Source organism: Salvelinus fontinalis, chromosome 19 (genome assembly GCF_029448725.1).
Source record: "Salvelinus fontinalis isolate EN_2023a chromosome 19, ASM2944872v1, whole genome shotgun sequence".
NCBI classification, from domain to species: domain Eukaryota; kingdom Metazoa; phylum Chordata; class Actinopteri; order Salmoniformes; family Salmonidae; genus Salvelinus; species Salvelinus fontinalis.
The window spans coordinates 8,380,264-8,515,301 of record NC_074683.1 but is presented as its reverse complement, the minus strand read 5'-3'; the positions used below and the strand labels follow the sequence as shown (position 1 = coordinate 8,515,301).

The 135,038-nt window shown below is 41.7% G+C and overlaps 4 protein-coding genes across 9 annotated transcripts; 3 read left to right on the top strand and 1 right to left on the bottom strand.

The window, feature by feature from the left end:
• The first annotated feature begins 29,336 nt into the window (after positions 1 to 29,336).
• On the top strand, positions 29,337 to 45,481 carry ttc21b (tetratricopeptide repeat domain 21B). Its single transcript, XM_055870622.1, has 30 exons — positions 29,337 to 29,536; positions 29,782 to 29,833; positions 30,421 to 30,550; positions 31,205 to 31,315; positions 31,407 to 31,573; positions 31,870 to 31,992; positions 32,433 to 32,590; positions 33,297 to 33,381; positions 33,686 to 33,784; positions 34,056 to 34,248; positions 37,182 to 37,279; positions 37,784 to 37,984; positions 38,309 to 38,438; positions 38,553 to 38,710; positions 38,804 to 39,028; positions 39,267 to 39,505; positions 40,011 to 40,083; positions 40,357 to 40,467; positions 41,243 to 41,381; positions 41,531 to 41,637; positions 41,819 to 42,007; positions 42,316 to 42,426; positions 42,521 to 42,602; positions 42,780 to 42,930; positions 43,013 to 43,174; positions 43,974 to 44,169; positions 44,524 to 44,748; positions 44,829 to 44,949; positions 45,048 to 45,115; positions 45,228 to 45,481. The coding sequence occupies exons 2-30, from the start codon at positions 29,801 to 29,803 to the stop codon at positions 45,303 to 45,305; spliced, it is 3,963 nt and encodes a 1,320-aa protein (XP_055726597.1). The 5' UTR covers positions 29,337 to 29,536; positions 29,782 to 29,800; the 3' UTR covers positions 45,306 to 45,481.
• A 412-nt stretch (positions 45,482 to 45,893) lies between these two features.
• galnt3 (UDP-N-acetyl-alpha-D-galactosamine:polypeptide N-acetylgalactosaminyltransferase 3 (GalNAc-T3)) lies at positions 45,894 to 58,625 on the top strand. Of its 3 annotated transcripts, none has more exons than XM_055870626.1 (12): positions 45,894 to 46,917; positions 48,863 to 48,891; positions 49,048 to 49,441; positions 52,381 to 52,553; positions 53,140 to 53,289; positions 53,665 to 53,899; positions 54,071 to 54,188; positions 54,362 to 54,562; positions 55,937 to 56,068; positions 56,271 to 56,372; positions 56,485 to 56,637; positions 56,820 to 58,625. In XM_055870626.1, exons 1-12 carry the CDS (start codon positions 46,880 to 46,882, stop codon positions 56,931 to 56,933), a joined length of 1,839 nt encoding a protein of 612 aa, XP_055726601.1. In that variant the 5' UTR covers positions 45,894 to 46,879; the 3' UTR covers positions 56,934 to 58,625. The 3 variants fall into 3 exon arrangements, with proteins under 3 accessions (XP_055726601.1, XP_055726599.1, XP_055726600.1); XM_055870624.1 differs by having other exon boundaries at positions 45,894 to 47,503; XM_055870625.1 differs by lacking the exon at positions 45,894 to 46,917 and having other exon boundaries at positions 48,555 to 49,441.
• Positions 58,626 to 60,926: 2,301 nt separating this feature from the next.
• csrnp3 (cysteine-serine-rich nuclear protein 3) lies at positions 60,927 to 130,409 on the bottom strand. Of its 4 annotated transcripts, none has more exons than XM_055870627.1 (7): positions 130,304 to 130,409; positions 129,536 to 129,579; positions 76,138 to 76,639; positions 72,403 to 72,576; positions 64,930 to 65,189; positions 64,385 to 64,681; positions 60,927 to 64,165 (listed from the first exon to the last, which is right to left on the bottom strand). In XM_055870627.1, the coding sequence occupies exons 4-7, from the start codon at positions 72,545 to 72,547 to the stop codon at positions 63,017 to 63,019; spliced, it is 1,851 nt and encodes a 616-aa protein (XP_055726602.1). In that variant the 5' UTR covers positions 72,548 to 72,576; positions 76,138 to 76,639; positions 129,536 to 129,579; positions 130,304 to 130,409; the 3' UTR covers positions 60,927 to 63,016. The 4 variants fall into 4 exon arrangements, with proteins under 4 accessions (XP_055726602.1, XP_055726604.1, XP_055726603.1 ...); XM_055870629.1 differs by having other exon boundaries at positions 76,475 to 76,639; XM_055870628.1 differs by lacking the exon at positions 76,138 to 76,639.
• Positions 100,991 to 112,083, top strand: LOC129816312 (UDP-glucuronosyltransferase-like). Its single transcript, XM_055870631.1, has 5 exons — positions 100,991 to 102,039; positions 109,722 to 109,853; positions 110,940 to 111,027; positions 111,190 to 111,409; positions 111,705 to 112,083. Exons 1-5 carry the CDS (start codon positions 101,113 to 101,115, stop codon positions 111,988 to 111,990), a joined length of 1,653 nt encoding a protein of 550 aa, XP_055726606.1. The 5' UTR covers positions 100,991 to 101,112; the 3' UTR covers positions 111,991 to 112,083.
• Positions 130,410 to 135,038: the final 4,629 nt, after the last annotated feature.

The window sequence follows — 135,038 nt, the reverse complement described above, 5'->3', positions numbered from 1 at the left end:
AAGATTAATTGTCAGATTTAACAGAAGATCTCTTTGTTTCTTGGGACCTAGAACAAGCATCTCTGTTTTGTCCGAGTTTAAAAGTAGAAAGTTTTCAGCCATCCACTTCTTTATGTCTGAAACACAGGCTTCTAGCGAGGGCAATTTTGGGGCTTCACCATGTTTCATTGAAATGTACAGCTGTGTGTCATCCGCATAGCAGTGAAAGTTAACATTATGTTTTCAAATAACATCCCCAAGAGGTAAAATATATAGTGAAAACAATAGTGGTCCTAAAACGCAACCTTGAGGAACACCGAAATGTACAGTTGATTTGTCAGAGGACAAACCATTCACAGAGACAAACTGATATCTTTCCGACAGGTAAGATCTAAACCAGGCCAGAACTTGTCCGTGTAGACCAATTTGGGTTTCCAGTCTCTCCAAAAGAATGTGGTGATCGATGGTGTCAAAGGCAGCACTAAGGTCTAGTAGCACGAGGACAGATGCAGAGCCTCGGTCTGACGCCATTAAAAGGTCATTTACCACCTTCACAACTGCAGTCTCAGTGCTATGATGGGGTCTAAAACCAGACTGAAGCATTTCGTATACATTGTTTGTCTTCAGGAAGGCAGTGAGTTGCTGCGCAACAGCTTTTTCTAACATTTTTGAGAGGAATGGAAGATTCGATATAGGCCGATAGTTTTTTATATTTTCCGGGTCAAGGTTTGGCTTTTTCAAGAGAGGCTTTATTACTACCACTTTTAGTGAGTTTGGTACACATCCGGTGGATAGAGAGCCGTTTATTATGTTCAACATAGGAGGGCCAAGCACAAGAAGCAGCTCTTTCAGTAGTTTAGTAGGAATAGGATCCAGTATGCAGCTTGAAGGTTTAGAGGCCATGATTATTTTCATCATTGTGTCAAGAGATATAGTACTAAAACACTTAAGTGTCTCTCCCGATCCCAGGCCCTGGCAGAGCTGTGCAGATCCAGGACAGCTAAGCCCTGGAGGAATACGCAGATTTAAAGAGGAGTCCGTAATTTGCTTTCTAATGATCATGATCTTTTCCTCAAAGAAGTTCATGAATTTATTACTGCTGAAGTGAAAGCCATCCTCTCTTGGGGAATGCTGCTTTTTAGTTAGCTTTGCAACAGTATCAAAAAGAAATTTTGGATTGTTCTTATTTTCCTCAATTAAATTGGAAAAGTAGGATGATCGAGCAGCAGTGAGGGCTCTTCGGTACTGCACGGTACTGTCTTTCCAAGCTAGTCGGAAGACTTCCAGTTTGGTGTGGCGCAATTTCCGTTCCAATTTTCTGGAAGCTTGCTTCAAAGCTTGGGTATTTTCTGTATACCAGGGAGCTAGTTTCTTATGACAAATGTTTTTCATTTTTAGGGGTGCAACTGCATCTAGGGTATTGCGCAAGGTTAAATTGAGTTCCTCAGTTAGGTGGTTAACTGATTTTTGTCCTCTGATGTCCTTGGGTAGGCAGAAGGAGTCTGGAAGGGCATCAAGGAATTTTTGTGTTGTCTGAGAATTTATAGCACGACTTTTGATGCTCCTTGGTTGGGGTCTGAGCAGATTATTTGTTGCGATTGCAAACGTAATAAAATGGTGGTCCGATAGTCCAGGATTATGAGGAAAAACATTAAGATCTACAACATTTATTAAATGGGACAAAACTAGGTCCAGAGTATGACTGTGGCAGTGAGTAGGTCCAGAGACATGTTGGACAAAACCCACTGAGTCGATGATGGCTCCGAAAGACTTTTGGAGTGGGTCTGTGGACTTCTCCATATGAATATTAAAATCACCAAAAATTAGAATATGATCTGCTATGACTACAAGGTCTGATAGGAATTCAGGGAACTCAGAGAGGAACGCTGTATATGGCCAAGGAGGCCTGTAAACAGTAGCTATAAAAAGTGATTGAGTAGGCTGCATAGATTTCAAGACTAGAAGCTCAAAAGACGAAAACGTCATTTTTTTTTTTTGTAAATTGAAATTTGCTATCGTAAATGTTAGCAACACCTCCGCCTTTGCGGGATGCACGGGGGATATGGTCACTAGTGTAACCAGGAGGTGAGGCCTCATTTAACACAGTAAATTCATCAGGCTTAAGCCATGTTTCAGTCAGGCCAATCACATCAAGATTATGATCAGTGATTAGTTCATTGACTATAACTGCCTTTGAAGTGAGGGATATAACATTAAGTAACACTATTTTGAGATGTGAGGTATCACAATCTCTTTCAATAATGGCAGGAATGGAGGAGGTCTTTATCCTAATGAGATTGCTAAGGCGAACACCGCCATGTTTAGTTTTGCCCAACCTAGGTCGAGGCACAGACACAGTCTCAATGGGGATGGCTGAGCTGACTACACTGACTGTGCTATTGGCAGACTCCACTAAGCTGGCAGGTTGGCTAACAGCCTGCTGCCTGGCCTGCACCCTATTTCATTGTGGAGCTAGAGGAGTTAGAGCCCTATCTATGTTAGTAGATAAGATGAGAGCACCCCTCCAGCTAGGAGGGAGTCCGTCACTCCTCAGCAGGTCAGGCTTGGTACAAATTCTATCTTTTTGGGAGGAAATTCTATCTTATGGTGTGTATGGCCATTTTAATGGCCATACACACCATACACACAACCTAAAAGTAAAATAATGGAATTAAGGAATATATAAATATTAGTACAAGCAATGTCGGAGTGGCATAGACTAAATACAGTAGAATAGAATACAAATGAGATGAGTAAAGAAAAATATGTAAACATTATTAAAGTGACTAGTTTACCATTATTAAAATGGCCAGTGATTTCAAGTCTTTGTATATGGGGCAGCCTAGTGGTGGCTATTTAACAGTCTGATGGCCTTGAGATAGAAGCTGTTTTTCAGTCTCTCAGTCCCAGCTTTGATGCACCTGTACTGATCTCGCCTTCTGGATGATAGCGGGGGGAACAGGCAGTGGCATGAGTGGTTATTGTCCTTGATGATCTTTTTGGCCATCTTGTGACATCGGGTGTTGTAGGTGTCCTGGAGGGCAGGTTGTTTATCCCCTGACAACGTGTTGTGCAGACCACGCCCCCCTCTGGAGAGCCCTGCGGTTGCGGGAGGTGCAGTTGCCATACCAGGCGGTGATACAGCCTGACAGGATGCTCTCAATTGTGCATCTGTAAAAGTTGTGAGGGTTTTAGGTGCCAAGCCAAATTTCTTCAGCCTCCTGAGGTTAAAGAGGCACTGTGGAATCTGCGGAATGAACACACCTCTGATCATGCGTAAACACAGTAAACACTTTCATAGCATCCACGTTGTATTCCTTCTCGCATCTATGAGCTCTCCTCCTCTCACCTTTTGCCCTTCCTTTGTGAACTTCAATGCACAACACATCAACTGTATGTGACCAGGTGAAAAAAACTTTCCAAGCCAATCCATATCCTAACCGCTACACACAGCCTACATTGTCGTCACCATATCAGCTGAAGAAACGTCATAGCAACATAGCTAATAGAACTAACGCGTTAATAAACCCACTACAATTATGCAGGGTGTTTGAGAAGGCTAAACTAGCTAACTGCATTTGCTAGCTAAGTAAGTGAAACTGAATGTTTAAAAAAAAATCACTCTCTCTATCGCTTGCTTCTCCTTCATTTTATAAGAAATTAATTTGTTCAAAACTGTTAAACTATTTTATTTCTCTCTCTTTGATTCAACTACTCACCACATTTTATGCAATGCAGTGCTAGCTAGCTATAGCTTATGCTTTCAGTAATAGATTAATTCTCTGATCCTTTGATTAGGTGGGCAACATGTCAGTTCATGCTGCAAGAGCTCTGATAGGTTGGAGTAAGTCCTCCGGAAGTTGTCATAATTACTGTGTAAGTCTATGGAAGGGGGTGAGAACCATGACCCTCCTAGATTTTGTATTGAAGTCAATGTACCCAGAGGAGGATGGAAGCTAGCTGTCCTCCGGCTACACCATGGTGCTACCCTACAAAGTGTGGTTGAGGCTACTGTAGACGTTCATTGCAAAACAGTGTGTTTTAATCAATTATTTGGTGACGTGAATATATTTAGTATTGTTTATCTAAAAAGGATAACTTTTATGTTTTACAATTTTATTTTTATGAAATTCACTGAGGAGGATGGTCCTCCCCTTCCTCCTCTGAGGAGCCTCCACTGATGCCAGCTAATGTTTGCTACTCGGCTCAGCCTTAGTCACTGCTTTGCATGGCCCTGCTGGGAGTATAGCTACTAGCTAATGATTGAGGACAGTGTGAAACCATCATTATCTGCATTATAGCAAGGTTGGAAATGTGGACAAATTAACATTACATTTGTATGAAGCAATAGATTCACTCTCAACTCCAGAGATGAGACTCGGTCAGTGTTTTTTCGATTATCATTTCCACTCTATTGAAAAATACCTAACTGTCCACTATTTTACAGAGCATGTTACGATTTTCAGGCGCTATTGTCCGGTGAATAACATTTCAACAGACTTAAATCTACAAGGGAACAATCTGTTGCTGTCAAATCCAATCTGAAAAACATCTATTGCTACAACATTTCTTCCTCTCTGTGCCTTTTAAAGGCTGAATCTGTGTCTAAATCCTGACCAAGTCACTTGTGATTTGTCAGTGTGCCCACATCCTTGTCAGAGTATCTAAAGGATTCAATGATGCGTCATGGAGACAGACTGACTTTAGCACACTATAATTTGTGAGAAGTTTTATTATGTTTAATTCTATGTAAGTGCTTTCTAATTCCTGCATTGTGTGCTCTATTAAATTACTGTTTGAACAGGAAATGTAGCAGGATATTGTGTTCATCATCCTAAACAATATACTTTTTCCTTGCTAAGATTAGGTTCATGATTGGACCAGACCTGTCTCAAGTGACTAACCACATAATTGCAAAAGCATTAGGCATAAAGCTTTTGCAGTCACTCTTTAGGACTTTGACCATCATTGCACCCAAACCACACTGTTTAGCAATAGTCTCAACAGTGTCCATTTATCATGTGGCAAATTTTAATGAGCACTTAACGGCAAGTCATTTTTGTTTGATGGGAGAAAACTTTTTCACTCATATTTAACTTTGAGTAGCAGTGAGGAAGTGTCTCAGACAAATATCTCTTCTCTCCACAAAATGTTAAATTACAAACAGCTAATGGCGCAGTATGTGATCAAATACTTTTTATTTGTATTTCATTAAAAAAAAACATATGTTCCTTTATTAATTTCCCCTAACCCTACCCAACCTCTCCTAATTGGAGTAAACTAATGGACAACAACACTTAGGATTCTACTTCCAGCTTATAAGTATTATATTCATTTCATGTGCACAATGCACCTTACAACAGTGATCTTCTATTTGTTTTGAATCCCATCCTTCAGCTACCATCAACCCCTCCATGTCTGAAGCCCATCCAGCTTGATTTCTACTTGCCATATATTTTTAACTCTGCTGTTTCACAAATGTTCCGAACCATATACATTTTACGTACACAGTATATTTTACATTCGTTATCTTGTTGTTTTTAATCCCACCCTTCATCTCCACTCAACCCCTTCCATCTATCCCCCAACACCATCCATGTTTTATTTATATTTGCCATATATTTTTCAACTGTGATGTTTCACAAAAGTTCTGAAACTTTCTATTCTCATAGTTTTTACAGATTGTAAATTAAAGATTTTTTTTTTGTTGCTAAAAGTATTACTTTATTATTGATCGACTGACAATGACTTTTCAACCCCCCAGTAGCGCTATCAGCAGAGTTAGTTCCAGGTAAATGTTGCACTTCTTCACCCATTCCTGGACATGAGACCAAAAACAAGCTACATGGACAGTACCAAAACAAATTATCTAATGATTTTGTCCCTTCACAGCTAAATATTCAGAGCTGGGATGGTTGTAACCCACATATATATAACATTCTATTGGTTGCAATAAGTTCTTAGAATAATTTAAAGTCTTGAATCTGGCGTTGTTTTGCGTATCAGTTCATGAACCATGTACCATGGAATCGGTACATGGCACAGCTGTCAATTTTTTGGTCCTTAAATGAAACTGGTGTACTTTTTTTATTTATCACAATTTTCTTTAACCAATTTTGGCCAACAGACAAGATTCTTACATTTTGCCCTTCCCTCTTCCATTTTTGCGGTAATGCTGCGATTAGTTGGTTGTAATTTTGGATGGAGCAGACATTTCCATATATTTCTGTTAGCTGCATGTGTGACGTAACTCCACCAGTCCTATTTATGAGATCATTTAAAAAGATTATACCTTTTTCTATTATTATTGAAAAATATATGTATTTTTTAATCAATTGGTATATTTGAGTTTAACCAGAATATTTGTTGTATTATTTGTTCTGTCTTTCCTGGTAGATTAAACTGAAATTGCAACCAACTTTCTATGGCTTGTTATAAAAATAGCGATATTTTGGAGATTATTTCATTTTCAAATAACTGAAAGTGAGCGTTTGTAATCTGAATAAAGGGAAAAAGGCCATTCTTGAACATGGGGTGAGGCATTCTTACTGATCTTCTAGAGAACCAGTTCGGATTTAAATATAACTTTTGTATGACTGACGCCTTTAGTGAGAGGTCTTATGCTTTAATATTTTATCATTTCTGCCCTCCGAATTTATATTCATAATATAAATAGGCCCGTATAATTTTATGTAGCTCACCGTTCCAAATAAAATGTAAAATATTTTGCTAATAAAATTTTAAAAAACAGGTCGCTTGGTGTAGGCAAGACCATACGTAAATAAGTCAACTGGGATATGACTGAAGAGTTAATCAGGATGATTTTTCCACAAATAGACAGATGTTTTACTTTCCATCGTAAAAAAATCATATCTATTTTTTGCTAACTTTCTATTACAATGTATTGTAGTGAGATCATTTCTTTCTTTCAGGACATGTATACAGAGTATGTCCACATCACCTTCAGACCATTTTATTGGTAAACTACACGCTAATGTAGTACACTTATCATAATTTGGTTGTAATCAAGAGAGGTTAGAAAAAGTATCTAGATCCTCTATGAGGCTGTGGAGGGATCCAAATTATGGATTTAAAAGAAAGCATGAATCATCAGCGTATAATGACACCTTTGTTTTTCAGCCCTGGATCTCTAACCCCTTGATATTATTGTTGGATCTGATTTTAATAGCTAACATTTCAATGGCCATAATAAATAAATATGCCGATATTGGACAACCTTGTTTTACTCCTCTCGACAGTTTAATACTTTCAGAGAAGTACCATCATTTACTATTTTGCACCTGGGTTTACTGTACATAACTTTAATCCATTTTATAAGAGATTCTCCAAAATTGAAATATTCAAGGCTTTTATATATAAATTCCAGTCGTACTTTATCAAAAGCCATTTCAAAGTCAGCTATGCATACAAGGCCTGGTTTCCCAGATTTTTCATAGTGTTCTATTGTTTCCAGTACTTGTCATATGTCTGATTAGGATGAATAATATCCGACAATACCTTTTAAATTCTATGCACTATAAATTTTTCTAGAATTTTTGCATCACAAAACGTAAGTGTAAGGGGCCTCCAATTTTTTTTATGGACCGGATCTTTATATATATACCACTTGTATCCTGTTTAAGTAATAATTAAATCAGACCTTCTTGTTGCGTATCTGATAATCTACCATTTTTGTAGGAGTGGTTAAAACATGCTTGCATCAAGAAGTTATTCCTCTGTAATTTGGCATTCACATGAGTCTTTCTGTACAGCTATTAATTTTACATTATTCATATAAAAAAAATCCATACAGTTATCTTCGGTTAGTGGAGATGGAGGAGACTGAAACAAAAACATGTGCTTAAAGTACTTTGCGTCCTCTTTCAAAATATTGTTTGGTGAATCATGGTTGACTCCATCATTTGTCACAAGTTTCACTAAACAATTTTTGGTAGCATTTCTATGTTGAAGATTAAAGACTAATGTGATGCATTCCTCCCCATCTTCCATTCAGTTCACTTTATTTTTTGTATTATATTACACTTGATATTTGTTGAATAAGTTCCTCCATTTCATTTCGTTTTTCCTTTAACTTATTCTGTGCCTCTATGTGATCAAAGACTTTGCATATTGGATTATTTGAGAGAGGCCATTATGAATTGAAACTGAATTATAACGTCTAAGTCTACGAAGGTTATCGAGGAGGTCTAAGGGAACAAAAGAAACAAACAAATATGAGTGAAGTATTGTGTACATTACAACTGGATACACAAACTGCTGTTTGTCAGGATGAAATAATCTGTTTTTTGAGTGGTTTAGCAGTGGCTGCTGTTGGAGGCCATTAACATCTTGAGTGGGTGGAACATTTTGATGAATAATTAATCATAGCCCAAACACTGCATGGCATTTCCCTGGGGCTACTCTTGTGCTGCTCTCTATAGAGCACAATGAACAGAAGGAAGACAATGGCACTGTGCTGATTATTACTACCAATCCTTTTCACATTGAAGTGATTATAACCATACACCACGCCCAATCCAAGTGATTGTGCTGTGTTGTATTTCTCTATCCGGCCTTATCATGAAAGCAAAATTACACTTACATTTGAAGTCGGAAGTTTACATACACCTTAGCCAAATACATTTAAACTCAGTTTTTCACAATTCCTGACATTTCATTCTAGTAAAAATTCCCTGTCTTAGGTCAGTTAGGATCACCATTTTATTTTAATTATGTGAAATGTCAGAAAAAAAGTAGAGAGAATGACTTATTTCAACTTTTATTTATTTTATCACATTCCCAGTGTGTCAGAAGTTTACATACACTCAATTAGTATTTGGTAGCATTGCCTTTAAATTGTTTAACTGTTTAACTGTTCTGCCTGTGGCTATGGAACCCTGACCTGTTCACCGGACGTGCTACCTGTCCCAGACTAGCTGTTTTTAACTCTCTAGAGACAGCAGGAGTGGTAGAGATACTCTCCATGATCGGCTATGAAAAGCCAACTGACATTTACTCCTGAGGTGCTGACCTGTTGCACCCTCGACAACTACTGTGATTATCATTATTTGACCATGCTGGTCATTTATGAACATTTGAACATCTTGGCCATGTTCTGTTATAATCTCCACCCAGCACAGCCAGAAGAGGACTGGCCACCCCTCATAGCCTGGATCCTCTCTATGTTTCTTCCTAGGTTTTGGCCTTTCTAGGGAGTTTTTCCTAGCCATGCTTCTAAACCTGCATTGCTTGCTGTTTGGGGTTTTAGGCTGGGTTTCTGTACAGCACTTGAGATATCAGTTGATGTAAGAAGGGCTATATAAATACATTTGATTTGATTTGATTTAACTTGGGTCAAACATTTTGGGTAGCCTTCCACAAGCTTCCCACAATAAAGTTGGGTGAATTTTGGCCCTTTCCTCCTGATAGAGATGGTGTAACCGAGTCAGGTTTATAGGCCTCTTTGCTCGCACACGCTTTTTCAGTTCTGTCCACAAATTTTCTATAGGATTGAGGTCAGGGCTTTGGCCACTCCAATACCTTGACTTTGTTGCCATTTTGCCACAACTTTGGAAGTATGCTTGGGGTCATTGTCCATTTGGAAGACCCATTTGCGACCAAGCTTTAACTTCCCCACTGATGTCTTGCGATGTTGCTTCAATATATCTACATCATTTTCCTACCTCATGATGCCATCTATTTTGTGAAGTGCACCAGTCCCTGATGCAAAAAGTATGATATTTGTACCCATGTGCAGTTGCAAACCATAGTCTGGCATTTTTACGGCGGTTTTGGAGTAGTGGCTTCTTCCTTGCTGAGCTGCCTTTCAGGTTATGTCGATATAGGACTCGTTTTACTGTGGATATAGATAATTTTGTACCTGTTTCCTCCAGCATCTTCACAAGGTCCTTTGCTGTTGTTCTCGGATTGATTTGCACTTTTCGCACTTAAGTACGTTCATCTTTAGGAGACAGAGCGCGTCTCCTTCCTGAGTGGTATGACGGCTGCGTGGTCCCATGGTGTTTATACTTGCGTACTATTGTTTGTACTAACCGACTTGCCAAAACTATATTGTTAACAAGAAATTTGTGGAGTGGTTGAAAAACGAGTTTTAATGACTCCAACCTAAGTGTATGTAAACTTCAGACTTCAACTGTATATTTCAACTGTATATATCCGGTGGCATTCTGTTGTTTAATGTTATTGATGACCTCCAGCTGACCCCTGGGTCAACACAAAATCTACTGTAGCTACACTATATATACAAAGTATATGTGAACACCCCTTCAAATTAGTGGATTCGGCTATTTCCTGCCACACCCGTTGCTGACAGGTGAATAAAATCGAGCTTACCGCCATGCAATCTCCATAGACAAACATTGGCAGTAGTATGGCATTACTGAAGAGCTCAGTACATATCAACGCGGAACTGTCATAGGGCAGCAAGACAGCTCGTCAAATGTCTGCCCTGCTAGTGCTGCCACCATCAACTATAAGTGCTGATATAGTGGACATTTCAAGGAGCAACAACGGCTCAGCCACGAAGTGGTACTGTAGGCCACACAAGCTCACAGAATGGGACCTCCGAGTGCTGAAGCGCTTAGCTCGTAAACATCATCTGTCCTCCGTTGCAACACTCACTACCGAGTTCCAAACTGCCTTTGGAAGCAACGTCAGCACAAGAACTGTACATCGGGAGCTTCATGAAATGGGTTTCCATGGCCGAGCAGCCACACACAAGCCTAAGATCACCATGCGCAATGCCAAGCGTCGGCTGGAGTGGTGTAAAGCTCGCCGCCATTGGACTCTGGAGCAGTGGAAACGCGTTCTCTGGTTTGATGAATCACACTTCACCATCTGCCAGTCGGATGGACAAATCTGGGTTTGGCGGATGCCAGGAGAACACTACCTGCCCCAATGCATAGTGCCAAATGTAAAGTTTGGTGGAGGAGGAATAACGGTCTGGGGCTGTTATTCATGGTTCGGGCTAGGCCCCTTAGTTCCAGTGAAGGGAAATCTTAATGTTACAGCATACAATGACATTCTAGACGATTCTGTGCTTCCAACTTTGTGACAACAGTTTGAGGAAGGCCCTTTCCTGTTTCAGCATGACAATGCCCCTGTGCACAAAGCGAGGTCCATACACAAATGGTTTGTCGAGATCGGTGTGGAAGAACTTGACTGTTCTGCACAGAGCCCTGACCTCAACCCCATCGGACACCTTTGTGATGAATTGGAATGCCGACTGCGAGCCAAGCCTAGTCGCCCCATATCAGTGCCCGCCCTCACTAATGCTCTTGTGGCTGCAGCAACATTCCAACATCTAGTGGAAAGCCTTCCCAGAAGAGTGGAGGATGTTATAGCAGCAAATGGGGGACCAACTCCATATTAATGCCCATGATTTTGGAATGAGATGTTCGACGAGCAGGTGTGCCACATACTTTTGGCCACTTAGTATATTCACTGTAGTGGACAGGACGATCAATTTATGAATTATTGAAATTAAAATGCATTGCTGTGACCTATACTGTATATCCTTAATTAAAACTGCATTATCCACCATCAATGGAAGAGTTAGTGTGTTACTAAATCTGTTCGGTGACTACATTTTTTTTATTTTATTTTTATTTATTTCACCTTTATTTAACCAGGTAGGCAAATTGAGAACACGTTCTCATTTACAATTGCGACCTGGCCAAGATAAAGCAAAGCAGTTCGACACATACAACAACACATAGTTACACATGGAGTAAAACAAACATACAGTCAATAATACAGTGAAAAATAAGTCTATATACAATATGAGCAAGTGAGGTGAGATAAGGGAGGTGAAGGCAAACAAAATATATATATAAATAAATAAAAATATAAAAAGGCCATGGTGGCGAAGTAAATACAATATAGCAAGTAAAAAAAACACTGGAATGGTTGGTTTGCAATGGAAGAAGGTGCAAAGTAGAGATAGAAATAATGGGGTGCAAAGGAGCAAAATAAATAAATACAGTAGGTAAAGAGGAAGTTGTTTGGGCTAAATTATAGATGGGCTATGTACAGGTGCAGTAATCTATGAGCTGCTCTGAAAGCTGGTGCTTAAAGCTAGTGAGGGAGATAAGTGTTTCCAGTTTCAGAGATTTTTGTAGTTCGTTCCAGTCATTGGCAGCAGAGAACTGGAAGGAGAGGCGGCCAAAGGAAGAATTGGTTTTGGGGGTGACCAGAGAGATATACCTGCTGGAGCGCGTGCTACGGGTGGGCGTTGCTATGGTGACCAGCGAGCTGAGATAAGGGGGGACTTTACCTAGCAGGGTCTTGTAGATGACCTGGAGCCAGTGGGTTTGGCGACGAGTGCGAAGCGAGGGCCAGCCAACGAGAGCGTACAGGTCGCAGTGGTGGGTAGTATATGGGGCTTTGGTGACAAAACGGATGGCACTGTGATAGACTGCATCCAATTTATTGAGCAGGGTTTTGGAGGCTATTTTGTAAATGACATCACCGAAGTCGAGGATTGGTAGGATGGTCAGTTTTACAAGGGTATGTTTGGCAGCATGAGTGAAGGATGCTTTGTTGCGGAATAGGAAGCCGATTCTAGATTTAACTTTGGATTGGAGATGCTTGATGTGAGTCTGGAAGGAGAGTTTACAGTCTAACCAGACACCTAGGTATTTGTAGTTGTCCACATATTCTAAGTCAGAGCCGTCCAGAGTAGTGATGTTGGACAGGCGGGCAGGTGCAGGCAGCGATCGGTTGAAGAGCATGCATTTAGTTTTACTTGTATTTAAGAGCAATTGGAGGCCACGGAAGGAGAGTTGTATGGCATTGAAGCTCGCCTGGAGGGTTGTTAACACAGTGTCAAAAGAAGGGCCAGAAGTATACAGAATAGTGTCGTCTGCGTAGAGGTGGATCAGAGACTCACCAGCAGCAAGAGCGACATCGTTGATGTATACAGAGAAGAGAGTCGGTCCAAGAATTGAACCCTGTGGCATCCCCATAGAGACTGCCAGAGGTCCGGACAACAGACCCTCCGATTTGACACACTGAACTCGATCAGAGAAGTAGTTGGTGAACCAGGCGAGGCAATCATTAGAGAAACCAAGGCTGTCGAGTCTGCCGATGAGGATGTGGTGATTGACAGAGTCAAAAGCTTTGGCCAGGTCAATGAATATGGCTGCACAGTACTGTTTCCTATCGATAGCGGTTAAGATATCGTTTATGACCTTGAGCGTGGCTGAGGTGCACCCATGACCAGCTCTGAAACCAGATTGCATAGCGGAGAAGGTATGGTGGGATTCGAGATGGTCGGTAATCTGTTTGTTGACTTGGCTTTCGAAGACCTTAGAAAGGCAGGGTAGGATAGATATAGGTCTGTAGCAGTTTGGGTCTAGAGTGTCTCCCCCGTTGAAGAGGGGGATAACCGCAGCTGCTTTCCAATTACATTTACATTTACATTTAAGTCATTTAGCAGACGCTCTTATCCAGAGCGACTTACAAATTGGTGCATTCACCTTATGATATCCAGTGGAACAACCACTTTACAATAGTGCATCTAACTCTTTTAAGGGGGGGGGGTTAGAAGGATTACTTTATCCTATCCTAGGTATTCCTTAAAGAGGTGGGGTTTCAGGTGTCTCCGGAAGGTGGTGATTGACTCCGCTGACCTGGCGTCGTGAGGGAGTTTGTTCCACCATTGGGGTGCCAGAGCAGCGAACAGTTTTGACTGGGCTGAGCGGGAACTGTACTTCCTCAGAGGTAGGGAGGCGAGCAGGCCAGAGGTGGATGAACGCAGTGCCCTTGTTTGGGTGTAGGGCCTGATCAGAGCCTGAAGGTACGGAGGTGCCGTTCCCCTCACAGCTCCGTAGGCAAGCACCATGGTCTTGTAGCGGATGCGAGCTTCAACTGGAAGCCAGTGGAGAGAGCGGAGGAGCGGGGTGACGTGAGAGAACTTGGGAAAGTTGAACACCAGACGGGCTGCGGCGTTCTGGATGAGTTGTAGGGGTTTAATGGCACAGGCAGGGAGCCCAGCCAACAGCGAGTTGCAGTAATCCAGACGGGAGATGGCAAGTGCCTGGATTAGGACCTGCGCCGCTTCCTGCGTGAGGCAGGGTCGTACTCTGCGAATGTTGTAGAGCATGAACCTACAGGAACGGGTCACCGCCTTGATGTTAGTTGAGAACGACAGGGTGTTGTCCAGGATCACGCCAAGGTTCTTAGCACTCTGGGAGGAGGACACAATGGAGTTGTCAACCGTGATGGCGAGATCATGGAACGGGCAGTCCTTCCCCGGGAGGAAGAGCAGCTCCGTCTTGCCGAGGTTCAGCTTGAGGTGGTGATCCGTCATCCACACTGATATGTCTGCCAGACATGCAGAGATGTGATTCACCACCTGGTTATCAGAGGGGGGAAAGGAGAAGATTAATTGTGTGTCGTCTGCATAGCAATGATAGGAGAGACCATGTGAGGATATGACAGAGCCAAGTGACTTGGTGTATAGCGAGAATAGGGGAGGGCCTAGAACAGAGCCCTGGGGGACACCAGTGGTGAGAGCACGTGGTGCGGAGACAGATTCTCGCCACGCCACCTGGTAGGAGCGACCTGTCAGGTAGGACGCAATCCAAGCGTTGGCTGCGCCGGAGATGCCCAGCTCGGAGAGGGTGGAGAGGAGGATCTGATGGTTCACAGTATCAAAGGCAGCCGATAGGTCTAGAAGGATGAGAGCAGAGGAGAGAGAGTTAGCTTTAGCAGTGCGGAGTGCCTCCGTGACACAGAGAAGAGCAGTCTCAGTTGAATGACTAGTCTTGAAACCTGACTGATTTGGATCAAGAAGGTCATTCTGAGAGAGATAGCAGGAGAGCTGGCCAAGGACGGCACGTTCAAGAGTTTTGGAGAGAAAAGAAAGAAGGGATACTGGTCTGTAGTTGTTGACATCGGAGGGATCGATTTCCAATCTTTGGGAATCTCAGACGACACGAAAGAGAGATTGAAAAGGCTGGTAATAGGGGTGGCAACAATTTCAGCAGATAGTTTTAGAAAGAAAGGGTCCAGATTATCTAGCCCGGCTGATTTGTAAGGGTCCAGATTTTGCAGCTCTTTCAGAACATCAGCTGACTGTATTTGGGAGAAAGAGAAATGGGGAAGGCTTGGGCGAGTAGCAGAGGGGAGGGCAGTGCTGTTGACCGGGGTAGGGGTAGCCAGGTGGAAAGCATGGCCAGCCGTAGAAAAATGCTTATTGAAATTCTCAATTATAGTGGATTTGTCGGTGGTGACAGTATTTCCTATCTTCAGTGCAGTTGGAAGCTGGGAGGAGGTGTTCTTATTCTCCATGGACTTTACAGTGTTCCAGAACTTTTTTGAGTTTGTGTTGCAGGATGCAAATTTCTGCTTGAAAAAGCTAGCCTTGGCTTTTCTAACTGCCTGTGTATACTGGTTTCTAGCTTCCCTGAAAAGTTGCATATCACGGGGGCTGTTCGATGCTAATGCAGAACGCCATAGGATGTTTTTCTGTTGGTTAAGGGCAGTCAGGTCAGGATAGAACCAAGGGCTATATCTGTTCCTGGTTCTAAATTTCTTGAATGGGGCATGCTTATTCAAGATGGCGAGGAAGGCATTTAAAAAAAATATCCAGGCATCCTCTACTGACGGGATGAGATCAATATCCTTCCAGGATACCTCGGCCAGGTCGATTAGAAAGGCCTGCTCGCTGAAGTGTTTCAGGGAGCGTTTGACAGTGATGAGTGGAGGTCGTTTGATCGCTGACCCATTACGGATACAGGCAATGAGGCAGTGATCGCTGAGATCTTGGTTGAAAACAGCAGAGGTGTATTTGGAGGGCAAGTTGGTTATGATGATGTCTATGAGGGTACCCGTGTTTACGGAATTGGGGTGATATCTGGTAGGTTCATTGATAATTTGTGTGAGATTGAGGGCATCAAGCTTAGATTGTAGGATGGCTGGGGTGTTAAGCATGTTCCAATTTAGGTCGCCTAGCAGCACAAGCTCTGAAGATAGATGGGGGGCAATCAGTTCACATATGGTGTCCAGAGCACAGCTGGGGGCAGAGGGTGGTCTATAGCAGGCGGCAACAGTGAGAGACTTGTTTTTAGAGAGGTGGATTTTTAAAAGTAGGAGTTCAAATTGTTTCGGAACAGACCTGGATAGTAAAACAGAACTCTGCAGGCAATCCTTGCAGTAGATTGCAACACCGCCCCCTTTGGCCGTTCTATGTTGTCTGAAAATCTTGTAGTTAGGGATGAAAATGTCAGAATTTTTGGTGGTCTTCCTAAGCCAGGATTCAGACACGGCTAAAACATCTGGGTTGGCAGAGTGTGCTAAAGCAGTGAACAAAACAAATTTAGGGAGGAGGCTTCTAATGTTAACATGCATGAAACCAAGGCTATTACGGTTACAGAAGTCATCAAAAGAGAGCGCCTGGGGAATAGGAGTGGAGCTAGGTACTGCAGGGCCTGGATTCACCTCTACATCACCAGAGGAACAGAGGAGGAGTAGGATAAGGGTACGGCTAAAAGCTATGAGAATTGGTCGTTTAGAACGTCTAGAACAGAGAGTAAAAGGAAGTTTCTGGGGGCGATAAAATAGCTTCAAGGAATAATGTACAGACAAAGGTATGGTAGGATGTGAATACAGTGGAGGTAAACCTAGGTAATGAGTGATGATGAGAGAGATATTGTCTCTAGAAACATCATTGAAACCAGGTGATGTCATCGCATATGTGGGTGGTGGAACTGAGAGGTTGGATATATAGTGAGCAGGGCTAGAGGCTCTACAGTGAAATAAGCCAATAAACACTAACCAGAACAGCAATGGACAAGGCATATTTACATTAAGGAGAGGCATGCTTAATCGAGTGATCATAAGGGTCCAGTGAGTAGAGGTTGGTTGGGGTCACGGCGATCCAGACAGCTGGCCGGGTAGCTGGCTATCGGTAGCAAGATAACCTGTCTAGGACTGGGGTGCCGCTAGCGGCACACCCCCCCCACATTCCACTGAAAAGGCAGAGCGCGAAATTCATTTTTTTTTTTTTTTTTTTATATTTAACTTTCACACATTAAAGTCCAATACAGCTAATGAAAGACACAGATCGTGTGAATCCAGCCAACATGTCCGATTTTTAAAATGTTTTACAGGGAAGACACAATATGTAAAGATATAAATCTATTAGCTAAACTCACTAGCATAAGACACCATCTTTTATTTGTCCACCAACACCAGTAGCTATCACCAATTCGGCTAAACTAAGATATTGATAGCCACTAACCAAGAAAAAAACTCATCAGATGACAGTCTGATAACATATTTATGGTATAGGATAGGTTTTGTTAGAAAAATGTGCATATTTCAGGTAGATGTCATAGTTTACAATTGCACCCACCGTCACAAATGGACTAGAATAAATATATAGAGCAACCTGTTTACCTAATTACTAATCCTCAAACATTTCGTAAAAATACACAGCATACACTAATCGAAAGACACAGATCCTGTGAATACAGACAATATTTCAGATTTTCTAAGTGTCTTACAGCGAAAACACAATAAATCGTTATATTAGCATACCACATATGCAAACGTTACCAGAGCATTGATTCTAGCCAAAGAGAGCGATAACGTAAACATCGCCAAAATATATTAATTTTTTCACTAACCTTCTCAGAATTCTTCCGATGACACTCCTGTAACATCATATTACACAATCCATATACAGTTTGTTCGAAAATGTGCATATTTAGCCACCAAAATCATGGTTAGACAATGACAAAAGTTGCCCAGCTGGTCAGACAATGTCGTGCGCCATATTAGACAGTGATCTAGCCGTATACATAAATACTCATAAACGTGACTAAAAAATATAGGGTGGACAGCGATTGATAGACAATTTAATTCTTAATACAATCGCTGATTTACATTTTTTTAATTATCCTTACTTTTCAATACAGTTTGCGCCAAGCGAAGCTACGTCAAACAAGATGGCGTCCTAAGCGATTAACATTTCTCGACAGAAACACGATTTATCATAATAAATTGTTCCTACTTTGAGCTGTTCTTCCATCAGAATCTTGGGCAAAGAATCCTTTCTTGGGTCTAATCGTCTTTTGGTCGAAAGCTGTCCTCTTGCCATGTAGAAATGCCCATTGCGTTCGGCATGAACTGGAACCGTGCCCAGAGATTCACAGTGTCTCAGAAATAAATGTCCCAAAATCGCACTAAACGGAAATAAATTGCTATAAAACGGTTTAAATTAACTACCTTATGATGTTTTTAACTCCTATAACGAGTAGAAACATGACCGGAGAAATATAACTGGCTTCACTAGTGCTTGGAAAAAGTGCAGGTCGGTGTCCACCGCGCGCATGACGCATCTGGAAAAGAGTTCCTACCTACACGTGTTTTTGTTTTATAGGGGCTGTGATTGCGCAATCGATACCATTCAAATCGTCATCACGTAAAGGCATCCAGGGGAAGACGTAAGCAGTGTCTGTATGCTCATAGCAATAACAGTGGCCTTTAAACTGACTCCAGATCAGGGGCCAAAATGTGTGAAATCTGACTCCATGTCAGGGAAATTGCTATAGAATGATTTCTGTTCCACTCAGAGACAAAATTTCAACGGCTATAGAAGCCAGAGACTGTTTTCTATCCAATAATAATAATAATATGCATATTGTACGATCAAGAATTTAGATTTACATAAATAGTGGCAACAGCACCCCCTAGCCTCAACAGGATAACATAGGATGGAGGTCTGTTTTTTTATTTTTATTTTTTTATTATTATTATATATTTTTTTCACCTCGTTCGTTTCCGTCGGTAGATTAGTGGGGTTCCGTGTGGTAGAGGGGATCGATCCAATTGGCAAAATAGATATAGTGACCCAAGAAAAAAAAAAAAAAAATTGTCTGGTATATTTATTTAGATAGCAGCCGATAAGACAGCTAATAATTAGCAGATGGGTATTCAGAAACGTCACAATGGAAAAGCCTGTTGAAACCACCTCGGACAATTACGTCGGCAGACCAGTCGTGATGGATCGGCGGGGCTCCGTGTCGGCAATAAAGGGTCCAGTCCAATTGGCAAAAGAGGTATTGTAGCCCAAGAATTCGCTGGTAGACCTCTTCGGCTAGCCGGCAGATGGTCCTAGCTCGAGGCTAGCTCAAGGCTAACTGGTGCTTGTTTCGGGACAGAGGTATTAGCCAGTAGTAGCCACTTGGTTGCAGCTAGCTAGCGACGATGATCCGGTGTAATTGTCCAGAGCTTGCATCAGGAATCCGGTGATGTGGTAGAGAAAAAGCAGTCCTATATTCTCTGGGTTGATATCGCGCCTGCAGACTGGCATGTATTGGCCCGAGCTGAAGCTGGCTGATGTCCGAGTTAAGGGTGAAGACCGCAGCAGTGGCTAACTGACTACTAGCTAGTAGCTAGTTATCTGGCTAGCTTCTGATTGGGGTTACGGTTCTAAAGTATAAAAAAATAGCAGATCCGTACCACATTGGGTGAGGCGGGTTGCGGGAATGTATATTCAGTTCCAAGATGGAAAGTGTATTAAAATATATACGAAATGTATACAAAAAATACGAGGACTATTTACGCGGGACAAGACGGGACAAGACAAACACACGTCCGACTGCTACGCCATCTTGGAAGCTAAATGGCAGATGGATACAGTGCCATGTCTGGGGGAACTCTTCTTGGAGAGTGATGCTGCAGATTCTCCTCACCTGTTGTCTAGCAACTTGACATCACAGCTCCTCTGTGTCTCACTGTTCCTTATTGCTCAACCTTTACTGCCTGCCTCCCAGAATTCTCTATACAAACGAGGAGTCTGCCTGCACTGGCTGTCCTCCCTTTCCTCACTCTTTCCCTTCCGTAACATGGCCACATGCGAAAATGTCTATCTATCTGGAGGGCAAACACAGCTATGGAGTTTGCTCTGATCCTGACCATATGATGGGAAAATACAACTGTGGAAAGGAGAAACAGATGTCCCAAATGGGGCCCACTCTATAAGAACAGATTTTTGCTTTTTAGATGGACTAGTGTTCTTGACAGGAAAGGGATTCCCATTAGCGATAGATAGTAAGGGCCCCACCTCCCCCAGTACACACACACACACACACACACACACACATTGACACAGCACAGAACGGCATAGACACTTGAGCTCGTTGCAATTATTTCAGCCAGGTTAGCTGGGATACCCAGAGTAATGAGCCAGAAGGGATGATGCCTAATGTATTTACTCTCAATAAACATGGTTAGTAATTTGATATTATGCTTTCAGGAAAATGCCAGTCCAGTTTATGCTGCTATAGATTACCATCACGGAGATGCATTCATTTCTCTCCCCCATAACACTATCACTAACAATCCAAATCGACCCACTGTAAAGTTATGTTAATGAATAGGATCGTACAGTAAACTATACTGTACATGCATTTGAAGTATTTAATTATTTATGAAATGGTCTTAGAACAACATGGACAAAATTCAAGTGTAAATCAGCCAAAAGAGCTGTGTGTGTTATTGACTGGGACATTAAGTAGCCTATTAAAGAGAGAAACCACAATGGAAGTGGCCAGTAACATACTGTATGTAGCAGGATATCCCACAGGCACACATTAATCAGTCTCTCCTAACAGGTTCTCTAATGTGCTCTTGTTAAATACTATTGTTCCTTATCCTTACAGTGCTATTCCTTCAACCTACAACACTACAGTTCCACAATAACATCTACACAAACTGTGTTGATGTGTGTTTATAAGGGTGTTTCTATAACTATATGAAAAAATAAAACCTCACTTCACATGCACTGGTTCATTAACGTAGCCTTTATGATCAATGATGGTTTAGCAGCAGTTCTGTTAGATCACAACAAGGTGTGTGGTACACTCGTTAAAGGGAGCCAGCTATACAGCTCATAACCAGTTCTCACAGTTGCCCATGCTCAGAGCTCGATAGCAACCTGATTTACTCTTCCATTGATGTGTGCTGCAGAGAGTAATGATTATGTGCCAGTGCTTGTGTTAGATAGTATCTGACATGGCATGGAAAGGTTTCCCTTGGGACAGCTGTTCTGTGCCCATGAACACTGGGCATTGGATGCTCCTACTATTGAGTCAGTGCCCAGACATCAAAGGGTTATGATTTCACAATCAATCTTTCTGTTGTGTAACATGGAACCTCCAATTAAAGCTGACTGGATGTGAATATATTTCCATCGTACATGAGACGGACTGGTATGTGGGAGTTTGGCATCACTGATAAGTAGGCAATACAGTAACTGAACTTTCATTTAACCTAGCCCACTTTATGCTTATAATTGGTATCTGACCTGAAGGTTCCCAAGCCAGGAACCGCATAGCGCTCCTCTTTGCCATTATGCAATATCTTCCGGTTTTCTTTCTATGTATCTGGATATTTGACTGGGCTACCCCCTGGTGACGCTTTGCTGCTGGAAATGTGCATGTCTGAAAAACAGATGGCCAATACACACACACAGATTCGACCTCTGTGTATAGGAGCCATTGCCAAATCAGAGCTATCTGGACTAATTTCTATATATTCAAAGTAACATAACCTTTTTTTTTTACATGCCTTGGCGCTCTGATTGAAATGTGCCATTGTTTATTTTTGGCGTCCTAGATGGCTAAAATAATTATCCCTTTGACACTTAGAAGCCTACCCTCTCAGGCTGCCTGTGAATTAGCCCTTATCATGACTTGAATTCCATTGCATTACATTGGGTCATTCCACATAACTACAGCTGAAGTCTGAAGTTTACATACACTTTAGCCAAATACATTTAAACTCAGTTTTTCAAAACTCCTGACATTTATTCTTTGTAAAAATTCCATGTCTTAGGTCAGTTAGGATCACCACTTTATTTTAAGAATGTGAAATGTCAGAATAATAGAAGAGAGAATGATTTATTTTAGCTTTTATTTCTTTCATCACATTTCCAGTGGGTCAAAAGTTTACATTTACTCAATTAGTATTTGGTAGCATTGCCTTTAAATTGTTTAACTTGGGTCACGTTTCGGGTAGCCTTCCACAAGCTTCCCACAATAAGTTGGGTGAATTTTGGTCCATTCCCCCTGACAGAGCTGGTGTAACTGAGTCAGTTTTGTAGGCCTCCTATCTTGCCCACAAATGTTCTATACGTTTGAGGTCAGGACTTTGTGATGGCCACTCCAATACCTTGACTTCGTTGTCCTTAAGCCATTTTGCCACAACTTTGGAAGTATGCTTGGGGTCATTGTCCATTTGGAAGACCCATTTGCTACCAAGCTTTAAATTCCTGACTGATGTCTTGAGATGTTGCTTCAAAATATCCACAGAATTGTCCTCATGATGCCATCTGTTTTGTGAAGTGCACCAGTCCCTCCTGTAGCAAATCACCCCCACAACATGATGCTGCCACCCCCGTGCTTCACGGTTGGGATGGTGTTCTTCGGCCTGCAAGCTTCTCCCTTTTTCCTCCAAACATAACGATGGTCGTTATGGCCAAACAGTTCTATTTATGTTTCATCAGACCAGAGGACATTTCTCCATGTGCAGTTGCAAACCGTAGTCTGGCTTTTTTATGGCTGTTTTGGAGCAGTGGCTTCTTCCTTGCTAAGCGGCCTTTCAGGTTATGTCTATATAGGACTCGTTTTACTGTGGATATAGATATTTTGTATCTGTTTCCTCCAGCATCTTCGCAAGGTCCTTTGCTGTTGTTCTGGGGTTGATTTGCACTTTTTGCACCTAAGTACGTTCATCTCTAGGAGACAGAACGCGTCTCCTTCCTGAGCGGTATGATGGCTGTGTGGTCCCATGGTGTTTATACTTGCGTACTATTGTTTGTACAGATGAACATGGTACCTTCAGGTGTTTGGAAATTGCTCCCAAGGATGAACCAGACTTGTGGAGGTCTACCATTTTTTTTCAGAGGTCTTGGCTGATTTGTTTTGATTTTCCCATGGTGTCAAGCAAAGAGGCACTGAGTTTGAAGGTAGGACTTGAAATACATCCACAGGTATACCTCCGACTTCAACTGTATATGCTGCCCGAGGCAAATGACCCGACACTCCGACACTGCCCCGACGCTGGGCAAATGCTTTGTCTAAACACAAATACTCCACGTACGCAATACGGTTTTGGAAACATTTGGATCTTAATTTTCATATTAGAGAGAGATCATTTTTCAAATACGAAATATACACCTACTGTACACAGCTTAGCAAATTTGCAATCTGCTGTAGTTTGAAAACCACATGATCCAGCCGCAAATGTTGAATGGAATGGTCAATGGAAAGGCGAGTGCAAGGTGAGATGATGTGTAGTAGCCGAGGACATGTAAAAACTAATCAGGGTGCAACAAATCCGGGTGTATTTTTGCATTTGAAATATTTTTTCTCACTTATATAAAAGTTAAGGTCCAAATGTTTACTAAACCGTATCGCAAGCGAGGATTAATAATGTTTCTAAACCTTAAAAAAGTGTTTGTAGTTTACATGGAGCCAGCTGTGGTCCATACCTTCAGCTGAGAACCCAAGAGGTGGACCGGCTGTAATGCTGCATTCGTAACCAAGTGGGAAGTGGGAAGTGGAAAAAATCCACTTGAACGGCCCTCCAACTGGTAAATACTAGTGGGAAACTCGTCTATCATCCTGAGCACCCACTTCTCCCACATGCTGACTTCTGATGTCACCTACTAAGGAAATTACCTTGATAACAGAATTTTCAGCAGTTATATGCAATAACAAAACATTATTTATAAAAAGCTATCAAATATTAGGGATTTTGAACACTGTAATTTGTTTACAAGCATGATAATAACTGGACAAGGAAGATGGCGAGGAAGCTCCTCGTGTAGCACAAAACATGGATTTAAAATCTTTTTGAGTTTTGTCAGTTTTTTTTATAACCGTCTGCAACTGGACACTGACATTAATAAGATAAACTTTTCCCGAATCGAGGACAAAGAAAAATATTGCCAAGAGCAGTATATACGCAGAGTTTGGAAACATATTTTACAAACAACTAAATATTTTTTCTTGAAAGTAAAATGGCCTATATCAGGGTATATCAGGGTTTACAGATTAACAAAGTTTTTTTAAATATTTTTTTTTATAATTCAAAATGTGGCCCATGGGTTCATAGACCAAGCATGATGGGGATGCAAAACAAAATATGATGTGGTTGGTAAACAGGTTGCAAAAATCTGACCAATAGGAGCTCTAGAAGCCATTTTGAAACATATAATAGCCTTTTTTTAACCTGTAATCTGAACATGCCTGGTATTTAAATCAAAGTCTGTATGTGCCTTACTAGTGGAGGCAGGTGAGATATAGTCTTTGGATATACGGTGTAAAAAATGGTCATTAGCTTATTGGGTTAGGTTGAAAGGCTGTGAAGTTGAGCATCCCACTGCTACTGTTCTAGATGACTGTTGGGAATACACTAGTAGACAAGGCAGTGCTTTTGGTTGGACAGTTGGAAAGCTTTCTGACGAAAAGGGTTTGAGGGAGTTGGAGGTTGGCCCTGCTGTGGTGATAGGGGATCCTCTTCAATGGTTACTCCCAGAACCTGTTGTTGAACTAACCTTGGCAGAGAAAAACGAAAGATTGATCAGAAGTCAGTGATATAGGGAAACTGGTTGACAATTACATTGGTAGAAGTGTTTATGCCTTTTTATCGCTTTTCACTGATGGATCCAAGGACCCAGATAGTGGGCGCACAGGACCAGGTGTTTATGTTTCTGCATTTGATGTGCAGATAGAAGACTAACAGATGAATTGTCAGTATACTCAGTTGAACTGCTGGCGATAGTAGTTGCCCTCCAGTGGGTGGAGGACATGCAACCTGGCAGAATTATAGTATGCTCAGATTCTCTGAGTAGTTTATCATCTGGTAAATCTAATAGGAGTGACCAGCTATTTGAGGTATTAACCCTAGGATGCATATGCCAGGTCAAAATGACCCGGCCTAATGTTATTTTTGCTGTATTGACCCCCCCCCCCCAAAAAAAAAAATGTCTTTAATGTTCTAACATCCTAGTTTTGTTTTTTAATTTAATATTTTTTCAGAAAAAATTGCTTTTGCATCACTACCCCAAGTTTTCATATGTGGGTCAAATATGACCCATATGTATTTCCTATGGAATTCACTGCATTGCACTCGCCAAACTGACCTTTCTTTTGCTACAACAATAAAATCAAAGTAATTAATAAAATATTTATTAAATATATTGTTTTTAATGTTCATTAATCACCATTTTCATTTCTCCTTTTTACAGTGGCTTGCGAAAGTATTCACCCCCTTGGCATTTTTCCTATTTTTTTACAACTTGGAATGAAAATAGATTTTTGGGGGGGGGTTGTATCATTTAATTTACACAACATGCCTACCACTTTGAAGATACAAAATATGTTTTATTGTGAAACAAACAAGAAATAAGAAAAAAAAATAAGAAAACTTGAGAGTGCATAACTATTCACCCCCCCAAAGTCAATACTTCGTAGAGCCACCTTTTGCAGCAATTACAGCTGCAAGTCTCTTGGGGAATGTCTCTATAAGCTTGCACATCTAGCCACTGGGATTTTTGCCCATCCTTCAAGTGGGATGGGTGCCGCTAGTGTACAGCAATCTTTAAGTCATACCACAGATTCTCAATTGGATTGAGGTGTGGGCTTTGACTATGCCATTCCAAGACATTTAGACGTTTCCCCTTAAACCACTCGAGTGTTGCTTTAGCAGTATGCTTATGGTCATTGTCCTGCTGGAAGGTGAACCTCTGTCCCAGTCTCAAATCTCTGGAAGACTGAAACAGGTTTCCCTCAAGAATTTCCCTGTATTTAGCTCTATCCATCATTTCTTCAATTCTGACCAGTTTCCCAGTCCCTGTCGATGAAAAACATCCCCACAGCATGATGCTGCCACCACCATGCCTCACTGTGGGGATGGTGTTCTCGAAAGGTGTTGGGTTTGCGCCAGACATAGTGTTTTCCTTGATGGCCAAAAAGCTAAATTTTAGTCTCATCTGACCAGAGTACCTTCTTCCATATGTTTCGGGAGTCTCACACATGCCTTTTGGTGAACACCAAACGTGTTTGCTTATTTCTTTCTTTAAGCATTGGCTTTTTTCTGTCCACTCTTCCGTAAAGCCCAGCTCTGTGGAGTGTATGGCTTAAAGGGGTCCTATGGACAGATACTCCAATCTCCAGGGTTATATCCTTCAGGGTTATCTTTGGTCTCTTTGTTGCCTCTCTGATTAATGCCCTCCTTGCCTGGTCTATGAGTTTTGGTGGGCGGCCCTCTCTGGCAAGGTTTCTTGTTGTGCCATATTCTTTCCATTTTTTTATAATGATTTAATGATGCTCCGTGGGATGTTCAAAGTTTCTGATGTTTTTTTATAACCCAACCCTGATCTGTACTTCTCCACAACTTTGTCCCTAACCTGTTTGGAGAGCTCTTGGTCTTCATGGTGGCGCTTGCTTGGTGGTGCCCCTTGCTTAGTGGTGTTGCAGAATCTGTGTCCTTTCAGAACAGGTGTATGTATACTGAGATCATGTGACAGATCATGTGACACTTAGATTACACACAGGTGGACTTTATTTAACTAATTATGTTACTTGTTGGTTGCACAAGATCTTATTTAGGGGCTTCATAGCAAAGGGGGTGAATAGATATGCACGCACCACTTTTCCGTTTTTTTTCTTGTTGAATTTTTTGAAACAAGTCATTTTTTTTACCTCCCCAATTTTGACTATTTTGTGTATGTCCATTACATGAAAACCAAATTAAAAATAAATTTAATTTACAGGTTGTGATGCACCAAATAGGAAAAATGCAAAGGGGGATGAATACTTTTGCAAGGCACTGTAACTCATTGAGTAAAATGAGTTTCATAAGGAGGCTCATAAGAATGTTGGCAGATATACAACCAAAATGGTTTTACAGGTGCTGGATGAGAAAGCCATTGGTGCCTCTGACTCAGAATCTGAGGTATCCAATTCAGATTACACAGACTATGTGCCTGTGGGTCAAGTTGGAGTTGTGGATGCACCTGGTAGTCCAGCTGTCCTAGATGATTCTACAGACGGGAAAGACTCCTCCTCTGAGGAGAGTGAAAACCAGTCAAAAGGGGGTCTTACTGCAGCTTACCTCCAGATGTGACGCTCGTCATTCCATCCAAAGAGTTCAATCTTAGTTTCATCAGACCAGAGACTCTTGTTTCTCATGGACTGAGAGTCCTTTAGGTGCCTTTTGGCAAACTCCAAGCGGGCTGTCATGTGCCTTTTGGCGAGGAATAGCTTCTGTCTGGCCACTCTACCATAAAGGCCTAATTGTTGGAGTGCTGCAGAGATGGTTGTCCTTCTGGAAGGTTCTCCCATCTCCACAGAAGAACTGAGGCAATGGAAAGATGTGGGGTGATGAAAGAGAGCCATGCCACCACCACTCAGAGCAGCCAGGGCCGGAAGAGGAAGAGGTGCCAGCTCTGCCCACACACAAAGGATAGAAAAGTCAGCTGCTGGTGTTCTCAGTGCAACACACCCGTCTGCAAAGAGCACAGTCACATGCTTGTGGTTTGTAACAAATGCATGGACTAAGACAGCATAAGTAAGCATCACACACAGGCACACTTTGTTCCTTTAAGTGTTCATGTTTTCTAAATTCACAATTGTTAGTGTTGTCGTTTATATTGATGATGAACTTTGGATTTTCAAATAATTGTTTTGAAATATTATAAAACATGCTTAAGGTGGTTTTATTTTGTTCTTCACACTAAAAGGTTGAATGTAAGATTGATTGTAAGAAAAATATGCTAATGTTTTCAACAGCTGTTATGAATTTTCATAATATGTTATCATTGAAATGCGTATCAAAATGTTGAAGAGCGACTAAAAACATTTCAAACAATTAATTATTGAAAGTTCCAAATCACCACTCAAAATAATTATGTTCCACAAATGTATAATATTTTAGACCCATATAAATAAAACACAGATATTACATTATCGGGTCATTTTGACCCGGCACATGCATTCTTGGGGTGCCATGTTTACTATGCATCCTAGGGTTAATGTTATTATGGAGAATTGAGAGAATGGGTGAGGTAGTGAGATTCTGCTGGGTCGCAGCACATTAGGGTGTGGAAGGGAATTAAATTGTAGATCAGTTAGCCAACAGAGCTTTGAAAAACGAGATATAATGGATATTAATGCTCTAAATGTAAGATTAGAGCCCTTTTGATAGATGTGTGGAGATGGACTCTGAGCCCAAGTACGGAATTTATATGCCCTCCAATGAAAGGTCGGTGGACCAAGACTCAAAGGTCAGATTAGGAAGGAAGACGTGGTGTTCACTCGACTGCGCTTAGAACATTGTACATTGAACTCGTCATTACATCTGGATGGGTGGGGTATTTCTGTCTGTAATAAAACCCTTTTGTGTGGGGAAAACTCATTCTGATTGGCTGGGCCTGCCTCCCAGTGGGTGGGCCGATGCAACACTGCCCAGTCCAGTGAAATCCATAAATTAGGGCCTTATTAATTTATTTAATTGACCGATTTCCCTATATGAACTGTAACTCATTCAAATATTTGAAATTGTTGCATGTTGCGTTTATATTTTCTCTTGCCTACTTTTGAAAAAGGTCAAAGGTAATCGAGGAAACTCATTAGCCACTCACGTGTCATCAGGCAAATTACATTTACAGACAGGGGATCACCAAATACATGTTTAAAGGGCTATAAACAAGTGAAGTTAGTTGTGCAAGACATTTTATAAATAAAACATATCAGTAGCATGTTGTTTTTAAGCGTGTGCATGGTTTTCAAAACGCGATCAAGACCAGACCGGGGTCTGGGGTTTGAGAAGTCAATGAGAGAAAGGAACAATTCTTCCTTAGTTGTTCATTTTCTCGAAATCTATAGGCACAACCTAGATTTGAGGCAATGTCTTTGGTAGTAGAACATGTTATTACCCCAACCTCATGAAAGTGACACGTTTTGATTTTCGTCAAAAACAACTTTATATCGAAGGAGTGCCTTTGAGTTGACGGCCTGCATATGCGCAGTTCGGTTCGAGAGACCGTTATACCCGATGACGTGTTTTCTACGTATCAGTTTAGCTAATCAACGTCGCCATGACATCACCTACGAGTGGGATCGGGGATTTATTTTGGACAAGCAGCTTTAGTCTATCTTCATACTGTACTGTCTTTAATGAAACTCTGTGGGAGGACCGTCTTCCGTTTGCCTACGAACGAAATAACACTCCTCTACCACTGGTCGTCACTAGTTACCACAGCCACAAAGTCATAGACCCCGCCTATTTCTAAAATTGATCTTCTTCAAATTGTTGTTTTCATGAATTTATATAGACATTTTTACTTTGTGGTAACTAGTGTAAACCTCAACCACTTAGAATCGGTTTAAGGGTCACAGCCTAAAGATGGGAACCTAGGTTACTTTTGTCCAAACGAGAAAACCCGAAAAAGTAGCCACAAGCGTCCTCTTCTCACAGCCTTTGTGCCAAAGAACCACAAGCGCAGCATGCGGGTGGGGTCAGTATTTTACATTCAGCGTGTTTGTTGCGCCACCTTGTGAAACATTATTGTTAAACCAATGATTTTCAACTTCCTCTACAATTTAAAAATGGCGTTGGTGGTTGTCAAGTAAACGAAAGACGCTTACTGGTGCTTGTAAGATGGCAAAAAATGTACCTATAATCGGTTTCTATCTTGCCTTTTAAGAGTACATGTGGCCGCAGTATTCAGTTAAACATTTAAGATCTATTTCATTGCTGCAGTTTGAGGTGAAACGTTGTCATGGCAGAAATGGAGGACGAAGAGTCAATGCTGGTAAGTGTTGTAGTGTTGCGCTGTAGACAATTGCTATTTGTACTGAGACATGTTCACCTCAACGTATACAATAAAGCAACACATCACCGTGTAGCCTGTTTAGCTTGTTTAGAATGTCAAGCTGCAGTGTAGCCTACTTGGTTCTTTCAAAGTTCTGAAAATAAAACGCACAGTTAAACATCCTGCCTGGCAGATAAGGTTATGATTACATGCAAGTGACATTTATCATAAAAACGTGTAAGGTATTTATTTATTCTCACGGAATAAGGGGCAAAACATTCAGGATAATGCTCCCACGTTATTCAGGTTATGAATGGTCTTCATCAGCATATTGGTTACATTGTTGAATAAACACACGACTTCCCATCAGTAACACAGGCCAACTTGGACATGGAGGATATTACGGACAAGTATTGTCATGCTGACCGTTTGCATTCCATAAGTTTTTATTTTTATCAGCACAATGTTGGTTTACAGCCTACTTTGATTTACTCAGGTATTTTCTGAAATGTTTTTGTAGTTTTGATCTCTGCCATAAAGTAAGCTATTTTCTATCACAGCTCTACATTTCATGTTTTTGTTCCCAGGCCTTGATCAACTACTATTGCCACGAGAAGTATTTCAATCATGTATTAAATGCTGCAGCTGTGGCACAGAGGAAATTCAGCAATGATCCAATCTTCAGCTTTTTCCATGCCTACAGCACCCTGATGCAAGGTAAATGAGTACTCCATTGCTTAGTTTAAAACAATTAAATAAAGCAGCAACAGGGAGGTCCACAATTATTTGTTGTTCTGGCTCTATACTCCAGCACTCTGGATTTGAAATGATACAACTATGAGGTTAAATTGCAAACTGTCAGCTTTAGTTATAGGGTAATTTCATCCATATCTGGTTAACTGTTTAAAAATTGCAGCATTTTTTGTACATAGCAGCCCCCCCCACTTCATTTTGGAGTCACTTTTATTGTAAATAAGAATATAGACTTCCAGTCATTGTGCTAACGCTAGTTAGCATTGTCTCACAAAACTACCACTAACTTTCTTCATACTGGACACAGAGACATAAAAATAGTATCCATAAATTCATCTGACATCATTGCCGAAATACCGAAGTATCCCTTTAACCTCATAGTCATTGTATCATTTAACATCCGAAGTGCTGGAGTACAGAGCCAAATCAACAAAAAATCTGTCACTGTCCAAATACTTTTGGACCTGTATATCTGTTTCATGTAATATCAATCACAGTGTGTTGTGAAACCTGTATTGTAATGTTTTTTAAAAATGTATAACTGCCATAATTTTTTTAACTGCCAGCAGCTAATGTGGATCCATAATAAATACAAATTATTTATATGTTTCGTTTTAGATCAAATTCAGGAAGCCATCCATGAGTTTGAGACGATAAAAGATAGAAGAGATATGTCCCTCTGTACATTCATGGCTCTTGTTTTTGCTGAAAAGAAAAGGCCAAACCCAGGTAAACCCATATTTGTCTTGATCCATGTTTACGTCTCTGTGTATTTTTTTGTAGCTGAATCTATACACTTAACTTTTTATGTTGACTTCAGATCGAGATGTCATTCAGGACCTGGATGCCAAGGTGAAAGAGGACCGTAAAAGTGCAACACCTAAGGGTCTCTACTACGCTGGGATGTTCCTCTGGCTTCTGGGACGAAATGACAAAGCAAGGGAATACATAGAGAGGATGATCAAAGTCTCTAATGGTTCCCGAGAAGTGAGTTTGGTTATGTGTTTCTCTCAACTTGTATCAAATATTTTTCTTATTTTGAAGATGCATTTGCAAAAACTTACGAAGTCTGCAAGTGTCACTGTATACATACCTCAAACAGTTAAATGGATGAAATTATGCCCACTATAGGGTTGCCTAGGGACGGCCTTTGTCAGCACTAGGCTATTTGAGAATTCGTTTTAGGAGCATTTTTAGTGGAATTACTTGAAAACTAGGTAGAGGTCTACTCTGATTTATATATGTCTACCCTTCTAACATTTGGATTAATGTCTGTTGTTCAGGGGATTATCCTTAAAGGCTGGATAGATCTGACCTCTGGTAAGGATGCATATGCCAAGAAGGCTGGGAAATACTTTGACGAAGGCCTGAAAGAAAAAGCAGATGTTTTCGCTCTGATGGGAAAGGTAAGAAGGAACACAACCCTTGTGTTGCCATGAATAGATTACTTCACTTGCAATGAGAAAAGATGTTAAGATATTGGAGACATTGTTGAGGTCTTTGTCACGTCTCATATTTCATGTGGCACCTAGTTATTGTGCCTGCATAATAATCCCCCATTGTGCTGTATTCTCTGTATCCCACAACCTCACTAGGATGACCGAGGCTATTATTCACTAACACAATCTGTTTCTCAATTTGTACCATATCTTGAATATTGAATGGACCGTTTTGAAATGCCAATGCTCTATGTTGCCTTATCTGTGGTAATACAGTGAGACCAATTGTTAGCTTGCTATCTTTTGCTCTTTGTGGAGAGTAATTTGCTTTTGAAACAGATGTACAACAGTGCATTTTACTTTCCCTCAACATGTCCATAAATTGTGTGATATTTTATCTGTTTCAGGCACATTACTATGAGTATCGGCATAATTATTCTGGAGCTTTGGAGACAGTCAACCAAGTGATTGTTAGTTTCCCTGGGTTCCTTCCTGCCTTTATCAAGAAGATGAAGCTTCTATTGACGCTGCAGGACTGGGAGCAAACTGTAGATGCAGCACAGAGGTATAGTATCTCATATTAGAGGTGATTTTGCTCTAGAATTTCTGTTTTCTTGTTACTTAAGCTAATGACACTGGAAATAATAGCTGGCTTTAATCTTAGTTTGTAAAGATTTGTTTGGATCAAATAAATACGTTCATTGATGGATTTGGTCAATCAATAGCAGCCATATAAAGAACGAGCCAGTCAGCCTTTGCAAGTGGCCCGTATTGAAGTGCAAATTAAAATGGAGCGTGATGCCTGGAACCAGTGGCATAATGACTGAGCCATTGTTCCTGACTGCTCACCCGCTGGACCCTGGCCAGAGCCAGGGAATATGAAAAGGCTTTTGAGCTGAAGCGCTAGAGCCACACGTTTCCCAGGATGCACTTCTCCAGGTTCTATGAACTGCAGGAAGGAGGATCACTCAGGTGGAGCCCATTTCTAAGGGGACTAAGCCCAAGGCCAGAGCCACTGGTTTAGCCCTGCTGAGCCATAGCTCTTTGAACAGGAATGGACACATGCAGTGCACAGTCCGGTTCTCTCTTTTCTCATTGTCTAAGAAGGTGTTCTTCCTTAGATTGTATTCTCTCTCCCTTTCCTCCAGCCTTGTCGGGCATATAAGCCACCATGGGAAGAAACGAATACAATACTCTAACAACACCACATTTTCATTAGCATCAAACAAACAGTGCTGATCATTAAAGAGATGTTTCCTGTCCCATTCTAGGCTCTTGCAGAGGGATAAAAACAACCTAGAAGCCCTGAGAATGCTCGCTCTTCACTCCTTATGCAGAGAGGGGGACATCACAGAGGTAATTTCCAAACATTAAGAGTTAAAGGGATGTTTCGGGATTTTGGCAATGAAGCCCTTTATATATTTCCCCACAGTCAGATGAACTCGTGGATACCATTTTTTATATCTCTGCTTCCAGTATGAAGAAAGTTAGAGGTAGTTTCGCGAGCCACTGCTAACTAGCGTTGCCGCAAAGACTAGAAGTCTTAGGGATCAGCTAGCATGCACTTCAACCTGTCACCACACAACTACGTGTGAATGGTACATAATGATTCCTATGATGTATACGTGGTCAAGTGGGATACCCTTTTTACTTTTGGCAGTCACTAAGTCTGCTCTCAAGTCTCGTCAGCAACTTGGACGCCCAAGAGCCTCACAGCCCAGAGCTTTTCTACAGGATGTCCTTGGCTTTCACACGGGTGGTAAGACTAATTTGATTTATTATTCGAGCGTATTGCATCTTCAGGATGCCCGGATGCCCAGCCCACATGGGCTTATAAGACATTGTATTCAGTGTTTTAATGCTTTTCGATAAAAAAATGTTTTTACATGGAAACTACTGTGACTAGGTGTCACCTGAATAGATCGAGAACCCTTTCACTTCACCATGTAACATTACAGTCCCTGAACCAGGACAATTGCATGTCTGACATGAGGTATATACAAAGACTTAACTCTGTTGTCATTTACTAGTGTGGAAGAAATGAGAAAGTGATTCAGCAGACCCACATCATGGTGGACAGAGCCTTCTCCCAAGCCCAAGGGGATTCTGATCTGGCCACAGAGCTGGGCTACCAGTTTGTTCTGCAGGGAAGAATCAAAGAGGCTATGAAGTGGTACAAGACTGCCATGACTCTGGACGAAACAAGTGTCTCGGCTTTGACCGGTGAGACAGGCTTCCCTGATTGTTTAGACATATGCCATAGATCTCAAACTTTTTAGCTGTAATGTAGCTATGCATGTAATTCTATACCTACAGTTGAAGTCTGAAGTTTACATACACTTATGTTGGAGTCATTACAACTTGTTTTTCAACCACTCCACAAATTTCTTGTTAACAAACTATAGTTTTGGCAAGTCGGTTAGGACATCTACTTTGTGCATGACACAAGTAATTTTTTCCAACAATTGTTTACAGACAGGCTATTTCACTGTATCACAATTCCAGTTGGTCAGAAGTTTACATACACTAAGTTGACTGTGCCTTTAAACAGCATGGAAAATTCCAGAAAATGATGTCATGGCTTTAGAAGCTTCTGATAGGCTAATTTACATCATTTGAGTCAATTGAAGGCATATGGATGTATTTCAAGGTCTACCTTCAAACTCAGTGCCTCTTTGCTTGACATCATGGGAAAATCAAAAGAAATCAGCCAAGACCCCAGAAAAAAATTGGAGACCTCCACAAGTCTGGTTCATCCTTGGGAGCAATTTCCAAACGCCTGAAGGTACCTGGTTCATCTGTACAAACAATAGTATGCAAGTATAAACAGCATGGGACCACACAGCTGTCATACCGCTCAGGAAGGAGACACGTTATGTCTACGAGAGATGAACTTACTTTGGTGTGAAAAGTGCAAATGTATTTTATTTTACCTTTATTTAACCTCTTAGTGATCCCTTCACGCGCCGATCTCTTCACGCGCCAATACCTTTAGCGGGTTCGATTTGACAACATCCAGTGAAATTGCAGAGCGCCAAATTCAAACTACAGAAATATCAATATTCAACATTCACAAAAATATAAGTGTAATACATCAAAATAAAGCTTAACTTCTTGTTAATCCAGCCGCTATGTCAGATTTCAAAAAGGCTTTACGGCGAAAGCAGACCATGCAATTATCTGAGGACAGCGCCCCGCAGACAAACACATGAAAATCATTTTTCAACCAGGCAGGTGCGACACAAAAGTCAGAAATAACGATATAATAAATTCCTTACCTTTGAAGATCTTCTTTTTACAATCCCAAATGTCTGTGACACAATGAATGGTCATTTTGTTCGATAAATTCCTTCTTTATTTCCCCAAAATGTCCATTTATTTGGCGCGTTTGATTCAGAAATACACCGGTTCCAACTAGACCAACATGACTACAAAGTATCTAATAAGTTACCTGTAAACTTCATCCAAACATTTCAAACAACGTTCCTAATCCAACCTCAGGTATCCTAAAATGTAAATAATCGATAAAATTTAAGACGGGATAATCTGTTTCCAATACCGATGAAAAATAACACGGAGCGCACTCCTGTTCACGCACATGAAAATAGTAGGGACCTTCAGAGTGACACATGGAATGAATAGCACTACTTCTTCATTCTCAAAAGAAAAACATCGACCAATTTCTAAAGACTGACATCTAGTGGAAGCCATAGGAACTGCAACCAGGTTCCTAATAATACGGGTATCTATTTATCTTTATTTAACTAGGCAAGTCAGTTAAGACAAATCTTATTTTCAATGACAGCCTAGGAACAGTGGGTTAACTGCCTTGTTCAGGGGCAGAACGACAGATTTTCACTGTCAGCTCGGGGATTCGATCTTCGGTTACTAGAACAACAGTAACCGTCAAAGGAAGTGGACCAAAGTGCAGCGTGGTAAGCGTACATTTTCCTTTTTATTTAAAATGTCGCCAACAAAACAACAAACGAACGAAACAACCGTGAAGCTTACAGGGCTATAGTGCCACAAACAAAGTTAACTACCCACAATCACAGGTGGGAAAAAGGGCTGCCTAAGTATGATTCCCAATCAGAGACAACGATAGACAGCCCGGCCAAAACATAGAAACACAAAATCATAGAAGTAAAGGACACAGAATGCCCACCCAAATCACACCCTGACCAAACCAAAAAGGCTCTCTAAGGTCAGGGCGTGACACAAAGGACCTTGTAAAGATGCTGGAGGCAAGGGTACAAAGTATCTATATCCACAGTAAAACGAGGCCTATATCGACATAACCTGAAAGGCCGCTCAGCAAGGAAGAAGCCACTGCTCCAAAACCACCATAAAATGCCAGACTACGGTTTGCAACTGCACATGGGGACAAAGATTGTACTTTTTGGAGAAATGTCCTCTGATCTGATGAAACATAAATAGAACTGTTTGGCCTTAATGACTATCGTTTTGTTTGGAGGAAAAAGGGGGAGGCTTGCAAGCCGAAGAACACCATCCCAACCGTGAAGCACGGGGGTGGCAGCATCGTGTTGTGGGGGTGCTTTGCTGCAGGAGGGACTGGTGCACTTCACAAAATAGATGGTGTCAGGAGGTAGGAAAATTCTGTGGATATTTTGAAGCAACATCTCAAGACATCAGTCAGGAAGTTAAAGCTTGGTCGCAAATGGGTCTTCCAAATGGACAATGACCCCAAGCATACTTCCAAAGTTGTGGCAAAATGGCTTAAGGACAACAAAATCAAGGTATTGGAGTGGCCATAACAAAGCTCTGACCTCAATCCTATAGAACATTTGTGGACAGAACTGAAAAAGCATGTGCGAGCAAGGAGGCCTATAAACCTGACCCAGTTACACCAGCTCTGTCAGGAGGAATGGGCCAAAATTCACCCAACTTATTGTGGTAAGCTTGTGGAAGGCTACCCAAAACGTTTGACCCAAGTTTAACAATTTCAAGGCAATGCTACCAAATACTAATTGAGTGTATGTAAACTGTGATGAAAGAAATAAAAGCTGAAATACATAATTCTCTCCTTTTGGTATCGTTTATTCTTCATTATAATATTATAAACCAGCTATAAACAAATAATGAAGTTGTAAATCCTTTAGATGTAGATTGTAAAAACATCTGATCTGTATTTCCAGGTATTATCAGGTGCCAGCTGATCGAGGGAAACTTGGAGGATGCAGAGCAACAGCTGGAGTTTCTCACAGAGATCCAGCAGTCTATCGGGAAATCAGGGGTAAGGCTGATAGAGAGATATTGCTCTGTTCAATCCAGTTCAAAGTCCTCGCCGAAGTAATTATATTTCTAATTCTACTTTTGACATTAATATCTAGTGTTTGGTCATCTAGTGAAGCTTAGTAGCTTTTTGGCAGCTTTTTGTTTAGGTAATGGAAGTTCTTTAGAAATGTGTGGGCTTTCCTGTGTTTGCTAAGCCCTTAACAGTGACATCAGCTTGGATATGTAACCGGTGAGTAACAGCTGGTCCTGTGGATCTTAAGTATTATAGGGGAGACTCTGGGTACATTCCAAATGGCACCTTATTCCCTTTTATATAGTGCACTATAAAGGCCCATAGGGCTCTGGTCAAAAGTAGTGCACTATATAGGTAATAGGGTGCCATTTGGCACGCTCTGCTGTACCTTGGTCCTACAAACCATGTTGTTTTAGAGCTGCCCTACTGAGCTGAATACTGTTGTGTGAACCTGTTGACACCCTTGGCATGCTCTTTCCTCTCTGTCAGGAGCTGCTGTACCTGCGCGCCATGCTGGCTGTGAAGAAACGCAGGTCACAGGATGAGGTCACCAACCTGCTGAATGATGCCGTGGACACCCACTTCTCCACACTGCAGGGCCTGCCACTGGGGGTGGACTACTTTGAGAAGCTCAACCCAGACTTCCTGCTGGAGATCGTCAAGGAGTATATAGCACTCTGTCCTGCTAAGGTCAGTCTGGAGAGAGATGTCTATGGATACATTTGTTCAATACATATTTTAAGGTTTTATTATAGGGGACTAGAGATAAGGAGAGGAGAGAAAGGTGGAAAGATCGACTTGGGGGATTGAACCCCGGTCTCCAGGTGGGGGGGGGGGGGGGGGGGGCTTTGCATATCTACAGATGCATTTATAGAGATTACTGTCAGTCATTTCTGACACCACATTTACTGGGATTAACAAACAATACAAAGATGTTGTCACAGGTCGTAAATAGATTTTTAGCCCCCGTCGTGTCATTCATTGTGGTCTTGATTGTAGAGATGTGTGTGTTAGCCTCCAGCTCAGGGCCAGCCTCCTGCCCCTCAGCTCCAACACTGTGCCTCTGTGTTGGACACTGTGGTCAAGATAGTACCTGGACTCCTACAAGGTGTCTTCCTATTGGCCAAAGTTAGGTTTCAGTCTGGTGAGTTTCAACTGAATTGCATGTGACACAATTCTGCTCTGTTTTCATGCCAAGTTGTTCTCAACATGGCTGACAACAATTAATGGGTTTGATGGCAATGCTGATGTCCTTTAGGTGACATTGACTCTGCTCAGAGCAGCCTCCAACACTGCCTGGACCAGTGTCCCTCCCATGCTGAGGCCCACCTGCTCATGGCACAGATCCACCTCCTACAAGGCAACTACAAGCTCTCCTCCCAGTCTCTGGAGCTTTGCCTCAGTCACAACTTTGCGGTAAGAACAGCATTCCAGATGAACGTGATATTAGATCAAACAGAACTGTTATGGGAGCATCCATCCTCTAATAACTGTGCTGCTCCCTGCCAGGTCCGAGAGCACCCTGTGTATCACCTTATAAAGGCCCAGGCCCAGAAGAAGATGGGAGAGCTCCAAGAGGCCATCCAGACTCTGCAGATGGCCATGATCCTGCCGGGGGTCCGCAGGGCCGGTGCCTCAGCCAAATCCAAGAACAAGAAGGTGGAGCTGAGCTCTGCTGACTGTGTGTCCGTGTTCCTGGAACTCGCCGAGGCCCTCTGGCTCAACGGAGAACAGGTAAGGGAACATGGAGAGAACAAGCTCAGCAACAGGGAGTATTATTCAATATATCTTGAGTTATGCCCATCTTTCTAGTAACCGTGTACTTTCCAGGAACTCATGAAATGCAGATCCTCCATATTTTATTGTACTTACATTCCCGGTAGTGTTTGTCCATTCTCTTCTGTCTCAGTCATGTCGTTGCCCAGTGTTGAACAGTGAAGTCTGATTCATGAATGTGGGTTTGACGTTTCAGCACGAAGCCGCCAAAGTGATGCAAGACGCCATCAACGAGTTCTCGGGCACTCCTGAGGAGCTGCGTGTTACCATCGCCAATGCTGACCTGGCTCTGCTGCGTGGCGACACCGAGCTTGCGCTGAGCATGCTCAGAAACATCACCCCTGAGCAGCCCTACTATATACAGGCCAAGGAGAAGATGGCCAACATATATCTGAATCACAGGAAAGAGAAGCGCCTTTATGCCAGTTGTTACAGGTGAGGAACAACACGGCATTATAAAAAAGGCTATAGTCTGATCGTTAGGCACACAAACTGTTCACTAATGGTGTTTGACATGTAGCTTAGGGTAACAAATAGTTTATTATTTCTTGAAACCACGTCTCTTATTCAGTGTACTAACCACATCCCCCATTGCTGTGTCAGCCCACCCACCCATGCCATAGCAGCAGTCAGTCCATAACAGTATGCAGGCCACAAGTTCACAGCAAATCAAGTGTAAATGTTGAACTTTATCCACTCATGCAGCAAGGCTGTAATGTGCAAAGCTGCCTGCAGTGTTTAAAAGTGAGCCGAAGGCCCATCACCTCATCTCTGATACTATACTTGTGTTGACAGAATTTTCCACACAGAGACACCGCTGGGAAGCCATTAAGGATGAGTGAACCTCAGAGCAGAGCAGACCCATGTCTGTATAATGTGATTGAATCTTATTCTAGACATTCTAGATATTCTATGTGATATTTTTCCTGTCTTTCCTCAGAGAATTAGTAGAGAAGCTGCCCAGTCCTCATACATATCTTTTACTTGGGGATGCTTATGTGAATATCCAAGAGGTAGGTATGAAATTGAATATTGATTCATCTCGTTGTTGCGCAAAACGAGGCAATGCAAGGCTTGCAGGATTTTGGGGTGTTTTACAGTAGTGTGTTCATAGGAAGTAGTATTATGCAGTGTTTTATTAATTCATGCATATATTTATAAAGAGGAAACATCTGTGCATTGTGCTTATATCTTCCTTCATGACTCCCTCACTGTGGAATGTTGAATCATCACAGTTAACGTTCGGTACAGCTAAATGTCACTAAGTCAAGTCCGTTTATCCGCAGCCAGAGAAGGCCATTGAGATATACGAACAGGCTCTGAAGAAAAACCCCAAAGATGGAGCTCTGGCCAGCAAGATTGGGAAAGCTCTCGTCAAGACTCACAATTACGTCAAGGTCTGTATACTAACTGGGGAGCTACACTGAGGCATCGGGAAAACAGTAGCTGCTACACTGGATGTGTACATTTTTGCCGCGCAAGCACGTCAAATTATTACAAATAAAACCAGAGCGTAATTTTACGCTAAGTAATGCACAGCTGTGCTCCTTATGCTCAGGTTTCTTTGAAATAAATTGGAGTGTCTTACATGCTGACCACACCGCCCACATCGCGTGCGTTGCAAAATAAATGTACACATACATGTTCTTCAATCAAATCAAGTTTATTTGCTATAGCAATCATTGGACCCACACTTCAATCATTGGACCCACACTGCTCGCACGCATCTGCGTAGCCAGGTGCTAAAATAGAACTTGGTAAGCCTGAAGGAGGAGAGATTACTAGAAACAAACTCAGTTTACCATTTCTTCAGTAGATTAATTTTCAGAGTAGAGGACCTTGTGCATTTCAGGTAAAATAACAACGCAATGTTTATATCCCAGGACAAATTAGCTAGCAAAAGCAAGCTAGCTACATTTCCATAAATGTTTAATGCTTTTCGACCTGTCCCCAAATTAATATACTTGGTTCCGAGTTCGTTTTGATATTTCAACCTACGTGTCCTGATCACGTCTAGTGTGGGTGGAAAGAAATCTACATGAGCGCGATGGCGCACGCACTGCAAAAGTTACGTATCCAGTGTAGCAGGCCTGTAAGAAAGAAAAAAAACATTCAAAGATCAATCTATAGTACGTAGTCAATAGCTGTATGATTCACCGCTGTTATTCACAGGCAATCAATTACTATGAAGCTGCTCTGAAGACTGAGCAGCAGAACTTCCTGCGATATGACCTGGCTGAACTGCTTATGAAGATGAGACAGTACGAGAGGTGTGAGAAAGTTTTGCAAGAGGCTCTCGCCCATGAACCAGGTAAGCTGGACATCATTGCTACAGTTTTGAACATTTTGTATGTTAAATTCTATGTTTTGTTGCTGTTCATAAATTACAATGATAATACATAGTTACTTATATAGCGCTTTTCCGACTTCTCACTCGTCACCTTGTGTTGTTTTGTCTAGTAAATGAGCTGCCGTTGCTAACCGATGATTGTCGCTATCTGGTCCTGTTGGCCAAGATCCAAGGCAAGGTTGACAAAAACGAGGATGCTTTACTTTCCTTGCAACGAGTAAGTATTCTGATATTGTAAAAGCCATTATGCTAAGCAATGAGAGAAACTGAAATAACTGAAATATATTATTATGATCATTTCTAAGATTGAAAATCTGTCTCCTCTAAAATACATGCATAATTCACAACATTGCTATTTCTTAGCTATGCTCTGAACCAAGACTTGTGTTTTCTTTTAGGCCCGGGATGTGCAGGCCAAGGTGTTGAAGCGGGTGCAGTTGGAGCAGCCAGACGCTGTCTCCATGCAGAAGCAGCTCGCTGCAGAGATCTGTGGCGAGATCGCTAAACACTACACGAGTCTTAGAGGCTATGAGAGAGCAGTGAAATTCTACAAAGAAGCTCTTGTCTATTGTGAGAGTGATGGCAAGGTCGGTGCAGCTGAATCAAGCCTTCAGTGTGTGCTCCCTGCAGCTGTATTTGTGAATCCCCAGCATCCCTTTCTTTCTATGCAGTTTTTGTATTTGCTAATTTGCATATTACAGTAGTTTATCATGTTAATAATCAATAAATGTTTATAATTACATTAAAATAAATTATTATGAATGTGTAAATGTATGTTTAATGCCAGCAGGGCATACTGCAACGTTTGCTCATAGGAAATGGTATTATAGTTATAATGCTAGAAGGTAATTAGTTAACAAAGTTGAATTCAATTGAATGCTTTCATTGTTACCAGGTGATTCTGGAGCTGGCGCGGTTGTACCTCACTCTAGATGATGTGGATGGCTGCCAACAGCAATGCAGTGTCCTTCTGAAGAGTGACCAGGTCAATGAAGATGCAACACTGGTTAGTTCTATTTATATGCCATTTCTGTCAAGTCCCAAAGGAAAATCCTATTGTAAAACTTGATTGTTTTCCGAACTTCTCTGTTTCCTCGTAGATGATGGCTGACCTGATGTTCAGGAAGCAGGACTATGAGCAAGCCGTTTTCCACTTTCAGCAGCTACTGGAGCGCAAACCAGGTGTGACAGGTCTCTGTTTCTCTTAGGTCTGAATACACAACTTCCCCCCTGAAATAGAATTTAAATTGAGATTTGTAAAGCTTGAAAAGGAAGCGTAAGAACCTCAATGTAAGTATGCACTGCTGATTTGACCTCCCCTGGAAGGGAAGTAATGTCTTTCCCATATGTTCCTGCCAGACAACTACCCAACACTATCACGTTTAATCGACCTGCTGAGGAGAGCTGGGAAGTTAGAGGAAGTTCCCAGGTTTCTGGAGATGGCTGAAAAACATTCCTCCAGGGCAAAGTTTGACCCTGGGTTTAACTACTGCAAAGGACTTTATCTGTGGTAAGTGCATTAGTCAAAAGTATCTTTAGCTAGATTGATTATGGTGTCCTTTTTAAATAATTAAGTTGTATTTGTTGCCCAGGTACACAGGTGAACCCAATGATGGGTTGCGACACTTCAACAAGGCACGGAAAGACAACGACTGGGGTCAGAATGCTGTGTACAACATGATTGAGATCTGTCTTAACCCAGACAATGACACCATGGGAGGAGAAGTCTTTGAGAACCTAGATGGTGACATGGGGTGTGTTACATGTGCAGTAATTTGTTATTTTTGTCATTTTTATTAGGATCCCCATTAGCTAACGCCGTAACGCTAGCTAATCTTACTGGGCTCCAACACCAATTAACAAGACATTACAAATAACCACAAATCAAGACTTCACAAACATTAAACAAGTAGACAATACAGACAAAATATCTGACAGGAAACACATTTAACATTCAGTTGATGCTTTCTATTTCCTGTCCAGTCATGGTCTATCGTATTTCACCTTTCTTGGAGGTGGATTTACTTTTTGACTGAGGAACATGGAGTTCCATTCAGCTATCTATTTCAATGAACAGCTGAATATTAGCTGTGGAGATGTTTTTTTAATGCTTACAGTGACTATACACTGAGTATACAAAACATTAGGAACACCTGCTATTTCCATGACATAGACTGACCAGGTGAATGCTGTGATCCCTTATTGATGTCTCTTGTTAAATCCACTTCAATCAGTGTAGATGAACAGTTTCCTGCATGCATCAAGAATGGTCCACCACCCAAAGGACATCCAGCCAACTGTGGGAAGCATTGGAGTCAATATGGGCCAGCATCCCTGTGGAACGGTTTCGACACCTTGTAGAGTCCATGCCCTGACAAATTGAAGCTGTTCTGAGGGCAACAGGGGGGGTGCAACTCAATATTAGGAAGGTGTTGTACACTCAGTGTATATCTTAGCTAAAACACAAATCCTTATGCCCATGTTATACTTGCTCATTTATCTGTCTGTCATTGACGTAAATGCACTTCCTTTTCCATTTTCATCTATGCTCAGGAACTCTACTGAGAAGCAGGAGTCAGAGCAGCTTGCCGTGAGGACAGCAGAGAAGCTCCTGAATGAGTTAAAGCCCCAGACAGCCGGTGGACACGTCCAACTACGGATCCTAGAGAACTACTGCTTTCTGGCCACCAAGCAGAAAGCCAACGTTGAGAAAGCTCTGAATGTTTTCACAGAGATTGCAAACAATGAGGTAAGTCAACTCCAGATGGTGTACATAAGTGTTCACACACACACCCTTAGCAAATCTAACATCACTACGCGGGTGAATTATCTTAGGCTTTCTCTTTGCTTTACACTTTCTTGATGCTGACTTTGGAGGTTTCCTTAACAGCTTATTTGAGTAACTTACTATGTCTTTAACATAGTAAGATAACTTGTGTAAGATAATATCCTGTTGCGCAAATTGAATCCTCCTTGCTGACAAGGAAGCCTTTGTTTGCATTTTTGGATACTCTTGTCTACTTCATAGAAATAGAGGGAAATGTTAGACCTGATTCGCTGTAAAATGACACCGAACTAACCAGAGCGCTCTGTTTTAACTTAGAAGGACCATGTGCCTGCACTGCTAGCCATGGCGACAGCCTACATGATTCTCAAACAAACCCCTCGAGCCAGGAACCAGCTCAAACGCGTAGCTAAGATGAACTGGAGCATTGTTGACGCTGACGAGTTTGAGAAGAGCTGGCTGCTTCTGGCCGACATCTACATCCAGTCAGGGAAATATGACATGGCCGGGGACCTCTTGAAGAGATGCCTTCGCCATAATAAGGTCAATGCCTACCCTTGATCAAAAATGTATCCGAATGAGTTTGAGTCACTCACGGTAACAGTCATTGTTCATTTTCACAGTCCTGCTGTAAAGCTTATGAATACATGGGCTACATTATGGAGAAGGAGCAGGCATTCCGGGATGCAGCGCTGAACTATGAAATGGCTTGGAAATATGGAAACCAAACGAACCCCACGATAGGTATGTTTAAGGACATCTTGTACATGCTGCCATTAGATTTTTTTTTAAATAATGTAAATATACAACAGTCCATGAATAGTAGTATGTGTTTGTCCCAGGATACAAGCTTGCATTCAACTACCTGAAAGCAAAGAGGCATGTTGATGCCATAGATGTCTGTCATAAGGTAAGTTGAAATCGTAGCTTCACATGTTATTTTTGTTGAATTGTGATTTTTGTTTACGTGTTGTCATTGAATAATATCATATGCATAAACTAAATATTCATGTTTTGTTTAGGTTTTGGATGCTCACCCCAATTATCCAAAGATGAGGAAGGACATCTTGGACAAAGCTCGGGCAGCTTTGCGGTCTTAGCATAAATGTTTTAGCGAGAGAGAGTGCAGTGTGTGGGTGTATTATTGATAAATCTTTTTTGATGTGTTTTGTTATCAAGCATTATTACTTAGGTAAGTATTTGGATGTAATTATAAATGGAATTTTGGAGGGATGAGAGACGGTGGTTTTTATAAACGTGATTACAATACAAAACACATTGTTGTAGAGTTATTGTGTTTTTCTTACAATGCAATGAAAACAGTGACTCTGTTTCAACACTCTAAAGAAAGACGTATTGCCTTGCAATAAATTTGACATTCCAATGTATTTCTTTCCAAAAGTATTTGCACTGTTATCTATTTAGTTTAGGTTATAAAAACAGCAAGTAGCCTACATTATGCCAATTACCAGTGTATGGACATAATATTGAAACGTTCACACACTAAGTGAAATTGTATGCATTGACTATGTCTAGTAAAGCAAGAAATATTTGAAAATGTATTGAAAATAAAAACATATCTTATTTACATATATATATTCAGCCCCTTTGCTATGAGACTTGAAATTGAGCTTGGGTGCATCCTGTTTCCATTGATCATCCTTGACATGTTTCTACTACTTGATTGGAGTCCACCTGTGGTAAATGCAATTGATGGGACATGATTTGGAAAGTCACACCTTTCTATATAAGGTCCCACAGTTGACAGTGCATGTCAGAGCAAAAACCAATCCACGAGGTCGAAGGAATTGTCCATAGAGATCAGAGACAGGATTGTGTCGAGGCACTGATCTGGGGAAGGGTACAAAAACATTTCTGCAGCATTGAAGGTCCCCAAGGACACAGTGGCCTCTCATTTTTAAATGGAAGAAGTTTGGAACCACCAAGACTCTTCCTAGAGCTGGCCGCCTGGCCAAACTGAGCAATCGGGGGAGAAGGACCTTCGTCGGGAATTGACCAAGAACCCGATGGTCACTCTGACAGAGCTCCAGAGTTCCTCTGTGGAGATGGGAGAACCTTCCAGAAGGACAACCATCTCTGCAGCACTCCAACAATCAGGCCTTTATGGTAGTGGCCAGACGGAAGCCACTCCTCAGTAAAAGGCACATGACAGCCCGCTTGGAGTTTGCCAAAAGGCACCTAAAGCACTCTCAGACCATGAGAAACAAGATTCTCTGGTCTGATGAAACCAAGATTGAACTCTTTGGCCTGAATGCCATGTGTCCCATCTTAGTGAAACCTGGCACCATCCCTACGGTGAAGCATGGTGGTGGCAGTATCATGCTCTGTGGATGTATTTCAGCAGCAGGGACTGGGAGACTAGTCAGGATCAAGGGAAAGATGAACGGAGCAAAGTACAGAGAGATCCTTGATGAAAACCTGCTCAGGATCTCAGACTGGGACAACGGTTCACCTTCCAACAGGACAACGACCCTAAGCACACAGCCAAGACAATGCAGGAGTGGCTTCGGGACAAGTCTCTGAATGTCCTTGAGTGGCCCAGCCAGAGCCCGGACTTGAACTGGATTTAATATCTCTGGAGAGACCTGAAAATAGCTGTGCAGCAACGCTCCCCATCCAACCTGACAGAGTTTGAGAGGATTTGTAGAGAAGAATGGGAGAAACGACTCGAGGCTGTAATCGCTGCCAAAGGTGCTTCCAACAAAGTACTGAGTAAAGGGTCTGAATACATATTGAAATGTGATATTTCCGTTTTTTATTTTTAATACATTTGCAAAAAATTCTAAACCTGTTTTTGCTTTGACATCGGGTACTGTGTGTAGATTGATGAGGGGGGAAACATATATTTTATCAATTTTAGAATATGGCTGTAACGTAACAAAATGTGGAAAAAGTCAAAGGGTCTGAATACTTAACGAATGCACTGAGACTCGCCTATTATTCGCATAAGCTATTCGCCTATTTCAAACATAATATATAATAGAGACGGACTACTCCTGCATATGAAAAAGTCACTTCCACAACTCGGTGAGATTGTGACCTGTAGGCTAAGTACCAAGAAGGACAGGAGAACGGTCACGGTAAATTGTGTCCCTCGTTGAACCTACTTGACAAGACTCCTACTGCGCACCGGAGTATTCCTCTTCCGAATGTCTACCGTGTCCACGTCTTATCTTTACCACCTCAAGCATCGAACACTTTACGAATACCATCTGCCAGGGGTGACTTGGCAAACAGGAATATGTTGGAATATGTCTCAGAGGGTCCAACATGTTTGGTGAGTGGCAGATGTTTAGTCATTCCTTTTCTTAAGCCTTGAGATAAAAAATGCAAGGTTGGACTTTGATTCTAGTGTAAACCGTAACATTAGACGTATTTGCCTGTCGTGTAATGCTCTTTACCATCTGAGGAGTTCTATAGCTTTCTTACGCTATCCTACTGTATGATACTTTGTAACAGATGCGCTTGAGCGCCTTTGCTTGAATATTTGGCAATTCCGATAAACAGTTTGAGTTCTAATTGTATTATACCTATTATAATTAAACACTTGTACATAATCTAACATAGCTCATGCCCGATGTTGATCTGTTAAACAAACCAAAAAATTATCCTAACTTATTTTTGCAGTGTAGGCTACAGGGTAACCCGTATTCTGTAAGTGACCCATTATTCTTCTAGACTGATTGGATGCAGGGAGGTATAAGATACGCTCCTCCGATATTTGTAACCCAGCAACAGTCTCAATGAATGACTTGCTGAACAAATCCATGATTGTAAGAATTGATACAATTATTATATCAGACATATCCCGCGGTGTAGACTATTTCCAAAATTGCATGAGACAAAGTTACTCTGCAAGATGACACTTTTTACATTTATTTAACCAAACTGGGCACAGCGAGTTATAGCTTTGTAGCTGAAGTAAATCAAAGTGACTTTTGCAACTGACACAAATAGACTCATACTTCATGCGCCAAATGACAAATTCTTAATTTTAAGCCACTGTTTTGCAATGTTTCACTAATGTAACAAATGGCATGAATTAGGGCTTTGACAAAGGGAGATCCGCTCTACGCACGCGTGCCAAATATAAGGGTCCCACCCTCTACCTGAAAGGAGCGCACCTGGATCCAACGAGACGGAAGTAGTTTGCAAAGATTGAGAAACGCTGCACAACTGTATTCTTTTTGGGCAACAATTACTCTGGAATTTCACGTTATTTCGAAGATGATTTTCATTTAGCGATATGCTCGACATAACTTGATGGACTTTTAAATCAATAATTTGGAGTCCATTTCCCATCCTTTTTATGTAACGTCCCGGTAAGTCATATCATTTTCCCGAAAAGAATGTGAACATGCGGGACTATGACAAGATACTTTTTATAGTAGCCTGGTCTATCCTGTCATTTAGTAGACTGCTGTACAGTAGAACGTTTTCCAACTTTGTTGGACAGTAGGTTGTGGAGAAAAACAATCCTGCTTGTACATTCCTGCTTGTGTATGGTCATAATTCAAAGTGGCATAGCATGTAACACAAGAAATACTTGTCTTCCATTCATGTGAGACTGAGTTTTGTGATCCTCCTTTTTACCTCTGTTAATTTGACATATTTGTCACCTTTCTTTCTTTTTAAGGTTACCTCCTCTGGTGGTGCAACTGACTGGTAGGTAAAGTACTGTCTCAAAGCTATCTACCCCACACATCTCCAGAAGAATGAGTGGTCTCCGCAGAGTTCTCAGAAGGCGATTACACCCCTTAAAACTGGTGATAGTGGCCCTTATCTTTGTCACATTTCTCTTTCTAATACAACGTGAGGTAGTAAGCCAAAGTCCCTCCCTAGAAGAGCCCTGGCTGAAGGAGATAGCTGTCAAGCGGGATGCCGTGCTGGGCATGGTGATGGGGGCCGTCAATAACTTTAGGGATGCTATGCCAAAGATGCAGATCAAAGCCCCAGTGCGTCAGCAGGACAATGCAGGGGACTTCTCCTGTTTGCCAGGGACCTACACGGCTGCTGAGCTGAGGCCAGCCCTGGAGCGTCCACCTCAGGACCCCAACAGCCCCGGGGCCTCTGGGAAGCCCTTTCACACAGATAAACTGAGCCCTGCTGAACAGAAGGAGAAGGACCGGGGAGAGGAGAAACACTGCTTTAACCTCTACGCCAGCGACCGCATTTCTCTCAGCCGTGACCTGGGTCCTGACACCAGACCACCGGAGTATGTTATCTCTCCATAATTGACTGGCCATTTTTGTGCTCTAATGGTAGCCATCACAGTTTCCATATCCATGCTTTAAATTCTGTGGTGGAAAAAGTACCCAATTGTCGTACTTGAGTTAAATTAAAGATATCTTAATAGAAAATGACTCAAGTCACCAAGTAAAATACTACTTGACTAAAAGTATCTGGATATATGTATGTATGCATGTACAGTTGAAGTCGGAAGTTTACATACACCCTAGCCAAATACATTTAAACTCAGTTTTTCACAATTCCTGACATTTTAATTTGAGTAAAAATTCCTTGTCTTAGGTCAGTTAGGATCACCAATTTATTTTAAGAAAGTGAAATGTCAGAATAATGGTAGAGAGAATGACTTATTTCTTTCATCACATTCCCAGTCGGTCAGAAGTTTACATGCACTCAATTAGTATTTGGTAGCATTGCCTTGAAATTGTTTAACTTGGGTCAAATGTTTCAGATAGCTTACCACAATAAGTTGGGTGAATTTTGGCACATTCCTCCTGGCAGAGCTGGTGTAACTGAGTCAGGTTTGTAGGCCTCCTTGCTCGTACATGCTTTTTCAGTAGTGCCCACAAATGTTCTATAGGATTGAGGTCAGGGCTTTGTGATGGCCACTCCAATACCTTGACTTTGTTGTCCTTAAGCCATTTTGCCACAACTTTGGAAGTATGCTTGGGGTCATTGTCCATTTGGAAGACCCATTTGCCACCAAGCTTTAACTTCCTGACTGATGTCTTGAGATGTTGCTTCAATATATCCACATAATTTTCCTTCCTCATGATGCCATCTGTTTTGTGAAACGCACCAGTCCCTCCTGCAGCAGGGGCAGTCACTCCAAAACATGATGCTGCCTCCCCCGTGCTTCACGGTTGGAATGGTGTTCTTCGGCTTGCAAGCCCTCCCCCTTTTTCCTCCAAACATAACGATGGTCATTATGGCCAAACAGTTCTATTTCTGTTTCATCAGACCAGAGTACATTTCTCCAAAAAGTGTGATCTTTGTCCCCATGTGCATTTGCAAACCATAGGCTGGCTTTTTGGAGCAGTGGCTTATTCCTTGCTGAGCGGCCTTTCAGGTTATGTCGATATAGGACTCATTTTTACTGTGGATATAGATACTTTCGTACTTGTTTCCTCCAGCATCTTCACAAGGTCCTTTGCTGCTGTTCTGGGATTGATTTGCACTTTTTGCACCAAAGTACGTTCATCTCTAGGAGACAGAACGCGTCTCCTTCCTGAGCGGCATGACGGCTGCGTGGTCCCATGGTGTTTATACTGGGGTATTATTGTTTGTACAGGTGAACGTGGTACCTTCAGGCGTTTGAACCAGACTTGTGGAGGTCTACAATTTTTTTCTGAGGTCTTGGCTGATTTCTTTTGATTTTCCCATGATGTCAAGCAAAGAAGCGCTGAGTTTGAAGGTCGGCCTTAATACATCCACAGGTACACCTCCAATTGACTCAAATTATGTCAATTAGCCTATCCAAAGCTTCTAAAGCCATGACATCATTTTCTGGAATTTTCCAAGCTGTTTAAAGGCACAGTCAACTTTGTGTATTTTAACTTCTGACCCACTGGAATTGTGATAGTGAATTATAAGTTGTATATAAATTATAAATATTACAATAGTCTGTAAACAATTATTGATAAAATTAATTGTGTCATGCACAAAGTAGATGTCCTAACCGACTTGCAAAACTATATTTTTTAACAAGAAATTTGTGGAGTGGTTGAAAAACAAGTTTTAATGACTCCAACCTTCGTGTATGTAAACTTCTGACTTCAACTGTATGTATGTGAGAGAATCCCTCAAATTCCTTATATTAAGCAAACCAGACAACACACATTTTTTTTATTTTTATAATAATAATAAGTATGGACAGATGTGCACACTGGCAATTTACAAACACAGCATTTATGCTTAGTGAGTCCACCAGATCAGAGGCAGTAGGGCGGACAAAGCGTTATATTTATAGGTGGGTGAATTGGACCATAATTCTGTCCTGCCTGAGCATTAGAAATGTAACAAGTACTTTTTGGTGTCAGGGAAAAACGTATGGGAGTAAAAAAGTACATAGTTTTGTCAGGAATGCTGTCAAAAATATAAATAATTATAAATGGTGAAGTACAGATACCCCCAAAAACTACTTCAGTAGTACTTCAAAGTATTTTTACTTAAGTACTTTACACCACTGTCTAAAACGTATTGTCTCAGTGCCATATGCTTCGGCTACGTAGCCATGTAAAAATGTCGAGTCAATCTTGGGGTTGGTGGCCCTGTTTATTATGATAATTCTATCATTGTAGGGTATATCTTGTAAAACATCCTAATATGAAGCAAACATCTAAAGTGGGGGTTCTCCTCATCACGTAGCAGCACCATCTAGTGGTGTTCAATAGAACAGTTTCTCTGTAGAGGAATTCAGTTTGCATATACTGTTATGTCTCGTCTCAGTGGCTCAATATGAAACCAAAGTCACATACTGAATGACCACAGAAGGAGATAACCATAATGTGTCTCCAACAGAAATGACAGTTTTAACTCCAAGTCTTTGATATTTTCTTTGAGTTATTGAGGAAAATTTCACTCCAACCACAGGCTGAGTTTCTCTGTCTGAAACATTGTTTCAGCATGTGTGCCCAGTAAATGTGTCTGGGTCAAGAAAAAGCTTAGTTTTGTTTGGCTAATTAAACAAGTCTGTCCATGTTCCTATTATTTTTAATGGGGTAATTTACACAGATTCAGACTGTCTGATGCGGTTGGCATTTCAAAGGGAGTCTCACATCCCAATGAAACAACAGAAACAGACACCCCTTTATGGGAAGACTTCAGATGTTTCAACCACAGTCCTACACTGAAAGGCCTCTCATGGACCCAAAAATACACCTTTAAAAAAAAAATGCTCTTTTGCAGATGTATCGAGCAAACGTTCAAGCGCTGTCCCCCTTTGCTGACCACCAGCGTGATCATTGTGTTTCACAATGAAGGCTGGACTACTCTGCTGAGGACGGTGTACAGCGTCCTCCACACCTCCCCTGCCATCTTCCTCAAGGAGATCATCCTGGTGGACGATGCCAGTGTGGACGGTAAGGAACTAACTGGCCAGACAGGCAGACGGCAGGACCACCTTGTTTTCACTTGGAATTGATTTCAGTCGGCCTGCTGGGCGGCCCGCTGGTGTGCCATGAAATGTGAAGGGGGTTATAGCAGGAAGCAGCACTGCTAGTGAATACTTTCCTTAAGAGGGGTTAGCTAGTCCGTGGCGGTGTAGAGAAATATGTCTGTTTTCTCTTGTAAACAGGCCTTAGGCTGAGGGGGAAACGAGGCTGTGGGTAAAAAGACAAGGGAGCAGGAAATGCAGCCCAACTGAGTGACGCTCAAAGCCCTCTGTCGTTTGTTGGGAATAGCCTACTATTAGACATCTGTACTAAAGCTATTTCCCTGGCCCAATAGGATAAGGCTAGGAACTGATCAGGCAAACTTGGCAGCTAGCCATGGTGTGTCTCTATGTAGAAGTGCAAGCTTCCATACTGGGGGGGAGGGGGGAGGGGGGGGGGCAAGTTGAGGTAGAGGCCAACTCTCCCAGAAAGTGTTACAAGGTCTATTACTGTATCTTGACTGTCTGTTCTAGATCTGCATGGTCCAATGCTGTGGGCTCATTTCCTTTCACAGACGCCTTGAAAGAGGAGTTGGATGAATATTTGAAGCGGCTGCACATTGTGCATGTGGTCCGGCAGCGGGAGAGGAAGGGCCTGATCACCGCTCGGCTACTGGGAGCCTCGGTGGCCACCGGAGACATCCTCACCTTCCTCGACGCTCACTGTTAGTACATGCACACCCACACACCCACACCCCAGCACAGACATCAAACAACTGAGTCATCAGGCTGGAACAACCAGAACAGCTCTGCCTTTTTAGACACACCTGTTTATTTATCCACCTACACCCCAGAATACTAGCACTATGCAGATGCTGTTTCGGGCGTGGCAGGAAAACCACAAAACATTGAGTATTCGAATGTAACATTTTCGGGTAGACTGCTTTGGGTTGGCCAGGGAAAAGATCAAATCAGTGTTAAATTGAGTTGTTTATACAACAGCCTTCTATGTTCCATGCCGATGTAGTGTTTCGCATTTTAAAATGCTATGTTATTTAGTGGTGCTATTTTAAGGCTGGTGGTGAATGCGTATCCAACAGGTGAATGCTTCAGTGGCTGGCTGGAGCCTCTGCTGGCCAGGATAGCAGAGAACTACACTGCAGTAGTGAGTCCTGACATCACTACCATTGACCTCAACACTTTTGAGTTTATGAAGCCCTCGCCGTACGGGCAGAATCACAACCGTGGTAACTTCGACTGGGGCCTGTCCTTCGGCTGGGAGAGTCTACCGGACCACGAGAAACAACGGAGGAAGGATGAGACCTATCCTATCAAGTGAGAAGAACTATGTGAATGATTGAATGCCTATTTTCAGGAGGAAATACTGACATGACAAACACCTTTGTCTATATACCTTGATATGTGGTTGTGAATTGTCTATTTTTCAACTGTGTGTAAACATACTTATCTGGACCCTCTATTCAGTGGATATCTTTTACCTCACAGGACACCAACTTTTGCTGGGGGACTCTTCTCTATCTCCAAGGACTACTTCTATCTCATCGGAAGCTATGATGAACAAATGGAAATCTGGGGCGGAGAGAATATTGAAATGTCTTTCAGAGTATGAGCTGATTCACTTGGCTTTCTAGTTAGAAAACACCTTGTGTTAGTGTCATCGCCGCTATTTTTTTGGTGATTCATTCTCTATATCTTTGTGTTGTGCAGTAGAACCCAACCAACCGGTTACCAAGTATGACTAACAGTGTTGGGTGTGTTGCATCTGTCTGTCTGTAGGTGTGGCAGTGTGGGGGTCAGCTAGAAATAATCCCTTGCTCCATCGTGGGTCATGTGTTCCGCACCAAGAGCCCCCACACCTTCCCCAAGGGCACCCAGGTGATCGCACGCAACCAGGTGCGGCTGGCCGAGGTCTGGATGGACGACTACAAGGAAATCTTCTACCGACGCAACCAGCAAGCCGCCCAGCTGGCCAAAGACGTATGTGGTATTTCTGAGTTACATTGTCATATTGTTGTACGTTTTAAACTCAGCGAGGCAGGTTGATATCCCAAGAAATGGGACAGGAATTCTAAAACAGTTCATCTATTCCCTAAAGTAATGTTTTAGCAGTTTGCTCTGGAATGTTTGCCCTCCACTATATCCCACATGGACATATGAATGTTCTCATTCTGACTGCAGACCACTTGTTATCCCCCTTGTAGGACAAGTTTGTGCAGCCACAGGCTGATGCGATTTAAAAAATATATTTTTTATGTGATATAGCGTTTTGGAAATAAAGTCTTCATAAATTCTTAAAGAAAATGTTAATCTCACCTTGTACCTTTGGTGTCATGTTCCCCAGAGACTCATTTTAGAGGCAGGACCCCCCTCCTCTCTCTCCCCAGTGAGACTCATTTTAGAGCACTGACCCCTAAACAAAGATCATCTTTTGGTTAGGTATCGTCTGAACACAGTTGAATGTACAAACCCATTCCCCCGAGGGGAACATACATTTTGAGGTCCCTAGTATGTACTGTAGAACTATGCAACATGAAATGAATAGTATCCCTCTAAAAACCTTCTGCTGGGCTCCAGGCTATTAGGTGTTTAGAGTTGTTAACAGGCCGGAAGGGGAGCCCTTTGGAGGCAGCAGAGTCTGTTAAATGACGGGGATTTGTAGTGCTGCTGCATCTCAACACGTAACAGGTTTTCTCATCTCCACGCTATAAACAGTCCCCCCGCAGGCCATGTGTAGTTACGTACCTCAGTGTGAAGCAGACCAAGAGGCCTCTCCTGCTGCCTTCAAACACCCCCTGTGTCTCTAACCGCTTCAAGGAGCACAGCTACAGTAGTTATCATCACACACGGCTGTTTACAGCATCCGCGTCATTATCTCTCTCGAATGCTCTCGTTACTGAAGACCTGCCTGGAGAAGCTCTCTGTTCCTTGAAATACTCTGTGTTTATACTGGCAATAGGTGAATCAATGACTGAGCAATGTCTGCATGCATTCTTTTGAAACGTTGATGGCATGAATGAATTTAAATGAAGCAAAGAGAGGAAAAATTCTGTCATTTCTGGACTAGAGGGTTCATCATTTGCTATGGTATTTCAGCTCTGTTGTCTTCTGTATGTGTACCGGATAATTTTTGTGCGTGCCAATTACTTGAAACAAGATCGGGCAGAGTGAAACGCTGCCATACATGGTGCTGTCTTCAAGCAGTCACCCATCAACCACAGAGCTCCAGCACTGGACCGACTGTGGGGAAGTGGTAATGGAGTTTTTCCTCCCAGTCCAAAGCCTGGGCAGTGTGAGTAATGAGGAAAGGCCCCCCCCCCTTTTAATGGCTGCTGCCTGGAAATGTTTCCACAGAGGGCCTTCGGAGATGTCGGGCGTCGCGTGGACCTCCGGGAGCGGCTGCAGTGCAAGAGCTTCTCCTGGTATTTGAAAAATGTGTATCCAGAGGTCTTCATGCCCGATCTCAACCCGCTCCACTTTGGCTCGGTAAGTCCCCCCTCTCCAAGACTCTTTCCAGACCACAGAGAGCTTTCTGGCAATAGTGGGTTTCCACTTAGCATCTCCAGAGGGCTCTGAGGAGAGCTTTAGGGTAGGCCAGGGGAGAGAGCAGCTCCACACTACCTGAGGTGGCTGGGCTTGTTTGAACAGCTTGTGTGTCTGACTGAAATCCCTTTCCTTGTGCCTCCAGGTGAAAAATGTAGGTAAAGACTCGTGTCTGGATGCAGGGGAGAACAACGAGGGAGGGAAACCGTTGATCTTGTATCCATGCCACGGCCTCGGAGGAAACCAGGTCAGAGGGAAGGGAATGAAGGGACTGGGTTCAGTCATGAAGGAAATGCTAAAGTACTTTCTCACTTTCAAAATCAAAAGGATTACTTCTGGTGTTCTTTGTGATCCCTCAGTATTTTGAGTACTCGACCCATCATGAGATCCGGCACAACATTCAGAAGGAGCTGTGTTTGCATGGGACGGATGGAGCCGTGAAGCTGGAAGACTGCCAGTATAAAGGCCGCAACACGTTCGTGGGAGCAGAACAGAAGTGGGAGTTAAGGGAGGTGAGACCAAATACCCACATTTCTATCCTAATGGGCTCAGTCAACATTTCTACCTGAAAGCCTGTTTTTATTTGTTTTTTCACTGTCAATTATGACCAAATTGTGACGTTTGCCTCGTTCTCTTGCATCATCTTCACCATAGACCTGGTTGTTGGTGACTAATCTGTGTCTCCTCTCTGTAGAACCAGCTATTCTACATCCCAGGATGGAACCTGTGTCTGAGTGCTCGTCATGAGCACCCCTCCTTGGTGGCCTGTAATCCCTCAGACAGATACCAGCTGTGGCTCTACGTCTAACTACAGGACACACATGGTCCTCGGCACTAGTGGACGATGTGTGCCTTGGTATCCTAGAACCATTAGAACAAGTAGCAATTGGCGTACATTTTTTTACGTTTTATTATCGAAGTTGAATTTTAATTTATTTTTATACGTAGAAGAACTGCTGCTGGAAAGTTTGCGATTTTTGAGAACGTGACCTCGGGAAGGAAACGTTAAAACTGATACTGAAGACTGTTTTATTTTACTCCTTCCTTTTTTTTAAATCATGATTTGGGTAAAGGAATTGTTTTTCTTGTCATTCACGCCAACCGCTCTCTGTAGATTGACGGAGGTAGCTGGGACTGTGGAAAGACTTTGGATGGATACTGAATGAAGAGAGATTTCTTTGAAGAATACAACTTGTCTTTTTTTCTTATTGTGTGTACTTCGGAGGCAAATCAACATGACATTTTATTTAATTACCAAGGTTTGTTCTTTATTGCCCACACTGAATAATGTATTAATATAAATGTGAAAACCAACAACAAAATGGACTGTCAAATAATGCAATAGTGCACTTGCCTCTTGCACAAACTGAATAACTTCGATGTTATACACCAAAGACTAATCAAGTTTTTTTTTTTTTCTATTAAAGACATGCTCCAGAACATTGGCAACTAGTTAGATTATGCATCCAGCCCATAGCGGAAGGTTACAAAAATACTATGAGGAGAATAACTGTCTTACCTCAATTAGACACGAAAATCTATTTACTGGAAGCGGTACAGTGTCATTTTCCTTACAATTTGAGTTCCAGCCAATGAGGCTCAGCCCCTCGGAGAGAGAAATTATGTGGTGCACATATGTGATGTATGCAATTTTCGGGGATAATTTTGGGCTCGTAAGCTCTACTTTCAGAACTACTGGCTAAGAAGTATACGGGAAAATCTATTTTAAAATGTTTATTATAGGTTATTCAATATCTACCACTACTGCTTATTTTTATTATGTGAACTAGTCTGTCAGATGTGACAGGAAAGCACTAGACATGCATCCTCCATTACCACTGCTAGAGGGTCTGATTTCCCCTCTCATCCAGCTGGTTTTCCTCACAAGCAGGAGGATAAAATATGAAGTCTCCAAAGTGGTATTTTAACCAAGGGCTTGAGTCGTGTGGTACTGTTTAATTGGGCACCTCTAATTCATAATCATCCGGTATTTGCAAGATAAATCATTTTCTTTTGCTTTTCCATATTGCTTGGCTGGGGTGTTCAAAGGTGTTTTAATCATGTATACAGTTGACCTTTTTCTGAGAATTTATCAACATAGCATTTTTAAACACAATTCCAATCACTCCTGTGGTATTTGAAATGACCTGTTGTGTGCACTCTGGTTGATTTCAAGTTTGATTGCAATGAAATATTGTCTTTTTTTTGTTGAAATCTCTCTTAAATGAATGTACATGTTTTTCTATCATGTTCATGGGGATTGGAAAAGGTATATGTGGGCTTAAATGGGATCTGTAGAAAGGGAAAAATGTTAACTTGGTTTACAACATGATTGTATTATATATATTTTTTGATTCAAGTCTCAGAGCTCCCAGTATCACACAAAGGTCAGTGTTTCGATGCAAGGGTGTGGGCTAGTTTTTACGAATCTATGGGAGAATGCTAACTGACAATGGAATGTTAGAATTTTGTTGAATATTAAAAATGTCTGGGACTTAAACAGATGGGTCTACGGCAGTCTGTTAACAAATTAGAACCGTGCGCCTTTTATGTTTGGATCTTTGAGGTTTTCCATTTTAGTAAAAGGAACTCTGTGTAATGAGTACAATGACTGAATATGTCAGGGGTGTTGAACTTGTTCCATGGAGAGCCTAGTGTCTTTTTTTCTCTTCAATTAAGCCCTAGATAACCAGGTGAGGTGAGATCATTAGTAATTAGTGACCTTCATTCATCAATCAAGTACAAGGGCGCATAGGCGGAAATCCCAGGGGGGACGGGGGACACACGACCCCCCCATCCTGGGGAAAATATGATTTGTCCCCCCCAATATATCACTGTAAACATAACTATGTAATTTCAATAATATTAATAATACGCAATGAAAGCACTTGTGCTGATTATAGACACTTAATAGCGCGTTTTTAAATTTCACAAGATTGCGACCCCCCCCGCCCTTTGCCTCACAATGGTTTGATCCACTGCCAGTTCTTTAGCTGGCAAGGTAATAGAGGGCTCGGATCTACTGTCCGAAAGGCACTCAATGTACGTAACTGACGTGAGGTAATCCAGTCAATCGCGCTTTAGCAATGTATATATTTTTTTCATGTTGCAGGGTTCACACACTAGCTGAATTTGCAGAGCTAGCGCGCAAACTAAAGCAAACATTAACTATCAAGCTAGCTAGTACCTATTACATTTATGTGGCGTCGTCAAAGATGGAATATTTGCTATCGTCAGTTTATTCCAAGATTAGCATGCGGCTGTTCAAAGTCCCTGTGATAAAGTTAGCGATAAACTGAAGTCCAAACTGAACAGAACTACACTCTCTTATACCATTGTCTTAAATATATTTAATGGTCTCGTTGCAAAAGCTAAATTGTCGCTAGTGAATTTTTTATTTTTTTCACCTTTAACCAGGTAGCAAAGATTATAGCAAACACCACAGAAACGGAATTGGTGCTCGCTAGCTTTGCAAATTCAGCTATTGTTGGAAGCCTGCCAATATGAAACAAACTATGTTAAAATTTCAAAACGTTGCAGCATGTGTTGTGTAAATGTGTGTGTGCAGCTAGACCGGTCAGCCAGCCAGCCAGGTAGAAAAATGTCAGAAAAAAGTAAAAAGACGGACATCAGAGTATTTTTCAGTACACCAAAACGCAAAGTAGGAACTCTAGTAGCCTAATATCTCAAAGACCAGTTGATAAAATGTTCATAAGAAATAAGTGAAATGCTAATGGAAATATTTCACAATGATGTCATTAGGCAGAGCAGGCAACAGATGGCACACAGACAGCAGAGCTGGGGACAGATATGCAGGGACAGACTGGCAGAGACAGGGAGTCTCAGGTAAGTTTGTTGAGTCTTTGTTTGGCAACATTATGAAAGGTTCTCAATTTTTTGGATTTGTAAAATAGGGACATAATTGGAAAATGCCATGAATACCCCCACTCAACTCAAACTGGTGACTAAACTAAGATTTGTTTACGGCAATGGTATTGCTGTTGTGATTAATTGTGTAGTTTTGTGTACCGGTAGTTAGGAGTACAGCAAACACCTTATTTCTTTTCTAGGAGACAGACTGTGAGTCAGTGAGGGTGGTGAAAGGGAAAGAGCCAAGGAGAGAGACTTCAGAGGACAGTGTCACAGCCACGGCAGGACCAGGTGTCACCCTTGTTGCCAGCAGCACCAGTATACGGGACAGTGGCACAGCATCGTCCAGTTACCTCAGTGATGACACAAAACCATATCAGCCACACCCACAATTTATACAACCGCAAACTCTTGCAAACGTTTCAAGAGAGAGGAACACTGCACTGATAAGGAACATTGCTATAACTATTATTATTATTAGTATTATAATGATTTAAACAAGTTGGGACAACCCTTCAGTTAACTACTGTACCTAACAATTATCCAGTAGTAGTGATTATGGTCCCTCAATATACATTTAACATATTACAACATAGTCTATGTGTTACAGCACTACTTTTGGTGTCCCCCTCAGGAATTGCTCCTGAGAAAATTTCATGTAATTGTCCCCTCCAAGGTTGATATCAGATTTTCGCCCCTGCAAGGGCGTGAAACCCGTAGACACCAGGCCCTCCGTGGAATGAGTTTCACACCTATGCTGTATGGCATGAGTACCATTCTTCACCATTTCTTATGTTCAACGGGAGAGGGCGCTGTGCACAAAGGAATTCATCCTTGACCCATCCTTACTGGGCTGTTTAGTGTACCCTTTTTCTAAATAAAAGTTGTTCAAGCTAAACGTATTAAACGGATAAAGAAAAACAACACACGGTTTCATTTTATTTAAAGGTCATGTATTGTTAAAGCAAAAACGCAACAAAAAATGGCATAACATTTTGGCTTTATCTAACGTTAAGAAACCAAAACACATTGAAGCATTTATACCATTCCGTACAAAAAGTAATCTGTTTCACATTATAGTAAGCGATATAATGAAATCAGGCACATGGAGCTGTACAACTCACAACCATCATGAAACAAGCAACATTTTAGACAGAAACATGTTTTAATCCAATACAGACAGTTCAGTAAAGCACAATAAATACACATTTCAATATATCATTCATAATAAATACTGAAAATCATAAACACAGCAGAATTACTCAATTGGATGCAATGTTACTGTATCTTGCCTTCCCTTAAATACTTTGGCAGTGCTACTGTATAGTCCATACAGTAGCACTGATTGGCTGACAGCTGGATGCACTTTGTTTGCCAATGAGGTGAGGTAACATTATTACTTTATGTTTCAGTCAGGTGCAGAATCACAAATCAAGTAGTGTTGGTTGAATAGAGACACGGTGCAGACTTAGAGGACAGGGATACATGCAGGGCTGCCCACTCCTTTAATGGGGAGGGAATGTTGGTATTTCATTGTAAAGGCTGTCCCTAACGTTTTAATACAGTTGTAGCAATACAAATCTGGAGCATTCTGTTCAATGGCCTTGTAAGTTATTTCAATGTTATTTACAGATTTTCTGCAAATCATACTTTTCTCCCAATGTCTCAGGCTGATCAGTCATTCTCTAACTTGGCGCTGATATGAATCATAGGCTTACTTGATTGTCCGACCTTAAATGCCTGATGTGGCTCTCGAGAGTATGACATGGCTTTCATTAAGACCTTCGAAGGGTTGCTTTGCATTTCCTGTTATTATTGCGCTTCACACTTCTGTGTCACACAATAACGTTCTTATCTGTACAAACAATCTCTTCAGGTATTTACTGTCCGTTGTCATAAGAGAATGGAATGTCTGTGCAAATATGTACTTGAAATAATTTCCCTGTCCAACCCAGCAATACAAATGTTGTCCCCAGTTTCGAAGAGTTACGTATTGTTTATTATGACATATTTATTGGAAATTAAGCCCCATGAAATATGATTTACTGATCATATTATTGTCCTGTTGTTCCCATATATTTGATAGTTGTATATGGTCTTTGAGAGCTGTCAAAGTACTACATTAGTAGTCTAAACATCTACTGTGTGAATCCTTTTAACTTTAATGTTTCCAATGAAATGATGCTCTTGGCATTATAATTCAAAATAAATAAATACAAGTGGTAGTCTGTTTCAAGCTTTTCCAGACCATATAAAAGCATGGATGTGACAACACAATAATAAGGTTTGTACAGTACATTGATACAGATTTTATCAACCCAAATTGACCATGGTCAAATTCTCATAAATGCCATTGAAAGACCCAAAAGAACATGCATTTATAGTTATCAAAACATAAGTATACATATACTTCAGAACCAATAAATAAACTGTGACAATATTTTTTTTACACATTTGACACAAACATAGAAAAGTCCCACTCACAATATATGCTTAAATCTTTACCTTTAAAATTACGAGATACATTGCACAGGCTTATAGCTTGCAGTTTTTGTTGACTGATTCCATCTTGCACTTTAGAATATTAGAAATCAGGGGGTTAATTAGAAATGTTTCTCATCATGGAACCTTTAGCTTAATAATGTCAATGTAATGTCTGGTCTTGCGAATTACTTGGAAAGTTTAGTTCAAATTAAAGGCCATAAAGATCTTCAACACTTGGTCAGCCTTCCCACGGGCCAAACACTGGTTGAATCAACGTTGTTTCCACGTCATTTCAACCCCAAAATCTATGCGATGACATTGAATCAATGTCGAAAACTGATTGGATTTTCAAAAAAGAATCAATGTAAGGGCATTTAGTCTTCTCTTTCACCCAGCTTTTAACCTAAATCCAATGACATGGTAACATTTGTTGTTGATTTCACATTGAATTCACGTTAGTTGACATTGAACTGTGCCCAGTGGGTCGTTCATTAAGAAAAGACAACATGAAGTCTACAGACAGGTGAGCTAGGCCCACTAAACTGGTGCGACCTGGGGGAGATTCTCTGCTAATGCAGAGGTCTTTGTACTGTCTGCTAGAGAAGGCCCTTCAGACAAATCATTAGCACTAGACACTTCCTTTGGCTGCTCTGTTACAAAACACTTCCCATTACTACCGTAGCCTTTCTGGGAGCTCTTATTGTTCAGGTAGTTGTTGTGGAACTCCATCTGGCTAATGCCCCCAGGCTGCTCAGGGAATGTTCCTTTAGATTGGACCATGTTGTTTTCCAGGTCAGGTGTGCAGCAGCCCATGGCAGTGGTTGCTGCTCTGCCGTTGGTCAGGGTAAAGTGTTGATTGGTGTACTGTTCCTCAGCCTGTTGGGGGTAGTCTGTGTACTGCTCTGCCTTGTCGGCGGCCATGTTGAATGGTCCTTGTGTCATGGCCCCGCTGCTAGTGCTAACTGGGTGTGGGAATGATAAGGCCTCTCCGTAAGTTTCACTGGGTTGGCTGGCCGTCCCGTTGGCAGAGGCAACAGCACTGGGGTTCTCCTGCTGATAATACTCGGCTTGGGAGCTGAGTAAATAAGAGTTTCCATTCATGTGCTTTTCAATGTGGTTGTCCTGTGCCACGGTGCCATCAGAGTAACACAACACAGAGGACAGAGGGACAACCTCTGTGTGGGACACAGGCGGCGTGCTCACACCATCCTCAAAGTCCTCCGACTTCTCCTCATCCTCATCCTCCTCTTCCTCAGAGTCACTGTTAGCCAAGCTCCGAGTGCTGGAGTCAGACAGTCCGCTGCATAAACTGCTGTTGTCCTCTTCGTCCTCCTCATCCTCCTCATTCTCCTCATCGTCCTCATCCTCATCATCTAGAGGCTCTTCCATGTTTTCAGCTGTCTGGAGGTGCATGATGGCAGACTGTTGGAGTGTTGGGTCTGTCAGAGAGTACTCCAGACTATGTTGGGTCTGGACCAGCGGGTTGCCGTGGCTGTGGCCGTTGCTTTCGCCATGGTAACCATTGGCAGAGGAGGCCTGCTGCTGCTCGCGGCTCTTCTCCAGCTCTAGCTTCATGATGGTGTGCAGGAAGTGGGTCCGTACACGGATGGGGTTAAATTCCACCCGGCCGGCCGCGTTGCTACAGCCCTCCTTGGTACAGCCACAGGGAAAAGACATGCGGTCCACCTGTAGATTGGACCACATTGGGTTATATGACCATATATTCTGCAGTTTGCATGTAATAGATGAATTAGTGTAATCCTTTTGGCAATATCAGATAAGCAACTGTAATTATACAATGCTTTTTCAATAATGCAGTGCTTTCATCTACAGCGTCTAAAATATTTGATCACTTAACGATACATCAGCGTCAGTATGTCTGGGTCAGACTACCCAGAGATTTACCTGGCATTTGATTCCTGCTACACTGCACGCACATGTCTCTGGGTCACAGAACACTCTGCAGTCGCAGCCACAGTCCTCCCTGGACAACCGGATGGCCCGCAGCTCGTGCTTCTCCTCCACGTCAATCTTCTTCACCCCCGAGGTCCGCAGCAGAGCCCGGCGCTTCTTCGTGGTGAGGGGCTGGAGGAAGAAGTACTCATCCACCTCCGTGTTTTCCAGATCAATGTCATCGTCAGAGATGTCCTCAGCCGTGAGCGTGTTGGCCTCCTCCGACTCCACTGTACCGTTCTTAGTCAGCTGAAAACGAACGAGAGGGGATCAAATTCAGTCTGGTTTGAAGAGTAAGCAACCAGCCGAAACAAATGACATACTGCATCTCAAAAGAGGATACAGAGTTAGCCGTTGAAAACACGTTCTGGATTTCTACGAGGATATGCTATGTCACAACTGTGCATCTAGTACCGTCTGTATATCATGATGCACTATATCATCTCCCTGTGTACAGTACATTTCATTAGCTCAGTAGCTTCCGTTTCTTTTAATACCTTGAGTTTAATGGAGTTGATTTTCTCCTCCTTCAGATGATCTCGGAGCATGTCTCTGTGGATCCTCTCCTGCTCCAGGGCAAACTCTCCCAGGGAGAACTGCCTGACACAGCTGTGTCTGTTGGACATGCCCAGCGTACTGCCTCCCTGACTGGGCACACTGGTGAAACCCTGGCGCCGGCTGAAGTAGTACACCGTCACGTTGTCAAAGTGCACCCTCCTCGTCCTCACACGCTTCTCTCGCTTCAGTATGGAATCAGCTAGAGGACCAAATGAAGAAGTGGACGGTAAAAGGAGCATTAAACATTAAAAAGCAGTGATAGCTGGCCTACTCATACATGAATAACAGGGGGAAGCAGGGTTATTTGTTCATACATGAATAACAGGGGGAAGCAGGGTTATTTGTTCATACATGAATAACAGGGGAAGCAGGGTTATTTGTTCATACATGAATAACAGGGGGAAGCAGGGTTATTTGTTCATACATGAATAACAGGGGGAAGCAGGGTTATTTGTTCATACATGAATAACAGGGGGAAGCAGGGTTATTTGTTCATACATGAATGAAAGATTAAACAGTTCCATGTGGTGGAACCGCCAGTACGACAAAAAGCTAGATTTAACCATCATTACAGCATACAAGAACACTGTTTCAAGGAAATGCACCTATTTAAAACTGCATCGTGTACATGGGAAAGTGTTGTATGTTTTTGCTGTCTGTGATGCGCTCTCAATGGTGTAGATGTGTAGCCATACTACGACAAGATAAAAAAAAACTTTCTATTCTGTGCTTACTTACTATTTGCATGATTTGAATACCTATTTTTATTTGACTTTTCATGACCCTAGAACCTCAGGAGTCGTTTTGCTAGCTCTCAGACAACAAGGACATGCTGTAACTCAACCCAGTTCAGTAAAGTAGTGTTTCATCATCCCAACGCTGCCATTTGGCATGTCGATCCTACTTGTGGCTTTTTAAGGGCAGTTCTATGAGAGGGAGGGAGGGGAAAAAGGAAAGCAAAGACTGAGAGCATAAATAATCCCCCTTCCTGGCCTGGATGTAGAGTCGCTTTCCCAGCGGTCACTTGAGGTCAGACAAACAGGACAAATGGGGACCATCTGGTTGGTGCAGCTCTCCACCCTGTGCCATAAGGACAACGTCTTCATTAACAACATAGGAGTGCCGGTCTGGGCTTCATGATTGGAATTATTCTTTATTGTCTTGAAAAAAGGTTTATAAAATGTTGTTTTGGGTATCCACGTTGTTTTCAAGCTTGCCCCCTGAAGAAGGCACAGTGATGCAGAAACGTTGGTGTTTTTCTTACCCAATAAATTACTGGGAGGTTATACATACGGAGTGTGTGGCTCTCTTTGTTTTTAAAGCTTGCAATACCTAAATTCAAAAGGCACTCGCACATCTGAGCAATCTTATTTGCAGGTGCATGGCAACAATTGAACAAGATGAAGGAAAAAGGAAACCGCACACTGCTCTTGATAGTATCACTGATACTTAATAAGCTTACGTATCGGCCTCACGGCCTTCGTCAGAGCTTTTGTGATTTAAAAAAATGTGCACCCTTATGTAGACCTGGCCCCACCCACATCCGTTCCACACATCGAAGGGGGTTGGAGGCAAAGGAAAAACAAACAAGTGCTACCACATATAACAATATGCTTTTCATAAATATTACAAAAGTGTATAAACAAGACGTATTGAACACGTCTGTAAAACCACAATGAAGACATAGCAAGTCTTCATTAGTCATTGAGTACATCGTACGAAAAACGTCAGAGTAATCTACAATAGGCACATAATTCATGTTCAAATTCACAACATAACATACATAGTAATTTCATCATTAAGTCCTTTAGGAAATAATGTCTAGAGGGTGAAAACCCCAAAACATTCTCTTTTACTCAGAGTATTATTAATATCACCTCCCCTGTCTGATATCTTAACTTTCTCTATGCCATAAAATCTAAAGGTAGAAATGTCATGCTTCAAGTCATTAAAATGTACAGCGACTGGATAATCCCTGTCGTTTCTCCTGATTGAACTTTTATGTTCACTAATTCTCTGTTTGAGAGAGTGGGAGGTTTAACCGACATAGCACAGCCCACATGGACATTTAATAATGTAAATAACATGGGTGGTGGAACATGTATTAATGTCATTTATTTTGGAACCGTTTTCCTGTGTGTGGGTGGCAGAAATATTCACACTTCATCATACTGTTGCACTGTGCACATCCTCTGGATTTATAGCTACCATTTGGTAGAGGGCGTAAAAGAGCCTGGCTGATTTTCTTTATTGGCTGGCAGTTGGCATGAACCAATTTATCGTGTAAATTGCGACCTCTCCTATACACAATAAGTGGTGGATTTTTAAATTCAGGCAGCAAAACTGGGTCGGATGATAAAATATGCCAGTGTTTCTTGACCACACCTCCCACTTTTCGTGAATTCAAAGTATATGTGGTTGTGAACATTACGGAGTATTCTTTAGCTTTAGTGGGTCTTTTTTGTAGCAGTTCATCTCGTGTTTTCCCCAAAGCCAAATTAAGAGCTTCATCCACACATTGTGACAAGCATGGACGTATGGCACATTTGCAGCAAAGATATTCATATTCAGGTTTTGAGATAAGGTTGTTTAATAGGGCTCCAGATTAGAGCATATATCCCTTTGGAACACCTGTGTAGGATCAACACTCAGTTTTCTATAGAAACGTTCATTGCTGAGTTGTCTCTGAATTACTTCTTAATATTTTTCCTAGTCTAAAACAACCACAGCACCCCCCTTGTCTGCAGGTTTTATAACCAAAGACAAATCTTTCATTCATTCATTGAGTGCCTTTTCTTCTGTTCTTGCGATACCTAACATAGTTGGATTTTTCTCTGTTTTTCTTACTATTTCTTGTCCATTTTCGATTAGGGTTGCTACAACCATGTCTAAAAATGTATCTTTGAGAATACATAGTAGCCCTTTTCAAAGACCTCACAATTCCAAGGCTTCTTCACTAAAAGCAATCACACCAGGAGAGGAGCTGGATTATTTCTTCAACACTAACGTGACCCGAGACAGGTTTGTTCTGTATTCACCAGGAAACAATGCTACTGTACACTTTAGGAGCAAGCCTGATACATTATGGCACCTCTTTAGTGGGGAGAAGCTGGGGGAGCCATGTATTGTGCTGCATAGTGCAGACTAAAGCTTCGAGTAGCATCTGCCTGGTTGCCTTTATCTGCAGCAGCTGCCACAGAAGGCTCAGGAGCCTGGGGAAACAGTACCCTGGTCACTGGTCCACACACACCCCTGGGAGAAGCCCTGTCACTCACACCCATAATAAACCAGGGCAGGGTTACTGTATGCATCTGTCACCAAACACAACATAGATCTGTCACCTGAGGAACCATCCACCACATTTTCCGTAGGTTGCCTACGAATAGCATCATATCTGCCATAGAAAGATACAGGTAATCTAATACACAGTTCTTTTTTATCAGTGGCGCCATCAGTGGTGCCTGCCAAACTGGCTGTAGCCTTTCCAATAAGTAGCTGTGGAGCAGAGAACAGGTTCACTCGACTGAGAGCTTCTTAGAGAGCCTGACAGACACACCAATCGCTTTGCACGTGGCTAGAGACGAGACAGCCCGCACTATGGCTACTTAGCTGAGAACACAGACACTACACTAGTTCAACTCAGACATGGCTAGAGACTAGACAGTCCTCCCTATGGCTGCTGAGCAGAGAACACAGACACTAGTTCAGCTCAGACATGGCTAGAGACTAGACAGTCCTCCCTATGGCTGCTCAGCTGAGATCACAGACACTACACTAGTTCAGCTCAGACATGGCTAGAGACTAGACAGCCCTCCCTATGGCTGCTGAGCTGAGAACACAGACACTAGTTCAGCTCAGACATGCCTAGAGACTAGACAGTCCTCCCTATGGCTGCTCAGCTGAGAACCCAGACACTAGTTCAGCTCAGACATGGCTAGAGACTAGACAGCCCTCCCTATGGCTGCTCAGCTGAGAACACAGACACTAGTTCAGGTCAGACATGGCTAGAGACTAGACAGTCCTCCCTATGGCTGCTCAGCTGAGAACACAGACACTAGTTCAGCTCAGACATGGCTAGAGACTAGACAGTCCTCCCTATGGCTGCTCAGCTGAGAACACAGACACTAGTTCAGCTCAGACATGGCTAGAGATTAGACAGTCCTCCCTATGGCTGCTCAGCTGAGAACACAGACACTTGTTCAGCTCAGACATGGCTAGAGACTAGACAACCCTCCTTATGGCTGCTCAGCTGAGAACACAGACACTAGTTCAGCTCAGACATGGCTAGAGACTAGACAGCCCTCCCTATGGCTGCTCAGCTGAGAACACAGACACTAGTTCAGCTCAGACATGGCTAGAGACAGTCCTCCCTATGGCTACTCAGCTGAGAACACAGACACTATACTAGTTCAGCTCAGACATGGATAGAGACAGCCCTCCTTAAGGCTGCTTAGCTGAGAACACAGACACTAGTTCAGCTCAGACATGGCTAGAGGCTAGACAGTCCTCCCTATGGCTGCTCATCTGAGATCACAGACGCTACACTAGTTCAGTTCAGACATGGCTAGAGACTAGACAGCCCTCCCTATGGCTGCTCAGCTGAGAACACAGACACTTGTTCAGCTCAGACATGGCTAGAGGCTAGACAGTCCTCCCTATGGCTGCTCATCTGAGATCACAGACACTACACTAGTTCAGGTCAGACATGGCTAGAGACTAGACAGTCCTCCCTATGGCTGCTCAGCTGAGAACACAGACACTTGTTCAGCTCAGACATGGATAGAGACAGTCCTCCCTATGGCTCCTCAGCTGAGAACACAGACACTAGTTCAGCTCAGACATGGCTAGAGACTAGACAGTCCTCCCTATGGCTGCTCAGCTGAGAACACAGACACTTGTTCAGCTCAGACATGGCTAGAGACTAGACAACCCTCCCTATGGCTGCTCAGCTGAGAACACAGACACTAGTTCAGCTCAGACATGGCTAGAGACTAGACAGCCCTCCCTATGGCTGCTCAGCTGAGAACACAGACACAAGTTCAGCTCAGACATGGCTAGAGACTAGACAGTCCTCCCTATGGCTGCTCAGCTGAGAACACAGACACTTGTTCAGCTCAGACATGGCTAGAGGCTAGACAACCCTCCTTATGGCTGCTCAGCTGAGAACACAGACACTAGTTCAGCTCAGACATGGCTAGAGACTAGACAGCCCTCCCTATGGCTGCTCAGCTGAGAACACAGACACTAGTTCAGCTCAGACATGGCTAGAGACAGTCCTCCCTATGGCTACTCAGCTGAGAACACAGACACTATACTAGTTCAGCTCAGACATGGATAGAGACAGCCCTCCCTAAGGCTGCTTAGCTGAGAACACAGGCACTAGTTCAGCTCAGACATGGCTAGAAGCTAGACAGTCCTCCCTATGGCTGCTCAGCTGAGATCACAGACACTACACTAGTTCAGTTCAGACATGGCTAGAGACTAGACAGCCCTCCCTATGGCTGCTCAGCTGAGAACACAGACACTTGTTCAGCTCAGACATGGCTAGAGACTAGACAGCCCTCCCTATGGCTGCTCAGCTGAGAACACAGACACTAGTTCAGTTCAGACATGGCTAGAGACTAGACAGCCCTCCCTATGGCTGCTCAGCTGAGAGCACAGACACTAGTTCAGCTCAGACATGGCTAGAGACTAGACAGTCCTCCCTATGGCTGCTCAGCTGAGAACACAGACACTAGTTCAGCTCAGACATGGCTAGAGACAGTCCTCCCTATGGCTACTCAGCTGAGAACACAGACACTACACTAGTTCAGCTCAGACATGGCTAGAGACAGCCCTCCATATGGCTGCTCAGCTGAGAACACAGACACTAGTTCAGACAAAAAATAAACAAATTACCAGGATTTCTGTGTTAATATGGAGGAATGAAAAATAATTGTATTTCTATACTAGTGGTGCGAGGCTAAGCTGAAAATGTGGACTCAGTAAAACACTTTGTGATAAAAGCACCACATTTTGCACAGAGGTAGATATACACTACATGACCAAAAGTATGTGCACACCTGCTAGTCAAACATCTCATTCCAAAACCATGGGCATTAATATGGAGTTGTTCCCACTTTGATGCTATAACATCCTCCACTCTTCTGGGAAGGCTTTCAACTAGATGTTGGAACATTGCTGCAGGGATTTGCTTCCATTCAGCCATAAGAGCATTAGTGAGGTTGGGCACTGATGTTGGGCGATTAGGCCTGGCTTGCAGTCGGCGTTCCAATACAACCCAATGCTGTTCGATGGAGTTGAGGTCAGGTGGCATCCTATGATGGTCCCACGTTGAAAGTCACTGAGCTCTTTAGTAAGGCCATTCTACTGCCAATTTCTGTCTATGGAGATTGCATGGATATGTGCTCGATTTTATACACGTCAGCCACGGGTGTGGCTGAAATAGCCAAATCCACGAATTTTAAGGAGTGTCCACATACTTTTGTATATGTAGTGTACAGTATGAAAATATATAGATATGGAGACACCCCAGATTTGGCCCCTGGGGGGCGTGGCAGCCACTATAAAAAAAATCAATAGGCCCATATATTGCCCATATTGGTGGCCATCTTAGGTCCTACCGTTATGTCAGATTAGCTCAGTCACCAATTTCTCAGCCTCTGAGTATCACAGAAGCACACACTGAATTAATAAATGACACATGTTCATAAAAAGTGGCTATGAAAGAAATGGATCAAAATCTCTTAATCGCATGGTAAACATACAAAAACGTATGTTTTCAAACATCAAATTTGACTATACATGTGAGATTGTTTTTACATAAACGCTTATTTTTGAGAAATTAAACCATTTACTTGTATTACAAAAACCTAATAAAATCTAAAGTGTTACTGCTTGACAGAGAGTGTCTCTTTGCAATCATTACCAGTTTGGGGTCAAAATGGACCCCCCCTTTGCGATAAAAATATGTTGCCGCTTTCAGGGTTAAAGCACACAGATTGATCCAGCTTTTTCTCTTTCCTCTTCAACTGTGTTATCGTAATTATATTCCTACTGGCTATGGGTTGTTTTTTGCTTCAGAACTCAGAATATCAGTCATCACAAGTTATTATTGACAATACGTTTCCTAACACACTCAACATCCATTACAAAAGCAACATTATGATGGATTAGTAACATCAGAATGACACATGCTTCATTAAAAAGCAAATGTCTCTTTCACTAATGTACAATATGAACAATGAATGTAGCTATTTGTTCGTTCTTTCGACACTGTGTCAGTGTTGAGCATTTAAAATGAGTGTTTTGTAGTGTTTTGAGTGTTTCGTTGACTGTAGGGGGAGAGAGCAGTGTGTGTGTGTGTGCATGTGTGTGTGTGTGCTTGTGTGTGTGGGAGCCAGGTGACTCACGGGTGAACGTGCCCGAGGCCGAGGGGTTGACACTGTCGCTGCTGTCCCCGCTCTCGCTGCAGGAGACCTCGTAATCAGACTCCCGCAACGAGGAGCATGGCGAGGAGGACACCTCCTCAAACCTCCTCTTAAGTATTCCGCTCATGGCCCTCCTCTCCGTCTCCGCCACTGCACCTGCAACAATCAACAGGGAAGGAAGGTAACACATGATTTAATGCCCAGCTTAGGCCCCGCCGGTCTGGGCAGTACTCCTCAACACAGTCAATTAACAGTGAGTCACAGAACACAACACCCCCAGCTGTTGCCCAGCCCCCCCCCCCCCCCCCCCCCCCCCTCCAAACACCTCCCTGATGGTCCCCAGGCAATTGATCACCTTGCCACAAAGGAGCTTGGATGCGTGGCAAAGGCTGTGAATTGCATGCTATGTTTACCTCTCAGGAAGTTCATTCTGCTGTCTTTGATTGAGTGACCACAGAAAAAGGACACTGGACTGAGACTGTTTCTTCTGCCCTGTCCTCGTGATGGTATTCATAAAAACACTGCCTGACTGTTGTTCAACTCAATAAAAATGTTATCACAAAAGAACAACATAGGGTGAAAATGAAATGAGACGTTAATGCCCAAAGCAGGCTTTTAGTATCCGGCCACAACACCATATGACAAATTCAAAACATTATGTGACTGTACTTAATTGTTGTTGCACCTCAGAAACACAATGAATGCATCCAGCCGGCTACTGATTGAAATTATCCACTGGCTTCAAAATGTATTAATTACATTTTAGGGGAAATTAAAAAAGCCTGACTACAGCTTTACTTATTTTGGGTTATGCAGTGAATTTAAATATGCCTGTAAAAACTGTCTGAATGTGTGTGGGTGTGTGCGTGTGCGTGTGCGTGGGCGTGCGCACGTGAATGTTTGTGGGTGTGTGCGTGGGCGTGCGCACGTGAATGTGTGTGGGTGTGTGCGCATAAGATGCATGCATGTAAAATCAAATAGTGATTTGTGAAATGGTTAACGTTGCACATTCAGTGCTCCTCCTTAGAGGGGTTCCAATCTGAGGCATGACTTGTAGTATTTAGGGGGAAATTATGAGTGACATGGTTATACCTTCTATAAAAGAAAGTGAACATTTTCCTGTGGACCGGGATGAGCACCCAGAGGGCTGTAAAGTGCTATTGGCTGAATAAAGGAACCTGAGTGTTTAGCTGTCAGTGTCACAGAGACTGAGGAAAGACCCTGGGATGCATCCAAAATGGCACCATATTCCCTATATAGTAGGGATCTTGTTAAAAGTAGTGCACTAGATAGGGAATATGGTGCCATTAGGAATAGGGCGCCATTCGGGATACAGCCCCTTTCTGAGTCCCTCATCCTCCCCAATGCCACTACACAGCAGACCACTACATGTGACGCCAGTGGAGAGCAGCCACCAATGACAGCCATTAAACTCTGACAGATGGTGCAATTAAACCAATCAAAACAAGAGCAGGCTCATCAGTCAACTACACAGATACTAAGTGCCAAATTAGGCTACTGACTTTAAGAAGTCTTAATTTGTAACTGTCAAACATTGTTTTGACACATTGGTGTGGCTGGCTTCCGGGTTGGAGGCGCGCTGTGTTAAGAAGCAGTGCGGCTTGGTTGGGTTGCTTCGGAGGACGCATGGCTTTCAACCGTCGTCTCTCCCGAGCCCGTACGGGAGTTGTAGCGATGAGACAAGATAGTAATTACTAGCGATTGGATACCACGGAAATTGGGGAGAAAAGGGGATAAAATTAAAAAATAAATAAATATAAATAAAAAAGTTCAAATTGTTAGATATCCTCACTATGGCTGGATTCCAATAGGAATTACGCATCACTTTGCAAGGCAGCATAATAGCAGTCTTGATATAGCCTGTTAACCAGGAGTTTCAACTAGGCACTCAAAGAAAGGCCTTATGAGATATGTAATAATTAAAGGTAGAATAAATTCTCAAGTTATATTGTCTGTTCATTGTTCACTCAACCTATAATTCAAAGTTGAGTGAACATGCAATTTAATTTAAGAATGTATGTTTGTTCATCTATATGCCAAAATGTTAAGCCAACTCACAATCCCATTGCAGATGGCTGCCTTAAAATTGTACATTAAATCAACTTTGACATTTTATTTTGACCATGTGTGGTAGTTGCTAAGAACATAGGTCTGCTTGCCCCTGGAGGAGATTCAACGTCGACTACAGTAACTTGCACTGTGGAATGTCCAATGTGAGGCATCAATGTGAGGCACCCGCTGCATGTACAGTAGGCAACTCATGCTGTTGACGCCAATCATTCTTTTCCATTGTCACTTTAATGGATCACAACAAACTCTACCATACCTTGATCCAAAACCTATCAGCATTTCCATTCATGAAATATTGAATCAGTCTAGAATGGTCACTGGACCTTATAATTTAGCATCAAAGGGTGCACAGATGACGCAACTATCAAAGACTGCCTGAATGGTAAGATAATTGAAAAACTTGAAAGACTTTCATCCACCTTTTGGGTCATTCGGTGTGAAAATGAAACACCGTAAATGTCAAGGACATTGAGCAGTTTCCTGTAACCTACTGAGCCTTTTGATGTAGACTATAATCAATGGAGGAAATGTAAAAAGGCATAAGAGGGTTAATACCTTTTTTTCTACAGGTGTCCAACTAGGAAGTTGGACAATGCTCCATGTAATTCAGGAAAAATACAAAATAGTACGTACATTTGAGTTCCATTTTACAAATGGGATGGCCCATACAATGTAAGTCTATTTTGTCATTATTTTAAGTAGTTCCCCATTGTTGAAAACCATTCGTATTCTTAGCCCTCAGCAGATGCTGCACTATTCTTTGATAGACAAAGTGGTTTCCATGGAAATGCTAATATACTAGCACAAATAGTGATTTCACAGTGATACTCCTCCAGCCCTATGTCTGTGAAGCATAAATGTCACCGCAGCACTACATCTGAAAACACATGAATACAATATAGATTGAGGATAATCATTTTTGAGGAAATCACACAAATTAAGAATATAACAAGATAAATATCCTATTACCAAATTCACACAGAATCCAAAGGCACACAAATAGAACTTTCTGTATGAACAAGGATCATGATGTTTTATTTCACACTGTAGCTATCCCAAAATAGATCCATCCGGACAGGGTAACATCATCTGTATTGTAACACAGTGGTTCATGTAAGCAGACTCCACTTCTAACAGCACAAGCCAGAGAACAGCGCTCGTTCCTCCTCTACATCATGCAGTTCTTTCTTTGTCTCCTCCACTGTTGTGTTCTAACTAATCAAGGCTGGGAATACACAACGGTGCATGAGAAATGCTGGGAGAAATAATGCAGCAAAAGCCTGCTTGCAAAGCCCCTCCCTGTGCTGGCTTCACTGAGCGCACACACATGTACAAACCAACTGTATTCCTTTAGGAACTGTATCCACAGCCCGCGGTGGCACACTCATATTCTGAGTTAAACGGACAACGTTTTCCCCATTCATAAGGTTCACAAATCACCATACACAGAGGTGACACACAAGACTCACACTGCAGATCTGCTATATGGAGAGAGACACCGTGAAAGCTCTCATCCCATGTAATACTAACAAGCCCACAGCATCTGTAGCAAGTCATGACACATCAGGTCCTGCAAAGGAATACATAAGGGTGCACTTTGTGCCAACCCTGGTAGAAACGACTGACCTGTGTCCACTGGCGTGTTTTCCGTCTCCTTTGACCCCCTTCTCACAGTGAGACTTGGGAGCAAAATCTAAATGAAGCACTCAAAAAGAGGTGAAACATGATAAATAAAGGGCTCCCATTTTGCTTTAGTCCACTGACTTACTGCGACCCTGCAACTCTGAGGGCACGAGTGCCGGCTGAGAGGGAGAGATAGGGAGAGACACAGAGAGACTTGTACATTTCCCAGCCCTGACTGCCACTGCCGGTACCATATGTTTATTGTTAAATGAAGATAGGCACTCTCTCTTTAACTATCCCTTTCCCTTCCTCTCTAACTCCTCCTCTCTGTCTTACTCACCCTAGCCACACAAAGACTCATTAGCTGCTGCCGGCTGAAAGGCTGGATCCTGACTGGAGTGGAGGGAGGAAGCCTGTGAGATCACATGGGAGGGATGTCTGAGAGAGAGTCAGGCGTGCCTGTGCTCCTGCTGTCTGCAGATATATTTTTTTTATCAGCATGAGCCTGGGAGGGAGGGAAAGACAGAGGGAGAGGAGGGGGTAAGAGGGATGCAGAGGGTGAGGGTATGGTGAAGGGGAGTGGAAGAGAGGTAGAGCGAGAGAGGGGCAGGGAGCGGAAGAAAAACAGTTGATTCCAGGCTCAATAACCCAGTAAGATGAATGGGCACAATGCTTAAAACCACAGGAGGAACCATTGCATGGCTCACAACGTTGAGATTGGAAGTAAAATCTCCAGAAAGTGACAAATCCAGCAAAAGAGCATCATTTGTGCTTATTCTAAAGGTCTTCGAATCATTGAAAATTTTATGTATACCTCAGACAAATGGGAATTAGCCTACACCATACAAGCTAATTATGCCAAAAGTTTACTGGCCCCAAAACCAACTAAATATCCACACCATCACAGTAATAATATAAGGATCTCACATCACAGTGAATACTACAGTATATCACCCCCAGAGAGGAACCCATCTACCTTCGTAATAGTTGTCCCCAGTGAAGTGATCAAAGCAGAAGCACTTCCTATCCAAGGAAGTCCTGTTTAGTGTGGCTGTGGCTTGTGGAGTCGGAGGGATGATACCATTCTTACACGCAATCGGAGAATGATTCAACATTAGAAGCACTGCACTTCCTCCTAAAGCTTTGGCTTAATCTACTGCTTTATAGTCACCGACAGGAAATAAAATCAACACTGGAGCAGTGCTGTTAGGAGCTACAGGCTCTATGGCTGATTACAGACAAAAGGCAAACATACAGAGACAGAGTTACACCAAATGTCAATAAATGTACTTCAATACACACACAAATATATTATATTTACTCCTCTGCCCACAAAATGTGTATTCCAAGATGAAGACATGTAACACTTTGTGCGAGGGCCTAATACACAGTGCATAATGTAAATCCCCAATTTTAGAATAAGGCTGTAACGCAACAAAATATGGGAAAAGTGAAGAGGTCTGACAAACCCCCCAAGGAAACCGCTCAGGGATTTCACCATGAGGCCTATGGTGACTGTAAAACAGTTACAGAGTTGAATGACTGTGATAGGAGAAAACTGATGATGGATCAACAACTTTGTAGTTATTCCACAATACTAACCTAACTGACAGAGTGAAAAGAAGGAAGATGATTGTCACACCCTGACCTTAGAGATCCTTTTTATGTCTCTATTTTGGTTTGGTCAGGGCGTGAGTTGGGGTGGGCATTCTATGTTTTGTGTTCTATGTTTTCTATTTCTGTGTGTTTGGCCGGGTGTGGTTCTCAATCAGAGGCAGCTCTCTATCGTTGTCTCTGATTGAGAACCATACTTAGGTAGCCTTTTCCCTGTCTTTGTGGGTAGTTGTTTTCTGTTTTTGTGTCTGCACCAGACAGAACTGTTTCGGTTTCGTTCGTTCTCTTTGTTGTTTTTGTTAGTTAGTGGTCAGTTTTATTAATAAATCATGAACACTTACCACACTGCGCTTTGGCCCACTTCTTCATGCAACGATGACCGTTACAATGAAACAGAATAAAAATCTTCCAAAACATGCACACTGTTTTCAACAAGGCACTAAATTACTGCAAAAGATGGGGCAAAGCAATTCACTTTTTTTTCCTGAATACAAGGTGTTATGTTTGGGGTTATCCAATACAACACATTACTGAGTACCAATCTCCATATTTTCTAGCATTGTGGTGGCTGCATCATGTTATGGGTATGCTTGTAATCGTAAAGAACTGGGGAGTTTTTCAGGATAAAAAGGAAGCGGAATGGAGCTAAGCACAGGCAGAATCCTAGAGGAAAACTTGGATCAGTCTGCTTTTCACAAGACACTGGGAGATGAATTCACCTTTCAGCAGGACAATAACCTAAAACACAAGGCCAAATCTACACTGGAGTTGCCTACCAAGAAGATAGTGAATGTTCCTGAGTGGCCGAGTTACAGTTTTGACTTAAATCTACTTGAAAATCTATGGCAAGACCTGGAAATGGTTGTCTAGCAATAATCAACAACCAATTTGACAGAGCTTGAAGAATTTTTTACAAGAATAATAGGCAACTGTTGCACAATCCAGGTGAGAAAAGCTCTTAGAGACTTACCCTGAAAGACTCACAGCTGTAATCTCTGTCAAACGAGCTCCTGCAAAATATTGATTTAGGGGTGTGAATACTTATTGTGTGTAGATGGGTGAGAATTCAAATAAAAGTAATGTTGAATTCAGGCTGTAACACAACAAAATGTAGATTAAGTCAAGGGGTATGGGTACTTTCTGAAGGCACTGTAAATGTGCACAAAATAACTCACCAACAATAATTATTGAAGCATTGAAGTTAAAGACACCAAACCAACATTCACATGTTCAGGCTATCCTAACTTCAAATTTGTATGTTTTTTTCAGACTAAAACGATAGACATTTGCATAATATAAAACTCACCAAAAGTAACCCTTGAATCGTTCAAGCTGGATACACCAGCACCAACTTTGATATGTTCAGGCTGTCCTAACTTTTCATCTACCTACTTTTTCAACTATAAACAGTCACCACCATTACCACAGCAAAAACTACCACTGCTATAACGTATTTCAAAACCATACATACTTTAAAACATGCTAGCCAACACACCACATTTTCTTCAGGAAATGTACTTTTCAGTGATCACTGTTAGCCTGAAGAGTGTATTTATTAGATACAACAACAGCTAGCTGTCAGTAGGTCTACATTCAATAGCCTAAAACTTTTGAATCATTACATCATCATTCAACTGAAATCAAACTTAATTTACGCTGAACGTTTTACAAAAATCAATTGTGAAACCCACAGCTTGAATGAGAGTTGCTTTGCTTTCCTAAGAGTGTTGTCCACATGATCCTCGGCTTTATTCCCATTTTATGACAGAAGATCACTTTGTCTTATGTCTTTCTTGTTTTCGTTTTCACACGCAACAACTGTAGTTTAGACATTTTTGTGATCTAACTGACTCACAATCCAAAGTAATATGGTTGATATAGTAGTCTATCAAAGTAATCGGACCAATTTTACAACATTTACATTTTTACCACTACCACAAAAATACTTTTAAAGAGTTAAAGCAAGTCCCACCAATTGTACATCATGTACAATTACCATCTAGTTATTATTATTCTTTACAACGCTACTCCTCTTACAACATTTAAGATAGAGATGCCGTTCAAACTTTTAAAGTGTAGACTGGTCTGGAAGAGTGTGCTTGTATACTTTTTAAAATATTTAACTTTTTGTCCTCTTTTTTGTCCTCCATCCACTTTCATGGCCGGGCCTGCTAGCTGTCTGAATCACCTTGCCTCCAGCTCGTCTAGCTACTCACTGGACCCTATAATCACTCAGCTACACATGCCTCTCCCTAATGTCAATATGCCTTGTCTATTGCTGCTTTGGTTAGTAATTTTTGCCTTATTTCACAGTAGAGCCTCCATCCCTGCTCAATATGCCTTAGCTAGCCCTTATGTTCCACTCCCCACACAAGCGGTAACCGTACCTGGCTTAAATGGTGCCTCTAGAGACAAAACCTCTCATCGTCACTCAATGTCTAGGCTTACCTCCTTTGTACTCACATCCTACCATACCCTTGTCTGTACATTGTCTTGAATCTATTCTTCCGCACCCAGAACCCTGCTCATTTTACTCTCTGTTCCAAATGCACTAGACGACCAGTTCTTATAGCCTTTAGCCATACTCTTATCCTACTCCTCTGTTCCTCTGTCTGGTGATGTAGAGGTTAACCCAGGCCCTGCAGCCCCCAGCATCACTCCCATTCCCCAGGCGCTCTCATTTGTTGACTTCTGTAACCGTAAAAGCATTGGTTTCATGCATGTTAACATTAGAAGCATCCTCCCTAAGTTTGTTTTATTCACTGCTTTAGCACACTCCACCAACCCGGATGTCCTAGCCGTGTCTGAATCCTGGCTTAGGAAGGCCACCAAAAATCCTGACATTTCCATCCCTAACTATAACATTTTCTGACAAGATAGAACTGCCAAAGGGGGCGGAGTTGCAATCTACTGCAGAGATAGCCTGCCGAGATCTGTCATACTATCCAGGTCTGTGCCCAAACAATTTGAGCTTCTACTTTTAAAAATCCACCTTTCCAGAAACAAGTCTCTCACCGTTGCAGATTGTTATAGACCCCCTCGGCCCCCAGCTGTGCCCTGGACACCATATGTGAATTGATTGCCCCCATCTATCTTCAGAGTTCGTACTGTTAGGTGACCTCAACTGGGACATGCTTAACACCCCGGCCATCCTACAATCTAAGCTAGATGCCCTCAATCTCACACAAATCATCAAGGAACCTACCAGGTACAACCCTAAATCTGTAATCATGGACACCCTCTTTGATATCATCCTAACCAACCTGCCCTTTAAATACACCTCTGCTGTCTTCAACCAGGATCTCAGCGATCACTGCCTCATTGCCTGCGTGCGTACTGGGTCCGCGGTCAAACGATCACCCCTCATCACTGTCAAACGCTCCCTAAAACACTTCTGCGAGCAGGCCTTTCTAATCAACCTGGCCCGGGTATCCTGGAAGGATATTGACCTCATCCCTTCAGTAGAGGATGCCTGGTTGCTCTTCAAAAGTGCTTTCCTCTCCATATTAAATAAGCATGCCCAATTTTTTTTTAAATGAACTAAGAACAGATATAGCCCTTGGTTCACCCCAGACTTGACTGCCCTTGACCAGCACAAAAACTTCCTGTGGCGTTAAGCATTAGCATCGAATAGCCCCAGCGAAATGCAACTTTTCAGGGAAGTCAGGAACCAATATACTCAGTCAGTTAGGAAAGCTAAGGCTAGCTTTTCAAAACAGAAATTTGCTTCCTGTAGCACTAATTCCAAAAAGTTTTGGGACACTGTAAAGTCCATGGAGAATAAGAACACCTCCTCCCAGCTGCCCACTGCACTGGGGATAGGAAACACTGTCACCACTGATAAATCTATGATAATCGATCATTTCAATAAGCATTTTTCCGCGGCTGGCCATGCTTTCCACCTGGCTACCCCTACCCTGGCCAACATCTCAGCACCCCCTGCAGAAACTTGCCCAAAACCCCACCTGCTTCTCCTTCACCCAAATCCAGACAGCTGATGTTCTGAAAGAACTTCAAAATCTGGATCCCTACAAATCAGCTGGGCTAGACAATCTGGACCCTCTCTTTTTAAAATTATCTGCCGAAATTGTTGCAACCCCTATTACTAACCTATTCAACCTCTCTTTCGTATTGTCTGAGATCCCCAAGGATTGGAAAGCTGCCATGGTCATCCCCCTCTTCAAAGGGGGAGACACTCTAGACCAAACTGTTACAGACCTATATCCATCCTGCCCTGGCTTTCTGATATCTTCGAAAGCCAAGTTAAAAAACAGATCTCTGATCATTTCGAATCCCACCGTACCTTCTCCACTATGCAATCGGGTTTCCGAGCTGGTCATGGGTGCACCTCAGCCACGCTCAAGGTCCTAAACGGCCATCGATAAAAGACAGTACTGTGCAGCTGTCTTCATTGACCTGGCCAAAGCTTTCGACTCTGTCAATCATCGCATTCTTATCGGCAGACTCAATAGCCTTGGCTTCTCAAATGACTGCCTCGCCTGGGTCACCAACTACTTCTCAGATAGAGTTCAGTGTGTCGACCTGGTCAGGTCTCTATGGGGGTGCCACAGGGTTCAATTCTCGGGTTGACTCTTTTCTCGGTATATATCAATGATGTCGCACTTGCTGCTGGTGATTCTCAGCCCCCTCTACGCAGACGACACCATTCTGTATACAACTGGCCCTTCTTGGACACTGTGCTAACAAACCTCCAAACGAGCTTCAACGCCATACAACACTCCTCCGTGGCCTCCAACTGCTTTTAAATGCTAGTAAAACTAAGTGCATGCTCTTCAACCGATTACTGCCCGCACCCTTCCGTTCGACTAGCATCAATACTCTGGACGGTTCTGACCTAGAATATGTGGACAACTACAAATACCTAGGTGTCTGGATAGACTGTAAACTATCCTTCCAGACTCACATTAAGCATCTCCAATCCAAAATTAAATCTAGAATCGGCTTCCAATTTCGCAACAAAGTCTCCTACACTCATGCCGCCAAACGTACCCTTGTAAAACTGACTATTCTACCGTTCCTTGACTTCGGCGATGTCATTTACAAAATAGCCCCTAACAATCTACTCAGCAAACTGGATGTAGTCTATCACAGTGCCATCCATTGTATCACAAAAGCCCTATATATTACCCACCACTGCAACCTGTATGCTCTCGTTGGCTGGCCCTCACTACATATCCATCGCCAAACCCACTGGCTCCAGGTCATCTATAAGTCTTTGCTAGGTAAAGCCCCGCCTTATCTCAGTTCACTGGTCACCATAGCAACACCCACCTGTAGCACGGACTCCAGCAGGTATATTGCGCTGGTCATCCCCAAAGCCAACACTTCCTTTGGCCACCTTTCCTGCCAATGACTGGAACGAATTGCAAAAATCTCTGAAGCTGGAGTCTTATATCTCCCTCTCTAACTTTAAGCATCAGCTGTCTTAGCAGCTTACCGATCACTGTACCTGTACACAGCTAATCTGTAAATAGCACACCCGACTACCTCATCCACATATTATTACTTACCCTCTTGCTCTTTTTCACCCCAGTATCTCTACTTGAAACATCATCATCTGCACATCTATCACTCCAGTATTAATGCTAAATTGTAATTATTTTCGCCTCTAGGCTCTATTTATTGCCTACCTCCCTAGTCTTCTACATTTGCACACACTGCACTAGATTTTTCTGTTTTTTCTCTTCTTTTGTGTTATTGACTGTACGTGTCACGACTTTCGCCGAAGTCGGCTCCTCTCCTTGTTCGGGCGGCGTTCGGCGGTCGACGTCACCAGCTTTCTAGCCATCACCGCTCCATTTTTCATAAATCCATTTGTTTTGTCTTGTTCCCTGCACACCTGGTTTTCATTCCCCAATCACACTACATGTATTTATTCCTCTGTTCCCCCTCATGTCTTTGTGTGAAATTGGTTTGTGTTATGTATCAATTTTGACGCGCCAGACTGGTGTTTGTATATTTCCGTGTTTAGTCACGAGGTATGTTTATTTGTTTGAACATAATTATTGTGATTGTTTGCACGTTTTGCACTTTTGCAAATTGGCTCGAGGTTTTGACACAGTGGCGTTTGTCTGTTGGTTTCTCCTGCCTAAATAAAGTATGCGCCTGTTCACAACTCTCTGCTCTCCTGCACCTGATTCCGCTACCAGTACGCACGCCATTGACAGTACGTTTGTTTTTGTGTAATTCTGTGTTGTTGTTTTTGTCGCACTGCTTTGCTTTATCTTGGCCAGGTCACAATTGTAAATGAGAACAAGTTCTCAACTGGCCTACCTGGTTAAATGAAGGTGAATAAAAATGTCAGGATTAAAAAGGGATTTCTTCAGCATTCATCACACCCAACATTCTATTCTATTCACTGTAAACAATGTAACTTATTACACAAATCAGTTACTTTGACCACTTTCCCAACTTCAAATTCTTTAAAACTTTTTATCAACTATAACTATAAACATGTGCATAAATTAGCATAAAACCTCACACCAAAAGTAAGTCTTGAACCGTTTAACCTTTCACTGCAGTTGGCTAAATCAGGGTCACACAGTGTGCTTCTTGGTAGTCTTAAACAAATTTGAAACAAAAGTATACACCTCACACATGGTTATGAGTTTAAAAAATAAGACATCTGTACCATGTTAAATATAGAGTTGAAATGTATTCCATTTTGAGATTGCATCCAAATATTTAAATTTTATAAACATCACAGAAGACTGAAATATAACAAAAAAAGTTTGACATTAAAACACTGGATTTTCTGCGTTTGAAAAAAAGTATGTTTATTAATTATGAAATTATGAAAAATATGAATAACATTCCACCCCTAAGGCCACTAGAGGAGGCCACTAGAGGAGGCCACTAGAGGACGCTTCGGGCAATCGACTGAAGGAAATCGGGTTTCTTCCACATTCTAAAGCTTCCATTGTTGAAAACTCCCATGACTACCAACATTCTACTCACTGTAAACATTCTAACTTTTGACACAAATCAGCCACTTTGACCACTTTCCCAACAACTTAAACAAAAACTTGGAGGGTATGACATCTTGGTCTACTTCTATGGAGTGATTTTAGTGCCAACATAAATTGTATGTGTATTTCCATAAAACAAATGTTATTAAGATGTTGCATTGGTAATGCACAAATTGAATAAATGAATTCAGAAATTGAATTTCTATTTAAATAATGAAATGAATAGTGAATTCAGTTGTTAAAATGTCATTTCTATTTAATTCAATATTCAAATGAAATATTTCTGTATTAAGTTTCAATACGGTAGATATTGCATTCTTGGTCTGTGTATGAAGTTTAATCATCATTTCAAGTTGAGCAAAGTTTTATATATTCAACTTCTCTAATGCGTTCAGGTTCGTTTTTCTGATTCAAACCAACATCCTGGTACTTTGCCAGCTATTATGACCCCATGCCTGAAAGCTGAGACTATGGAGCATTTACATGCCTTCTGTTTCCCTTTACGATACTCACAAGCCGCACAGGACACATTACAAGGGAGCGTGACAAACAAACACAATTTGGCCCCCATAAGAATATTGTTGAATATCCCTGTGTAGCAGAGCCTGGGGAGAGGCCACTACCACAGACCAGAGCTAGGAGGGGTTTCATGGTACATAGGCTCAGTGAGGCAGAGTTCAAACGTAGGTTTTTATTATTTGTACTAATTTGTAATAACTAGGCTGAGTGAGTTTGCTGAACTCTGGACATTGTATACGTTTATTAGTTACAGATGTTACAGCCTTCATAACCCTAAAAGCGTAAAACAGGGACAAAGTTTGCTGCACTTTGAGATTGTATATGATAATGTATTACAGATGTTACAGTCTTAAAGATCACGGTGCGGTTGACACATGCATGCGGTTGTATAAGTGGGTTAACCAACTTATACAACCGCGCCAGTCCCATCCCTCAGTTTTTTACCAAATCAGAGGTGGGGTGTTGCTTTGTTATCGTTTCAATTGGGGACAACGTTTTTTGTTACTGAGGTTAGAGTCTAAGTTCCTTCTTCTTGAGCATTTCTGTTTTTAAGTTATGTAAGCTATGTTTGAACTGTTTACTCTGCCTCACTGAGCCTTTGTACCCTGAAATCCCTCCTATCTCAAGTCCATGGCAGTGGCCTCTCCCCAGGCTCTGCTACACAGGGATATTCAACTACAGTGAGCTCCAAAAGTATTGTTTAAGCTCTGTACTCCAGCACTTTGGATTTGAAATTATACAATGACAATGACTATGACTATGACTATGACTAATGACTATCGTGCAGACTGTCAGGTTTAATTTGAGGTTATTTTCATCCATTAATTTTGAACCGTTTCGAAACTACAGCACTTTTTGTACATAGGGGACAAAAATAATTTGGACAAATTCACTTAAAGTCTTCCAAAGTTTAGTATTTGGTCCCATATTCATAGCACACAATGATTACATCAAGCTTGTTAATCTACAAACATGTTGGATGTATTTACTGTTTGTTAAGTTGTCTCAGATAATTTTGTGCCAAATATACATTTATGGAAAATAATGTATTGTGTCATTTTGGAGTCACTTTTATTGTAATTAAGAATAAAATATGTTACTTAACACTAAACACACATGCTAACATGATTACGGAAGGTCCTGAATAAATCATGAATAAAGATGAGTGAGAAAGTTAGATGCACAAATATCAATTTTGAGAACTGAATTTGAAAACAGAATCTGAATGCAACAGAAGAATATTTTAAACTTTGGTGCACTTGAAATTATGGTTTGTAAACTTGATACACAGACAAGGATTGCAATATCTACAATATTGAAATTGAATATACAGTACCAGTCTAAAGTTTGGACACACCTACTTATTCAAGGGTTTTTTCTTCATTTGAACTATGTTCTACATTGTAAAAGAATAGTGAAGATAACAAAACTATGAAATAACACATATGGAATCATGTAGCAACCAAAAAAATGTTCAATAAATCAAAATCTATGTTATATTTGAGATTCTTCAAAGTAGCCACCCTTTGCCCTGATGACAGCTTTGCACACTCTTGGGATTCTCTCAACCAGCTTCACCTGGAATGCTTTTCCAACAGTCTTGAAGGAGTTCCCACATATTCTGAGCACTTGTTGGCTGCTTTTCCTTCACTCTGTGGTCCAACTAATCCGAGGGTGATTGTGGAGGCCAGGTCATCTGATGCAGCACTCCATCACTGTCCTTCTTGGTCAAATAGCCCTTACACAGCGTGGAGGTGTGTTGGGTCATTGTCCTGTTGAAAAACAATTGACAGTCCCACTAATTGCAAACCAGATGGGATGGCGTATCGCTGCAGAATGCTGTGGTAGGCATGCTGGTTAAGTGTACCTTGAACTCTAAATAAATCACAGACAGTGTCACCAACAAAGCACCACCACACCTCCTCCTCCATGATACACCGTGGGAACCACACATGCAGAAATCATCCGTTCACCTACTCTGTGTCTCACAAAGACACGGTGGTTGGAACCAAACATTGCCACATTTGGACTCATCACACCAAAGGACAGATTTCCACCGGTCTAATGTCCATTGCTCGTATTTCTTGGCCCAAGCAAGTCTCTTATTATTATTGGCGTCCTTTCGTAGTGGTTTCTTTGCAACAATTCGACCATGATGGCCTGATTCACGCAGTCTCCTCTGAACAGTTGATGTTGAGATGTGTCTGTTACTTGAACTCTGTGAAGCATTTATTTGGGGTGGAATTTCTTAGGCTGGTATCTCTAATGAACTTATCAGCAGAAGTAACTTTGGGTCTTCCTTTCCTGTGGCAGTCCTCACAGTCCTCACAGCCAGTTTCATCATAGCGCTTGATATTTTCTTTTGACTGCACTTGAAGAAACTTTCAAAGTTCTTGAAATGTTCCGGATTGATGTCTTAAAGTAATGATGGACTGTCGTTTCTCTTTGCTTATTTGAGTTGTTCTTGCCATAATATGGACTTGGTCTTTTACCAAATAGGGAAATCTTCTGTATACCACCCCTACCTTGTCACAACACATCTGACTGGCTTAAATGAATTAAGGAAAGAAATTCCACAAATGAACTTTTAACAAGGCAGACCTGTTAATTGAAATGCATTCCAGGTGACTACCTCATGAGCTGGTTGAGAGAATGTCAAGAGTGTGCAAAGCTGTCATCAAGATCAAAGGGTGGCTACTTGGAAGAATCTCAAAAAAAAAAAAAACGGAATGCAATATTCATTCAATTCAGTTTCAAATCATTAAATAGAAGTTCAATTTATGAATTTAACTATTCAATTTGTGCATTACAATTTAAAAAACAATGAATTCAAATACAATTTCTGTCGACACTTAAATCACTCCATATTCTTCTCTGCCATTTAAATATGAAATTTGAACAGAAACTGAGTGTACAAAACATTATGAACACCTGCTCTTTCCATGACATAGACTGACGAGATGAATCCAGGTGAAAGCTATTATCCCTTATTGATGTTACTTGTTAAATCCACTTCAAATCATTGTAGATGAAGGGGAGAAGACAGGTTTAAAGCCTTCAGACAATTGAGACATGGGTTATGTATGTGCACAATTCAGAGGTTGAATGGGAAAGACAAAAGATTGAACTACCTTTGAACAAGGTATGGTAGTAGGTGCCAGGTGCACCGGTTTGAGTGTGTCAAGAACTGAAACGCTGCTGTTTTTCACACTCAACGGTTTCCTGTGTGTATCAAGAATGGTCCACCACCCAAAGGACATCCAGCCAAGTTGTTCCTAATGTTTTGTACAATCAGTGTATATTATTTCAGAAAGAACACAATCACGTGTAAGTTTAACCATTTATCAGAAAAAATGCATGGTTTGGCGTTAGGGCTCTGCTCCTTCAGGATAGTTCACAGCCCAAGCGAAGCTTCTGGCTTGCTTCTGAAGCTAAGCAGGGTTGGTCCTGGTCAGTCCCTGGATGGGAGACCAGATGCTGCTGGAAGTGGTGTTGGAGGGCCAGTAGGAGGCACTCTTTCCTCTGGTCTAAAAAATATCCCAATGCCCCAGGGCAGTGATTGGGGACACTGTCCTGTATAGGGTGCCGTCTTTCGGATGGGACGTTAAACGGGTGTCCTGACTCTCTGAGGTCATTAAAGATCCCATGGCACTTATCGTAAGAGTAGGGGTGTTAACCCCGGTGTCCTGGCTAAATTCCCAATCTGGCCCTCAAACCATCATGGTCACCTAATAATCCCCAGTTTACAATTGGCTCATTCATCCCCCTCCTCTCCCCTGTAACTATTCCCCAGGTCGTTGCTGCAAATGAGAACGTGTTCTCAGTCAACTTACCTGGTAAAATAACGGTAAAATAAAATAAAATAAATAAATATGAAGATGATATTATAACTACAGCCAGCTGATTAACTATGTGTATGACAGAATGCACCGTTTAAGAGCTCTCAATAGACCAGCGAAGGTCATTCTACCATACATGACTGACTACTAGGCCTATGTGTACGTACTAACTATGGGTAGCATGAGCTAATGCAGCCGTATGACTATTTCACATATGACGCACCACCGGGTACCCTCGATGAGGCAAGATGAGCTGTCATCTTGGATCATGAGGATATTCTACATATGAAAACAGCCAACCACCTGCAATATAGATCCACCGCCAGGTGGTCTTGCTGAGCAATATGAGCTGTCATTTGTGCATGAGAATTTTAAACGTATGAGCCCAAGCAACCACCTGCAAAATAAATGCACTGCTGGGTGCCAGCCACCCACCTGAGCTAACAGTGTTATATATTGTATCAGATGCGATGCAGAACAAAAGCAACCTAGTTACTGGACCATATGGATGACGCAATCATGACCATATTAGTAATTAGTGCCGGAACTCATGTAGGCTCCACGCTCTCAGAGTGAAACATTGTAGGCAGTAGAAGATTATGGCCCATAATCTTGAGGGTCAAGCCTTGACCAATGAGAAGCAGCGCCGATGCAGGAGTGTGCAGCCCATAGCTCAGAGCTGACGCATAGCGCTGACAAAGGAACCAGAGCAGTGAGGAGTTCCAGGATCTTGTCATTGGTTGCCAGCATCGGTGTTGAACAAGGGTTAGCCAGGTGCCGCCCATGCTCAGCATGCAGGTAGCATAACATGAAAGAGAGGACAAAGCAATGTTAGATCTTGTTATGACGACATTGTGTTCCATTGTCAATTCTTCATCGCTGAGTATAAAATAACTTTCAAAATGTAAGTGTCCATAAAACAATATAATTTGATATAGCTTGCAAGATTAAAGGGATGGAACATTTAGTGCATTTCAGACTGAAGAACCCATACAAGCCACCAAACAGACCGCTTCTAGCAAAGGTTAATGTAAACCCAACAACAATGAACTCAAACTTGTGCTACTGGGAGAGGAGAGATACTCCTGATATGCATGCCGGTTGCTTTCCGTAGGAGACAGAGGGATTCCTGAGCGAACTACTCGGCTAAGGTTCCTGACAAGGGCTGTTGCAGTGGCTGTGTTACAGTCACACGGGCAGTCATGAGTCAAGACCGCAGTACAAATCCACGTGACCGTTGAGTTGCGGTAATCTCCTTTTATGCACACTGGACATGCTTTAGTAGTACCCAACTTGCTAACGACCATCAGGTCCTAATGGCCTGGTACTCAGGGCCCTATTGTCTCTTTAACCACTCTGACAGCAATGCAAATGCAATCGAAAATCACATAAAAAATGTGTCATCAAAATAAACTCAGCAAAAAAAGAAACGTCCTCTCACTGTCAACTGCGTTTATTTTCAGCAAACTTAACATGTGTAAATATTTAAGCATTTCACTGTAAGGTCTACACCTGTTGTTTCGGCGCACATGAAAAATAAACTTTGATTTGATTTATTTGTATGAACATGAGATTTAACAACTGAGACATAAACTGAAACAGTTCCACAGACATGTGACTAACAGAAATGGAATAATGTGTCCCTGAACAAAGCGGGGTCAAAATCAAAAGTAACAGTCAGTATCTGGTGTGGCCACCAGCTGCATTAAGTATTGCAGTGCATCTCCTCCTCATGGACTGCATTATATTTGTCAATTCTTGCTGTGAGATGTTACCCCACTGTGAGATGCCCTCACCCTCCGATCCAACAGGTCCCAGACGTGCTCAATGGGATTTAGACTAGAACACTGACATTCCTGTCTTGCAGGAAATCAGGCACAGAATGAGCAGTATGGCTGGTGGCATTGTCATGCTGGAGGATCATGTCAGGATGAGCCTGCAGGAAGGGTACCAAATGAGGGAGGAGGATGTCTTCCCAGTAATGCACAGCGTTGAGATTGCCTGCAATGACAACAAGCTCAGTCCGATGATGCTGTGACACACTGCCCCAGACCATGACGAACCTTCCACTTCCAAATCGATCCCGATCCAGAGTACAGGCCTCAGTGTAACGCTCATTCCTTCGACAATAAACGCGAATCCGACCATCACCCCTGGTGAAACAAAACCGTGACTAGTCAGTGAAGAGCACTTTTTGCCAGTCCTGTCTGGTCCAGCGACGGTGGGTTTGTGCCCATAGGCGACGTTGTTGCCAGTGATGTCTGGTGAGGACCGGCCTTACAACAGGCTTACAAGCCCTCAGTCCAGCCTCTCTCAGCCTATTGCAGACAGTCTGAGCACTGATGGAGGGATTGTGCATTCCTGGTGTAACTCGAGCAGTTGTTGTTGCCATCCTGTACCTGTCCCGCAGGTGTGATGTTTGGATGTACCGATCCTGTGCAGGTGTTGATACATGTGGTTTGCCACTGCGAGGACGATCAGCTGTCCGTCCTGTCTCCCTGTAGCGCTGTCTTAGGCGTCTCACAGTACGGACATTGCAATTTATTGCCCTGGCCACATCTGCAGTCCTGAGGCCTCCGTGCAGCATGCCTAAGGCACGTTCAAGCAGATGAGCAGGGACTCTGGGCATCTTTCTTTTGGTGTTTTTCAGAGTCAGTAGAAAGGCCTCTTTAGTGTTCTACATTTTAATAACTGTAACCTTTTTTTTAAATAAAATATTTCACCTTTATTTAACCAGGTAAGCCAGTTGAGAACAAGTTCTCACTTACAACTGCGACCTGGCCAAGATAAAGCAAAGCTGTGCGACAAAAAACAACTACACAGAGTTACACATGGGATAAACAAAAGTACAGTCAATAACACAATAGAACAATCTATATACAGTGTGTGCAAATGGAGTAAGGAGGTAAGGCAATAAATAGGCAATAGTAGCGAAGTAATTACAATTTAGCAAATTAAACACTAGTGATAGATGTGCAGATGATGATGTACAAGTAGAAATACTGGTGTGCAAAAGAGAAAAAAAGTAAATAAAAACAATATGGGGATGAGGTAGGTAGTATGTATGCATATGCATTTTCAAACTTATGCATAGGCTTGTTGATTTTTTTACCTTTCTTTAACTAGGCAAGTCAGTTAAGAACAAATTCTTATTTACAATGACGGCCTAGGAACAGTGGGTTAACTGCCTTGTTTAGGGGCAGAACGACAGATTTTTACCTTGTCAGCTTGGGGATTTGATCTAGCAACCTTTAGGTTACTGGTCCAGCCACCTTCTGACCCCAGCTGTGCCCTGGACACCATATGTGAATTGATTGCCCCCAATCTATCTTCAGAGCTCGTGCTGTTAGGTGACCTAAACTGGGACATGCTTAACACCCCGGCCGTCCTACAATCTAAGCTAAATGCCCTCAATCTCACACAAATTATCAATGAACCCACCAGGTACAACCCCAAATCCGTAAACACGGGCACCCTCATAGATGTCATCCTAACCAACCTACCTTCCAAATACACCTCTGCTGTTTTCAACCAGGATCTCAGCGATCACTGCCTCATTGTCTGCGTCCGTAATGGGTCTGCGGTCAAACGACAACACCTCATCACTGTCAAACGCTCCCTAAAACACTTCAGCGAGCAGGCCTTTCTAATCGACCTGGCCCGGGCATCCTGGAAGGATATTGACCTCATTCCTTCAGTAGAGGATGCCTGGTTATTCTTTAAAAGGGCTTTCCTCACCATCTTAAATAAACATGCCCCGTTCAAAAAATGTAGAACCAGGAACAGATACAGCCCTTGGTTCACTCAAGACCTGACTGCCCTTGACCAGCACAAAAACATCTTGTGGCGTACTGCATTAGCATTGAATAGTCCCCGCGATATGCAACTGTTCAGGGAAGTTAGGAACCAACACACACAGGCAGTTAGCTTTTTCAAACAGAAATTTGCATCCTGTAGCACAAACTCCCAAAAGTTCTGGGACACTGTAAAGTCCATGCAGAATAAGAGCACCTCCTCCCAGCTCCCCACTGCACTGAGGCTAGGAAACACGGTCACCACCGATAAATCCACTACAATTGAGAATTTCAATAAGCATTTTTCCACGGCTGGCCATGCTTTCCACCTGGCTACCCCTACCCCGGTCAACAGCCCTGCACCCCCCACATCAACTTGCCCAAGCCTCCCCATTTCTCCTTCACCCAAATCCAGATAGCTGATGTTCTGAAAGAGCTGCAAAATCTGGACCCCTACAAATCAGCTGGGCTAGACAATCTGGAACCTCTCTTTCTAAAATTATCCACCGAAATTGTTGCAACCCCTATTACTAGCCTATTCAACCTCTCTTTCGTATCGTCTGAGATCCCCAAAGATTGTAAAGCGGTAATTCCCCTCTTCAAAGGGGGAGACACTCTAGACCCAAACTGCTACAGACCTATATCTATCCTACCCTGCTTTTCTAAGGTCGTCGAAAGCCAAGTTAACAAACAGATCACCGACCATTTCGAATCCCACCGTACCTTCACTGCAATGTAATCTGGTTTCCGAGCTGGTCATGGGTGCACCTCAGCCACGCTCAAGGTCCTAAACGATATCATAACAGCCATAGATAAGAGACAATACTGTGCAGCTGTATTCATCGACCTGGACAAGGCTTTCGACTCTGTCAATCAATCCATTCTTATCGGCAGACTCAACAGCCTTGGCTTCTCAAATGACTGCCTCGCCTGGTCCACCAACTACTTCTCAGATAGAGTTCAGTGTGTCAAATCGGAGGGCCTGTTGTCCGGACCTCTGGCAGTCTCTATGGGGGTGCCACAGGGTTCAATTCTCGGTCCGACTCTCTTCTCTGTGTACATCAATGATGTCGCTCTTGCTGCTGGTGATTCTCTGATCCACCTCTACGCAGACGAAACCATTCTGTATACTTCTGGCCCATCTTTGGACACTGTGTTAACTAACCTCCAGACGAGCTTTAATGCCATACACTCTCCTTCCGTGGCCTCCAACTGCTTTTAAATGCAAGTAAAACTAAGTGCATGCTCTTCAACCGATCGCTGCCCACACCTGCCTGTTCTGACTTGGAATATGTGGACAACTACAAACGACTAGGTGTATGGTTAGACGTAAACTCTCCTTCCAGACTCACATTAAGCATCTCCAATCCAAAATTAAATCTAGAATCGGCTTCCTATTTCGCAACAAAGCATCCTTCACTCATGTTGCCAAACATACCCTCGTAAAACGGACTATTCTACCGATCCTTGACTTCGGCAATGTCCTTTACAAAATAGCCTCCAACAGCTTTTACTGAAGAGGAACCGCAAATGCCTCAACTTCAAGTAATGATGGCTTAATGCTAACAAGCCCAAGAACAGGGATGCCTTATGCGTTTTGTTTAAAATTCATAAGTTATAGGTGTCCTTGTTACAAAGGCATGACCTGACACACTGATTTCTAATACAGTTCCAACAGTGGTGATGTCCTCATATTCCAACAATGAGGTAGTGTTAATTTGTATCAAAATTTCTTGCCACAAATTCGCAGCAAGCTAATATTTTCACATGCAAATTAGTTTTGTGGCAAACTGTTGTGGCAAATTGGCATTTCTGGGAAACTTGTGGCGAACATTCTACTGTTGCTGCAAATTTACTGCAAACTCATTATGAATATGCAAATTAGATCTGTCTTTTTGCTACTTTGTGTATTAACAACATTGAAAAGTTGCAAAGAAAAAGCCACATCTCAGACTGGCCAATAAAAAGAAAAGATTAAGATGGGCAAATGAACACAAACACTGGAAAGAGGAACTCTGCCTAGAAGGCCAGCATCCTGGCGTCGCCTCTTCACTGTTGTCGTTGAGACTGGTGTTTTGCGGGTACTATTAAATGAAGCTGCCAGTTGAGGACTTGTGAGACGTCTGTTTCTCAAACTAGACACTCTAATGTACTTGTCCTCTTGCTCAGTTGTGCACCGGGGCCTCCTACTCCTCTTTCTATTGTGGTTAGAGCCAGTTTACGCTGTTCTGTGAAGGGAGTAGTACACAGCGTTGTACGAGATCTTCAGTTTCTTGCAATTTCTCACATGGAATACCCTTCATTTCTCAGAACAAGAATAGACTGACGAGTTTCAGAAGAAAGTTCTTTGTTTCTGGCCATTTTGAGCCTGTAATCGAACCCACAAATGCTGATGCTCCAGATACTCAACTAGTCTAAAGAACGCCCGTTGTATTGCTTCTTTAATCAGAACGACAGTTTTCAGCTGTGCTAACATAATTGCAAAAGGGTTTTCTAATGATCAATTAGCGTTTTAAAATGATAAACTTGGATTAGCTAACACAATGTGCCATTGGAACACAGGAGTGATGGTTGCTGATAATGGGCCTCTTTACGCCTATGTAGATATTCCAATAAAAATCAGCCGTTTCCAGCTACAATAGTCATTTACAACATTAACAATGTCTACACTGTATTTCTGATCAATTTGATGTTATTTTAATGTTATTTTAATGTTATTTTGGGGTCACATTTCTATGTGACCCCAAACTTTTGAACGGCAGTGTATAACTTTAAATGAACTTGCTTCTCATTGAGAAAATTGAGCTAAATGTACTAAATATACTAAACATGTATCTCTTAACAGATCAAACATGTATGTCTTAACAGATCAAACTAAATCCAATACAACTTGAAATCATCAGCATGCTAATGAAAAAAAGAGAAAAGACTGAATATTTCCCAATTAAATTGTGCATTTAATTATTTTATCTAGCTACAACATTTACATGAGAAAAATGTTAAAACTAAGGGGATGTTGGCATTAAGAGGTTTAAAGGAGCAACTACAGAATTTACATGAGCCAAGTGATAACTGAGCAATAGCTTTCAACCAATGGAAGTTTAAAAGAGAGTAAACAAAATTGAAATAACTAAAACAACAAAATCTAAATCAAACACAGTTCAGAACTATTGCTTTTTTGAGTAAACTTTGGAGATGGCGGCCCTATGGAAGTACATTGTCCAAAGTTTGTTGCATACATGCACTAAAACAATCAGAAAACACAAAACAAAAACAACATTAGGATAGTGAAAACAATTACTGAAAAGTATTTTATTTTGGCATCTTAAATTGTGATCCTGCTTTAGATGCGATCTAGTGTCCAGGCATCCATTTATTAATATGTTTCATATTTTCATAATTTATAAACTGTATTATTTTTTAAATTATGAAAATCCTTCTGCTTAATGCTGGGAAACACTAAGACAGATTGCTGTCATTCAACAGCATCCCCTTCAGTCTATCAAGATGCTATTTGAGTCACAGACTCATTACATACAACATGTCCTATACACTTCCTGATAAACTCAGTCACTGTATCCGTGTATTCGTCAATGTTATTCTCAGAGGCTATCCAGAACATACCCCAGTCCGCATGATCAAAACAATCTTGAAGTGTGGATTCTGATTTGTCAGACCATTGTTGAGTAGTCCTTAGCACGGGTACTTCCTGTTTGAGTTTCTGCCTATAGGAAGAGAGGAGCAAAATGGAGTCGTGATCAGATTTTCAGAAGGGAGGGCGGGGGAGGGCCTTGTAGGCATTTCGAAAAGCTGAGTAGCAGTGGTCTAATGTTTTCTCAGAGTGAGTGTTACAGTCAATGAGTTGGTAGAACATCGGTAGCATTTTCCTCAAATTTGCTTTGTTAAAATCCCCAGCTACAATAAATGCTGCCTCAGGATATGTGGTTTCCAGTTTGCATAAAGTCCAGTGAAGTTCTTTGAGGGCTGTAGTGTATCGGCTTGATGGAGAATATACACAGTTATGACTATAACCGAAGATAATTCTCTTGGGAGGTAATACGGTCGGCATTTGATTGTGAGGTATTTTAGGTCAGGTGAACAAAAGGACTTGAGTTGCTGTATGTTATTACAATCACACCATGAGTGGTTAATCATGAAACATGGAACCCTGCCTTTCTTCTTCCCAGAGAGTTCTTTATTCTTGTCTGCACGATATACTGAGAACCCAGCTGGCTGTAAGGACAAAGACAGTATATTTCCGTGAAACAGAGTATGTTACAATCCCTGATGTCTCTCTGGGAGGAGATTCTCGCCCTGAGCTCGTCTACTTTATTATCAAGAGATGAACATTAGCGAGTAATATACTTGGAAGCGGTGGATGGTGTGTGCGCCTTCTGAGTCGTACTAGAAGTCCACCCCAAAAACCTCTTCTCCGCCAGCAGTGTTTTGGATTAGCCTCTGGAATCAGTTCAATTGCCCTGGGGGTACGAACAAAGGGTCCAATTTGGGCAAGTCGTATTCCTGGTCGTAATGCTGGTGAGTTAACGCCACTCTGACATCTAAAAGATATTTCTGGCTGTATGTAATAACACAAACCAATTCCTGGGCTTATAATGTAAGAAATAACACACACAAAAACGAAATACTACAACGTTTTTTAGGAGCTAGAAGCAGAGCTGCCCTTTCTGTCGGCAGCATCTTGCCACTTGATCCATCAGTGTAGATGAAGGGGAGGAGAGAGGTTAAAGAAGGATTTTTAAGCCTTGAGTCAATTGAGACACGGACTGTGTATGTATGCCATTCAGAGGGTGAATGGGCAAGACAAAATATTTAAGTGTCTTTGAACGGGGTATGGTAGTTGGTGCCAGGCGCACCAGTTTGAGTGTGTCAAGAACTGCAATGCTGCTGTTTTTTTTCACACTCAACCGTTTCCTGTGCGTATCAAGAATGGTCCACTATCCAAAGGATATCCAGCCAACTTGACACAACTGTGGGAAGCATTGGAGTCAAAATGGCCTAGCATCCCTGTGGAATGCTTCGACACCTTATAGTCCATGCCCCAACTAATTGAGGCTGTTCTAAGGGCAAAAGGGCGTGCAATTCAATATTAGGAAGGTGTTCCTGTAACGGTGGTCCTCCTCCTCTTCAACCGAAAAGGAGGAGTAGTTATGGAACCAAGGCGCAGCGGGTTGTGATGACATAATTTATTTACAGAAAAGACGAAAAACACGAACTTGACTATAAACTAACAAAACAACAAACGGAGTAGACAGACCTGGACGACGAACTTACATTAAACACGAAGAACGCACGAACAGGGAAAATAGACTACACAAAATGACGATGTACAAAAACAAACCGAACAGTCCCGTATGGTGCAACAAACACTGACACAGGAGACAACCACCCACAACGAACACTGTGAAAACAACCTACCTAAATATGACTCTCAATTAGAGGAACGCCAAACACCTGCCTTTAATTAAGAGCCATACCAGGCAACCCTTAAACCAACATAGAAACAGAAAACATAGAATGCCCACCCAAACTCACGTCCGGACCAACTAACACATACAACAAACTAACAGAAATAGGTCAGGAACGTGACAGTTCCTAATGTTTTGTTCACTCAGTGTATATTTCGTGAATAGGTAAAACATTTGGAGAGGTTTTTAGCCACTTATGGGCCAAAACCCAAACATTCATGACATGAAAAGTATTGTCTACATCATTTTTGCCATACAAATGATGTCATATACAGTAAGTTCTAGGAATAGATAGAAAGCACAATTTGACATTTGAGAGGTTTTTGACACCTAAAAGGCGTCTAGGCCTTGTTATGGATAAAAACACATACAGACAGACTAGTATAAGATATGCTCTATACTTTTGTTTCAAAGTAGATTTGTTTATGACTAACAAGAAACGCTCTATGTGGACCCTGTTTAAGCCCACTGCAGAAACAGGTTAAAAAGGTACTCAGCGGCTAATGGGCGGGTTTGGCATTAGAAAAACACGGTCAGCTGTTACAAAGTTGCCTTGATGTTGCTATGCTTCTCACTGAAACTGGCATTCTATATATTTTTCAGCAAGGAAACAATGTTTCTACCTTGTATAAATGCTATTTAAACAAACAATTGATAAACTGGGAGCTAACATAAACTGGGAGTTAGGTCTACTAAATCTACCTTTAAAATGTGAGGCCAACTGTTCCTCGAGAGCCAACATTTTTCCCCAGCCAAGCCACAACACAATTGATTCAAGCTAATCAACTAATTATGATCTTCAGTCTAGACTGGGGACTTTGTAATTTCCCAAAGTTACTGGAATATTTGGTAATTAAAAGAAAATCTATGGCAATCTATCGTAACTTTGGTAATTTATACTTTAATAACTTTTAAAAAATGTATTCATATATAGCATGTGTCAAAATCATTACATTGAGGGCCGAGTGTCTGTGGGTTTTTGCTACTCCATTGTACTTGACTGATGAATTAAGGTCACTAATTACTAAAGAACTCCCCTCATCTGGTTGTCTAGGTCTTAATTGAAAGGAAAAAAACAAAAGCCAGCAGACACTGGGCACACCATGGAATGAGTTTGACACCCCTTATAAATAGAATACATGTTTTATATCTGTGTCAATATTGTCCATTATTTTCTGTTAGAGAGACCATATGGTTTAAGAGAAAATAGACGAATTAATGAAAACTGCATCTATTCAACAATATACACATATTTCTCTGTCCTCAGTTTGATTGAAGCCCTCAATCTGTATTTTTACCTTGTAACTGATTAGCTACTAGTAGAAAGCAATGAAATATCTAATTCTTACAAAGAATTAATGTATAGGCTAAAAAACTTGTGTGGAGGTTTGCACGACTGAGAGCGTAAGTTTGCATGTCAGTGGTTTGGGTGGGAGGAGCTGAAGGTAATGGTCAAGATTCCTCACGAAATATGAGATGATACTTTGAGCTTCAGGGTATAGCTCAAATGTTAGAAAACCACCATGACTCCTCCCAGAGCAGGGTTAATAGTGTAACTATGACTTGCATGTTGCATGATCTGTATCAAATCAAATCAAATTTTATTGGTCACATACACATGGTTAGCAGATGTTAATGCGAGTGTAGCGACATGCTTATGCTTCTAGTTCCGACAGATATTACTGCACTAACAAGTAAACTAACAAATTCACAACGACTACCTTATACACACAAATGTAAAGGGATGAATAAGAATATGTACATATAAATATATGGATGAGCGATGGCCGTGCAGCATAGGCAAGATGCAGTAGATGGCATAGAATACAGTATATACATATGAGATGAGTAATGTAGGATATGTAAACATTATTAAAGTGGCGTTATTTAAAATGACTAGTGATAACTTTATTAAATCCATGTATTAAAGTGGCCAGAGACTTGAGTCTGTATGTTGGCAGCAGCCTCTATGTTATGATTGGCTGTTTAACAGTCTGATGGCCTTGAGATAGAATCTGTTTTTCAGTCTCTCGGGCCCAGCTTTGATGCAACTGTACTGACCTCGCCTTCTGGATGATAGCTGGGTGAACAGGCAGTGGCTTGGGTGGTTGTTGTCCTTGATGATCTTTTTAGCCTTCCTGTGACATCGGGTTACCTTTCATGTTACTTTTATTTTCCAATGTCATGCTGATCAATTGGAAGATAATAAATAACTGTTTATTTTGTAGAACTAATAAAATCAACAATTCAACTTATAACAATATGAGTACTATTGTAAATAAGCTTTTTATCCCTTCCTTTTAAATTAGCAATGCTTACTTGTTAGTAGTATATCCAACTATTCATCAGTATCGCTGTTATACTTTTGCATTATAATTCACTAGCCAGTAGCCAGCTAATCTCAGCACCCAGAACCAACTCAGCTACTCTATACTGTATGTTAAGGCTGTCACATTGAGATTACTAGCTAGCTAATCCTCTCCATCTCTCAGTTGCCCTAAGGAATCATTAACCTGAACCATTCAGCCTGCAGTTAAACTTTAGTCCACAGGAAGGACTGACTAGGGTTATATAACAGCCTGCTTGCACAGGCAGACCCAGACCTAGCAGGGAGACTCATACTCCCACAGCTTAGTCTGAGGTAGCCGCATCTCAGTAGCACTCAGTGCCAGACCTCAGGGAGGTAGTGTCCATCTCACAACACAGCTTGTGTAACTGAGCAGAGAAGCAGAGAGGCATGGGCTGGGGGAAAAGTGTTCCTGTGGTTAAGCTGGGGCAGGGGCTGAGGCTGGGGCCAGGGCTGGTGCTGAGGCCGGGGCATAGCCTGGGACTGCTGGTTCTGTTGTGCTGCTTAGCCCTGTGTCCAGGGCCCATCCATGGGGACAAGGTCCTGGTGATGCCTGTAGAAGGGAGCCACTGGCTGAGTATGAAGCTGCTGGTGAAGGAGCTTGCGGCCAGGGGCCATGAGATGGTGGTGCTGGTCCCTGAGACATCCATCCTTATCAAGAGCTCTGACTACCACAGGACTGAGATCTTTAGGGTTCCCTTCAACAAGGCACAGCTGGACAAGAACATCAACAAATTGAAGGACGACATGTTCCGCAAGGCCCCGAAGGTAACGGACATATTTATGAACGTGCAGGGCCTGATTGACTTCACCGACATGCAGGTGAAAGGCTGTGAGGGTCTGCTGTATGACAAGCCCCTGATGCAGCGACTGAGAGGAGAAGGGTTCAAGATGATGCTGACCGACCCCTTCCTACCCTGTGGATCCATCATCGCTGAGTCCTTCAACATTCCAGTGGTGTACTTCTTGAAGGGGATCCCCTGTGGGATGGAGGATAGGGCTGCCCAGTGCCCCAATCCCCCATCCTATGTACCACGCTTCTTCTCCGGCAACACTGACCACATGGACTTCCTAGGGAGAGTTAAGAACATGCTCATGTACAGTCTGGAGAGCTACCTGTGTACGGTAATGTTTGCTAGCTTTGACGAGCTGACCAGTAGGTACCTGGAGAAAGACATGACGTACAGGGAACTGCTGGGTCATGGGGCAATCTGGTTGCTGAGGTATGACTACTCCTTTGAGTATCCCAAACCCACGATGCCCAACATGGTCCACATTGGAGGCATCAACTGTGGTAAAAGAGATCCACTTCCAGAGGTAAGTCTCTTATAAAAATACTTCAACTGTGCAGAAAATTCAACTGTGCAGAGCTGTGCACCCTATATCTTATATGGATTCAGATCCAGAAACCTTACGGTACATGTGTCAAACTATTTCCACAGATGGCCAAGTGTCTGCGGGTTTTCGCTCCACCCTTGTACTTGATTGATGAATTAAGGTCACAAATTAGTAAGGAACTCCCCTCACCTGGTTGTCTTGGTCTTAATTCAAAGGAAAAACCAAGAACCCGCAGACACTAGGCCTTCCATGGAATTAGTTTGACACCCCTGCCTTAATGGATAGATTCACTGCAGGGGCAGTTGTACCACATCAGACATTCCTCTGGGAAAATTTTCGGACATTTTAACTTGTTTAAATTTCAAATGAAGCTATCAAATTCTTCTCTTACTTTCTAATTTGGGACCACATTTCTTTTCAGGATCGTTATGTTTTGACAGACTGAGATTACTTTCTCCTCTGTAGCCCTTATTTTGTAAAACAGTCAGAAATATTCTGTTGGGTGTTTTAAAGGGACAGTCAGTCAGTCAGAGTGTTGGGTGTTGTCCCACACCCCAGATGTTGTGTTTCCCTGCCTGTCAGACACTCAGCATGCGACCAGATGTAACCTGATCTCTGTTTCCTCCATAGGGATTGACTGGACACAGCTCTCTGTTTATCTACCAACTAGCTCCTCCTCACGTTATACAGCCCACATTCCACTAGCTCTCGTTAATGGGACTTGTGAAGCAAACATCCCATTCAAAATCTTCGTCATTCTTCTTCTTCTTCTTATTATTTGGAATGCTACTCCTCCTACACCGTTTAAGATAGAAACGTAATGAAAACTTTAAAACATGCAGATCGGTCTTTTATACTATCAAAATATATAATATATAACGGATCTAACGATACAGCTGTTTTTGTAACTGCATTAACACATTTTACCCCATTTTTCCCCAAACAACTGCCGTTTTGACCCCTCCCACAACAAGTCCGACAAAATATCTACTACCAATTCAAAGTTACAGCTGTTTATCGGAGTTAAGAGGGACAAAAAGTTGCTAGCTATCGACAGCTAACAGCTTTCTCATGTCTCATCATTGAGCAGCCCAAACGGAGCCGTTGCTATGGACACTCATAGACGCAGAGGAGCACATGTGGAAGCTTTGGCAAAAATTATGACAACCACAACTACTGACCACAACCACACAAATAGTGACAACAACTAGTTGTGGTCACTAGTTGTCTGTTGGATTACTGGTATGGTGTAGTTGTTGAGCGGCTTCACTGCAAGTATATTGTATGTTTCGGATATTCAATAAAAAAAGGTAATAAAAAACAAGTCGGACAAAAGATCTAGTACCAATTCAAAGTTACAGCTGTTTATCGGAGTTTAGAGTGACAAAAAGTAGCTAGCTAACAGCTTTCTCATGTCTCATCATTGAGCAGCCCAAACAGACCCGTTGCTATGGACACTCAGACGCAGAGGAGCACATGGGGAAGCTTTGGCAAAAATTATGACAACCACAACTACTGACCACAACCACACAACTAGTCAACACACAACTACTGACCACAGCAGCACAACTACAGACCATACTCACAACCACAATCACACGACTACTGACCACAACTATTGGCCACAACCACTGACCACAATTACTGACCACAACCACACTACTGACACAACTAATGAACCACACAACTAATGACCACAACCACAAAACTACTGACCACTACTACTGAACACGACTATTGACCACAACTAATGAACCACACAACTACTTACCTAAACTACTGACCAAAACTACTGACCACTACTTACCACAACCACACAACTACTGACCATTTCCATACTGTAGGGTCTAAAGAATCTGCAACACAACCACTGACCACACAACTACTGACCACAATTACTGCTCTGGTCTGCACTAGCTCTGGTCCAGCTCTGTTCCTGGGCATCGCTACCTAGCTCTGGTTCACATATAATACCTACCTGCAATAATTGTAACTCTTGAACCGTTCAAGCTAGAGACACCAAACCAACTTTCACATGTCCAGGCTAGCCTATCCTATCAACCAATCAATCAATACAATTATAACCAATCACCACCATTACCACTGCAGAAACTACCACTACTATAATGTATTACAAAAGCATACATAGTTTAAAACATGCTAGCAAACACACCACATTTTCTTCAGGAAATGTACTTTAAGTATTCACTGTTAGCCTAAAGAGTTAATCTATTAGAACAACAGCTAGCTATCAGTAGGTCTGCATACAAACCTATTCTGCATAGTTCTTCAACAACCATAAAAATACTTTTAAAGAGCTGTCATCACTAGATCCACCATCCTATTTCTCTTCCCAAATTAGCCTAAAATGTTCTAATCATTACAACATTCAACTCAAATCAAACTTCTTTTACACTGAACATTTTACAACAGTCAATCGTGCATCTGTTTATCTGAAACCCACAGCTTGAATGAAAGTTGCTTTGCTTTCCTAAGAGTGTTGTCCACATGATCCTCCCTTTTATTCCCGTTTTATGACAGAAGATCACTTTGTCTTGTCTTTCTTCTTTTAGTTTTCACACGCAACAACTGTAGTTTAGACATTGTTGTGATCTAAATGCCCCACAATCCAAAGTAATATGGTTGATATAGTGGTCTATCAAGGTAATCAGACCAATTAGTTTACTACATTTAACTTTGACTATATGTAAGTGCTTTGCTTTAAATAGTAAAGTTACACTTTTTAAAGTTCTACCACTATCACAAAAATAATTTAAAAGAGTTAAAGCAAGTCCCATCAATTGCACTTCATGTACACTTACCATCTAGTTTGCCTTGCAATCTGTCAAACCTGGTGTAAGCTAGAGTTCAAGTTACTTCTCTGTCATTTGTAAATATTGTGGGTACTGATAAAAGACGCTAGAGTGCTATGGGAGTCATGCCAAACACAAGTAGTCCTGAAAATGTTTTAGGGAATATAAAAAGCAATTCACCAATAGAAATGATCCATAATCGAACCCATAACTTTCAAATCGCACCCATTACTTTTCAAATGTTTCCTAACCACGTCCTTCAGCTTGGGGAAGGAAAAAGGACAAGGCAGATATATGTGCAGGGAAAGTTAAAGTGTGGTTCCTCATATTTTGTAGAAAGAGAAGTATTGCTCAAAATTAACATTGGGGGAATGTCCCTCTCTGTACTACCCTCCATTCTCTCGCTTCTCTAAAGACTGTGTTCAGTCAGTGAAACCTGAGCCAGGAACAGCATTGATGTGCCCCAAATGGTACCCTATTCCCTATTACAGTGAACTACTTTTGACCAGAGCCCTCTGGGCCCTGGTCAAAAATAATGCACTACATAGGTGATAGGGTGCCATTTAGGACATAACACAGTTATTTCCTCCTGGACTGTGGCCACTATAATCTAACAGAAGAACTGAGGGGCCCTATTGTGTTCTAGTTCCAACCCTACAAACCTCAGGAAGGGAAACTACTCTGCAGGGATTGTTTTGTGGGGTTAGGGTTAGCTGTGATTGTTATAGATTTTATTATGCCTTTATCTTCTATGAATACAGGGTGTGTTAGAGTATCCTTTCACAACTTCACCTTCCCTCCTTCAGTCAATATTTTGCTAAAAAGACCGAAGACTGTTCAAACACTCAAGTATTGCTCAACATTAATGTTGGGGGAATGTCCCTCTCTGTATTACCCTCCATTCTGTCTCTTCTCTAAAGACCGTGTTCAGTCAGTGAAACCTGAGCCAGGAACACCATTGATTTGTCTCAAATGGTACCCTATTCCCTATACAGTGAACTACTTTTGACCAGAGCCCTCTGGGCCCTGGTCAAAAATAATGCACTACATAGGTAATAGGGTGCCATTTGGGACATAGCACAGTTCTTTCCCCCTGGACTGTGGCCACTATACAGAAGAACTGAGGGGCCCTATTGTGTTCTAGTTCCAACTAGTTTGACAAGGGTCCAAAAAGTTGTACACATTCTGAAATGGACCTGAGGCTTTCCCATCCGGACCCGATATGCATAAATACAATTTTTAAAATATAGAGACCCGTTCCTAACAGACCCGAGAACAGCTAGACCCATTCCATATAGACAGATCCAGACCCGTTCCAATCCCGGTGAGGGAAGCAGCAGAAATGTCATTTTTTATTAACCGGAGCTGATAAAGCGTGATAGGCTCAGTGTTGCCAACTTAGCGATTTTTTCGATATTTAGCAAGTTTTTAGACCCCTCTAGCAACTTTTATTGGTAAAAGATTCTAGCGACAAATTCAACTACTTACAGGCTGCCTTTGGGGAGTTTTGACACCGACGGTTTCTATGGTTTTGATAGCGTTTAGCTACTTTTTCCACTCAGTTCATCCGTAAATGAGAGTGAGAGAAGCTGAGAAGTACAAGAGGCGGTGGTGTGCAGCGGGAGAGGGGACCAAAACACTATGTCGGGGACTGCAGCTGTGTCGTTGCAGCAATGGCAAAACATCATCTCGCGACTTCTAGCGACAAATCAAGGAGCCAATAGCAGATCTCACTGAAAAATAGTTGGCAACACTGGAGGGATGGAGAGAGAGGTACCGCATGAGCAGGCGGGAGAGGGGCAGTTCTGTGAGTGAGTGACACATGAAGAAAGGAGGAAGAGACAGCACCAACCACCAACCAAGCCGATTCGCACTATAGTAGACTAAGAAACAATTTGTGCTTGAACCAAAAATATGGTCGGAGGCTCCATATGGATGATGTGATGCAATGTGGAGCCTTCGGAGGCACGCAGAGGGCAAATTGAGCTCCGTACTGCATTGTCTTGCACCTCTCAAATGTTATAACAATGTGGAGGGCTCCGTATAGCTCCGCATTGACATGATTGGTTGACGGTAGGTGAGGGCCGGAGATCCTGTATAAACCCAAACTCACTTCCTTGACAACTTCCTTCACAACAGCTCTGCACTGCTCTGCAAAGTGCAAGAAATATGAATACCATATCACCGTAACACCTCGATCACACCTATAGCGCGTTGTTGCACAAAATGGTACGCAGCATCATCTGGATATGTGTGCATCAAAAGTTCAACGTTCACCTTCTGCTACCATTTCTGTCATTTCTGTAAATCCAACATATGCACCACACAGAACGCACTGCAACTGCCTCTGCAAAGCAATGCTGCAAGGCAAACGCAGCTTTCCATTGGAAATGAATGTACTTCTGTTGTACCAAAATGTAATGACGCTGTTGGCGTGATCAAGGCATAAATGCTGCTCATCAAATGCAGACATCAGATTGACCACTCAGTGCCTTTAACATGCTGACCAAACCGGATCCGCGCATGCGTCTGCATGCACCATCGTGTGCATGTTGATTGTATCTATCCCCACCAGAAATGTTGATGACACGCAGGTTACAATACCAACACCAATTGTGAACCAACTATATTAATTTTGGAACAGGTCGAAACACACATGAAACATTCATGGACATTTGTGACCCGTTCCAGGAAACTAGACGTCGTAGGTCACTACCTCACAGGAGAGCCGTTTGAACTTAACTTTTTTTTATCAAAAAGTTTTGGGGGGCAGAAATTACTTCAACTTTCATGTTCCTTAATAACAAACTTGTATGCCATCTGTAAATACAAATACAATTGTTAAATAATGAGCCTAGTTGGTTAAGCCACAGAAAAAGACGGCAAACTTCCCAATACCCATGATTGGCTGGGATAATGAGTGGGCTGGACATGCCGAGAGATGAGTTTGGATTGGTCTGCCATATAGCACGCTTCTGTCTATTTGAGCTGGTCAGCTTGTGTAGGTAATCCTGTCTAACGAGGCATTTTTTGAATGTATCACATAGTAAAATTTAACAAAAGACTCGACTATGCAAGTATCCATTTCCATAGAATGTCACTGCAACAACTGTTTCTGAGCACTCTCGTCTGAGTGTGCCAGAGCGCAGAATAACTGATGAATTTACCAACGCTCAACACTGGTTGAATATGGCCGGTGTCAGTAAATGTCTGCAAAAAAACGTAATTAAATTGTTGTCAGGGGCACATTTATAGTCACCAACGCTCTGGATAACATGAAAACAGCCTAACCAGCTCTGCTACGGCGAGTAAAATGGAGTTTGGGTGGGGGTTAAAGCTTAAGATGATTCTTAAAGCTATGGCATTGCAGTGTAACCCAGAGTGACTAGACAGAATAACGGGCCAAGCAAGCTGTACAAACAAAACAGAAATGACACAGGATCTTATTTAATGAAAGGGGTTGCAGTCTGCCGTGAAGCATTCATCCATGTATACAGGCAAGAGTCTAGCTACAGTTTCAGATATTATGCGTTTCTAATTTTGTCAGAAAGTTGTTTTCATTGCAAGTTAAAGCTTACAGTTAGCTAGCTAGTTGACATTAGATGGCCGGCTCTCTAGCTAACATTACGTTTATGATCTGTGTGTAGTAATGTTATCTCAGAATGCCATTTCGCATTGCTAGTTACAGTATAGCTTAATGTTAGCTAGCTAACTAGCTAATTGTGCCGTCTAGTTTGCTTAATATAAGGAATTTGAAATGATTTATACTTTTACTTTTGATACTTAAGTACATTTTAGCAATTCTATTTACTTTTGATACTTAAGTATTTTTAAAACCAAATACTTTTACTCAAGTAGTATTTTATTGGGTGAGTAGTAGTACTTTTACTTGAGTCATTTTCTATTAAGGTATCTTTACTTTTACTCAAGTATGACAATGTAGTACTTTTTACACCACAAGCATTTCCCTACACTCGCATTAACATCGGCCAACCATGTGTATGTGACAAATAACATTTGATTTGATTTGATGTGGCTGTGGGTTATAGCATTTATTTCACATGACCTATCAATTTAGACAAGTGTGTCTGGGTAAGCGTCATCTAATATTTATAAAATATTTTTATCTGGACACTTTCTGTTTATCTGGAAATTTTCCTTATTGTAGGCTACTACTTTTACCACTTTTAGTCTTAATCTTTACTACACTACTCACTGTTTAGCACATGACCTCACATGTGAATCCTTAAAAAGATGGGTGGGGCTAAGGCTTAAGAGGGTGTGAGCAATGCTAAATGGGTGAAGACAAAGGAGAGCTCTCCAGTAGGTACCAAAACATTCAAAATGCCATTTCCTCAAAAGGGAGTTCACAAGTTAATCAACTTTCAAAGCAAAATTATTTTCCCATTGTTCCTCAAAAATGCAGTGTATGATATACCATTTTGTAGCTCTGAGTCTCTAATTTTATCCAATGTATAAAAAAAAACACATTTTCAAATTTTGCTACATAAGACCGATTTTGAGCTGGTCGGTCACATTTAGTAGCTAGCTTGTTGTTGCTAACTAATTTGTCCTAGGAGATAAACATTGGGTTGTTTACCTGAAATGTATATTGTTCTTTTGACTTATGACCAACAACAACAAACTACACACATCACGCTCCACTCCCGTGAAAAGCAACAGCAGCAGCATAAATGATCACATTTCACTCTCTTTACTTGTAATAACTATAATATGTGGTTGAATGCACTGACTGTAAGTCACTCTAGATAAGAGCGTCTGCTAGATGACGAAAATGTAAATGAACACATTTCTTGTTAACTAACCCTTCCCACCGTGCCTCAACAGGACCTGCAGGAGTTTGTGGATGAGTCAGGAGAGGATGGCTTCGTGGTCTTCACCCTGGGCTCTATGGTCTCTCAGATGCCAGAGGAGAAAGCCAAGCAGTTTTTTGATGCCTTCAGCAAGATCCCTCAGAGGGTAAGGACACCTCGAATATGTCCCAAATGGCAAAAAGTAACCCTTTCTGACAAACACAATCTTTACAGTCTATACGTCTTCTGTAAATATCAACAATTGACAATATATTTTCTACATCTTAAAAATACCAATTCTCACTCACAGTTGAGATGTAGAAGCACAGTACTATATATGTTAAGCATATAGGCCTAATCTCCAATCCACTATTACATGCTGACCAAATCGCTCGCGCGCATGCGCCATCGCGTTCATGTTGATTCTGTACCCCCACACCAGACACGATCAGGAAACGCAGGTTGAAATATCAAAACTCTCAACCAATTATATTAATTTGGGGACATGTCGAAACGCTTTAAACATTTATGGCAATTTAGCTTGCTGTTGCTAGCTAATTTGTCCTGGAATATAAACATTTGGGTTGTTATTTTACCTGAAATGCACATGGTCCTCTACTCAGACAATTAATCCACTGATAAAACGGTAAACCGAATTTGTTTCTTGTCATCTCTCCTCCTTCCTTCAGGCTTCTTTTTCTTCTTTGGACTTTATATGGCAGTTGGCAACTAACTTTACGGTGCATTACTACAACAGACTGGAGTGTGGACGTCAGTTCATCTTTCAATCACCCACGTGGGTATATGCTCCTAAAGGCCAATGAGGAGATTTAAGACACAGGACTTGCGTCACAAATAGAACCAATTTCTATTTTAGCGCCTGTCGCGAGCGTCTGTGCAATGATTGAATAACATGCATGTGGAAATGTATTTTGCAATGCTCGTGCACGCGACGTGTCTGGTCAGGTCAGCATGTTAGTCTAAACTAAAAACAAGTCCTTTAATAACGTGGAGTTTCAATGGCATTTGCATATTCTCCATTCTTCCTATACTATGTCAAGTGTCATCGCAAGCTTCAGTTCTATGTTGTTCAGTTTGTGTGGAAATATATACTGGAGCTATGCCTTAAAACAATCCAGACACATTTATATCCCACTACAAACTGGTGTGCCTTCACCACTATATCCAGAACTGGCAGATGATTCTATATGACTTGATTAGGAAGGTAAGCAGTTGTTCTCTGTGTTTTCAGGTGGTGTGGAGGTACACAGGAGTAGTGCCTAAAAACGCTCCAGCCAACGTCAGATTGATGAAGTGGCTTCCTCAGAATGAGCTGCTGGGTTAGTTTAGTCTCTCAGTTATAATGAAAACCACCTGGGTTACAGAAGTTACAGATGGGATCTCTTCTCAGTAAACACAACATGCTACTTTGTTGCCATTGTGCAAGAGAAGCAATACCTTCTTCTTCTTCGTGGTTTCATGTTCTATGTTCCATGTTCTAGGCCACCCCAATGTCAAGGCCTTTATAACCCACGGAGGAACCCACGGTACCTACGAGGGGATCTGTAATGGCGTTCCCATGGTGATGCTGCCGTTGTTCGCTGAACAGGGTGACAACGTACACCGCATGGCAGTGAGGGGCGTCGGGGAGGTGCTCAGCTTGTTTGATCTCACCTCAGAAAAACTGGTGGAGGCTCTCAACAAGGTCATCAACGACAAGAGGTCAGACATCATGTTATATAATACTAGGAGATACTATGAACTCAAGTAGCAGTGCAAACAGTACAGAGACCAAATCCTAACTTGAGATCTACACGCACATATTGAGTTTCAGTGCAAATATAATTTTGTCAGCCATGCATGATTTACATGAAAGTCTGAGTTCCTCATTAAAATTCAGCCCCAGGTGAATATTGCACTGTGTAGTGTGACACAGTGGTTCCTATATACTGTATTAGCAGTCATGAGCTGTCTATGAGGAGATTGTAAATCCTGTTGTATTGTCCTTCCTCCCCAGTTACAAGGAGAAGATGATGAAGCTGTCAGCGGTGCATAAGGACCGTCCCATCGAGCCCCTGGACCTGGCCGTGTTCTGGTCAGAGTTTGTGATGCGTCACGGCGGAGCGGACCACCTGAGACCCGCCGCTCACGACCTCAACTGGATCCAGTACCACAGTCTGGACGTGTTCACTCTGCTACTCACTATAGTTCTCATTGTTGTCATCGTCACCGTTAAATGCTGCAAAGTCTGCTTCCGCAAGTGCTGTGGAACGAAGAGGACTATGAAGAAGAAGAGTGCATAGCCGTGGGAAGTAGGGGTGCTGGAGGTGCTGCAGCACCCCCTGATGGTGGGATGGTAAAACTGTAAGAATAAAATAAAACGATTGTAAAAGGTTTTTCCGTTGCCTTATTGATATAAATGATCATGGGATTGGGGTAGGGGAGAGAAAAAAAAACATGGGATATTTATATATGGGCCCCATTCTGCATGGAGAGCTCTCAGCTCCGTTTTGTAAACGGTGCGCTCATGATATGCTCTTATCTATTCAATTGTGGAGGTTTGGAGTTGGACACCCGCTCTGCTGTACGATAGACAGTTTAGTTTGAGTTGAGTCGGGTCTCTCCTTCTCCCCTCTCCCATAGTGGGCGCGTGAGTTTCTAGTTTGGGGAAGCATATTTTCACCATGAAATTGCACCTTTATAATAAAGCATTCCATTAAACTATCTATCATCGCATTTGTAGACTTATGTAAGATACCCTACTATTCCTAATGTGATGAGTAGATTGGATAGTTAATTTGGGCTAATAATATAACTCAATCGCTATTAAAAAAAGACTGTAGTGTTCAATGCATGCACACCTGAGCGTGTAGTGACGAAGAGTAGGCCTAGGCTATAGGCCACCTGGAGGCGGCCCGTCAGGAAGTGCAGGATCCAGTTGCAGAGGGAGGTGTTTAGTCCCATGGTCCTCAGCTTAGTGATGAGCTTTGTGGGCACTATGGTGCTCTATTATTGGGCCTTTTATAAACATGTCATGCAATTCTACATCATTTACATCATTTACATGTGTCTCTTCATTGGCCTGGGCTATTGTTTGCATTCAAAACCAAGTCATTTTTATTGCTTTCAGTTTGTCGGTGTCAGAGTAGCCACTCATTTCAGTCATGTGTGTGGTATAATGTAAATGTAAATGACGTGGAATTGCATGACATGCGTTTATAAAATGATCATTTTTGACATTACCTAACACAGAAAAAATGGCCCATGTGTGGAAATCCTACTCAACTGTATGCAAATGCAATTATAGATGCAACCCCAACTGAAAAATTCTTCCAGTGGCCATGGTTCTACATGGAACCCAAAAGAGTTCTACCTGAGCTGGAACCCACAATAACCCTTTTGTAACTATTTTCTCTAAGCTTGTACACATTTTTTTATTTTTTATTTTTTTATTTTACCGTTATTTTACCAGGTAAGTTGACTGAGAACACGTTCTCATTTGCAGCAACGACCTGGGGAATAGTTACAGGGGAGAGGAGGGGGATGAATGAGCCAATTGTAAACTTCTACATTATATATATACAAATTGGGGATATAGAGGACACACTGAACTGAACTCTTATGAGTGTATCACATATTTAGCTCTATTAAATAAAAATGCAAATCATAAGCATTTTGTTACACACTATTCCATTGCACCACTGCTATTGACCTATATTTTGTCTGACTTGCAAAGTGGCTTTATGATTTCTGTGAAGCAATTTTGTGACAGCAGGCATGAAAATAAACATACAAAATGTTGTGAATCAATCAATCTTAAAACAGTATGTGTGGCCAAGCTGTGCAGTTGTATTGAAGTCATATGCTAATGAAGTGTCCAACCCAGAATATTCAGTGAAGACATGACACTAGAAAATAGGAAATAAAATAGAAGAAACATTTTGAAATATATATCCCAAAGCTAACATATTTACTGTATCTAATGCATTGGTGAAGAACTACTTCTGCTGTCCAAGAGTCCTATTGTTCATCATAAACATAGGTTCAAATAGGCATCTTAATCTGAGAGAAGCAGACATTGTGTTGTATTGTCTGAGCTGTGACTGACATCATATCTGATGAATGTGTCTTGTCCTGCATACAGTTTTCAGTCTACCTACACACCTTGTGTGTCTTGCTGAACATTTTCTACTAACCGAAGGCTGAAGAAGCATCATTGTCAGAAGTCCTTCTTTCAAATGTTACTCTGACACTTAAGCTATTGAAAATCATATGCACAGTCTCAGTAGATCCCTTGACAGTGCAGCAGTGAGGCTGGTGCATAAGAGACATTGGGGCAGGGTATTCCTGATTATTGTGAAGCTAGAGAGGGGGAAAGCTAGCTGGGTAGACTTAAGACACCACAGCCTGCGTCCCAAATGGCACCCTATTTCCTACATAGTGCAGTACTTTTTACAGGGCCCATAGGGAATAGGGTGCCATTTGGGATATAACCCTGTCTCTCTCTCTCTGAAGGCTGAGGACCTCGCCAGCCTTAGCCAACACTCAATACACCTAGATTGTTACAACATTAGCACATTATTCTTTTGAAAATGCTTCAAGCTCTGTCAAGTTGGTTGTTGATCATTGCTAGACAGCCATGTTCAAGTCTTGCCATAGATTTTCAAGGTGATTTAAGTCAAAACTGTTACCCGTACCCGTACAAATCAGCTGGGATAGACAATCTGGACCCTCTCTTTCTAAAATTATCCGCCGCCATTATATGCAACCCCTATTACTAGTCTGTTCAACCTCTCTTTTGTGTCGTCCGAGATTCCTAAAGATTGGAAAGCTGACGCGGTCATCCACCTCTTCAAATGGGGTGACACTCTAGACCCAAACTGTTACAGACTTATATCCATCCTGCCCTGCCTTTCTAAAGTCTTCGAAAGCCAAGTTAACAAACAGATCACTGACCATTTTGAATCCCACTGTACCTTCTCCGCTGTGCAATCCGGTTTCCGAGCTGGTCACGGGTGCACCTCAGCCATGCTCAAGGTACTAATAAACGATATCATAACCGCCATCGATAAAAGACAGTACTGTGCAGCAGTCTTCATCGACCTGGCCAAGGCTTTCGACTCTGTCAATCACCGTATTCTTATCAGCAGACTCAATAGCCTTGGTTTCTCAAATGACTGCCTCGACTGGTTCACCAACTACTTCTCAGATAGAGTTCAGTGTGTCAAATCGGAGGGCCTGCTGTCCGGACCTCTGGCAGTCTCTATGGGGGTACCACAGGGTTCAATTCTCGGTCCGACTCTTTTCTCTGTATATATCAATGATGTTGCTCTTGCTGCGGCTGATTCCTTGATCGACCTCTATGCAGAAGAAACTATTCTGTATACTTCTGGCCCTTCTTTAGACACTGTGTTAACTAACCTCCAAATGAGCTTCAATGACATACAACACTCCTTCCGTGGCCTTCAACTGCTCTTAAACGCTAGTAAAACTAAATGCATGCTCTTCAACCGATCGCTGCCCGCACCCGCGCGCCCGACTAGCATCACTACTCTGAACGACCTTGAATATGTGGACAACTACAAATACCTAGGTGTCTGGCTAGACTGTAAACTCTCCTTCCAGACCCATTAAGCATCTCTAATCCAAAATTAAATCTAGAATCGGCATCCTATTTCACAACAAAGCCTCCTTCACTCACACCGCCAAAGATACCCTCCTAAAACTGACTATCCTACCGATCCTCGATGATGTCATTTACAAAATAGCCTCCAACACTCTACTCAGCAAACTGGATGCAGTCTATCACAGTGCCATCCATTTTGTCACCAAAGCCCCATATACCACCCACCACTGTGACCTGTATGCTTTCGTCGGCTGGCCCTCTCTACATATTCGTCGCCAGACCCCCTGGCTCCAGGTCATCTATAAGTCTTTGCTAGGTAAAGCTCCGCCTTATCTCAGCTCACTGTTCACCATAACAACACCCAACTGTAGCACTCACTCCAGCACCTATATCTCACTGGTCATCCCCAAAGCAAACACCTCCTTTGACCGCCTTTCCTTCCAGTTCTCTGCTGCCAATGACTGGAACGAATTGCCAAAATCGCTGAATTTGGATACTTATATCTCCCTCACTAACTTTAAGCATCAGCTATCTGAGCTGCTCACTGATCGCTGCAGCTGTACACAGACCATCTGTAAATAGCCCACCCAACTACCTACCTCAGCCCCATAATGTTTTTATTTACTTTTTTTGCTCTTTTGCACACCAGTATTTATACTTGCACATCATCACCTGCACATCTATCACTCCAGTGTTAATTTGCTACATTGTAATTACTTTACTAGTATGGCCTATTTATTGCCTTACCTCCTTACTCCATTTGCACACACTGTACATATATGTTTCTATTGTTATTGACTGTACTTTTGTTTATCCCATGTGTAACTCTGTGTTGTTTTTTTGTCGCACTGCTTTGCTTTATCTTGGCCAGGTCGCAATTGTAAATGAGAACTTGTTCTCAACTGGCCTAACTGGTTAAATAAAGGTGAAATATAAAAAAATGTAAAAACGGCCACTCAGGAACATTCGATGTCGCCTTGGTAAGCAACTCCAGTGTATATTTCGCCTTGCATTTTAGGTTGTTGTCCCAGTGTCTGTTAGAAAGAAGAAGGAACCAGGTTTTCCTCTAGGATTTTGCCTGTGCTTAGTTCTATTTCATTTCCCCCCCTATAAATCTGCGGTCCTTGCCGATGACAAGCATACCCATAACATGATGCAGCCACCACCATGCTTGAAAATATGAAGACCGGTACTCAGTGATGTGTTGTGTTAGATTTTCCCCAAACACATTGCTTTGTATTCAGGACATAAAGTACATTTCTTTGCCACATGTTTGCAGTTTTACTTTACTGCCTTATTGGATGCATGTTTTGGTATATTTTTATTCTGTACAGGCTTCCTTCTTTTCACTCTGTCATTTAGATTAGTTTTGTGGTTGAGTAACAACAATGTTGTTGATCCATCCTCAGTTTTCTCCAATCACAGCCAATAAACTCTGTAACTGTTTTAAAATCACAAAATCACCAGGCCTCATGGTGAAATTCCTGAGCGCTTTCCTTCCTCTCAGGCAACTGAGTTAGGAAGGAGGCCTGTATCTTTGTAGTGACTGGGTGTATTGATATAATTAATACACCATGCTCAAGGGGACAATGTCTGCTTTTTTATATCTTTACCCATGTACCAATAGGTGCCCTTCTTTGTGAGGCATTGGAAAACCTCCTTGATCTTTGTGGTTGAATTTGTGTTTGAAATTCACTGCTTGACTGAGGGACCTTACAGATAATTGTATTTGTGGGGTCCAGAGATGAGGTCGTCATTCAAATATCATGTTAAACACTATTATTGCACACAGAGTAAGTTCATGCAACTTATTATGTGACTTGTTAAGCAAATGTTTATTCCTGAACTTATTTAGGCTTGCCATAACGAAGGAGTTGAATACTTATTGACTCAAGACATGTCAGCTTTAAATTTTGTATTAATTTGTAAACATTTCTAAAAACATAATTCCACTTTGACATTATGGGATATTGTATGTACAGTTGAAGTCAGAAGTTTCCATACACTTAGGTTGGAGTCATTCAAATACATTTTTCAACCACTCCACAAATGTCTTGATAACAAACTATATTTTTTGGCAAGTCTACTTTGTGCATGACACAAGTCATTTTTCCAACAATTTACAGACAGATTATTTCACTTATGATTCGATGTATCACAATTCCAGTGGGTCAGAAGTTTACATACACTAAGTTGACTGAGCCTCTAAACAGCTTGGAAAATTCCAGAAAATTATGTCATGGCTTTAGAAGCTTCTGTTAGGCTAATTGACATCATTTGAGTCAATTAGAGGTCTAACTGTGGATGTATTTGAAGGCCTACCTTCAAACTCAGTGCCTCTTTGCGTGACATCATGGGAATACCAAAAGAAATCAGACAAGACCTCCACAGGTCTGATTCATCCTTGGGAGCAATTTCCAAATGCCTGAAGGATCACGCAGGCGTCATTCCCCTCAGGAAGCAGACTCGTGCTGTCTCTTAGAGATGAACGCACTTTGGTGGGAAAAGTACAAGTCAATCCCAGAACAACAGCAAAGGACCTTGTGAAGATGCTGGAGGAAACAGGTACAAAAGTATCTATATCCACAGTAAAATTAGTCCTACATTGACATAACCTGAAAGGCCGCTCAGCAAGGAAGAAGCCACTGCTCCAAAACCGCCATAAAAAAGCCAGACTATGGTTTGCAACTGCACATGGGGACAAAGATCATACTTTTTGGAAAATGTCCTCTGGTCTGATGAAATAAACATAGAACTGTTTGGCCATAATGACCATCGTTATGTTTGGAGGAAAAAAGGGGAGGCTTGCAAGCCGCAGAACACCATCCCAACCGTGAAGCACGGGGTGGCGGCATCATGTTGTGGGGGTGCTTTGCTGCAGGAGGGGCTGGTGCACTTCACAAAATAGATGGCATCATGAGGAAGTAAAATTATGTGGATATATTGAAGAAACATCTCAAGACATCAGTCTGGAAGTTAAAGCTTGGTCGCAAATGGGTCTTCCAAATGGACAGGGACCCCAAGCATACTTCCAAAGTTGGGACAACAAAGTCAAGGTATTGGAGTGGCCATCACAAAACCCTGACCTCAAGCCTGTAGAGCATTTGTGGGCAGAACTGAAAATGTGTGTGCGAGCAAGGAGGTCTACAAACCTGACTCAGTTACACTTGCTCTGTCAGGAAGAATGGGCCAAAATTCACGCAACTTATTGTGGGAAGCTTGTGGAAGGCTACCCGAAACGTTTGACCCAAGTTAAACAATTTAAAGGCAATGCTACCAAATACTAATTGAGTGTATGTAAACTTCTGACCCACTGGCAATGTGATGAAAGAAATAAAAGCTGAAATAAATAATTCTCTCTACTATTATTCTGAGATTTCACATTCTTAAAATAAAGTGGTGATCCTAACTGACCTAAGACAATTTTTATTTGGATGAAATGTCAGGAATTGTGAAAAACTGAGTTTAAATGTATTTGGCTAAGGTGTATGTAAACTTCCGACTTCAACTGTATACAAGTGACACATCATCTCAATCCATTTTAAATGCAGGCTGTAACACAACAAAATGTGGAAAAAGTCAAGGGGTGTGAATACTTTCTGAAGGCACTGTTTATTCTGTTTTCTAGTCAAGGCTCATCTTATATAACTACTGCTGTACACACCTTTTCTATACATATACTGTCCATAATGTCTGTACACACCATCATATACATATATATTTATATTCCCGGACACTGACATTGCTCGTTCTAATATTTCTACATTTCTTTTGTTTTATTTTGGGGATTTGCATGTATTGTTTGTGTTGTTAGGTATCACTACCCTGTGGAGCTAGGAAAATAAGCATTATTTATTTATTTTTGATTTGATTTAAAGATCTTCTGCCATATTAGAAGTCTGAGGTTAGGCTTAACCTCATAAATCACTGGTGTCAGACGCGGCCTTAAACAGCAACATTGAGAGGCAGGCCGGGTCTCAGCTGGGCTCCCTGAGGAGGAGCTGAGGCCTGGATGATTATATATCTACAGATGATGTTGACGGAGGATTCCTGCAACAGAGCATGTGGAGGAGAGAACATAAACACAACGCTGATGTATTCCACATTCGATGGCACTGTTTAGAGGGTGGCGAGCCTCCTAAATTATACATGAAAAGGCCGCAGAGGAATATGTTTGGTGAACGTCTCTCTCTCCAATTCTCCATCCCCTCTTCTATTCTCTCTCTCTTCAATTCTCTCTCTCGCTTGTCAGTTAATCACGTGTTCAGGAATAACAGAATGCTCAATGTAATTTGCATCCCTGTGTCCCAAGGGGAACTTGGTCAAGCCTGCATCCCCCACAAAATAAGTCAATGTAGGCTACAGGATGGTTTCAATCAAAGTGGTATGGATAAATACTTTCCCACATATGAAAATAAATCAGTGATTATATTGAGAACAATCAAAATGTGCAGTAGAATGATGTTTTCAGACCTAGCAAACAATACTATGAGACATTAGCGCGATACATTACCAATATATCAATCTACACATAAAACCACGCTCTATGCATTTATAAAATACAACTATGACTGCTCTGTCTAATCACAATAAATAAGCTGGGGTGGAGAGGGAACAGTCATATTCAAACACTCAATGTTTCTCAACTATCAATAACACAATAATATAATCTATCTACATATTACTTATACATGATAAGCTCATGGTCAAATTAAATCAAAAGGAGAACAACACAGTGCAAGAGGATATTGATGTTCAGGCAGCTCAGTGACAATTGGAAAGTCACATGCATAAGGAACAATGCACAAATGAAACACAAAGGAACCCATTCAAGAAAATGTAGTACATTTACAGATTTATGCAAATCAAGCTTTCGTACATTTGTTAACTTGATGTTGCCGGAGGCTGTAGACAGCTCCACACACGAAAGGAAAGGAGGGAGTCAGACCAGCCCACTGCTCAGCACTCTGTACACGAAGGATGGGAGCTGCCTGCCTGCTGCAGCTAGCACAGGGACCATTGATCTATCTGCTCCTCCTCACAGAACAATAGAGGAAACACCGGCGCTGTCTATTATCAATGCAGGTCCAGGGATGACTGAGATAGTCTTATACCAACCATTAGGTTGTTTGGAGTACCATTATATCAAACTGGGCTGCTCTGTTCCATTTCATAACATCGGCCATTAACATACATCTGCCAATAATATTAGTTTCTAAGGGGGGGTCTTAGGGGGATGTCATTACTTTTCAAAGACAGGGAAATAGAATAACATATTATAATGGGTGCACCCAATAAGGGTTGGTTTTTTGTCTGATTCTTTTTCAAAGGCAGCTGGTGTATAATCTAAAAAAGCTATTTAATGTTTTACATATGGTCTTTCATAACATGGATTCATCAAATCATTACACTCTCACGAAAAGACAAAAGCTGAAATAATGCTACTCTTGGTTTGACGCTCGCAAGGAGCAGCAAAGGAATGAATCTGACAGTCTGACAACATAATTGATCCATTGTCTGCCATAATTAGTCAACATACAGCTTATAGTGGCTTAACTTTTTAAAAACACATTCAAACTTGGGCATGTTTTGGTGTAATTCAAGTCATGCACTGTGAAGGCATAATCAGGTTATTTCACACTAGTTGTCAATCACAATGCTAAGCTGAATTATTGATAAACGCATATTTTATTTATGACTGTGTTTTCCCATGCCATCTAAAAGTTCACAGAAGCCCTAGCTCTGGCAGACACAGAGCTGCCAAGGCACCTCACTGAGACAAAGATGCTTTCATCTCTTTTACATGCGGAGGGAGCCGAGGGGGTGTGGGCCCATGTTAGCAGACGTCCTTATTATTTATATATAGTATCTGTTGAGATCTTCAAGCATTTTCATATGTAAAACATTAGCTCTGTTATCTGGTAAAATTCATGAAGCGGGTCATACAGTACTTGTACGTAGACAGTGGAATAATAACTATATTCATCTGTAAATAATCTCAGTACACCAAACGAAAACATGGTTTGAAGGTGCCTTTGTAGGCTAAAAGCTATATGCAGCTCTCACATTTCAAATGATACATTTAGCCTAATTAACTAACTTCATCCTAATGGATACGGACTCCTGCAAGCTACAAATAGGATCATCATCAGACAAACTTAGAAATTGATTATCTACTGTAAATGAACATCTAATACAGTGCATTGTTTAATGTAGCGGAATGCAAAAACGTGAAGAAATATGTAACATGATAGTTTCTCATGTAGTTATTCAAATAAATAAAATGGCTCTCATTCTAGTTCTGTGGTTATACTAAATCAACACTTAGCAATTCATACTGATTCATACTGTATCTGAGGAATATTTTGTTTACAGTATTGCAACTGTAACTGGTCTGACAAAATAAAAACATATACCACAATGCTAGTCATTTCATCAAAGAGTTCCCCCCCCCCCCACATTAAAACTGGTTGCCATAGTGATGGCAGGCATAGAGCAGCATGATGGAAATCATTTGTTGAGAATTTATTCAGAGAAAGATGACATGCCCAGACTCGTAGGAATGGGAAAAGAGGTGCTCCTGATTTTCCTCTGAATCAAAATAAATAGTTGATCAAAATTCACATCCAATTGAAAAAATGCCTTGAAAAAGGTGTGCAGGCCCATTATCAATGAGAGTGCATCAAAATAGATAGGTTGTGTAACTATGCTACTGTGTTTATGACATTCAGACACACTATCAGAGTTGTTAACATACAGTAATAAATTGTTGGATTCCAGGGGAATATATTTATGTGGACCTCCAGTAATTAACAGTGCAGGTAAACGTACCCAATTGTCATACTTGAGTAAAAGTCAAGATTACTTAATAGAGTTGAAAATGAAAGTCCCCCAGTAAAATACTACTTGAGTAAAATCAAAAAGTATTTGGTTTTAAATATACTTCAGTATCAAAGGTAAAAGTATAAATCATTTTAATTTCCATATATTAAGCAAACCAGAGGGCACCATGTTATTTTTTTCCTATTTTTGTTGTTTACGGATAGCCAGGGGCACACCCCAACGCTCAGACATCATTTACAAACGACGTTTGTGTGTTTAGTGAATCTGCCAGATCAGAGGCAGTAGGGATGACCAGGGATGTTCTCTTGACACGTATGTGAATTTGACAATTTTACTGTCCTGTTACTGTACTTTTGGGTGTCAGGGAAATGTATGGAGTAAAAAGTACATCATTTTTTTTAGGAATGTAGTGAAGTAAATGTTGTCAAAGATATAAATGGTACAGATACTCCCAAAAAACTACTTAAGTAGTACTTTAAAGTATTTTTATTTAAATACTTTACACCACTGGTCAATAACTGTACATGTCAGGTCCAAATCATTTGTTTTGTTTCCAAATAGAACCATCACTTCAAGCTCATCAAGATGAAAGGAAAACACATTTCAAGTCAACCCATAATAAGCTGGAGAGAGAAAGCACATTCCACATTGATGTCATGGTAACATCTCATGGGAGCCTGATCCCAAACCCTGAAAGACCCAGCAAAGCCTGTACATAACCAGATCAACGACACTCAAGGACTAGTCATATCAAATATGAAATTGTGAAAATTATGATAATGCATTTTAGTGTTACAGCTATTTGAAAAGACCGGCTGAAAACTCCTGCCTGTTTTGTTGTGATGGAGTTTTGCCCTGCCTGGTGACATCAACGGTCAGTAAATTAGTTAATAGACCAATAAGAAAGAGTGTTCCAAGCCTCTCTTCCAATTACAGCTAGTTTTCAGTTTCCCCCTCCCCACTCAGACCATTCCCAGACAGTCCTAGCAAAATTATTGCTTGAGAAATTGCTCTTTGCTAAGAAGCAATTTGTGTTTCATTTTGACAATTATAATTGGAAACAATCACACTAAGGTACATAATTGTTACTCAGAAATGATTTGATATTGAGATAAAAATGGTTGCATTTGGCCGTTAATTTAACACTGGCATATACAGTTTTGTAAGCCTATAGAATGGATTGACGTGGTCTTCCAATTTCAAGAGGGGTGAACATTAGTTGAGACATTAAAGGTGACAAAATAGGAATATCATCGGATCAATATTTATCTAAGACTGATCCAAAACAGTTGAATTGTGGTGTTGTGATCTTGTCCCCTGAATAATCAACATGCAATGTCCTGTTAAGCCTAAGGACATGCTTCCTAAACAGAACATTCCAACTGATCAACAAGATATGAACCGCTGATCTAAAGCACCAGCTACTCCCTCCCAAAAACAATCTTCTAGCCTGACCTGTTGGCCTGTTTTACAAGTCACTATGAATGGAACTGCAGGCCAAGTTTAAAGGAAAGCATGAATCCCTGTCATCCCCACAATTGTTGGCTCTGAATGTGAAACTGTGAGAAGACTACTCACCCGCGCCAGAGTCATGCAGGGACATTCTACTCTGTACTATTATCTTTAAAAGTCGCACTACCTTCCCTCTAGATCTTTAATGAACCACATTCAATGTGCCCAAGCCATCTATGCTACAGTTTTTAATAGCAACGCATGGCAGATTCAGATATTCAAAAGGTACCAACATTCAAAGGCTCAGTTATTCAAAAGGTAAATACATTTCAATCAAATCAAATTTTATTGGTCACATACACGTGTTTAGCAGATGTTATTCCGGGTGTAGCGAAATGCTTGTGCTTCTAGCTCTGACCGTGCAGTAATATCTAACAAGTAATATCTAACAGTTTCATAACATATACCCAAAATACACATAAATCTAAGTAAGGAATGGATTAAGAATATATATACATATACGTCAGAGCAGCATTGGACTAAGATACAGTGGCATGGTATAGAGTACAGTATATACATATGAGATGCATGATGCAATATTTACAAACAATTAAAGTGACTAAGATAACATAGAATAGTATAGAGTACAGTTTACACATATGTGATGAGTATTGCAAGATGGCTGTTTAACAGTCAGTGGTGTAGTATAGAGAATACAGTATATATATATATATGAAATGGGTGATGCAATATGTAAACACAATTTCAAAGTGACTAAGATACCGTAGAATAGTGTGTGCAGGCAGCCACTGTTTAGCAGTCCGATGGCCTTGAGATAGAAGCTGTTTTTCAGTCTCTCTGTCCCAGCTTTGTTACACCTGTACTGACCTCGCCTTCTGGATGATAGCGGGGTGAACAGGCAGTGGCTCGGGTGGTTGATGTCCTTGATTATCTTTTTGGCCTTCCTATGGAATCAGGTGCTGTAGGTTTCCAGTAGGGTGGGAAGTTTGCCCCTGGTAATATCATTTAGTGAATATTTCAATGTTCTTTAATGTTCTCTTAAGCACAACAAATTAGTAACATATGTGTACAAATTGGATTTTTAACATATCATACAAATATATATTTTTAAATATTTACAGTAAATATTTTTTTAAACAGGTTAAGAAAGTATTCAGACCCCTTGACATTTTGTTACAGCCTCATTCTAAAATGTATATATATATATATATAAAGAAAAACACTAATCAATTTACAAACAATACCCCATAATGACAAAGTAAAAACAGGTTTTAGAAATGTTTGCTAATTTCTAAACATTTTTAAACTGAAGGATCACATTTGCATAAGTGTTCAGACCCTTTACTCTGTACTTTGTTGAAGGACCTTTGGCAGCGATTAAAGCATCAAATCTTTTTGGGTATGACGCTACAAGCTTGGAAAACCTATATTTGGGTAGTTTCTTCCATTGTTCTCTGCAGATCCTCTCAACCTCTGTCAGGTTGGATGGGGAGCGTTGCTGCACAGCTATTTTCAGGTCTCTTCAGAGATTTTTGATCGGGTTCAAGTCCGGGCTCTGGCTGGGCCACTCAAGGACATTCAGAGACTTGTCCCGAAGCCACTCCTGCGTTGTATTTTCTGTGTGCTTAGGGTCAGTGTCCTGTTGGAAGGTGAACCTTCGCACCAGGCTGAGGTCCTGAGTGCTCTGGAGCATGTATTTCAAGAATCTCGCTGTACATTGCTCATCTTTGCCTCGATCCTGACTACTCTCCCTGCCGCTGAAAAACATCCCCACAGCATGATGCAGCCACCACCATGCTTCACCGTAGGGATGGTGCCAGGTTTCCTCCAGACGTGACGCTTGAAATTCAGGCCGAAGAGATCAATCTTGGTTTCATCAGACCAGAGAATCTTGTTTCTCATGGTCTGAGAGTCTTTAGGTGCCTTTTGGTGGAGTGCTGCAGAGATGTTTGTCCTTCTGGAAGGTTCTTCCATCACCACAGAGGAACTCTAGAGTGAGCATCAGGTACTTGGTCACCCTGACCAAGGCCCTTCTCCCCCAATTGCTCAGTTTGGCCGGGCTGCCAGCTATAGGAAGAATCTTGATTCCAAACATCTTCCCATTTAAGAATGATGGGAGGCCACTGTGTTCTTGAGCACCTTCAATGCTGCAGACATGTTTTGGTACCCTTCCCCAGATCTGTGCCTCAACATAATCCTGTCTCGGAGCTCTACGGACAATTCCTTCGACTTCATGGCTTGGTTTTTTCTCTGACATGCACTGTCAACTGTGGGAACTTAAATAGACAGGTGTATGTCTTTCCCAATCATTTCAAATCAATTGAATTTACCACAGTTGGACTCCAATCAAGTTTTAGAAACATCTCAAGGATGACCAATGGAAACAGAATGCACCTGAGATCAATTTTGAGTCTCATAGCAAAGGGGCTGAATAGTTATGTAAATAAGGTATTTCGGGGGGGGGGGGGGGGGGGGGGGGGTTATACATGTGCAAACATTTCTAAAAACCTGTTTTCGCTTTGTCATTATGGGGTATTGTTTGTAGATTTCTGAGGATTTAAAAAAAAAAAAATATATATATATATATATATATATATATCAAATATATATATATATATAGTTGAAGTCGGAAGTTTACATACACTTAGGTTGGAGTCATTAAAACTCGTTTTTCAACCACTCCACAAATTTCTTGTTAACAAACTATAGTTTTGGCAAGTCGGTTAGGACATCTACTTTGTGCATGACACAAGTCATTTTTCCAACAAATTGTTTACAGACAGATTATTTCACTGTATCACAATTCCAGTGGGTCAGAAGTTACCATACACTAAGTTGACTGTGCCTCTAAACAGCTTGGACAATTCCAGAAAATTATGTCATGGCTTTAGAAGCTTCTGATACTGAGTTTAAATGTATTTGGCTAAGGTGTATGTAAACTTCCGACTTCAACTGTATATGTATGTAATATACATATATCATATAAATATGTAATATATATATAGTACCAGTCAAAAGTTTGGACACACCTACTCATTCAAGGGTTTTCTTTATTTTTACTATTTTCTACATTGTAGAATAATAGTGAAGACATGAAAACTATGAAATAACACATAAGGAATCATGTATTAACCAAAAAAATAGATTTCAGATTTTAGATTCTTCAAAGTAGCCACCCTTTACTTTGATGACAGCTTTGCACACTCTTGGCATGCACTCAACCAGCTTCACCTGGAATGCTTTTCCAACAGACTTGAAGGAGTTCCCACATATGCTAAGCACCTGTTGGCTGGTTTTCCTTTACTCTGCAGTCCAACTCATCCCAAACCATCTCAATTGGGTTGAGCTCGGGTGATTGTGGAGGCCAGGTCATCTGATAGTACCACTAAGCGTAAACCAGATGGCATGGCATATTGTTGCAGAATGCTGTGGTAGCCATGTTGGTTAAGTATGCCTTGACCTCTAAATAAATCAACAACATTGTCACCAGCAAAGCATCCCCACAACATCACACCTCCATGCTTCACGTTGGGAACTACACATGCGGAAATCATCCGTTCACCTACTCTGTGTCTCACAAAGACACGGCGGTTGGAAACAAAAATCTGAAATTTGGAGTCATCAGACCAAAGGACAGATTTCCACCAGTCTAATGTCCATTGCTCGTGTTTCTTGGCCCAAGCAAGTCTCTTCTTATTATTGGTGTCCTTTAGTAGTGGTTTCTTTGCAGCAATTTGACCATGAATGTAACGATCATCGTTGCATGAAGAAAGAGTGGAGCAAAGCGCAGCGTTGTAAGTGTTCATGATTTATTAAGAAAACTGAACACTAAATAACAAAACAACAAAGAGAACAAACGAAACAGAAACAGTTCTGTCTGGTGCAGACACACAAACAGAAAACAACTACCCACAAAACACAGGTGGGAAAAGGATACCTAAGTATGGTTCTCAATCAGAGACAACGATACACACCTGCCTCTGATTGAGAACCACACCCGGCCAAACACACAGAAATAGAAAACATAGAACACAAAACATAGAATGCCCACCCCAACTCATGCCCTGACCAACCAAAATAGAGACATAAAAAGGATCTCTAAGGTCAGGGCGTGACAATGAAGGCCTGATTCACGCAGTCTCCTCTGAACAGTTGATGTTGAGATGTCTGTTGCTTGAACTCTATGAAGCATTTATTTGGGCTGCAATTTCTGAATCTGGTAACTCTAATGAACTTATCCTCTACAGCAGAGGTAAGTCTGGGTCTTTCTTTCCTATGGCGGTCCTCATGAGAGCCAGTTTCATCATAGTGCTTGATGGTTTTTGCGACTGCACTTGAAAAAACTTTCAAACTTCTTGAAATGCTCCGTATTGACTGACCTTTATGTGTTAAAATAAGGATGCACTGTCATTTCTCTTTGCTTACTTGAGCTGTTCTTGCCATAATATGGACTTGGTATTTTGCCAAATAGGGCTATCTTCTGTTTACCACCCCAACAACTGATTGGCTGAAACGCATTAAGAAGGAAATAAATTACACAAATTAACTTTTAACAAGGCACACCTGTTAACTGAAATGCATTCCAAGTGACTACCTCATGAAGCTGGTTGAGCGGTACTTTATTTCTAATATTTGCAGGACGTAACATATCATACAAAACTGATGACGTTGTACACAATTTGACGACGTAGTACCCAAAAAACGTGGACCCCTTTTGGCCCACGAGCACCACTTTCAAAACTACAGGCTGGAATTATACAAAAGTTTGAGAGTGCATATTTAACTATGTAACAAGACATGTACTAATTAAGTCATATTCCTGTGAGGACAGGTTGCTGACGGATTGGATAGACTAACAGATGGATTAGGGAGGAAAAAAATCATTGCCAAGATAAGAGGTGGAGCCCCACTCTTGCCTCACAGATCTCAATCACTTTGCTGGAATGAGTTTGGGTGTGCGTGTATGTGTGCGTGTATGTGTATGGGTGCGTGTGCGTGTGCGTGTGTGTGTGTGTGTGGTAGTGTGTGTGTTGCACAGAGCTGTCTCAGTAGCTCCTTCCTGTTTGGCAAAAGAGAATGGTTGAGCCACAACAAAGAGTGTATAGCTGGATAACGAGACACGCTGCCATATTCCAACCCACCACTTCACTGGCACAGCATGTCTCCCCAGCTGCTGCCAACACTGACATCCAATTACATGACCTTTGCTATCTAACCCATTTTGATAAGGCATTGAATAATCAGCCTTGCAATTATACCTAAAATCTAAATTCACAATCCACTAAGACTATGTTTTGCTCTCTAAAATGGCACTCAGTATACGACTGCTCGGTAAAGCCTGTATTGTGTCTGTTGAAGAAAATAAATGCACATCCACCAGAGGACTTTTCAGCCATTATCTACAAGGCCCAATAATGTAAGCCATTGGGTGTTTCACAGCATCAAAAGCCATTGGAAAACTCCATGTATCTCATATGCTGTTGAAATATTGAAGCATGTATTGAGTACCTTATATCATCTTATTGCCATCTCATAATGATCCTGACTAAATAACAGCCAAAATGCACATCACAGATGCTACAATGTGTTTGCATCAATTTCATATTTATACCAGAAGCTGTATCTGGTCTAACCCTTCCATCCTGACTCAAGTTTTTCCTATTTAATAACCAGTCTATATTGAGTAGAGCAGTTGTCAGTCTGAATATCAAGATCAAATCTTACCATCAGATGTTATAATAAGAGCTTTTGTAGCAAAACTGCAACAGCTGAGCAAGCTTTTAATGGAATCTCACAGCCATGAATCCAACATGTCAACTCAAACCAAAGGCAGGTGACATCACATTTCTGCATTCCACGGCAAAACATGTTAGACAGTACAAAAGAGACAATAGACTTAGTCTTACCTTAAATAAAATATGTAGGCATGCTGTAGCGAATTGTCTCTATTCTGTGAAAAAAATACATGTACAGTAAATGAGCCTGGAGTGAACGATTAATTTCAGAAGCAGTGTAGCAACCAGGGTGCCACATAAAATCAAGCTGAAAGTGACTGTAAAATGTAACCACCAATGAACTCGAGGTGATATAGGTAATAGAATACATTGGATTACATGACTTTTCACTGAAAAGGTCTGTAAAGATTGACCTGTTGGAAATTATATGTTTTCATTAATCCTTTCAATAATAGTCACAGAAACATGCAAGACAACTACTGTAAATTGTTCTGTTAAAAGCTAGACCTGCATTTCACACACACACACACACACGCGCGCGCGCGCGTGTGCGCGTGTGATATTCAATATGTCACAAAATATACACAGATCATTTCTGGACAAGATCGAAAAGCATGCAATCTGAAGGCAGCAATTATTTGGTTCCAACACAAAGACAATCATACGTCAATGAAAACTGTGATCAAACACATGATTTAACTCTATGCCAGATTGCTAAGGATAATGATCCTCAAGTTGCGGCACTTGCCATTCATTTCGTTTTTCTGCCTTTATAAGAAATCACTGATTGTTCAATGATGTCCTTCTCTCTGAGTAACCTAATTAAGCGAGCAAATTATACGCTTTTTCTTAAAGAATGTAATTCACTCCATTCATAAAAAAAGCTCCAGTATTGCAGTAATACATAATTGATGTGCACCGTAATTAAGATTTGCCTACCCGGCATAGTTGTGTCGCATCCAAAGTGTGCGTTCATAGGCAGTTTTTCTGGCTGCTCATGTAACATTGAGGGTGCTCGATTAATCGCGCCCGGGCGCCGTTGTAACTGTGTTTTGCATCGGCTGAAAGTTGACTGCATTCTATTCAAAGCCCACTTCGATCACGGCTTAAAACCAAAGTAACGTAATTAATCATGTGTGTAATTAATATAAGTATGTGTTGCCCATGTAAAAGTGATTAGTTTATCTGCCTTCCCAATGAAAAATAGTTAGAAAATGTAAATATTTATTTCATGGAAAATATATGTTGTATGTTTCTAGGCGATGCACCATGCTGCTGCCATGACAAAATGACCAAGTGGCACAGATTACTGTTCAATTTGAGAAGGTCGCGCCTCCCTCCACGCTTTCGCCTGTTGGGCCATTGCCTGGTGCCCGGCAGCTCAGCATAATCGAATCTGCGCAATGGTGCGCGCCAGTCTACATCAGCAACGTGACTTCCCTCAACCAATCATTTCAGATGGTTCAAGGAATCAGGAATAGAGCACCACAGTATGTCACAACAAAATCCTAGCGGTCCAACAAGGAAATGGTTCCAATGGTTTTTCCCATAGAGGATTTTAGAAGCACTTAAAATAAGGGCTGTTTTTTGTGTAGACTTACCCTGGTGTGACATTTTGATAACAGTGTAAATCTCTCTAGGACAAGATTACTTTGATCAATATATTCGCCTGTATTTATCCCCCCAAAATAAATGCTATTTAGCTGCTAATGTGGCTATCATAAAGAACTACAAATGCAATATTTTTTAAATTTAACTAGGCAAGTTAGTTAAGAACAAATTCTCATTTACAATGGCGGCCTACACCGGCCTAACCCGGACGATGCTGGGCCAATTATGCACCGCCCTATGGACTCCCAATCACGGCCAGTTGAATTACAGCCTGGATTCAACTGGTACTACATATGATGTACACACAGGAGAGAAGCCATTAGTCATTTCCGGTCACAACTTGCTGTTAGTGGAATTAAATAATTCCTCTAATGTACTCATTAATTAAATTCAATCTGTCTATTTATAAGAATTTGTAAGATAATTATTAACATAAAATAGACAGGATACAGTCTTATTAAAATTAGATAATAGGGTTTATTCTCGAAGCGAGCTGCCATTTGATCATAAACACAGGTTTCTATACAAGATATGACGTCATAGATTACAGAATTAAGTCCCATTGTCCTGACAAATAGAAAACAGGTTCAAAAGTACATTCTAACCTCACAGGGCACTCACATGAAACAACATATAATCATTTATCCTGAAGGCTCACTATAATTGATTACCACTTTAGCAGACAACTCAAGATAATGGAAAACCTAAAAAGTTATCTAAACACCTCAGGGCTAAGTTGGGTCAGTTCAACCATAGTTTAACGACCCTTTCTGCTTATTTTATGACCCACAACACAAATCTCTTTTCACCAGGCATGCAGAGTTCAATTAGTTATAGTTTTATCTAAAGCTAGAATTTGTTTTAACTATTTATTAACAAAATTCCTAACACTTGCAGACTTGTTTACGTGCTGCTGCGTGTTTTGTTGCCAACCTTACTTTGCTACCTGACAACTTTACGGTTTTTACTTTTTAATTACGTTTATATTTTTAGTTTTTCCATCACTCAACTTTTTCACTCCGGACGTTTTATCTGGACATGGTTTGTCAGGACTTCCAACAGCCGAGGCTAAGTAACGTAAACTCACCCCATTCCGTACAAATGTGCCCAACTGCAACATTCCAACGAGGCTACAAAGAAAACTAATGGGACTGTAGCGACTGTGTTGACTTCAAAATCGGGGGTGTGAACTACGTTTCTATTCAAGCATTGATCGACATGGTAATGGCTCTATAGTATTGGAGAAAAGTTTAAAAAACGGACCCTCCGTTACATCGTGACGTGTCATGTCGTAACGTACAGCACGCATAAAGCAACTATTTCTGTCTTATAATCTCTCTCCACCAGGTGTAGCACTTCTCTCATCGTTTAAAAACAAGAAATAGACAGTGACAGGGGTAAGGGGGATACCTAGTCATTTTTTGCGACATCATTGCATTCCCCACCCGCCAGTTTTTTTAAAGACCCGATGGGGCTCATTGCCTTCTTGAATCATGCAGAAACAGGCAGCGTGGGGGTCATGTAATTGATTCTGTTGGAAAGGGGAGAAATTGTGCTTTACAATGGAATTGACATTACAGTTGATCTGGATGTATTACGTTTTTGGGACGCTAAAATAAGGTCAATTGTACGGACCAAGGCGATGTACAAAAGTGAGTGAGTTTACGTTAGTAACATTAACATGATGCCTTCTAATTGCAGTCGCTGTACTCATAATATACAGGAGAACGATGGCCTTATGGCGAGGATAGCTGTGCTGCAAGCCCAGCTTCAGACGCAATCGTTAGGCAAGGGTAATTTCAGTGTAGGAAAGGATGAAACGGCGTCTGTGCCACCAGTAAGTACAGATAGTAACGTTAGTATAAATCCCCTTGCACGATCCCCGCAGCCGGACAACTTTCTCATGGCTTCTGGAGGGAAAGGCTGTAGGAATGCTCAACCAGTGTCGCTCATTCAGCCGACAGAAACTTTCAACCGGTTCTCCCCATTAACATTAAGCAGCTAGTCGGAGTCAGAGGCCGAGCTTTCTCTGGTCTCTACTCCTCCTGTTACGTGGTCTGAGACGCCGAAGGCTCCCACCATTTAGCTCTGACAAATTGAAAACCCTAGTCATTGGCGACTCCATTACCCGCAGTATTAGACTTAAAACGAATCATCCAGCGATCATACACTGTTTACCAGGGGGCAGGGCTACCGACGTTAAGGTTAATCTGAAGATGGTGCTGGCTACAGCTAAGACTGGTGAGTGTAGAGAGTATAGAGATATTGTTATCCACGTCGGCATCAACAATGTTAGGATGAAACAGTCAGAGGTCACCAAGCGCAACATAGCTTCAGCGTGTAAATCAGCTAGAAAGATGTGTCGGCATCAAGTAACTGTCTCTGGCCCCCTCCCAGTTAGGGGGAGTGATGAGCTCTACAGCAGTCTCACAACTCAATCGCTGGTTGAAAACTGTTTTCTGACCCTCCCACAAGATAGAATTTGTAGATAATTGTCACTCTTTCTGGGACTCACCCACAAACAGGACCAAGCCTGGCCTGTTGTGGAGTGACGGACTCCATCCTAGCTGGAGGGGTGCTCTCATCTTATCTACGACAATAGACAGGGCTCTAACTCCCTTAGCTCCACAATTAAATAGGGTGCAGGCCAGGCAGCAGGCTGTCAGCCAGCCTGCCAGCTTAGTGGAGTCTGCCACTAGCACAGTCAGTGTAGTCAGCTCAGCTATCCCCATTGAGACCGTGTCTGTGCCTCGACCTAGGTTGGGTAAAACTTAACATGGCGGTGTTCGCCTTAGCAATCTCACTAGAATAAAGACCTCCTCCATTCCTGCCATTATTGAAAGAGATTGTGATACCACATCTCAAAATAGGGCTACTTAATGTTAGATCCCTCACTTCAAAGGCAGTTATAGTCAATGAACTAATCACTGATCATAATCTTGATGTGATTGGCCTGACTGAAACATGGCTTAAGCCTGATGAATTTACTGTGTTAAATGAGGCCTCACATCCTGGTTACGCTAGTGACCATATCCCCTGTGCATCCCGCAAAGCTGGAGGTGTTGCTAACATTTACGACAGCAAATTTCAATTCCCCCCCCCCCAAAAAATTGACGCTTTCATCTTTTGAGCTTCTAGTCATGAAATCTATGCAGCCCACCCAATCACTTTTTATAGCTACTGTTTACAGGCCTCCTGGGCCATATACAGCATTCCTCACTGAGTTCCCTGAATTCCTATCGGACCTTGTAGTCATAGCAGATAATATTCACATTTTTGGTGACTTTAATATTCACATGGAAAAGTCCACAGACCCACTCCAAAAGGCTTTCGAAGCCATCATCGACTCAGTGGGTTTAGTCCAACATGTCTCTGGAACTACTCACTGGCACAGTCATACTCTGGACCTAGTTCTGTCCCATGGAATAAATGTTGTGGATCTTAATGTTTTTCCTCATAACCCTGAACTATCGGACCACCATTTTATTACGTTTGCACAATCTCAGACCCCAACCAAGGAGCATCAAAAGTCGTACTGTAAATTCTCAGACAACCCAAAGATACCTTGATGCCCTTCCAGATTCCCTCTGCCTACCCAAGGACGTCAGAGGACAAAAATCAGTTAACCACCTAACTGAGGAACTCAATTTAACCTTGCGCAATACCCTAGATGCAGTTGCACCCCTAAAAACTAAAAACATTTGTCATAAGAAACTAGCTCCCTGGTATACAGAAAATACCCGAGCTCTGAAGCAAGCTTCAAGAAAATTGGAACGGAAATGGCGTCACACCAAACTGGACGTCTTCCGACTAGCTTGGAAAGACAGTACCGTGCAGTATCGAAGAGCCCTCACTGCTGCTCGATCATCCTATTTTTTCAACTTAATTGAGGAAAATAAGAACAATCCAAAATGTATTTTTGATACTGTCGCAAAGCTAACTAAAAAGCAGCATTCCCCAAGAGAGGATGGCTTTCACTTCAGCAGTAATACATTCATGAACTTCTTTGAGGAAAAGATCATGATCATTAGAAAGCAAATTACGGACTCCTCTTTAAATCTGC

Excerpts from the sequence above, each read along its gene's own strand:
- ttc21b (XM_055870622.1), top strand. The coding sequence starts at position 29,801 with ATGGCAGAAATGGAGGACGAAGAGTCAATGCTG. Across the intron at positions 29,834-30,420 it reads AGGACGAAGAGTCAATGCTG|GCCTTGATCAACTACTATTG; the intron begins GTAAGTGTTGTA and ends TTTTGTTCCCAG. Across the intron at positions 42,008-42,315 it reads ATTGTGAGAGTGATGGCAAG|GTGATTCTGGAGCTGGCGCG; the intron begins GTCGGTGCAGCT and ends CATTGTTACCAG.
- galnt3 (XM_055870624.1), top strand. The coding sequence starts at position 47,376 with ATGTCTACCGTGTCCACGTCTTATCTTTACCACCTCAAGCATCGAACA. Across the intron at positions 47,504-48,862 it reads CAGAGGGTCCAACATGTTTG|GTTACCTCCTCTGGTGGTGC; the intron begins GTGAGTGGCAGA and ends TTTCTTTTTAAG. Across the intron at positions 56,638-56,819 it reads AGAAGTGGGAGTTAAGGGAG|AACCAGCTATTCTACATCCC; the intron begins GTGAGACCAAAT and ends TCCTCTCTGTAG.
- csrnp3 (XM_055870627.1), bottom strand. The coding sequence starts at position 72,547 with ATGAGCGGAATACTTAAGAGGAGGTTTGAGGAGGTGTCCTCCTCGCCA. Across the intron at positions 65,190-72,402 it reads GGCCTCGGGCACGTTCACCC|CTGATTCCATACTGAAGCGA; the intron begins GTGAGTCACCTG and ends TTGGTCCTCTAG. Across the intron at positions 64,682-64,929 it reads TCAACTCCATTAAACTCAAG|CTGACTAAGAACGGTACAGT; the intron begins GTATTAAAAGAA and ends GTTCGTTTTCAG.
- LOC129816312 (XM_055870631.1), top strand. The coding sequence starts at position 101,113 with ATGGGCTGGGGGAAAAGTGTTCCTGTGGTTAAGCTGGGGCAGGGGCTG. Across the intron at positions 109,854-110,939 it reads TCAGCAAGATCCCTCAGAGG|GTGGTGTGGAGGTACACAGG; the intron begins GTAAGGACACCT and ends CTGTGTTTTCAG. Across the intron at positions 111,028-111,189 it reads TCCTCAGAATGAGCTGCTGG|GCCACCCCAATGTCAAGGCC; the intron begins GTTAGTTTAGTC and ends TCCATGTTCTAG.